At 41.1% G+C, this 144,179-nt stretch overlaps 3 protein-coding genes across 15 annotated transcripts in view; 2 read left to right on the top strand and 1 right to left on the bottom strand.

Annotated features, from left to right (window-relative positions):
• Window positions 1–12,565, top strand: part of tenm3 (teneurin transmembrane protein 3) — a 796,285-nt gene extending 783,720 nt beyond the window's left edge. For 3 of the 8 annotated variants that reach the window (XM_085163562.1, XM_085163563.1, XM_085163564.1), the window contains 11 exons: window positions 1,781–1,978; window positions 2,073–2,132; window positions 2,357–2,701; window positions 3,978–4,222; window positions 4,298–4,479; window positions 4,770–4,972; window positions 5,487–5,597; window positions 5,708–5,850; window positions 5,924–6,048; window positions 8,855–8,985; window positions 10,181–12,564. In XM_085163562.1, coding sequence (XP_085019688.1) covers window positions 1,781–1,978; window positions 2,073–2,132; window positions 2,357–2,701; window positions 3,978–4,222; window positions 4,298–4,479; window positions 4,770–4,972; window positions 5,487–5,597; window positions 5,708–5,850; window positions 5,924–6,048; window positions 8,855–8,985; window positions 10,181–10,936 — 2,499 coding nt within the window. In that variant the 3' untranslated portion in view covers window positions 10,937–12,564. Of the gene's footprint in view, window positions 1–1,780; window positions 1,979–2,072; window positions 2,133–2,356; window positions 2,702–3,977; window positions 4,223–4,297; window positions 4,480–4,769; window positions 4,973–5,486; window positions 5,598–5,707; window positions 5,851–5,923; window positions 6,049–8,854; window positions 8,986–10,180 lie in introns of all 8 variants that reach the window. The other 5 variants (XM_085163565.1, XM_085163566.1, XM_085163567.1 and 2 more) reach the window with 5 other exon arrangements.
• A 15,320-nt stretch (window positions 12,566–27,885) lies between these two features.
• Window positions 27,886–56,001, bottom strand: dctd (dCMP deaminase). Of its 4 annotated transcripts, XM_085163011.1 has the most exons (12): window positions 55,490–55,999; window positions 48,687–48,834; window positions 46,626–46,763; window positions 45,058–45,240; window positions 43,423–43,521; window positions 42,179–42,250; window positions 40,758–40,804; window positions 36,946–37,045; window positions 36,125–36,260; window positions 34,640–34,756; window positions 32,856–32,952; window positions 27,886–28,181 (listed from the first exon to the last, which is right to left on the bottom strand). In XM_085163011.1, the coding sequence occupies exons 1-12, from the start codon at window positions 55,579–55,581 to the stop codon at window positions 28,097–28,099; spliced, it is 1,314 nt and encodes a 437-aa protein (XP_085019137.1). In that variant the 5' UTR covers window positions 55,582–55,999; the 3' UTR covers window positions 27,886–28,096. The 4 variants fall into 4 exon arrangements, with proteins under 4 accessions (XP_085019137.1, XP_085019138.1, XP_085019139.1 ...); XM_085163012.1 differs by lacking the exon at window positions 42,179–42,250 and having other exon boundaries at window positions 55,490–56,001; XM_085163013.1 differs by lacking the exon at window positions 45,058–45,240 and having other exon boundaries at window positions 55,490–56,001.
• A 1,066-nt stretch (window positions 56,002–57,067) lies between these two features.
• On the top strand, window positions 57,068–137,193 carry fbxo8 (F-box protein 8). Of its 3 annotated transcripts, XR_014874574.1 has the most exons (9): window positions 57,068–57,436; window positions 58,280–58,385; window positions 59,192–59,275; window positions 61,428–61,572; window positions 61,683–61,809; window positions 64,520–64,638; window positions 65,354–65,550; window positions 69,403–70,992; window positions 137,178–137,193. XR_014874574.1 is itself a non-coding variant. In XM_085163015.1 (8 exons), the coding sequence occupies exons 2-8, from the start codon at window positions 58,280–58,282 to the stop codon at window positions 69,588–69,590; spliced, it is 966 nt and encodes a 321-aa protein (XP_085019141.1). In that variant the 5' UTR covers window positions 57,068–57,436; the 3' UTR covers window positions 69,591–77,047. The 3 variants fall into 3 exon arrangements, 2 of the variants coding, with proteins under 2 accessions (XP_085019141.1, XP_085019142.1); XM_085163015.1 differs by lacking the exon at window positions 137,178–137,193 and having other exon boundaries at window positions 69,403–77,047; XM_085163016.1 differs by lacking the exons at window positions 57,068–57,436; window positions 137,178–137,193 and adding an exon at window positions 57,457–57,807 and having other exon boundaries at window positions 69,403–77,047.
• Window positions 137,194–144,179: the final 6,986 nt, after the last annotated feature.

The following is a 144,179-nucleotide window of genomic DNA, read 5'->3' as shown; positions in this document are numbered from 1 at the left end:
TCGACAGTATCGAACGCTGCACTGAGGTCTAGCAGGACAAGCACAGAGATGAGTCCACTGTCAGAGGCCATAAGAAGATCATTTGTAACCTTCACTAAAGCTGTTTCTGTGCTGTGATGAGCTCTGAAACCTGACTGAAACTCTTCAAATAAGCTGTTGCAACTTCCTGATTTTCCTATTTTTTGTATGTTTGTCACAGTTAAATGCTTTAGATCATCAGACAAATTTAAATATTATAAAAATACGACACAAGTGAACACAAAATACAGTTCCTAAATGAAGGTGTTTATGGTTAAGGGGGGAAAATCCAAACGTCCTTTACTCTGTATGAAAACGTGATCGCCCCCTAAACCTGATAACTGGTTCGGCTTTAAGCTTTGAGACAAAGTAATGGTTCTGTCTGAAAGTAAAGATGTTCTATTACTGTTTAAACTGCCCATATTCCTCCTCTGTGGCTTGCTAAGGCCCCCATGCTCCAATATTATACACGACTAGTGTCGTGTATAATATTGGAGCATGGTAAAAAAAACAATACAACATCTTATTTGGTCATTTAAAAGCTAATCTGTGAGCTAACAGGAAAGAAAATTCAGTCAGGAAATGGATTTCAAAAATGAGGAGTAGAATTTTAAATGTCAGAAAAAAATCTTTTCATTTACTTATTTTTCTTTTTTTACATTTAAATTTAAATGATTTAGAAAATCTTTTTTATGGTTGTTGAATACAAACACACACACACACAGGTACTCACAGACTCACACTGGCTGCTGCCTGCAAACACATCCTGCATTATCAGTCCTGCTGCTCAGTATTTATTATTTACTGTTACTGATGCTTTTCTGGGTTGTTGCCATGGTTTCCCTGCTATGTCTTTTCTTTTTGCCTGTTTTTGTTTCAGCAGGTGATCAAACAGATTCAGTGTCTTTTCTCTCTCCTTCTGTTAACTCAACTTCCTAACTTCTCTTCATCTTTCTGTCCCACAGTGCTATTACTGATTGTAATAACTTAAAAGTACCAAAAAATAATAAAGATCAAATAAACTGTGACAATTAAGTGGACCAGTATAGCAAAGCCATAATGATCCATTTGGGAAAATCAATCTGTTGGGAATTGTTTGGGCCTTCAGACAATAACTCTGATTGCTACATTGCAACATCACCCTGCATTGATACATTTTACATTATTAATTAATAGATTACTTTACTAATGTCTAAATAAATAAAAGAATTAGAGAGCTGAAGTGTAAATGAATTTATTAAAGCATATTTTATTGCACATTTCATTACTGAAGCGCAACATTCTTTATTTTGCTGTGTGTCTCTCTTCTGGTCGTCCACACATTTCCACACGACCATGTGGAAATGTGTCCTATAAAACACACACATGACCAAATCAGGTGTATCTGAGCAGCATATGTGGTGTCAGTGAGCACTGTGAAAAGCCACTTTGGTATCCATGTCAAACTAACACACATGCAGGGCAGCTTTGCATGACCTCCGTGGGTGCAGCTGCAGCAGGTGGTGCAAAAATATCAGGATATTTATCTGATAACATCTGATTAAACGATGCCACTTGTGCTTGAATGAATCTTCATGTATCTGCAGTGTGGACTGATGTGAATCTAGTCTACATTTACAACATTTGCACCACTTTTGTTTTCTGTATACGAAACTGTAATTCAGACATCCAATCATAACGTGTGTGGCCTCTCACTACAGGCCGCCACGCTACCCGTCAGTGCGTTCTGCTTCTAATTGTCCTCCTACTCTCTCTGAATCAGTCCATGGTGCTGCTGCTGCACAGCCAGCACCAGTACATCTTTGACTACGACTCCGCGGACCGCCTGTCAGCCGTCACCATGCCCAGCGTGGCTCGACACACCATGCAGACCATCCGATCCATAGGCTATTACAGGAACATCTACACGCCACCAGAAAGCAACGCGTCTGTTACTGTGGATTACTCTGAAGATGGACAGGTGTGTTTTGTTTTTAGCAAGTAAGACACACTGAATGTGATCAACCTCACCCAACAACAGCAAAGCTAATCATTCACTGCTTTCTCTTTCCTAGCTCCTGAGGGTGGCTCATCTAGGCACTGGCCGGCGTATACTGTACAAATACCGCAGACAGGTAGGTCATTCATGTCTTTATGCAGCTGAAGGAAATGTCTGTATATGTTTAAGGCACAGTTGTCCTGCACATACAGCACGCAGCAGTGTTGTTGTTATCTTTCCAGCTTTTGGTCATTGAAAGTTGACCATAAAGAAACAGTTGGATGAGCTGTGATCTGCACACGTCAGCAGACATCCTGCTCGTGTTGTTACTGTAACACTTGTTTACATTTGTCTCGTCAGAACAAGCTGGCAGAAATCCTGTACGACTCGACCAGGGTCAGCTTCACATACGACGAGACTGCTGGTGTGCTTAAGACGGTCAACCTGCAGAGCGAAGGCTTCATCTGCTCCATCCGGTACCGCCAAATCGGCCCGCTGGTCGACCGGCAAATATTCCGCTTCAGCGAGGACGGGATGGTGAACGCGCGCTTCGACTACACCTATGACAACAGTTTCAGGGTCACCAGCATGCAGGCTGTAATCAACGAGACGCCGCTGCCCATCGATCTCTATCAGTTTGACGACATATCTGGGAAAGTGGAGCAGTTTGGGAAGTTTGGAGTCATTTATTACGATATCAATCAGGTAATAACGGATACTGTTTAAAATAAGCACCTCAGATTCTAGTAATATGGGCGAGTACTTAATGAAAAAAACAGACATTTTAGTGATCCTTTAAACTCTGTTCTTCCAAAAGATATTCCCTTTTTGGTCTTTTGATGGTGGTGGAGAGCACCATTCCTAAATCTAGTGACTGGCAAGGCCATATCATACGAGTAACATCATTTTCATTCACATCAAACCGTACGATGATTCCTGGAAGAGACCGAAGGGACACTCAAATCATGTTATCACGCCCGCTGCATGACACATCAGTTAGATCCTTTCAGGGACACTGACGCCTAAAATATTTCCACTGATGAGACAAAACTTTTGACGTCAAGAGGAAGAAGACAAGTGGGATAAGTGCATTAATCAGTGATTGGTAAACGGGCAATAAATGAGACATTTTGGCGAGTGTGAGGCAGTGTCTTATGGCAGCAGAGATCACGAAAACATTTTGAAACAGTGAGTTTTTGTGGATCTTCATTTCGTAGTTGAGAGTTTATAGCACAGGTAGGTTTAATTAGGCTGAGGTAGCTGGACATTTCAGGTCTCGCTGTGGTGAGAAGGATATATTTCAGATATCTTAATTCTCCATATCAGCTTGTTTATTGTGACCTCTCAGTATTGCAGCTATTTGTGGATGTTTCTTGAAGCCTTGAAGTTAAACTGGCAGCAGACGAGCTAATAAACAAAGAGCGAGCTAACATCCTTTCAGATCCTGAGAGTTTGAGCACCCACAGTTACATTTAACCACTATTATGCTTCTGGACACAGTGTTATAGTAATAATAATAATAATGGATTGGATTTATATAGCGCTTTACAATGCCACTATTCATTCACTCTCACATTCACACACTGGAGGCAGCTACGGTTGTAGCCACAGCTGCCCTGGGGCAGACTGACAGAGGCGAGGCTGCCATATTGCGCCATCGGCTCCTCTGGCCAACACCAGTAGGCGGTAGGCGACCTTCCGGTTACAGATAGGCTTCCCCTGAGCCACGGTCGCCCCTGACTGTTAGTCACGGAGGTGTGATTTATGTGTGTCAGATGCAGCAGATGTTCTTCCCTCATCAAATGACATTTTCTCCACCCACAGCTGGAGGTTGTGTCTTCAAAGCAATGAAACAAAACCCCTCCTGAGGCAGGGTGGGGCTGTTCAGACGTCAGGGGCAGTTTTTGTTGTGTGTCTGCTGAAGCGTGATCAGCAGGGCTTCGGGTCACTGCTGTAACAGTCGATCTTCTGTCATTCCCAGATCATCTCCACAGCAGTGATGACCTACACAAAGCACTTCGACCAGCACGGACGCATTAAGGAGATCCAGTATGAGATTTTCAGGTCGCTGATGTACTGGATCACCATTCAGTACGACAACATGGGCCGAGTGACGAAGCGAGAAATCAAGATCGGGCCGTTTGCTAACACGACCAAATATGGTTATGAGTACGATGTGGACGGACAGCTGCAGACCGTCTCCCTCAATGAGAAGATGATGTGGAGGTAGGATCACAGCATTAAAGACAGAAAACGCTGATGCCAAATAATAATCACCGATTATACTTTCTGTCCTTTCAGATATAATTACGATCTGAACGGGAATCTGCATCTGCTGAACCCCGGGAACAGCGGGCGTTTAACCCCTCTGCGCTACGACCTGAGGGACAGAATCACTCGGCTGGGAGACGTTCAGTATAGGCTGGACGAAGACGGCTTCCTCCGACAGAGAGGAGCTGAGATATTTGAATACAACTCCAAAGGTTTGCACAGTTTGACCAACAGACGCAACAAAGTGGCACAGTAGTGTTCATCCTGTTGACGTTGACTGAACAGTTTAAATGATTACCCAAATCAGACATGTAGGAAAATGTGATAATCAAGACAGAAGTTTACAAATTGTGCCGTAGAGCACCTGATCACATCCTGAGCAGTCAAAGTTCACTCTAAAGGCTTAAACAGAGAACGAACCCTAAAGATAGTCATACATGCACTGAACATCTGCACGTTTTCCTTATAAAACACAACAGCATCAGTATTTCTTTTACAACAGGCCTACTAGTTCGTGTCTACAGCAAAGCAGCCAGCTGGACCATCCAGTACCGTTATGACGGCTTGGGTCGGCGAGTAGCGTCTAGGAACAGCCTGGGCCAGCACCTGCAGTTCTTCTACGCGGACCTGAACTATCCCACCAGGATAACCCACGTCTACAACCACTCCAGCTCAGAGATCACGTCCTTTTACTACGATCTGCAGGTACCACACTGAAAGAGTCGTTTGGCTCGCGGCGGTGCTTTTGCTAAAGTTAGAAGGTGGTTAAAAACTTTGCTGTGTCTCGTGCTCGAAGCAGGCAAGACACCGAGTGCTGTGCTTTTGATGCACGACAGTCTGGTTACAGCAGGTTTCTCTCCAGTGAGCAGAGAGCAGTTTCTCCCTGTAATATATTTAGTTATTCTGCTAAAGCTAACGGTGCATCTATAACAGCTGATCGTGTTTATATATCTTTGTGGGGACCAACAGCTGTTAAGGGGACAAAATCCCAGTTTTCAGACTCAAGCTGTGGTTTTAGTGTCAGGGTAACACTTCGGTCATAGTTAGGTGTAGGCATTCGTTTTTCATGGCTGGGTTAGCGGCACGATCTCTACAAAGATGTGAAAACACAGTGTGTGTGCAGCCTCATTATTTAGATTAGTTGTTAATTTACAGAACTGCATATGGCAGCATGATAACAGGTTTGTTGTTAAACCCAATGCTGGTTGTTTTTGCACAGGGCCATGTGTTTGCGATGGAGATCAGCAGCGGGGAAGAGTTTTATATTGCATGTGACAACACTGGGACTCCACTGGCTGTGTTCAGCAACAACGGGCTCCTGCTTAAACAGGTATGCATGTTAGTCCTGCTGAAAGGCTTCAGCGTGTGACTTTATTTATCAGACCTGCCTGTTTCTCCATCTCTGATGCAATTAACAGATCTTTGTGTGTCTGTGTGTAGGTGCAATACACAGCGTATGGTGAAGTTTACTTTGATTCCAACCCCGACTTCGTGTTGGTAATTGGTTTCCATGGAGGTCTGTATGATCCTCTGACGCGGTTGCTTCATTTCGGAGACAGAGATTATGACATTCCTGCGGGGAGGTAGGCAGTCTGACAGCACAAGTGTAACAGGTGACTGTGATGGTGTCGAGCATGAGCATGTCTGTGTTTTAAGGTGGACCACTCCTGACATCAGCACGTGGACACGTGTTGGTAAGGACCCTCAGCCCTTTAACCTGTACATGTTCCAAGGTAACAACCCCATCAGCAAGATCCACCAGGTCAAAGAATATGTGACAGGTAAAGGAGCAGAGCCGCTTTGTTTCTACATGTTTTCAGTCCATGTGTGTGTTATGTGTTGCTCTAAGGTCACACAACTCGTGGGATAATTCCTGCTACACTACTCGAGAAATCATTTTCATTTCATCAGATAAATAATAAGTCAAGTTTATTTTATAAAGCACTTCTCAGTTAAATGAAGAAAGTTAACACTGGAAGTCCCAGGCTTTTCTAACCCAAGTCAGCCAAGTGGAAGCTAAATCGGCTAGTCTGTTAGCATCAATTCATATGTAAATTAGGTTGTTACTTGAGAAGTGGGGGAGTGGGGGTGTGTGAATGATTGCTGATTTCTAACTGCCAACTGCCTCTTTGTTTGTGTGTGGGGGTGGGGAGCTGCTAAAAGCTGTGAACTTCCTTTTGTGTTGAGGTGGATGAAATTGTCATCTTGCGGGGTTTACTAGGCTGCTGGTCAGCAAACCTGGGAAACCCACAGTATAACCCTAACCCTGCAGTATATTGCAAGTAAACCTGACAAGTTTGGGATCAAGTTTTGGGTGGTATTGATAAAAACAATAAATCCAGGGCTAGGTGTGGAGGGTTGTGTGTTTCAGTGGTCCATTGTGGTGTCAATCAGACCACTGGTCTTTGATAATTATGCTGATTGTGAGTGATTGCTGAAAATGTTGAAATGTGATGTAATAGCAATAATCAAGTTAAGACACAGAAGCAGACGTTCCTGAGATATTTAAAAGTCGAATAGTTTCTCCTCTGTGGAAGCAGCTGGACCAGGTGACCCTGAATCCTCGCTTAGTTATGCTGCAGTAGACGAGACGTTTTTTTCTTAATTCACCCTATTACACCATGTGTTCATACACCATGTGTTCATACACCATGTGTTCATACACCATGTGTTCATACACCATGTGTTCATACACCATGTGTTCATTCACCATGTGTTCATACACCATGTGTTCATACACCATGTGTTCATACACCATGTGTTCATACACCATGTGTTCATTCACCATGTGTTCATACACCATGTGTTCATACACCATGTGTTCATTCACCATGTGTTCATACACCATGTGTTCATACACCATGTGTTCATACACCATGTGTTCATACACCATGTGTTCATACACCATGTGTTCATACACCATGTGTTCATACACCATGTGTTCATTCACCATGTGTTCATACACCATGTGTTCGTACACCTCTCTGCATTAATCACAGCATGTCTTTTGTCTCGTCTCCCTCCCTCACCTCGTCGGTCTGGGCAGATGGCTGCCCCACCATGAGTGTGTCAGAGGTTTCTTCCTGTGCAAAGAGAGTTTTTCCTTCTCACAGTCACCAAAGTGATCGCTCATAGGGGTCACCTGATTGTTTCCTCTGGATTACTGTAGGGTCCTCAGCTTATGATATTAAATGCCTTGAGGTAGGGCCGAGCGACATGGCCTACAATCCATACTGCGGTGTAATTTGAAGCATGTGCAGTAACAGTATATGTTGCGATATATTCTTCTGTATATATAGATATATATATGTGTGTGTGTGTGTGTGTGTGTGTGTGTGTGTGAAAATGACTGAACAGTATAAAAATGCTATTTTAAAGACATTTATTGTGCAAAACTTTTTTTAAAATTATAAATTATAAAACTCTTCAAATAATTGTTACAATGTAACAGATCTTTTTCCAAACAATGTAACAGAAAATTCTTAAATAACAAATAAAATGAAGATAAATGCACCAACATTTTTGAATACAGTGATAAAGTCAAATATCTGCTGTGTCGGGCCGCCGTGTTTCTTTCCACTGGACTGACGGGCGTTTGTGGAAGGTGCAGTTTTTGGCTCCAACACGGCCTGTTTTTGAAGTGATAAAACAAATTACTTGTATTCCCTCTCTTCATCATTACTGTCAGATGATATTTTTCTGCTCAACATCCGACTGCTTAAACCCAAACCAGGTCCATCTGACCAATGTCACACCGGACTTCTTTATAAGCTCCTTGCTTGCATGACACCATCATGTGCTCGTGGTAGAGCGGTATAGTAAACAGCCAAATTCATATTGTTTATATCGTTTATACTGCCCACCCCTACCTTGAGGCCCTATATGAGTAAAATCGAATTGAATCGATATGTTTTAAACACCAACAGAGGTTTGTCAGTTTATCTGAAGGCATAAAAATAGTCCCAGCCCCTCTGATACAGAATTCAATTCAATTCAATTTTATTTATATAGCGCCAAATCACAACAAAAGTTGCCTCAAGGCGCTTCATAGATACAGAGAAAAACCCAACAATCATATGACCCCCTATGAGCAGCACTTTGGCGACAGTGGGAAGGAAAAACTCCCTTTTAACAGGAAGAAACCTCCGGCAGAACCAGGCTCAGGGAGGGGCGGGGCCATCTGCTGTGATTGGTTGGGGTGAGAGAAGGAAGACAGGATAAAGACATGCTGTGGAAGAGAGACAGAGATTAATAACAGATATGATTCAATACAGAGAGGTCTGTTAACACATAGTGAGTGAGAAAGGTGACTGGAAAGGAAAAACTCAATGCATCATGGGAATCCCCCGGCAGCCTACATCTATTGCAGCATAACTAAGGGAGGATTCAGGGTCACCTGGTCCAGCCCTAACTATATGCTTTAGCAAAAAGCAAAGTTTGAAGCCTAATCTTGAAAGTAGAGATAGTGTCTGTCTCCTGAATCCAAACTGGAAGCTGGTTCCACAGAATGATTGCTTTGCATTGTTGTTTCTGTTTCTCAGTGTCTTTTATAAACATCACTGTTTCCACTTTTCTCTTTCTCTGCAGATATCAACATCTGGTTGGTCACATTTGGCTTTCATCTCCATAATGCAATCCCAGGATTCCCTATTCCGAAGTTTGACCTGATACAGCCATCACTGGAGATGAAGAAGAGCCAGCTGTGGGATGACCTGCCCGTATGTATACTCAGATAAACTATGGAGGAACACCACACCGACCAGTCACAGCCCAGTGACGGTGAAATGAAACAGTGGTTACATTTGTGCAAAATTCATTTTTGCTTGTAATACAAACCATCATTTTTTCTTAAAATTAAATAAGTCGTTTTATTGCCTCGATCTTACCAAACAGTGTCAGAAAAAAATTAATTAAATTGAATAAATCGAATGGGCGTCATCAGTCGTACATATCAGGTCCTCATGTTTTCTCCAGTGATGTAACCTGGCCTGGACGTACTTCTTAAACATGTCTGAATCATCTTTCTTTGACTTTTCAGCACAAGAAAGAAACTCTAACAAGCGTAATCCAGCTCCTCGGGGATCTGGAGCTCGTATTGTAGCTCAGTGGCCAGCACTGACGACGGGTTTAGAATCGTGCCATCAGCGAGTCGGTGGCTAATCCAGTCGGTCCACTGAATGATATTTGTAAATGGAATAAATGATGTAACTGCATCAACCACGTCCGGGGTGGTTCGTTCGGTACTCTTGTCACTGTTGCTGATGGCAACATACGAGACACCTTAATAGTTACTCATTTATATATAGTCCTGCAAACATAACGTTGACAAGGAACAAAAGATAACAGAACGAGAAGAAACGAGGAATAAATTAATAGGAAGTTATTAGTGAGACACATCAGTAAAGGAGGATGTCTACACGTGTTGTCAGGTCATCAGTAATCACACGCACACTGAGAGTGAGAAAAAGGCGCCGACATAGAGACACTGACGTTAACTCAGCGATTAATGAACGACAGAAGTAGAAGTGGCCGTTTCAAGAGAGAAACTGAAAGAGGAAAAGAGGAAAGAAGCAGGAGAGACTTCATGCTGTCTTCCTCCCTGAGCCTCAGCTGGAGCTTTCTTCCTGTTAAAAGGGAGTTTTTCCTTCCCACCATCACCAAGTGTTTGCTCTCTGTTATCGGGCTTTTCTCTCTATGACCCGAAACACAACTTTTCTCTATTTCTCTTTATTATTGTCGGGTTTTTACTTGATCATATAAAGCGTTGTTGTGATTTCACGCCACATAAATCAAATTGAATTGAACTGAATTTGTACGACTTGGAGCAGCAACTCTGGGAATGATCGATTGAGTCCACACAGCTAGATCAGCAGACAATAATCTTGAGTCATATTTTCTGCTTTTTCTCCACAGTCTATCTCGGGCGTCCAGCAGGAAGTGACCCGTCAGTCTCAGGCCTTTCTGTCGTTTGAGCGCATGCCAGAAATCCAGCTCAGTCGGCGACATTCGGACCACAACAAGCCTTGGCTGTGGTTTGCCACTGTCAAGTCTCTGATAGGAAAGGGAGTGATGCTCGCCGTGATCCAAGGGCGCGTTGTGACCAGCGCTCTAAACATCGCCAACGAGGACTGCATCAAGGTGGCAGCTGTCCTAAATAACGCCTTTTACCTCGAGGGCTTGCATTTCACAGTGGAGGGAAGAGACACGCACTACTTCATCAAGACCAGCCTGCCTGAGAACGACCTCAGCGCCCTGCGGCTCACCTCGGGGAGGAAGTCACTAGAAAACGGAGTAAACGTCACAGTATCCCAGTCCACGACAGTCATGAACGGGAGAACACGGCGTTTTGCTGATGTGGAGCTCCAGTATGGCGCCCTGACGCTTCACGTGCGTTACGGGACGACGCTGGATGAGGAGAAAGCGCGAATCCTGGAACAGGCGAGGCAGAGGGCGCTGTCGAGCGCCTGGGCGCGCGAACAACAGCGAGTGAGAGACGGAGAAGAAGGAGTGCGGCTATGGACGGAGGGAGAAAAGAGGCAGCTGCTGAGCAGCGGGAAGGTTTTGGGCTACGACGGATACTACGTACTGTCTATAGAGCAGTACCCCGAGCTAGCCGACAGCGCTAACAACATCCAGTTCCTACGGCAGAGCGAGATAGGGAGGAGGTAACACGGCATTAACAGCATCCAACGATCCCACTGACTGTCAGAGACTAACAAAAGCTTTCAAAAATGGATGTCACAGACTGAACCAAGCCACTGAAGAGATCCCGCGATCCCTTTTTCTGGGATCAAAATGTTAAAGTGGGATTTCTAGACTGATGATGTAACAATCAACCAGTGCAGCTGACCCACGGCTGCAGCTCGACGGTCTGCAAACTTCCTTTTTTCGGTCATGTTCTTTTTCTCTATCTCGCTTTCTCTTTTTTTCACCCGGTCGCCCGCCTTCGAACAGCTTGCACGCATGACCCCCGATCCCCGCCGCCTTTCGTGAAAGGTGGGGGCTATAACCCGACTGCTATATTTGTTTGCTGTCTAGCTATCAAACAGTGGGATGTAGAGACTCGTTCAAGCGGCCGACTGAGGATTTTACAGTGACACGAGCTTACAGGCGTCTCAACAGCTGGTAGCTGTCGGTGTAATCGCCACCTGTGCATCCCTAAGAGATGTTGCAGGTGTCGCGTCTCTGTTTGGAGCCACGTCTGTCGGCTCTGTCGTGGAGTGGAACCCCCGTCGTGGACTCTCTAAGAAGGACAGGCACAAAAATTCAACTTTGTATGAAAGCTGAAAAAAATAAACTGATTTTGAGTTTCTTTCTTTATATAAACTTGCTGTTGCTTCAGACAAAAAGGGTATATGAAAATTAACAAAAACATTTTTACATAGTATTACTTATACCACTATTACTACTTTTACTGCACCATCACCACTGGAATGGACCATTTATGACCTGAACGAAGACAAACTTTGATTTGTGTTTTTACTTAAAAGCCACTTCTTCCCATTCTGCGCTCTAACAGGTTCTACAGATTTAGAGAGACCACAGTCAAACTGACGTGTGTGGAGAAGCAGGGCGACTGTAGGGCCACCGCTCTGTTTGAGTGGATGTACATTGGTGCCCCTGGCTGCCCAGGTCTTACTCACTTTTACAAAATGTGACTCGGCCTCATAACAAATAGACTTGTGCTTTTCTCAGTCACAGGTAGTAGTATTGCTTGCAATAGAAACATGTTATCATGGCTTTGGGTGGGGGGGGTGGGGGACAGGATTGCTGTGAGTAGTAACAAATCGTTGCTTCTCCTTTATTTTTGCTTGTTTATCTTTAAAGGGACAGTGCATTGCCATCAGTGACATTAACGAGTAACAGTAATAGATCAAAGATCAATGTGGATGTTTACTCATTGATTGTGGGTCTCTGTGCTCCTTTAGACTTTCCATTGTGCGTATGTGTGTTTGAAAAGTAACTTTAGTCATTTGGAAGAGCAGGAACTTTCCACAGAGAGTTAACCTCATATGCTACGATCTTTTTTTCAACGACAGTTATGACGAGTTGACAATGTTTTATGGTTTATCTTTTTCTTTATTTCGGAGGTTGATGAATTCCACTTATACGTACATCAATATTAGTCTCAGAGAAAGTAATTTATGTACAGTGTTTCTACAGTAAAGAATAAAATACATTGAAACTAACGTCTTTTTTGCTGTTTGTTCTTCACTTTCACTGCCAGCAGCGATAAGAAAAAACTGATTTACTCAAGTGCTTTTTCACGTATTACATGCTTTTTATTGGCAACATCTGAAAACATTGTTTAATAATGAAGCCTGGGATGGGGTAGGATGTCATTGAAAATCAAATCCACTAATCACCCACACCAAGAAACATCCAGCTCCCAACACAAACACAAACTGTACACAAGGACCAAACAAACTACATGCAGGTAGTGTTTGTCAAGCAAATGCAAAACAAGAAGACCATCAAAGGCTACGTTCACACTGCAAGCAAAAGCGCATCAAATCCGAGTTTTTTGACCCTATGCGACCCATATCCCATCATGGTCTGACAGTGTGAACGGCACAAATCCGATATTTTCAGCGTGAACGCTTCCTGGCCATCCGGTGAAACTGTTGGGAAGACAACATGAACATTTTATTTGTACTGTATAATCTGCAGATTCTGACAGAAATCTGCAACTATCCTTTGAAGCAGCGCTCCTCTAAAACAGCAATAAGGGTCATTATTAGGTTATTTACATTATTATGTAAATAACAAAATAACTTAAAGCAAAAATTGAGAAACGAAGTCCGAAGTCTTTATATTAAGGCCATCAGTCACACAATACTGTTGCTCTGGGTCTAAACTAGAGATGGACCGATCCGATATTACGTATCGGTCCAAAACTGACCCAAATTACTGGATCGGATATCGGAGAGAAATAAAAAATGTAATCCGATCCATTAAATATCAAAAAAGCACCTCACAAAACTTGGCGACATGGCGAGCCGGAGCAGTGTGGTCACGTGATAGAGCGGCTGTGTGTATTTGTAGCCTGCTAGCAAACATTTCATCTCCGAGGAAGTTATTCCAGAGAGAAGTAAAGCAAGTGTGTAAGTTCATCTCTGAATGTTTGTAAAGCATTCCCACGTTAAGCTTAACAACCGATATATGGAGCGACTGCCTCTCTCTCTCTCTCTCTCTCCTGTTGCTACTTCAATCATGAAACTGATCAATGATCAGCTGATCGGCTTTTCTGTCGCCAGTCCGTCTCTCTTCTTAGTTTTTAGTCCACTTTGCACCAGAAAGAGGAAACCAGCGGCTGAACAACAGCAGCGCGTTTAAGCTTGATCAGCTGTTGTTAGAATTTATTTAATATTACTTTCTACACCAGGATCTTTTTCTATGCAGCTGACGGCTGGTAACTGTGCAGGGGCGGATCTAGCAAAGTTTAGCCAGGGGGGCCGATAGGGCATGAACAGGCAAAAGGGGGCACAAAGACATACTTTTCTTTCTTATTCTCATTTAAAATATCTAGCTTTTAATTATTTAATAATTATCTGAATCTTACACCCAAAGTTTTAATCTGATGTAAAATGTATAGAAGTCCATTACTGTATATAGTAACTGTTAAGTCTAATATACCCTAGTACTTTTTAGTAGTAGTACTTTTTCCTTTGGGAACCATCTGTGCAGTCTGCAATTCTGTTGAAGAAAGATGTTGAATCTATTTAATTATCCTTGAAAAATAATTTATTTCTGTGAATTTTTTTTCACCCTGCATCAAATTAAAGTTGATTACATTGATTAAGCATCATGAGGAAGAGGGTGGTTCCCTATTTTCTTTTGCTGGGAGTTTGCAACCCTATTAGTTAGGTTGCTTAATATTTCTGCTAAGTACTCTTTAAAATACCAGAATAGAGAGGATGGAGCAGGTTTAAGTTTATTAGATTGATCAGTTTTGCTGATCTATGAAATATTTTGGGTGCAGTGTGTTTTTTACATACAGGTATAACAGAATAGCTTTAGTGTTGTTGTTGTTTTTTAACTTGAGTATGAACTTATACAAAAAGCAGCAAGATATTAAAAAAACAGTTTTACCGATTAAAAAACACTATATCGGATTCATATCGGTATCGGCAGATATCCAAATTTATGATATCGGTATCAGACATAAAAAAGTGGTATCGTGCATCTCTAGTCTAAACAGAGCACGTTGTGTGTGACGTGTTCTGTTGCGCATGCGGGCGCTTTGAGCGTTCACACTAGAGCGCGTTTGCTGTCACATTTTATTTGTAGTGTGAACAAGCAGACAAAAAAATAGGATTTGATCAAAAAATTGGAATTGAGCATTGCAGCGTTCACTCTGCAGGTCTTGATGCTCAATTCCGATTTTTTGATCAAATCCGATTTTTTTGGTCAACTCAGAAAGACCGGAACATTGTAATGGGTGCTGACCCAGCTCATCCTTTCCTTCTAAGGTTCATCACCATCTCAGTGGTCTCATGTGCGTTTCAGGCTTCCAGACCACTGCAGAAAATAATTTCAGTACTTCGTACTTTGTGTTCCTCTTCCCGTCCATCAGTAATACATCCACTGCATCTACTCCGGTCATGAGCTGAGCTCTACAAGGTAAAAAGGAATGGAGACAGAACAGTCCCTATGGACCTCCTGCAGTGCACAAATCTGACAGAGCACTGCCCAATTACAGTCTGTCTATGAGGTTGTTGGTAATCCATGAAGTGGTGCATGTGTTTCCTGACGTTCTCTCAGCAGCAGCTTCTGAACTGTGAAAAATGCCAAAGGTTATCCTCACCTGTTAACAGTGCTGGGCAAGCTGAACGGTGGTTTGCTCATGTGCATTGTGCAAACTGTTACTGGTTCTGCTTTCACTGCTCTGGGATCAGTTACAATCTGCACTTCGTGTTTAAAATGAATCATTTTTCAATAACTCTTAGTGTTAAAAACGCTTTTCCAGGGAGCAGGTCTCCAAAATGACAAATATGCATATCATACATTTCATTCTTCAGTTTTGTGATTACATATGTTTTATTTTGCATTATTGTGAAATACAAACATATATAACTATATACCATTCAGAAATTGTTTCTAGTTTTCTGTTTTTAGGTGATTTTTTTATTCAGTGTGCACAAAATGTGTGACTTTATTGGACGGCTTGTTTGTGTGGAACTACTGAAAAACTGAATGTGTTTAAGAATCTTAATTCTATAACTGTTAAAATAAATACGCCTCATTTTATTTATTGTTTTAAATATTAGCGAGGAAGTGTTAGGATCTCGGCTGTCTGAGGTAGGGGTGGTCAGGGGAAACGTCAACTTCTTTCTACTAGAGGTGGGAATCACCATACATCCCACGATACGATATTATCACGATACTTAACGCACGATACGATATTATTGCAATTTTTTTAAATATTTTGCGATATTCAGATTCTGTACATAAAGGTAAACTTTATCAATCATCATTTTCTCTAATATCAAAGTCTCACACTCAGTCTTTCTCTCATTTCAGTTTGATTGTTGACAAACTGAACGGTTTGTATTACAGTCTAGTCCAACTTAACTGAATCAACCATCTGGTACAATTATAGCTATTCTGAACTATGCAGTTTATGAAAACTATGCAGCCCCTTCAGCAACTGAAGAATTTGAAAGTCAATTAAAACAAAATATAATTTTACATTAAATAAAAAAGTTTTAAACTTAATTAAAATAAAACATGTCTTAAATTAAAATAAGTAAACTGTCATGTTTATTGCTGCCAAAAAAAAGTTAAACACATTTGGACAGTGAAGGAATGTCAGGATTCTTGCTCAGAAAAAGGATCAACATGCTCTGAAGTCAGAGCACAAAAACCTTTTTGTAACAAAATATCGATTTCTGCTGTCCCTGTATCCATACATTATTAGCAAACAAAATATCACCATGCTACACAGTATCCATTTTTTCTCCCACCCCTACTTTCTACCCCACATGACAGTAATTATAAGCAGTTATGCTAACACTAGCTAAGATGAGAGCCAATGAATAAAGCTCATCTGGCCATTTGGAACTGGAACATCAGGGTCGTCAACGTCAGCAGGGTATTTGTTGTTTCTTTTAGAGATCTTTGGCAGATATGACGCTGGACTGATACACCACAGATATACCACAGGCTCCATAAAGGACGACAAACCAGGTTTGAATCGGAGTCCAGATGATCAGTTATGGATCTGCAACAGATCAGATCCAGTGATTTTCCAGGTCATCTGCCCGGGTCTCATTCAGATGAGTTCATGTACATCAGGCCTGGATCCAGGTTGCATCTGTTCATGTAACAGTTTGTAACACACCCAAAGAAAGATTTTAGGTCTGACCAACCGTCTCAGTCGTGGGCAAAAAGATGACAGTCAATAAAATTCTAAAAGATAATTTATTGACAAAAAATATCAAGAGATAAAAGATAAAACAGTCCAGTGTCCTATTTATGAATCAAATAAAAACACACAGTCCCAAGGCCAGAGCCCGCTATGCCACACGGCCAGTTGCACTCCACGTGTTGCCTTTAACAAGGTTAGAAGTTGTCCTCGGAGACCCACCACCCTGAAAGCATATAGCCAGTGGTCACTCCAGCCTCCGCAACTCTGCTGCCTTTAGGCTGTGGCATATAATAAGCCCTGGCCTGCACAGAGAGACAAAACCTGAATGAAGACACAGTTAAGAGCAAACACACTTGGTCGATGCTGAGAGTGGTCCTGTTGCTGAGGTTGGGGTCATCCTGTAATCTCTTACGGACTACCTCCAACGCTTCCCTGACTGGGATGCAAGTGAAGAGAGATGCAAGTGAAGAGAGATGTAACATCGTACGAGACCATGGTTTCACCTGCCTCCATGATGACATCTCTCACCTTCTCAACAAAATCCAAGATGTCCTGGAGGTGTTGGTAAAAGGCTGTCCTGGATAATCGAGGAGGGGGCCTAAGGCTACATCTGTCTCCATCTTACAACGCTGTGATTGCAGCCATTCCCCAACTCTCTGTGAATGGTACTCATGGCCTTTGATCAATGATCAAGGCAACAGGTTCATTTTTAGCATAACAATGATCCCATCATGATAGATTGGCCTCCACAGAGCCCACGTCTAAATGTTATTGAAGCGGTGTGGGGACATCTTAACTGGAATGAAAGTGTTAGGGTTTAAAATGATAAATTAAGGCTGTTTTTATTATTCTTGTATACACATCGCATGTGCTCATTTTACGAGTTGGCGCTACGTGTTTTGAGGGTCAAACGTTTAGCTTGACTGGACTGAAACATTGAGAATTGTTGTAGAAGCGCTGAGGGTCTTTTTTGCTGCATGTTTACATCACATCAAAATAACAGTTAGAAGGATACTTCCTGGACTAGATAAATAGAATCAGCGGTAGGATAATATTAAATAATCAGGCGGGGAGGCAGTAGCGGTTTTTGATACGGGCGATACGGGCGGTTGCCCGGGGCGGCATCATGGGCATCGGCAAAATAAAATAAAAATAAAAAAATAAAAATTGCTCGTACTCATGCTGCTTGCGGCACAGGGAGGAGAGGGCGGGGTGGCGGAGCAGCGTCTAATAACCAACTCACAAAATAAAACAAAATAAAAACAAAACAACAAACACGAAAACACCAGACATCATGATACAGACTTATGATTTGCACCGATGTTTTTTCGAAATTCTGTACACGAAAAGTGAGCGCGAGAGCCCTCGGTGCGCCTGCTCGCTGCTGAAGTCAAAGTATAACTTTATAATCTCCGCTACAGTCCAGTATAGAGAGACGAGACAACGAGGCTCCAATTACAGCAGTGCAAGTAAACAAACAATAAATATAAGAACAGTAAAAAAATAAATATAACTTTAGGACTCGGGGTAAAGGGATCAATAACAATTTAAAATTTACAGTTTGATGATTGAAGTCTCACACAAGCCGTCGAAAGGGGGGGGGGGGCTGCTTCCAAATAGAGCACATTTCATTCATAATGTTGTAAATCCAAGTCCATTATGTATTCATGATTTAAACCTTGGGTTGTGTGAAATCCCAGAAATAAACCTTAGACAAAGTGAATCTGTGAACTAAGGTGTAGGTGTGTTAGATCATGTTGTGGTGATCCTCGAGTTGGGGGATTTGTGTTCATACTGGAGTCCAAAATTAAAACCAATGGAAGATGGACAAGAAAAGTTCAAAGCCATCAGGTGCTCAGTTTAGAAAAAAGAGAAAAGAAGAGGAGGAGAAACGAGCAAAAGATACAGGTAAGCATATGTGTGATTGGATAATGGCAGGTCATCCTGAACCAATCAAAATCAGAATACTTTATTAATCCCTAAGGAAATAATGTGCGTTACAGTTGCTCCAAGAAGAAATGGTAAAAATAGCAACAGTAACAGACAAAACTCCAAACAATACATTATGTTACAGATTTTAATATTAATTAGTCATTGTTGATTTGTCCTGTTCTCATTGTATGATGAATTATGATGGCTGTTTGCATACTATGCATACTCTCTCTCTTCATATATGTGTCTGTGTGTGTTTCTCTGGTAAAATTCAGTATAGTTCCGACAACAGTTTTATGTTAATGTACAATTCTTAATATGTTTTATGTGCCTGTGTGTGTGTGTGGGTGGGGGGGGGGGGGGGCAGTGTTTGCCCAGAGCGCCAAACAGGCTAGGACCGCCACTGCGGGGAGGTGTTTCTGTCTCTGTCATTCCAGGAAAAGGTCGGGAGTGAGCGGAGTAAGAGGGAGACATCAGGACTGCTGCGTTGATTCCAGGAAGAAGACAGTCATAATAGTAATGTGTTGTTGGTAGGGCTGTTCGATATAATGATATATATCTGATGACGATATAAAAACGTCTATCGTTTGTTTCATGGTGTCACAAAATAAACTGTTTACAGCAATATCATCGTTTTGATGTCACTGTAGTTATTATTAATTTCTTAAAGTTCTCTCTTTCTCATATATTTAATATAACCACACTACAGACGGACAAGTGCCTGTTTTTATGCGTTGTCGTTAGCAACAACGACGGTAACCATCGCGTGTCCGCTGGTTTATTTTCCACGTAAACCTTTCACAATAAAGCTCAAGATCCTGTTGAGACTTTTCAAAATAAACTGAATCACGTGAAACAGTATGCAGAGAGTTTATGGATGAGAAGCAAAAAGAGCCGCCAGGTGCTAAAAAATAAACCTTAGACTCAAACGTTAGAACAGGCTTTTCCCCGCAGCACGCCGTGTAATAAGTACTCACAAAGAAAACGGCGGCTGTTAAAACTTATGTCTAAAAATTTATCGTTTCACACATCGGTTAAAACACTCGACTCCAGCTACATGACGCCCAGCTGGAAACACTTCACGCAAGTCGAGCTGATTCACAGAACTTACAGAAAATGTTAAATGTTTGTGATTTATATCGTTATCGGACGATAGATGTCTTATATCAGGATATGAGATTGTGGTCATATCGCACAGCCCTAGTTGTTGGGATATAAAACTGTATGGCCTGATCCAGGCTCATCCTTTCGGTGAAGACAGACGGCTGTGTGAATGTAAAGAAGCCTGGAGAGAAGCCTTACAGCTGTCATGTAAGATTTCAGGCTGTTTTGGAGAGTAAAGGTGAAAAGAAGCTTCTGGACTCTCAGGTATCTGAAGTCTTGTGGTGGTTGGCTGTGGTTTGGGGCAGTGCCAGGGGAGTCTAGTTGGCACGGCTGCCAGCCTTCACCTAATCGTGACTTCCATGAGTCAAAATCTCAGTAGGTTAGTGGGACAGGTTATGTGTGATGAAGAGCAGAGCTGTGGCTGACAGCAGGAGTGACTGCAAGCTGACTCAGTGCTGCTGAGGCAGTGTACGTAAGCACTGAAAGAATAAAGTCTGAATAGACTATGTGCACATTAGCATATGCTACTTCCGGTGCGGAAACTCCTGTGGGGAGCTTTGTTTCCGGTGTCCTATTCGCGCCTGGTTTACGGTCAAAAATAAGTTAAGCAAATGAATGAATCAAGCGGCGATTTACATTTCTATACATGTCTCGGGCATTTATTCAATATATCTGTAAATGATGTTCATCGACTTGTCGATATTTTTTCCTCGCGCCTCAGAGCAAAAGAGAAAATGGATTCAAATGTTATATTTCTCAGCTGTCCCTCGTTTATCGCAGGTGTTATGTTCTAAAAATAACCAGCGATAGGTGAAATCAATTAGCCAATTTTATTTTTTGACGGTGCAAAACGTTTCGTGGACATCGTGGACATACAGCACTGCACTTCAGAGTCACACTGCTGCATCGATGCAGCGATTCTGTACAGGAGAGACGTCACGGAGGAGATCGTCTGCAGCGACCAGGACGCAATGTGATGTAAAAAAGAAAAGCATGCAAACTTGCACTAAAAAATCAGTGAAACAGCGAGGTGAAAGGTGAACCGCGTTATAGCGAGGGACCACTGTAATTTTGAAGGTAAGTCACAACATACCCTTCGTAAATACTAATGTATAGAAACCGTTACCAGCAATCATTAATTTTTTGTGTGGCTTTTTTCACGGTTTGTTAACATGCTGTGTAGGTGTGTACTTGACTAGCTGATATCGACATAACGGGGAAACATCTGGTTTGACTACTGTTCACCTGTAGTTTGAATGCTGAACATTTGCCTGTTTAAATCATGAGACCAGTCACTATACAGAGATGTGCTTCTGAATGTGGACGATGTGTCTTCTGCTGCAGTTCTGCTTGTGTTGAGTGATGTAAACAACTGATCAATCTAAACTCTTTAAACGTCAAAATTGATCATTAGATTTTTTGTGACACAACAGTGGTGAGTGTTCCCACCTTCTCCTCTTTGTAACTTAACATGATCTTTCCGTTTTCGAGTTTTGGACATGATTTTGGAGTATATCTTCGCAGTAGCGATTGACCGCAAAGTAAAGCTACCGGAAATGTACAACCCCACATCCGGTCTCAAACCAGGAAGTTAGCATTTTCTCGTGCACAGTAGTGATGGGATTTCCGGCTCTTTTTAGAGATCCGGCTCTTTCGGCTCGGCTCACTAAAAAGAGCCGGCTCTTTCGGCTCCGAACCGGCTCTTCAGGTTGTTTTGTTGCTTTAATTATTTAATCATTAACAATAATATAAAATTATGCAGAAAAGGAATTACTAATGTAAAAAAAGTGGTTTTATTTATATATGTTTATATATGGCCCCTAGAGACAAAGCATGTACAAACTCTAAAGCATATACAAACTCCAAAAAGCACGTACAAACTCCAAAACACATTTCTAGCGTTAACTGAACTTCCAAAACAGAGCTACCCAGATCACTTAAATTACACAATTGAAAGCATGTGTGTATTGTTTGTGTATTTATAGACAAGCACTCATATTTATTCAAATAATTAAAAAAAAAAAAATTTACCTGTTACTACCACACACCAAATCCGGTTGTTGATACTTCCTGGCTTGTCTAGCCACTAGGTAACAAAAGCTCAACACTGCGCCCAGCATCCTGGAGCACTTCTGTTGTCTTTTGTACATGATTCTGAGTTTGTACGTGCTTAGAAGTTTGTACGTGTTTTGGAGTTTGTACGTGCTTAGGAGTTTGTACGTGTTTTTTCTCTAAGGGCCACCATAAATATACTTTATTTATTCACTCCACATAAAATGTAATAATTAAATCATATAATACAAAGAACAACTATTCACATTTCAAATTTTAACTATTTAAATTTTCAGCTTTTTCCTTTTAAATAAATTTAATGTGAAACAACACAAAACACTGCAAACCACAACACAATTAAATATAAATTAAAATATTAAAACAAAAAGAAGATGCACATTCTCTGTCATATGGGCCTGCATGATTTCTGAATCCTTTATCATCTGCAACTGAAAATAGTGGATGATTACTATACCTTTCTAATGTGACGTTGTTGTCCCTCGCTCTCTTTCTCTCTGGCTCTGTTCCTGTGCTACTGCGAGTGTAACTAACGCCCCTCCCCCCTCTGCCCAGCGCAAAGTACAGGCCGCGCATGCGGAGTTTAGCGGGAAAAAGGGCGAGAGAGAGGGTGAGAGAAAGAAAAAAAAAAAAAACCCCACGGCTCCCAATAAGGAGCCGGCTCGCGTCGTTCACTTCAAAGAGCCGGCTCTAAAAGCCATTTCGTTCGCGAACGACCCATCACTAGTGCACAGGGTCAATTGTCATTGAAGGAGTGTCAGTGTGCACGTGTTGGGTCCCACGGTAGTGATGAGTGGTTTCCCAGCACATGAGGCAATGATGGACTCACAGGCAGGGTGGTTGTTGGCATAGATGGTGGCTACCATCCACCATGAACAGGGGGCAGCGCAGCAGCAGTAGCTGGAGACGCTGCAGGCACGCTCTGAGCCGCACACAGAGGTACTGGTAAACCTGGTAGCTCGGTCCGGGCCCTCGGTACAACTGAGCCTCTGTGCACTGTGCTGTACATTCCCTGTGGTGTGCATGCTGTCTGGAAGGTCAACTGGTAAATTAGCCGGCCAGTCCGTGGCACCCATTACCATTAATGGAGGTCCGGTTTGAGCGCATTGGTATGAAGCTCATCAGCATATTTTAATAAAGTACACAGGAATATGGCTTTAAACGAGTTCTCGTGTAGTATGCCATGTGATATCCTGAAGCAGGTGCTGCTCCAGGTTATCACCTGAGCATCCAAAAAGAGATTCTGACACTCGCACAAAGATCTACGTGACTGAACATTAAGCCTGTTTGGACGAGCATGACGACTCCCAGACTGACGGGTGGTGGAGGACCGGATTAAAGTCCGTGATTTGTACGTTTATTCATGAGGATGAACGCGATGGGGAACGCCGGTCAGACTGTTGTTTGCAGTGTGGGAGGGGCCCCAGGCCTCCGTGGGATTTTCTCTTTATTATTGTAGACTCTTTATTTATAACATCTGTTGTTGTTTTTAAGATTGTTCAAAACAATGAAGAAATGCTCAGTCAACAATCAAACTTACTGGTGACAGGTAACCACCTTAATGTGTCATCACTTTCAACCACAAACACACACAAAGGCTTCTTCAAAGACTCTTTTTGCTCCAGCTTTGAAACAGCAGCTATTGATCCTGTAGGAGCAGAACGAGGCTCTCGTGGCATCAGTCGTTTATGTTACGTCAGCAAAGCTGTTTCACGTTAGATCATTATGCAGAACTCATGACAGGCTGGAGGGAGATGATGGGATTTGTACAGGATAGCTTTTGCTTTAAATCCTTGATGGATAAAACACAAAAACAGGAAAACCAAGTACAGACGACTGCTTACAAGAACACGTCGTACAGATAACAGACATAAAGACATTTATAATATAAGGTGAGATAAATACTAACAATTCTTTTTAGAGCAGTTTAAATGATGAAGTATTATTATTATTACTATTATTAATGTTATTGTTGATGTTGTCCAACCTAATTCAGAAAAGCTGAAGCATTGTGTGAATAAAAATCAGAATGCTTTGCAAACCTCACAGACGTTTATGATTATTCATAGAAAACATCAAATGTTCAAACGAAGACATTTTGATATTTCATGAAAACCATAATACAAATATTTGTGTATATAGTTCATCAAAGTATGTTTTCCCAAAAAAGATCAGAGGAGGGCAAAGGGTGGGAAAAAAATAGCTGGAGGAATGTTTATCATTTCATTATTTTCATTTAGGTTAAATGACAACAGCTCAGTATGAAAACAAGTCAAACCTCACAGACTTTTATGATTATTCATTTTTGAACAGTTTCAGAATAATGTTGCACTTTCTGTGTCCCAGGGACTCCAGGGGCTGTGTTGTCGGGGAGCTTTTGCCAGGTCTGGTGAAGGTGCCTGAGGGCGAGCGTCTGGTGGCCGGGGCCCTGAAAAAGGGACATGGGCCCATCCTCCTTGAGGCCCACCACCTGCAGGAGGCGCCATAGGGGTTGAGTGTAATGTGTGTTGGGCTGTAGCCAGAAGCGAAGGCCCGGCGTACCGATCCTGGGCTACCAAAACTAGTGAGTGGGACATGGAGAGTCACCTCTCTGGTAGGTGAGGAGCCTGAGTCAGTACCGGCGACATTAGGGGTCGGCAACACTCAAAGAGGAGAGAGCACCTGGATCTGCAAATCCTTTTAGACACGTAAAATAAAGATAACACTGCATATACTGTTTATGCTACGTATAAAAAATAGCTGGTGTCTTTCTTGTGATATTTTATTTATGTACATTTTTTTTTAAACATTTAGAACTAGAAAGCAAAAAACAACAAAAACACGCTGAGTTGAAAGTTTGTTTCAAATGAAATACAAAGTTGAACTCAAAGAGCACATGCAGCAAATGAAAAGCAGACAGTTGTCGTGCCAACACAGGCATCCCGACAGAACTCTGCCTCAGTTACAACCAGCTGGATGTGGAAGTAGTGATGTTTTACTTTAATGAGTAAGTGAAAGATGAGTGTCGTGACATTAGCCGTCTGCTTTCTCTGCCTTTCATACACCTTACTATGAGTTTTGCCACCTCGCTCTTTGCCGCACACTTAGCCTCCCAGTTCTTACTCTTTGCCAATTTCTACTTCGTCATTCCACCACAAAGACTTCTTGGCGTCTGTCCTCTCTCCAGAGGATACAGGAAATACCCTCTTTGCAGTTTGCCTTAGCTTTGGAGATGGACTTTCTTATATGGTACCTCTTCTGTACCACCCAGAGCACGTCTGAACTCCTGACCTGTGCAACATTAGTCCTTATTCAACTTCCACCACTTAATCCTTTGCTCTGCCTTCACTCGGGTCCTCTTCTTGATCACCAAAGTCATCCTATAGACTATCCGATTCCTCTTGCATCATCTAAACCCTCTTTTGTTGTTATAATCATCCCGGTCAACATCTCCCTGCCATCTTGAACAGCTTCTATGACGATCAGCTGTCCTGCCTGATGGCATTATGAGCATCTTCTGCTAGTTCTGTCCTGATTGGCCTTCCAAATTCAGCAAATACCTCCAAAACTGTGCAGCGTCACCTTCATTCGTTTAAAACATTTACAAAGTAGTCATCACTGCTTTGATAAAAGTGAAACTAGCCAGCCAGGCAGCCCCCTTTCAGTTTTCTATTTCAAGATAAAAAAACCCCAGATAAGCCCACTAAGCCCTCACAGACACTGGTCCATTACCTGCAGCTTGAGAAATCCTCGCATGCTTCACCTTTAGAAGCTCTGCTCATGATCAAGTCTCCACATTGCTGTCTGATTTTTCTCTCACACCACCATCAAGTTCGCTCATTGTCTGGATTTTCTTCCTCCAGCTTCTAAGCAACGACTCCCCGACTACCTGAACGAGATCATGGGCCACCCGTCACTGTTGCAAATATGTAAGTGTTACACTTACAATCCTGAAAGAACTTCATACTGCAGTCATTGCTGCAGCAGTAAAACATTTCACCACGTTTTCACACATTTCAGGAGAGATTTTGACCCACTTACACTGAGAGAAAATCACTCACACTCAGGTGTGGGCCACTGCTGGCACTGCCCTCTCATTGGACGGCCACTTTAGAGTTCAAGCAGTACAAAAAACAACCAAGCAAACATGAAAACACCCACAAATATTTCTGAAAACATAGTTTTGTTTGTTTTTTAAAATGTCAAATATTGCACAACAAGACAAAACTGCAAACATGAACACAAATTGTTTTTCTCACTACAGGAGTGACGTCTCCATGTGCTCTTTATCCACGTGTTTGTTCTTCACAGCATGTTTTGGTTCATTCTAATGCTGGAAGACTCGTCCACGACCATGTTCAGTGTGAGGGAACTTTACACTACATGGTTGTGTCCATTGGCTTCTCAGTGCGGTGAAGTCATCCTGTCCCCTCAGCAGAAAAACAACCACAAAGGATGTTTCCACAGCCACGCACAGCTGTGGGGATTGTGCTCTTTGGATCATATGCAGCATTCCTCACATTCCCAACATGTCAAAGAGCTGCAGTTTGTTTGATCAGACCTCAGCACTTTCTGCCAAGTCTTCTTCAACCAGACATTCACTGGCAAACTTGAAATGGGTCTCAACAAAGGGGGACCTTGCAAGTGCTGCAAGATTTTAATGCTCTGCCTTCTGATTATTCATGAAGACTTCACAGAGATTTAAAAACAACAATCTTGGTTCAGGAGGCCCACCATGGTCCAGTTAAATGTGTGCAGATTTGTGCAATTTCTTAAAGCAATGGAAAAACACGTAAAAAAAGGGAAATAAATTAAATATGGAAAAATCAAAATAGCCATTGTTTTAACTGAATCCTTGCATCTCTCCCTTCATCTGTTTTCTTACCACATCTTTATCTGCAGGTCGTCTTTATCCTCCGAGCCTCTACCCGAGGCCTGGGAGCTCCAGGGTCTGCTGCAGTATTCCTGCTGTCCTACCCCTGCACTCTTCTGGGTAGATCATGGATGTTACTCCTGGGCTCTACTGGAGCCACTGGCCCAGTTTGGACAGTTCAGATGACCACTGTTGCCTTCATGAGCGTATTTGTTTATCCACCATCTGTGATTATTGTTTATTAAGTCGCTGGATGATTAAATATTAGCATGTACAGGGTGTTTTTTTCTTACCACTGTTCCTGCTGTGGCGTTCCCGCCCATCTCTGATGGTTACATCACCATAGCAGGAAAAAACAGTGGTAAGACCCCCCCCAACTAATTAAGAATAATAATAACAACATAAATAATATAATGTGTAACATGGGCAGTATTAATGTGTCAGTTTGTTTCAGCTGCAGTGACGGTCGACATGGCTGTGAGCCGTGTTTCCTGTGAGGCCTCAGTGGTGCACGGACACAAAATAAACAAATGATTCGTTTTCATGTTTAATGAATGAAAGATTTACTGCAGTACAATCAAACATTCTGTAACAAAGGTCCAAAATAACAACGGTGTGCTCTCTCGTTTCTGACACTTGACTCCAGCTGTAGTGAAGACATTTTTCATCAAAGAGCAGAACACTGAGTAAAAACTCAGAGATGGGGTCAAAGTTACAGACATTACTTTTGCTAAACAGGTTTGATGAACTTTATTGAAAATAATATTGGCAGCTTCCAGCGTCACACCTCCTCCTGCTAGTAGATGCAGCTACACTAAATACACAGGGAAGACTTAAAACTTGACCTCTGACACCGACTTTGAGGTCAGATGTTGAGGTCACCAGGATTCGACCTCATCCGAGACCTTTAGTCGCTGCACCTACGTCACCTGGATCTGCAGTAATATTCACAAAAATACACAATCAGCCTTTCACAGCTCGTTTGCTTAATTAAAACTAGCATTTGGCTATAATGAGTGTCGAGGCTCAGCTGCATGAAGCTAATTCGTATTAACAATATTAAAGTGTTGTAGAGGTGGCATCAGTCGAGAGGAGGAAAGCAGTCATAAAATACTGAGTGCCAGCAGTAACGACAGCATCTCCCAGTCTCAGCTGTGGATGTGAACAAAGGTTAAATGATCTTCATGGAGGAGGAGCCTGGAAGCTCGACAGATTTCAGACACCTCGCCATAGGAAACCCAAACACAACAAACACAACAGACTTAACCATGAAACACTACAGTTTGTTCATAAGCCTCATGAATTCCTCGACCCAGAGGAAGTTTTAAAAGAAAAACGTTAAAGCAGCAAATCAAAATATCTAAGATGCCAAAGTCAGGTTATCCTTGAGTTTTCCTTTGGACGAAGCAGGAGGCGAGAAGACAAACACAAAGAGAGGCATCAAAGTCCCTTTGACTCACTGCCTCATCCAACAGCTCCCCGAGGTGAGTCGTTTGCATTTTCACTTGGTTGCACCGTTCAGCGCTCCAGAGAAGTTAATGGAACTAAAATCAATGACGATCTCAGTCCTCTTGGGCTTGAACTGCCTGTGAAAACACCAAACACACACAGTCAGAGACCTTTACACACACAAAATGCACCTTTTAAAGATTTTTATTGGCCTCTGATAAGTTAGGTTCATGTAGAGGTTTGTAACCACAAAAATCCATAGTTCACCTCACAGACACGTCTTGGGATCTTTTTAGGCCACATCGAGCATCGGGGCGATCGTGGCTCAAGAGTTGGGTGTTCGTCTTGTAATCGGAAGGTTGCCGGTTACAACCTCGAGCCCCGGCTTAGACAGTCTCGGTCGTTGTGTCCTCGGGCAAGACACTTCACCTACCGCCTACTGGTGTTGGCCAGAAGGGCCGATGGCGCGATATGGCAGCCTCGCTTCTGTCAGTCTGCCCCAGGGCAGCTGTGGCTACAACTGTAGCTGCCTCCACCAGTGTGTGAATGGAGGGTGGATGAAAAGTGGTATTGTAAAGTGCTTTGAGGGGTCCCGAAAAGTGCTATATAAATCCAATCCATTATTATTATTATTATTATTATTATTATTATAACAACAACTTGGGTCTAGCAGGTGTTCCTGAAACAGCCCCTGAGTTGCACAGGCCTCTCCGAGTCTTCTCTGTACGATGAGCTTTCTAGAAGTGCAGGCTTACGATACTTGTTTGAAACAACTGTGATACAAACAGTGCTGTGGCTGCAGACAGACACACAGCTCTTCCCATCACTAACAGCAGAGTCCAGACTGTAGAGAGCAAATAAAGAGTCCAGAGCAGCACAGCTGCAGTTCAGGCCTGAACAGAGGCTGCATGCACGTCTGCACAAGATAATAAAGTTGATCATTTTTACCTTTACGATTATTTATTAAAGTGTGTTTCTTATTTTGTTGTGACCAGCTGTGTGTAGATGTCTTTCTGAAAGCGCTGTAACTAAGTTTAAGAATATAATCCAGCCACTGTTATCATCGTCAATGCCCTGTACCAACACAGAGCAGAGCAGCTATCTGAACGCTACCCCAACAGAGGTCGATTATCTTGTTAATAATTTCACCTCCTCACTACGTACGACTCTGGATACTGTAGCTCCGGTGAAAACTAAGGTCTCTAATCAGAAGTACCTGACTCCGTGGTATAATTCTCAAACACGTACCCTAAAGCAGATGACTCGTAATCTGGAGAGGAAATGGCGTGTCACAAATTTAGAGGATCATCATTTAGCCTGGAGAAATAGTTTGTTGCTTTATAAGAAAGCCCTCCGCAAAGCCAGAACAGCTTACTATTCGTCACTGATTGAAGAAAATAAGAACAACCCCAGGTTTCTCTTCAGCACTGTAGCCAGGCTGACAAAAAGTCAGAGCTCTTTTGAGCCAACCATCCCTTTAACGTTAACTAGTGATGACTTCATGAACTTCTTCACAAATAAAATTTTTATCATTAGAGAAAAAATTACCAATAATCATCCCACAGATGTAATATTATCTACAGCTACTCTTAGTACCATTGATGTTAAGTTAGACTCTTTTTTTCCAATCGATCTTTCTGAGTTAACTTCAATAATTACTTCCTCCAAACCATCAACGTGTCTTTTAGACCCCATTCCTACAAAACTGCTCAAAGAAGTCCTGCCATTGATTAATTCTTCGATCTTATATATGATTACTAGGGCTGTTCGATATAACGATATATATCGGATGATGATATAAAAACGTCTGTCGTTTGTTTGGTGGTGTGGCAAAATAAACCGTTTACAGCAATATTTTTATTTGATTTATATATATATATATATATATATATATATATATATATATATATATATATATATATATATATATATATATATATATATATATATAAATAAATAAATAATGTAACCACACTACGGACGGACAAGCGCCTGTTTTTATCCGTTGTCGTTAGCAACAACGATGGTAAAACCATCGCCTGTCTGCTTGTTTGTTTTCCACATAAACCTTTCACAATAAAGCTCAAGATCCTGTTGAGACTTTTCAGAATAAACTGAATCACGTGAAAAAGTATGCAGAGAGTTTACGGATGAGAAGTAAAAAAGACCCACCAGGTGCTAAAAAATAAACCTTAGACTCAAATGTTAGAACAGGCTTTTCCCCGCAGCACGCCGTGTAATAAATACTCACAAAGAAAACGGCGGCCGTTACAACCAGAGATGGGCAGTAACGCGTTACTGTAATCTGATTACTTTTTTCAAGTAACGAGTAAAGTAAGGGATTACTATTGCAAAAACGGTAATTAGATTACCGTTACTTTCCCGTAGGAACGCTGCGTTACTGCGTTACTAAAACTGTGATTTTTTTGCGAGAATGTCTCATGACAGTGACGTAAGCGAGTGCGACGTTCGTGACAACAGCTGTGTGCAGATCAACAATGGATCATATATCGAGTGCAGAGAGAGTATGAGCATGCAGCGTTTAAAGCGTGGAAGTACTGACCTTACTTTGAGTTTGATTCCATAAAAAGTGACAAAAACATTAGTGTCCGTTGTGCGTGGGAAGAAAACTTCTTTTTACAGCGAAAAAACCCCCTAAACTTCCAAACAAGCACCGAGTAGCTACGACGTAATGGGAAACTCACAGAGAAACTCGCGGATTCTTCCACTGACCGCGGCACACCTGCACCAGGGTAACCCTCCGCCTACCCCACTCCTGCTTTACAGGTGAAAATAGAGCAACAGGACCGCTAGTCTTTGACTTTATTTATTTTCTGCTGTGTTTTACTTGCATCTATTTGAAAGACTGAGTGTAAACACAGAAAAAAATATTTTATTTTATGTGCTGGAATGTGCAGAAAATAGGTTTAAATGTTAAACAAATTTCTTCCAGTCAGAGAATGTTGCAGATAATTAAATTTTTACTTGATGCATAAAGTTAAAAGATTAAAACTAATAAAACAAGTTTTAAAAAGAGACTTTTCCATTTGATTACATTTTGTATGATGATTATGCAGAAAAAGTAGAATTGGGCTGAAAGATCTATCACTTTATCACCTATTCAGGTTGTAAATCGTGTTTTTAAAAAGTAACTAAGTAACTAAGTAATTCATTACTTTTGAAAATAAGTAATCAATAAAGTAACAGGTTTACTTTTTTGGGGAAGTAATCAGTAATTAGTTACTGATTAAGTAACTAACTCAAGTAACTTGACTAGCACTGGTTACAACTTATGTCTAAAAATGTATCGTTTCATGCATCGGTTAAAACACTCGACTCCAGCTACATGACGCGCAGCTGGAAACACTTCACGCAAGTCGAGATGCCCGTGATTCACAGAGTTTACAGAAAATGTTAAATGTTTGTGATTTATATCGTTATCGGGATGATAGATGTCTTATATCAGGATATGAGATCGTGGTCATACCGCACAGCCCTAATGATTACCTATCTCTAATAATCAGCTGTGTACCACAGGCCTTCAGGCTGGCTGTAGTTAAACGTTTACTCAAAAAGCATCTCTAGACCCAGCTGTCTAATTACAGGCCAATCTCCAACCTTTTTTGCTTTAGTAAAAAACAAACAAACAGTTAAATATGTAACTTCTTTACACTGACAGAAAAGGGAGTTTCACTGGTCTGCCCACCTCAGGATCACAGTGAGCTAAAATGTAAAATGAGTTTGATCCCCCTGGTCTACAGGGTTGGTGAAATCTTGGTTTGGTACTTTCTTGGAATCGCCAGCAGGTGGCGCTGTGGCTGCTCTGCACACCCTTCATCCTATTTTCAGCCGTTCATCCCAGCTGAGGAAAACGTTTCTCCCACTGAAACAGGCGCTTTACTTTTCTTTACATCTTCTTTTCCCTTTAAATCAAATACATGAATCCTCCTTTTCTGACCTCCATAACAATTCCAACCCTGTCACCACATTTTCACTTGCACAGTTCATTTGTTCCATGTCTGTCCGCTTAGTTCTCAGATCTGGTCCTTTGTTTACACTGACTTATTGTAAGTAAACACGTCTAACAGAGAGCTGTTGTTGTTAATTGTAAATAAGCGTACTGTATGTGTTGATGATGCTCAATCATCCAGGTAAGTAAATCCCAAAGTTTGATTGTGTTCATCTGGACGCTGTCAGAGGGACAAACCTCTCGTCACTCATCCAGTTTACAAATGCAACCTGAATTTTGTGAATTTGCAGAGTTCTTGGTAACTTTGTAAAGCGATCAAATAGAAATAGAACAAAAATACACCCACTTTAGCCTCTGCACTCAAGAAATGTTTTACTGCAACTGATATAAAATCTGAAGTATGGATGCAGTTCCACTTACTCGTGCTTTTGGATTTAGCATCTATCGGGCAGTCTTAACTACAGTCACAGCATGACAACATCCACAGAGATTTTTCTCTGGACTGTCTCCAAAATGAAGGAGGAATTGTGTGAAATTTAGGTGAAGCACCATCATCACAACAACGTCTAAGCAAAAGCACAAGCTTTGGTTTTGCTATTTGGCCATAATATCTGCAGCAGTGGGATTCTGCAAGCATGGAGAAGCAGACTGTTGGCCTGAGCCCAAGTTTCCTGACAGCAGTATGTCAATAACAGAGTTACAACATCCTGAAAGTGTCCGACACAGACTACTGCAGAAACGTAACCACCGACTGACCTGAAAGTCTCTGGTCCGGAGTAGTTTGGCCGTACTTAAGGCAACAAAGCATCAGTTTCTCCTTCCAGACTAATGTGTAACTTACCTGTACTCGATCTTTGCCATGCTGAGCAGCCTTCTGGAAGCAGTCATTTCAGGTGTGTCGTGGTACTTATCAGAAAGATACACCACCTCCTTCAGACCTGGAGAAAGTGAGGAGGGATCATAAATGAATCTTATTTGATATCACAGATGATGGAATATTGCAAATCAATTAAGGTTAAGACATAAACACTGAGTAAGACACACCGATGAGGGTTTTTAAATATAAATGTTTTGGCTTTTTTCTGTTCCAAAGGACTGAACCAGTCTGCAGCCTGATGTAGCAGTACATCACATTCTTAAATTTGTCCAGGACAGCCCAAGGACAAAGACAGACAGAGCTGGGGGTTGAACTGGCAACCTTCTGGTTAAAGATGAGCTTCCCAACCCCCTGAACCACGGTCGCCCTCTACGCCCTCTTTCACACCTTGGCTCATATGATGACACTGATGACTAATCAGCGACCACCTCTTCAGGGACAACCCCCACTGGGGTTTAAACACTGTTGGTTTGAAAACAGCTTCTTGGATGAGAGGCTGTTTTCATCTTCAAAAAACCTGAAGAAGTCAAACTGCCTTCCTTTCAAGCTCCTAAGACGACCACATCCCGGGTGACCGAGTACCTGCACAGACAGCAAATCGTATTATTATTATAACTTATGTCTTCTCTGAGCAGGCTAAATCATCTAGAGCTAAATGTGAATAACTGGATGGTCTTTGAAACAAATGGGGGGAAGATGTTGTTCTCACAATGTGGTCGAGCTGCAAACACTGGTAAATGAAAGCTGACTGAAACAGATGTCACACACCTCAAACTTTTAAGTTCTTGGAGAGAAAAGAAGATTACTGCTACAAAGAAGTCTTAACTAGTCTGAGAGGATTTTCAGAACGACCATAATCACACAACTGAATGAACAAGGCTGAAAAGGGAAGAACAGCTGCTAAGAAGCAGCGACTGAGCATTAAGGAGGTCAACAAATGTACAGCAACACTTCAGATCTGTCAGGGAGCTCAGACACCGGAGTGCAGGTGACGGCAACTACGTACTGTTCCTGTGCCACAGAAAGGCTGCTGCTAGATGCACAACAGCATCTTGTTGCGTCATGGAAACCCTTCTGGACTGTTGTGGGCACCAACAAGACAAAGGCCACAAGCAAACTTTAAAGCAACGCAGAGCTTAACTAACCAAGAGAAAGTCACTGATTCGGACAGTCCGTCAGTTCAAGTACTCAAAGTGTGGACTTTAATTCCACTGCACACATTTGGGATTTGGTGGATTTGGATGGATCACACAAAGGTTTCATCCAAAGCAGGTCAACAGGAACAGCTAGAAACCTTTTGTAAGTCACTAACAGAAGAAAGTACAAAAACATGCAAGCTGTTATCAAAGCCAGGAGAGGCCATAACAACACTGTTTAAATAGAATAACAGCTGGGCACAAATGCAAATGTGCTTTAATCACAATTTTTTAAATAGTTTTGACTCTACTTGACAACATATTTTAAATCAGTCATTATGGGATGGAGGTGTGGACTTTTAACTAAATATAAAACTCTTACAAGGGACAAGTCACAGAAAGACAAATACAGTCGTCTGACTTTGTGTCTGCTTGATTTGTTATTCAGACAAACTGGTGATGGCTAACCAATCAGACAACAATAATCCATCATTATTATTATTAACAATGAAGTGAGTTCTGCCAACATTGGCTGCTGTGACTCCTAATATCATTACCTGGACCTTCATGAATCAGTATAAATGTAGAAACAGTGACAGTGTTAACACTCACCTGCCTGAATAATGAGCTTGGCACACTCATTACAGGGGAACAAAGCCACATACATGGTGCAGTCCTTCACATCAGCACTGTTCTTGTTCATAATAGCATTCAGCTCTGCGTGGCACACTGTGAGACACGACAGCGAAACACACCTCAGTCACTCAAACACTCTGCAAGTTTGCTTCATTATGTAGCCTCTGCTGCCCCCAACTGGCCAACGTTTGAAACTTTGTTCCATCCACTTCTAAAATCACGCACAGATAAACATCTGTGAAAGAATGAGTCGCTCAGGTGTGAGGGCAGATGGACAAATACTTTTGGCAGTATGGTGCAAATGTAGATAGGATTTGGTTTACTCCAGACATTCTCCCACACAAATAATGTGGAGCAGGTGGATGAAAGCAGGAGTGCTTTGTTATCTTATCTTAATGACCTTGTAGTACCATATCACCCTATTAGAGCACTTCGCTCTCACTCTGCAGGCCTACTTGTTGTTCCTAGAGTATTTAAAAGTAGAATGGGAGGCAGAGCCTTCAGTTTTCAGGCCCCTCTTCTGTGGAACCAGCTTCCAGTTTGGATTCAGGAGACAGACACTATCTCTACTTTTAAGATTAGGCTTCAAACTTTCCTTTTTGCTAAAGCATATAGTTAGGGCTGGACCAGGTGACCCTGAATCCTCCCTTAGTTATGCTGCAATAGATGTAGGCTGCCGGGGGATTCCCATGATGCATTGAGTGTTTCTTCTTCACTCACTATGTGTTAACAGACCTCTCTGCATTGAATCATATCTGTTATTAACCTCTGTTTCTCTTCCACAGCATGTCTTTATCCTGTCTTCCTTCTCTCACCCCAACCAATCACAGCAGATGGCCCCGCCCCTCCCTGAGCCTGGTTCTGCTGGAGGTTTCTTCCTGTTAAAAGGGAGTTTTTCCTTCCCACTGTCGCCAAAGTGCTCATAGGGGGTCATATGATTGTTGGGTTTTTCTCTGTATCTATGAAGATACAGATACCTTGAGGCGACTTTTGTTGTGATTTGGCGCTATATAAATAAAATTGAATTGAATTGAAATTGAATTTAATTACTTTACTGCAGCGGTCCCCAACCCCCGGGCCTCGGACCGGTACCGGTCCGTGAGTCGTTTGGTACCGGGCCGCGAGAGTTGAGGCTCAGGTGTGAAATGTATGGTTTTCAGGGTTTTTATCGGTTTTCAGCGTTATTTTGTTATCATTTTTATCGTTAACTCGGTTTTCCTGGGTCTTTTCACGTGTGTTATGAATAAATCTTCTTTTTTTCAGTACTGGTACTAGTTTTATTTTGTTGTATTTATCCGCGACACCTTAAAGGCCGGTCCATGAAAATATTGTCGGGCATAAACCGGTCCGTGGCGCAAAAAAGGTTGGAGACCGCTGCTCTAATGCACCAAATACAGCATTTTAAAACTTTTAAAACAAGCTGTTGTAGAGGAAAGCAAAAAGGACAGTGTGCCTTCTCACCATAAGGGTATTTAGTGTCAAGCCGGTCATCAGCAGAGCGAGACCATGGCAGCAGGTCATCATTGCAGCCATTAGGCATACCATTGTAACCGATGCCCACTATCTTATTCTCCTGGTTCACTATACATGCTCCCACCTGTGAGAGACACCGAGACAGAGGGACATATATGCAGAGAGACACACACAAAGAACTGATTCCTATAAAAACAAGACCATCAAATTAAAATTATTATTCCACCAAGTCCTATTTTACATTAATGCATGCCCCAAAGTCGCTCCCTGACAGACTTTCTAATATTCAGCTCACCTTAAATTTGTGTGTTTTTCTATTTCTTTCATCTGCATATTTAAATTGGGAGGAAATACAATTTTTGGGGCATGTTCAATTTCCACTTTTTCCCTGTTTTCCTTTCCTTCAGAGTCTGAGTAACTGTGTTAGATAATCAGCACATCGAGCAGGCCTAAACCTCGTCTCCCTGTTTGTGGACAGCAAGAGGAAACAAACTAAACTAGGACTGTGCATAGACAGCAGTTTTCACATTAACCTGTTGCATTAGAAATGTTCCTGCTGATACATTATATTTCATTTTAACACAAAGGGTTTAGATCGTGCCTTTCGGCCGGCCTGGGAGCTCCTTGTGTCCTCAGACAGCTGGAGAGATGAGCAACCACACATTCTCATGCCAACATGCAAACGACAACAACAGTAAACTCATAGTAACAGACTCTTACTACCTGAACCACACCTCAGTTCTGTACACCAGAAATCTGGATATGAACTCACAGTAAAGTATCTGACACATAAGCAAACGCAGACGTACCTGGGAGCTCGGGTCTTTGCTTCTTTGTGCTGACAGAAAAGCCACAGCCATGAAGTACTCTGGCCACTCAAGGTAGTCCTCTCTTTTCTTGGTTTTACCACTATAGAGAAAAAACCAAGAGATTTATGAAGTTATGCGAGAGAAAACAAAAACTGGGACTTCACAGCTTTGTGAGCCGTCCCTCTGCTAACTCACCATCAATGTTACGATTCAGTTTGTGTTATCTGACGTGTACGTTCGTATGTATTAATTGATGAGCTGCCAAAACAATCATTTACATATAAACACCACAGAGTCTCCTGAGTAGAAGCTCAATGTGCACAACCTTTAGTGAAAGCTTGAACATAATGTTTTCAGTATCAGCACTTGTAACAAGACTGATACTATTCAGATACACACCAATTAGTCACAACATTAAAACCATGTCACTGACACTCTGCAGGTCCTCCTCCTGCCCCAAAATCAGCAAAGCTGTCAGAGTTTGGAGAGTGGACACAGTGCCTGGTGTGTCTGGCACTGGGATGTTGCTCTGGCCTCTGCAGCAGTTTACAGGGATGGTAGGGTGCCAGCGTTAGTGTCCAACAGATAATGACAACACTGAGAGTTTTTAATTATATTAAAAGATGAACACGAATTGTATTACTATTTAGTATTGCATTATTTTTTTAATTAACGTTATGAATAATAAAAATAATATTTCCCCCAAATTGACTCTCATAAGCCCCCTGACAAACAAACCTTTGTACTGAGCCACAAATAATAACAAACTACCAACTACCAACTAACACAAACTACTGAGAGCCACAGGGCTCATGTTTGGAGAAAGAAGGGCCAGATGTGCAACCCAAAGAAAACTGTCCCAGCAGTGAAAGAGCAGAGGCAGTGTTAGGCTGTGGGAGATGCTTCCTAGTGTCTGGAAAGGGGAACTCATCAAGGTGGAAGAAGAAGACAGAAGGATGATGTGAAGATGATGAATAAAAACTTTAAGCAGTCAACAGAAAAACTGGGTCTGTTGTTGCAACAAGGACCAAAACATGTGTCGATCTCGAAAAACTCCACTTCAAGCGAGACTAAACAGATGACCTGGAGCACAGGAAGTGTATTTGGGACTGACGTCACTCCCGATTATCGAGTTTGAGAGAACAAATGTAGAAAAAACAGGATTTAATTTGGTTCTCGGGAAGATCGAGCCGTGCAGGCATCAACGGGAATGCAGCAAATACTTCGCGCTTCAAAAACCCTTATCACGAATAGAGCACACGGTGAGTCAAAATCCACAGCAGTGCAGATTAAAGGTTCACGCTTTTACTGTCGGATCGTTAACTCGGGTATGTTCCGACTTTTCTGCATTTTTTTTTTTGGCATTCCTCAAAATCTCTCCAACGGGGAACTTCCGGCGATGCAGGAACGCACCATAAACGTCACTAACAGCCCAGTGAGACAGTTTTACGACCTCCAAGCATTAAAAATAAATGTGAAAACACGGTGACAGACGGATAAATGAAAGACTTTGGCTCAGGCTGGAACATATACCAAAACACTACGTAACAGCACACCACGCGCGGACGCTCTCGTTTACTACTCCGCTGCTCCTCGGTGGAAACCCGAGCCTTTCTCGTCACGTGTGGAGAAAGGTTACCTGTTTAAACGCTGTTGGGTTTCTTCCATATTGTAACAAGTAACCGGTATAAATCCCTCTGACAACGAGAGCCTTTGTGATGCCGCACGATGGTCGCTACGACACCGTAAACCACGTGACAATACAGGAAGAAATCTCCCGCGCTTAAGGCCGGACTGTGAGGAGCTTTTATGCCCTGAGTTTTGCTTCAAAGGACTGCAGCTCCTTCGGTCACACAGTGATCGAGAAAGTCTTACAGGGCGGGGCAGGGTGGCATATACAGCTTTGGTAAAGTACGTGAAAATCACCTATTTGTAAATGGAGCCAACAAAATATCGACAAAGCACTTTAAAACTATTTATTATATCATCAGGCTGAAGAGCCTCCTGTAGATCCACCCACATGTAACTCACACTGGGTTGATTATGTTAGAGTACAGGACATTATTCACACAATGACCATATGACACATTTATAGTAAGTTAAACATAAATGAAGTTTCTTATTGGCCAAAGAACCGATGATGTCCTTATACCCCCTCAGCTGAACTGTACAGATCCACTTCTTCAAACTATGAAATTCAGTCATAATGGTAAATGGACTGGTTCTTATATAGCGCTTTTCTACTCTGTCCGAGCACTCAAAGCGCTTTATACAGCTAATTCATTCACCCAATCACACCCATTCACACAAGCACTTCTAATCTTAAGTGCTAAGTATCTAACATTCATACACATTCACACTCCGATGGATGCATCGGAGAGCAACATGGGGTTAGTATCTTGCCCAAGGATATTTGGCATGCAGACTGGAGCAGCCTGGGATTGAACCACTGACCTTCTGGTTAGTGGCTGATCCGCTCTGCCACCTGAGCTACAGCCACCCCATCATAATGAAAACGATAAACACCCACATCACCAATTACTTGAGCTCAAGCTCTAAGAGCAGCGGTCTCCAACCTTTTTTGCGCCACGGACCGGTTTATGCCCGACAATATTTTCACGGACCGGCCTTTAAGGTGTCGCGGATAAATACAACAAAATAAAACTAGTACCGGTACCGAATAAAAGAAGATTTATTCATAACACACGTGAAAAGACCCAGGAAAACCGAGTAAACGATAAAAACGATAACAAAATAACACTGAAAACCGATAAAAACCCTGAAAACTATACATTTCACACATTTCATAACTCTCGCGGCCCGGTACCAAACGACTCACGGACCGGTCCGAGGCCCGGGGCTTGGGACCACTGCTCTAAGAACATAATTAGAAGGTTAACAGCTGCCATATAAAGGGCAGCACTCATGAAGTACACTTCATATGTTTTTGGCACTAAAAGAGGTCATTCATCAGCTTGTGCAGATAAAATTCAGGTATTTGCAGTCAACATGCTACAAGGGTATAAAAGTGGCTCTTTCTAAGGAGCTCTGTGAATTCTGAGCACAGTAACGTGATAGCATGGCACCTTTGCAACAAGTCCCTCTCTCCTATATTCTGTGACCAGCTGTAAGTAGTATTACTGCAAAGTAAAAGAGTTCAGGAACCACAGCTAATCTGCAGCCAAACGTTAAAGAGGGAGGGTCACTGACTGATTAACTCATGGTGCACCAGGACCTTTATTAAGACAAAAGTAACAAAAACATCATGTGAAATCATAATTTTCCATTTTAGTGCTGGAACCAGTGACACCAGCAGACTCTTGTATGTGAGGCTCTCCTGAGCGCTCTGTTTTTGGTGGAGTGCAGTTCAGTCGGACGCAGGTCAGGTGACTGACTCAGCCAGCGGATGATATTCAGTCTTTATCCTAAAAAGCTCTTTGTCTGAATCGTTGTGCTGATAACTTTCTGTTGATGCATTTAGCTGACTGACTGCTCCGGTTTACATCATGAATTATATCAATGTTGTCAAACTTTTTACTCCCTTTGATATCTCTGTCTGTTGTTTGTTAAGTTTTCTGATTAAACTGATTAATGGGTGGATATGTACCTGTATAATAAGTATACAGTATACTAAAGTATAGCAAAGCTTTGAGTGTTATTATTCACAGTGTGTTGTGGATGATTCAGTGTGCAACAGACTGGAGGTGCTCTTCAGCCTGCTAATTTCACAGTTAAAGAAGTAGAACTGCATCAAAACAGCATCACACTGAAAATCTGCTGCTTCTGCTGCAGAAGTACAATCAGGTACTTACAAGCTGGCAGAGCTTTGTATCCCGTCAGGAGCCCATTTACAGTCTTCCTAAACAAACAAACAACACAGACAAACAGCAGGTTAAGAAATAAATACTTCAATTTGGACACCTCGGAAAGTTTTCTGTTTTCAAATGAAACAATCTCACACACACACACACACACACACACACACACACACACACACACACACACACACACACACACAGAGGTGATGGCAGCTACATGTAGCCACAGCCACCCTGGGGCGCACTGACTGAGGCGAGGCTGCCGGACACTGGCGCCACCGGGCCCTCTGACCATCACCAGTACGCAACTGATGAAGTGTCTTACCCAAGGACTGAGACTGTCGGGGCTCGAACCGGCAACCTTCCGATTACAAGACGAACTGTCCACTGTTGAGCCACGATCGCCCAAATAACTAAAATCCAGGAATAATGTTCTCAATTGGTCAGTAAATGTTGATTTCCTACCAAGTTTGGTCTACAAAATAAGTTACTGTAGAGATAGCAGAGATAAGCCAGAAGTCGTCCTCATACGCCCTAATATGGGCCTTGTACCAGGAAGCAAGTTTAACATACCCAGGGTATCTGTTTGTTCTGGATTCACTGACACTAACATGAGCAATCACGCTAAATGGTCACATGAAGCTGCTTATCAACCTGTTAAGTTGCCCGGGGTTTCCTAATCTAGGTACACGCGCGTGCGAGGGGTGACACGGGCAACATCTGACCAATCCCACTAAATATTGAGCAGCAGCTTTAAATGTTTCAGACAGTAAGACTGGAAAAAACTACTATAAAGAAAGAAAAGTCTGCCAACAGACTTATTTCATTAAATGAATGTTTAAATTAGCATAAGACAGTTTTGTATTTTTTAGCTGCATCCCAGATGGTGTTGAACAGTCTGATGGAAAGAATAAATATAAAAACATAATTAAGTGTAAGTTTATTCTACTTGCGACTGAAGTACAAATAGGTGTCCTGAGACTTAATTACAGGCAGTGATTTAATGATTTCACACAATCCCAGAACACTCCACGTTAGTGACTGAGCTAAACTACAAACATCTCAAATGAATTTCCTAAACGATTTCTACCACATCATGCTGAGGTTTCTCTTTAGATACGTGTCACTGTGACTCACAGCCAAAGAAGTCGTGGAGGTACCCGCAGGTCTAAATGAATGACACTTAATTGCATAGACAGCATAACAGAACAAAATTTAAAATAATAACACAAAATTTAAAGTGGGGATATTTAAAACTCATTCCAATCATGAGAAAGCTTGAAAAAGGTTTTCAACTCAGCTTAATTACCTTTTTTTCCAAATTACTCAGCATACAAACAGTCAAGAAGGTCACATGTCTACACTTTGGTCTACTACGACTACAACACAGGACAGATGAGGAGCAAATTGCTCACCTTTGAAGGATCAATTGTGTAACTGGAAGCGTGCGATGAGGTAGACGACTGGCACGGCTGTGTGTTGTGCACCTAAACAAAGACATGAGAAGGCAAAAGGAGATGCAACTAAAATGGCCATTTTTAAACCATTTGGGTAAACTGGTTGCAGATTACCAATCATTTAGAAAAGGTGGTGTTATGACATGCATAGGTTCTTTCTCTTCAGCACCCTCTGCTGGTCATAGTGGGAATACTCGCCAGCTTATATTTAGGTGGGGTTTTTCTGTGTTCCTGTGAGTAGAGGAAACAGGAAGCTGGTTGTTTGTTAGCCTGCAGAATATGTTGTTGCTCTTTAAAACATTTCTGCCTTGGAGAGTTGTTGCTGTATTAATGTACAACATGTTTATTTGGTGCATTTCTATTACACAGATTTGTTTAGAAACCAGTTATTTCATCTTCTATGTCTATCGTTGAGGAAGCTAAACTCGCTAAGTTGTATTGTGATCAATACTGAGTCGCTGTTGATTACACATACCATATAACAGTACAGTTCATATCCTAGAAGTGTGTGTAAAAAGGAAAAGACATCTTGTAACATTTACTTTGTGTCTGTTTTTAGTGTTACGGGAAGAAAAGGATGTCGATCATTGAACTACTGACGCAGTAAAAAGCCTTAAACTTCCTTCCGCCTCCAGTGTTCATTGAAACCGTTAGCTGTCTGTCACGTTGGGCAAAGGGACGCACAATAAGGACAGAACAGGTGGTTTAAGTTAATCTGAAAAAGCCTGAATGAAACTGATTTGATTCAGATTCACAAGGTCCTGATTCGATTCAGTTAAATTTGGACTCAGATATAAAAATATGGATATGCAGAATTATAATATATTTACTGTCTATGTATAAAAACAAAGCTGTGAGACTTCATCAGAGGTGTGAGCATCACAGCAGAGGCCTTTGTGTCAAAGTGACTGAGGATCAAACATGAAGCAGATTTTCCTGTTCTGGCTTTTTATACATATAACCTTAAAAATATCCTGCAGTAGAACAAAAACGTAAGAAAACCATCAATCAGCATCTGAACATGACCTGATGCTGCTGAAGTGAAGCAAAGTTACAGAGGTTTGATCAGAGACACAGCTGAGAGTTTTGCAATTTGTTTGATATAAATTTGAATCAGGAAATCAATGTTTTAAACCCTAATCCATCGCCACGTATCAACAACATTACAGGGAGAAAACGCCACAGCATGTGCACACACCTACCTTTGTATTTCTCTGTTCCACCTTTGTTTCCAACAGCAGGACTCTGCTTATCAGGTTTTCCCAGCTTTCCCTGGATACGGTGACGACTTCTCCCACATTCTGGAAAAGAATATGAGAATTACAAAAAAGAAGCGCTCTCTGAAAACGCTCAGGTTATTCTCTTTCCTGTTGTCTATCAGAGAGAAGACCAAAACAATACAACATATTTTAAATAAGTAGTGAGTATCTTAGCTTCGTCTGTGTTTCTGCCGTGCTCTCGGCGTTTCTCCAGAACACTGATCACTGCACAGCTGAGCTTTTGTTACGATCCCTGAGTTTGGACCCGGTGTTTTCAGTTTAACTTTTATCAATATTGATATTTTAAGCGAAGTAGATGAGCGCTTCCTCATCTACTTCAGTTCTGGGTTTTATTTTGTATCCTTTGAGTCCCCAATGACTCTTGTTTCCACTGTGGTCTCCGTGCTTCTGTAGTTTCTGTTTGTGATTCCATGTTTTGTCTCCTGTGCTTCAATATCCAGTTTAGGTCCAGTTGTCTTGTCATTCCTGATTTGTTCCCCTCAGTGTCCCTCTGTAGTTAGTCTCATCTCCTCAGTCAGTCATGTGTCCATGTGTCTGTGTCAAGTAAGCATATGAATGCTGAGTTGTTCTCCCAGTTTGTTCCTGCCACTCTTCTTCCTCGTCCTCATCACCTGCCATGTTTCTATTGTCACTGATGTGTGTCCTTTGCTACCTAGTGCCGTGGTTTTCTCTGTACGTGTCCTGTATTCCCGGCTCCAGTGATCTCTTCATTTTGCATTTCTGGAACGTCACATGCAATAAAGCCGTTTTTGAGTTCAGGTTTTGCCTCTCGAGACCTGCATACTGGGTCCAGAACCTGTCATATACACCACTCATGGTATCGACATGTGTTCAACCTCCCCTGAACGTATCCTCAGACTTTCATGCCTATTAAACTTGGAGATGCACTGAATCTTCTAAGATTGTTTGACATCAGTCGTTAAAGAACGTCCAGTATATTGGACATGATACACCCACCCTGCTGGGAAAAACAACGTGTATTTCCTGACTGGTTGTAAGTGATTGCGGGAGGTGACTGGTAGCAAAACTTCAGAAAGTGTGACACGAGCTTCAAAGTGAGAGAGCTGTACCCAACATCTCTCAAAGCACAAATGGTCTCAGTTTCCAGTCTGTATTGCTGTTCCACAGATCCATTACAGCTCGGAGAGATGCCAGCGAGTGTTTATAGATAAATTTGTTACTTTCATCCAAACTACGGACAACTACGGCAACATGCTTGTCAACAAATCAATCACACGGTGCTGTTTGCCAACTGGTGAGCCAATCACAGGCCAGTCTCTAGGTCTGTCTGACATCTTTTGGCTTTACCAAAGATGTTCCCATCAACCTCAAGTAACCACCTTCGATTGGTCAGGGAGTACCCAGTTCCCCCTCACAACCGGTACTTGCCATGTGGCCACTGACGAACCTCGACGCCTGTGTGATTTGGGCCTTACTCATTTTATTCTAAATTGTCATCACGATTTTCACAGGTGGAGACGAGTTAATGTCACATGGTTAGCAGTCAGTGTTAGTAAAATCTCAAACCACCAACATCTATCACAGGAGTTCACTAACATGGAGGCTGTTATCCTCATCCTCTTTCCCTGGCAGCTCTGCAGCGTCACTGCTGGAAGAATCAGGCGAGCGTACGTCACCAGAGGCACCATTATACGAGGAGAACGGTTCAGTGTGGGAGGAGTTTGTGGGAGACATCATAGGATTTTCCATGTGATGTATGACAAATGACTTCTTGGATACCTAAAATAGATAAAAACACAACGATCAGCTGTTAATGTTAAATTATTATTGTCACGCCTCTCTGTAAACGTGATCCTCCAAACATCTGTGAATGACTTTCTTTGTGCCTGTCGCATTGAGTAAACTGCATCACTGATGCACAGTTTTGTACAAAGCTGTGCCACTCTCTGGACATCAGCTGGTCATGTACGACTTCACACCAGACTTAGGTGCCACAGCATTTGTATGGTAACCGTTTCTCTAGACACACACTGTGAGGTGGAACTGTAGTCGGGCTGTGACTGATCAAGTTTCCGTCCACAAGAACACACAAGTATTGATAAATGGCCCACGAGTGGGGTTGAGCTGTACCACACAGTGGAAGAAAGGCACATGTGCTTTATTGTTACCCTTTTTTAAACTGGCAAAAACAAAACACAAAGTACACGGTTGGCAGTTTTGTTTTATTTTTAACTGGCAAGTCCACTGGCATGATTATTCAGCAGCAACCATCTCATGTCCATAATTTGTCTCTTTTTCCCACTGCTGGAGAATATCAAGGCAGCTCCTGATGTTATGAAATGTATTGAATGCCAAACTGAAGTAAATGACAGTGTATTTGACCACTTTAGCTCCTCTGCTGTTTTCTGTGTAAACTGTGGTACAAATGGTGTTTCTATTTATCACTGTGAGAACAAACAAACAAGTCTGACTTTTAAAAGTCAACACTTGTATTTGGTTCAGAAAGATCCTCAGAAACTTTCTTAATATTAGACTTTTTTGGCCTAGTTGGTATAGTTTAATGTAGTAACTAATAATCAGTACATTACACTGCTGTGTTACACTGTCACTCAGCTGTGTGTGTCTCAGTGGTTTGTCCTCTGATTCAAATGTTTTGGGTTTTTTTAAAATATATTTTCGGGGCTTTTCTTTATTTCTTTCACTGTCCTTTCTTTACTGAGACAGGACAGTGAGGACAAGACGGGAAAGCTGGGAAAGAACAGGGAGAAGACACAAGAAATGGCCTCAGGAAGGATTCAAACCTTTGCCTCTCCAGTAGGCGTGCAGCATATGGGTCTCCTACTTGAACCAGTGAGCTATACTGGTCCCTGTGTGAGTAGTTAACAGTATTTTTTACTCAAGAATAAAACTTTGAGCAACTCTCTGTACCTTTGGACATTATTATATCTTGTGACAAGTCATATATTAAATGTTTGCTTTGAGAAAATTAGAGTGAGAAATGACTCGTGTAACACAGCCTGCCACTTGTGACCAAACACAACAAACACAAACTCAAACACAAAGTCAACAAACACAAACTCAAACACACCACAGACACTTATGGAACAAGCTCTCTCCATTTGAGGCAAATACATGAAAATAAAAACAAATGGCAGGTTTCGTACCTTCTTCAGCTGGCTGTGTTTCTGCAGGACCAGATTAATAACGTCACAGATGACAGAGATCTTCCTTTGAGAGAAGCCCCACTGCAGGAACTGCTGCTTGGTCAGCATGGGCTTATACTGGAAGATATCTCGTAACACCTTGACAGACAAAACAGAGACAGGAAACACTCACAAAGCTGGACACATTGTTACAGGACTGAATGGACTTTCTTATAAAGCACTTTTCTACTGTAAATGGGATTAAAAGTAGAGAGAGCGGGCTCGCTGTCGGCTCTTTGGTCAGATGGAGGCAGTGTACACAGTATGTGCTACAGCCAGTCTGTGTGTACTCCTGCTGTTGTTGGTCCACGATGAGTGAAGCACATACAGAGTTGTGTTGAAAACAAAAAGATCTAAACTGCCGTCTGTGCTTTTCATGCTTTATTTTTTAGTGTTTGAAGTTTTTTAGCACTTCTTTGGTTCCCGGTGAACGTTATCATTACTGGATTAAAACACACATGATGGGCACACTATAGATCTATTAGCAATCCCTTGTGTAACATGTGTTAACACAGTGTTTACATACAGTCTGTATGGAAACCCTTTAATTTCATATCTATTCTTTACGTACCTGGCCAACAAACCTTTTCTCTGCACCCTTACCTGTGACCATGGCGAGCTGTCCTCAGTTTGGCTCGCCTTCCTTAAAGTGTAGCGTGTGAAAGTATAATAATATCTACACATGTGGAAAATACTGGCAGTGACCAGTGGTACCCCTCAGTGGTACCCCTCAGCGGTACCCCTCAGTGGTACCCCTCAGCGGTACCCCTCAGCGGTACCCCTCAGCGGTACCCCTCAGCGGTACCCCTCAGCGGTACCCCTCAGCGGTACCCCTCAGCATCCTCGCAGATGCACCTACAGGATCAGTTTCAATACCCTACATCACCGTGTTCTCAAGTGATGTCATTCACACGAGTTTCAGAAAACGTGACCTCTGACCTTGAGGTAGACATCACTGATATTCAAACTTGTCCAAGGTTTTGGTCGAAGGGTGACGACAACACCCCACCAGCTTTTTACTACTGACAGGTAAAAACTACTGACAAACGATGTTTTATTATTTTAAATGTGTCTCACATTATTACCAATACCCAGCTACAGCTACAGCGAGACAGCTTTGCATCAGTGTTTAGCTTCCTGCTGGCTGCAGCGCTCTGACATCATCAGATCTACTCTTCAGTGCAATGAAATTATAAGAGCTGTTCTTATCTGTGTACCTTTTCCTTTAGCATTTCTTTATATTTATTTCTTTCAGTAATACTTGCTTTCCTCACACAACAAAAGGCTAACTGTGTGATTACTGAACTTAACTCAATGAATGAAGCATGACAGGATTTGGAAACAAACAACAAGGTTTACATGAAGCAGATAAATGTTCTGTGTTGTAATTAATGTGGGTGAGTTACCAAACAATACTGTTTAAGTCTGTTTGTGTGCATCCTTTATTCCTGCTGTTGCCTCCCTGAAACATGTTTAATCACAGAAACAGGCCTCACACAGAGTAGGCCCGTGTTCTTGGCAATGGTAGGTCAACACTTTTAGGTCAATACCATCTTTGAACGGTTGTCATATTGTGCTCTGCAAAAGTCTTAAGCAATCCTTCATTTCTTTCTTATTTTTTATTCCAATAAGCTTCTGTTCATTTCTTAGCAGTGGTCTTGAGTAATAGTTCTTGAGGCCTTTTTCTTTGAACATTGGCGGCTTTTTCGTTCATTTCCACTCAAGTCCTCGTATCTGACCATTTTCAGAAGAATGTTTTTTTCTTTGTTGAGCCTCTTAACACTAACCTGTAAATCACTCGAGCATAAAAAGCGGCCCAACTCGAGGGATGAACCAGTGTTTTGTCAACATGTAACAGAAACAAAGAATCAAACTTGTGTCGAGCACAGAGCTGACAGGCATCTAACCCGAGGGCGCAGACCTCAAACCTTTTGAAGCACGGAGAAACAAGGGGCGGCTCAAGCAGTATAACAGTTTTTGCGCGTTAGCAAAAAGACAACACTCTAAACAGGAATTTGTTACCTTATAAACAGCCTCTGTGAAGCGGAGGTCGGTTTTACCCGTCAGCTCTAAACCAGCTGCCATCAGTTGCTCAGCAAAAGGTGGAGAGAAGGAGGTGAGGGTGAAACTCAGTATTGGCAGAAAAGCTGATGGATCTCCTTTGGACAGCCTGGTAGAGTCACACACAACAGCAGTCAAAGCATTAGAGCAGACACACAAATCCATCTGCTGTGCTCATTTTTTAACCATTACACATTCGTTGCTTTTCAGAATCTGATCAATATTTACACAGACCTGACAGAGGTACAACCATCTGTATTATGTGCAAATTTACATTCAACATAAATACTTACAGAATATATACAAACATGCAATGATGCATCTTCCCAAAATGGAAAATGTAGTATTATGGGATATTACAGGGTTTTGGTTGTTTTGTTATTACATTTTTAACAAACATTCACACTTAATCATGTAGAACAAGTATTTTCTTACTATTTCCTACAAATGATTCCAAGAATCGTGAGATGATGGGCGGTGCTGCCAAAGCTGCAGAACACACACATGTGCTCTGATGCTGACCTCTGCTTAACGGGAACCCCTGTGAGGCTGACACTTGGTCTGCATGGCCTTAAATGGCAAACATTTATCTTTCAGTCTTCACAAAGAGCAGCCAGTCTCTTGCCAAAATTGTGAACAACCTGCCAAGGACCAAATTGCTGAACAAAAAAACATACAGAGATATTTCTCGGTGTTGGGTGTTAGAAAAAAAAAAAGGGCAAAACCCCCAAAACAAAACAAAACAAAACAAAACAAAACAAAACAAACATTGGCCCTAACATTCATTTGATGCACAGGCAGGGGTGGAAATTAGCACCCGCCACTGGCCAAATGTGGCTAAATTTATGAAGTGGGTGTAAATTTGAACAACGCACAAGCCACTGTGGCAGGTTTAAATTTGAACAGAAAAATGCGTTCAATTAGAGATGCGCCTGGGTTTCTGCTGTCTAAACGCCACGATGCGATCCGAGCAGATACTAAAATGTGACGTCGTCAGACTGGCTAGTCAGTAGCGTCACACGATGAGTCATGAGAGCGTCCTGTTGACAAAAATTAAAACTGCCATGTTTGAAACCCGGCGAGGGGAGAAATGGCTACAAAAAACAAGTCGATCCGAGGAGGTGCTAATGGAAAAGGGGAAGGAGGAGGAAACTTTCAACAGTAGCTTTTGCAATGTAGATTTACATTTCTGGAGTTTAGTGGGACGTGTCAAGAAGTGAAACAAGTCAAAGTGAAACAAGCTGACAACGGTGAGCTACGCGACTGGCTTGTTTTGATGAGAGCAGCCAGTCAGTGTTTTGTTCCAACTGTGGGCAGCAGGCGCCTCCCCACAGCAAGACTAATAGCTTTACTGTAGGCACAAAAACCGTGAAATCAGAGGCCATCAAATTTTCTAAATGCCATAAGAAGGAGGAAAGCACGATTCAAGGAATCACAGCTCCAGAGAAAGCAGCCTGTGCTGTGTTACATACAAACGTATGATTAATTGTTACGTTTCTTTACAGTAATTTTTGTCTTACAGAGTTAGGAGTAGATCATACAGTTTGTACGATTTGATTGTTCTGTGGGTTTTTGTAACTACGGCAAATGTTACACACAAAAAAAGAAAGAGTGGCTGGTTAAATGTTTGAGTGGTCGATGCAAAATATTCTTAATTTCCACCCCTGTTTGCTAACTAGTGTGGTGGATTTTTGGATGACATGTAAACCTATGTAACTATATATCTACCTGAACTGAAAATATATGTTTTAACTTTCATGTAGAGTCTTTGGCACAAGACATTTTGCTTCACCCTGGCTTATTAAAGGTGGTACATTAACAGTTAATGTTAATAACTCCCCCCAATACACACTCATTGTAACAGAGTTACTGAATACATCACAATAAAATCACCTTAAGGATCACACACACATTTACACGTATAATATCCGATTGTGCCACATGCTGACTGCCTGTTGTAAGATTTAATCATTGGGATTAATGTGTTAATGTGCAATGTTTCAGTTGGTTCTGACCTGTTGTGATAAGCCAAAGAAAAGGCCTTTGGCCAAGACTTTTGCCGGTACCCGACCCTGCAGCTGTATTTGGCCTGAGGACGGGTGGGAAAGTTACCCAGCAGCAAGGGCGGGGACACTGGTCCTATATTAGGGGCCCAGAGAACACCCCAGCACTTCCTTTGCTCCTGCTGGCGTCCATCTCTGGGTCGCTCTGCTGGCTGTGCTTAAGGCCGTGCACCCCGGGATTTTTGCTTTGCTTGCTATACTCTGTATTTTCTTGCTGTTCATATGATTCAGTTTATTAAACTCTGTTCCAAGAATTCTCCTAATTGGATCTAAAAATGTTGGATCTCCACATCGTTGGTGGGATGAGGTTATCAGGATGGCTTCAACCAAACCACGTAGAACACCGGTGTTAAAATCTGCAGGGTTCATTTTGTGACAACAGTGATATCTAGTGTTTAACTGGCAACATCAATTCGATCCATTCAAGCTCAGTTAAACAAACTAAGAGGCTCCACTCAGAAAGATTATTGTGCAGCTTGGGAGGAGCAAGTGTCAGGTAACGAGTGGGCTGTCTTTCTTTATGAAGGCTGATGGAGTGATCCACGGCTCCACCTGTCAAAGTGTCCCTGAGCAAAATACTGGAACAGTTGCATCCACTGGAATGTTATCTAGCATTTATGACTGGAAATTAAATAATACACTTATAATATTCATAATTATATCCTCATTAAAAAAGACATAAATATTACTAGCAGTAACTGGAGAAACGCTACAGAAGAAAATGAAAGAAAGCACTGGCAACTTACAAAATATCAAATTTCTGCAATGAAGAGAAGGAAGAAGTCAAAGAAAAGAGACTAAAAACAAAATTCTATTTTATTTGTGAGCACGATAAGTTCACTACAGTCTGAAGTAAATCTTATTTATTAGCATTGGCTATGGGTGCTTATTGTCACACTCAAAGTAAATGGATGGAGCAACGCAAAAGGAAGAGCAACTGGAAAAAAGAAATGAACCACATACATAAACTTAAAATGAACAATGAAAATATCTGAAAACTCAACAAATCTCTGTCTTTGAGGGATTTTACCAAAAGCTACAGTCTAAAAAAAACCTCTCTTTACACAGATTAAAATGAGGGCACAAATTATTGACAAAAATCTATGAAATGATGTGATCAAGAATTATCTCTGAAAGAACTCAAACAGTTTATCAGTAAACTGAACAAGAAAAAAATCCCCAAGTGATGATGGACTCACTGGAACATTTCAGAGGCTCTTTCAAGATCACATCACTGACTTATTAAATGTTTTAAAGGAGGTTTCTTTCACCAATGTGTCAGGACTTAATTACACCTGAACCTGATAAGAATCCATTACAAAATGATCATTGGAGGCCAATTACACAAATTAACAATGATGTCAAATTACTATCTTATATTTTTGCAGGAAGACTTAAATTCTGTTTGGATACCATTATAGTTGAGTGTTGATCAGGCTTTGTGCAAGCAAGACAATGATGCATTTGAAGGGATCTCAGGTCAGGAAGTTACCAGATGATACAGCTATCTCCTCCAAAGATGAGTTTCAGATTAAAAAAAAAACTGTATTAATGCTTTTTCTGAAGTATCAGGTCTTACTTTAAATAAAAATGTGTCCTGTTCCCTCTCAAAGAAGCTTGTGTCCATAAAGAAATTAAAGGTATTCCTGCCAAAGAAGCAGTAATTACCTTATCTGGGGATTCATATTTGTCAATATCAGTCAGAGAGAGAAATATCTCATCAGCATCAAAGTCAACCTGAACTGGATCAAACGTGTCATCAGAGACAAACATTATGGTATTTAATACCAAACCTTATTTTTAAACAAACTGGAGGGACAGAATTCCTTCTTATGTAGCGCTTTACACAACTTGCCTCATTCGCTGCCATTTGCACAAACACTTTTTTCTTTCTACACAACTGCTTTCTATCTAACACTCACACACATTCATACTCCGATGGATCCTTGTGAAACTTGGTATTAGTATATTGCCCAAATATATTTGGCATTCAGACTGGAGGAGACAGCGATCAAACCACCAACCTTCTGATTAGTAGGTGATCTGCTCTCCTGCTCACCCAAACAAATTCCGTTACAAGCATTTTCATGCTGGCTTCATCTTTACAAACATCATTTTTCCCGACATAAATCTCTGATTTGGAATAACAATTATATTAAATACAAAAAAATACTTTTATATCATAGACTTAATTAGGGCAGCCCGGTGGCATAGCTCACAGCAACAAGGTCCCGAGTTCAAGTCCATCACCTCGCTGGGCCCTTTCTGTGTGAAGTTTGCATGCTCTCCCCGTGTTTGCGCGGTATTCTGGGAGTTAGGTTCATTGGTAATTCTATATTGCACATAGGTGTGAATGTAATTGCAAATAGTTGTATGTTTCTATGTGTTGGCCCTGAGACAGACTGGCAATCTGTCCAGGTGGTACCCTGCCTCTCACCCTATGGAAGCCGCCCGCGACCCTGAAAAGGATTAGCTAAAGAGGATGGATGGATGGATGGATACTTAATTGTACTTCATATCAATATTGATTACATCCACCTTTGTTCTAGTGTTCGTGTCACATACAAATGATGTCACTGGATGGTCGACCGCATTGCTACAACGACCTCAGGCACATTAGGCTGTACTCAATAGCACATGTAATGGAAAAATCAAAATTCTTCTCTCCTATGAAGAATTTTGTCTACATCTCAATTTAGCTATAAATCATGACGATTATGCTAAAGTATTTGGCTCAATACCATCAGGGGTTTGTATGCTTTTTAAGAATAAACCTAATATCCCTTCATATTAGAGGTGGGAATCACCATACATCCCACAATAAGATATTATTGCAATTTTTAAAAATATTTTGCGATATTCAGATTCTGTACATAAAGGTAAACTTTATCAATCATCATTTTCTCTAATATCAAAGTCTCACACTCAGTCTTTCTCTCATTTCAGTTTGATTGTTGACAAACTGAACGGTTTGTATTACAGTCTAGTCCAACTTAACTGAATCAACCATCTGGTACAATTATAGCTATTCTGAACTATGCAGTTTATGAAAACTATGCAGCCCCTTCAGCAACTGAAGAATTTGAAAGTAAATTAAAACAAATATAATTTTACATTAAATAATTTTTTTTAAACTTAATTAAAATAAAACATGTTTATTGCTGCCAAAAAAACAAGTTAAACACATTTGGACAGTGAAGGAATGTCAGGATTCTTGCTCAGAAAAAGGATCAACATGCTCTGAAGTCAGAGCACAAAAACCTTTTTGTAACAAAATATCGATTTCTGCTGTCCCTGTATCGATACATTATTAGCAAACAAAATATCACGATACTACACAGTATCGATTTTTCCCCCCACCCCTACTTCATACCATATGCCGTTGGTATCTCCAATACAAACTGTCGTTGGTAAGATATGCTTAGCTAAGCATTCTGAAGACAACAATAAATCTATTAGTCCTTTATCTCAGAATAGCATAACCAGGGCTGCACATAAGTGGTCCGCAGGTGCGCATTCGCTGTCAAAATAAAAAATGCGCACAAGATAAGAAGTTGCAACGCGTGTTTGCGTACATAAGATTTTCTGGAGGAGGACAGACATTTGTTTAGAACTCTTAAAGATGTCAAAGAAGCTCCTTTAAGCAGTTACTTTGGTTTTCCTCCACCTCCAAAGAAATGTCAGGAGGAGTCCGAACCACAAAAGAAGCGCGTATTCTCGGAAGGATGGTTGCAATGGTGAGCTGGCTTCAAACAAATGATGAACGCACAGAGAGGTGGTGCAGAATATACATATATAGTCTAAGTTTGGAAACTACCTAATCAGTTTTTAATTACCAACAAAGTTAAAGACATTTCTTATAAGGTGATACACAGAATTTACCCATCTAAAGATTATCTTCAAAGCAAATTCAAGTTAGACATTGATGCAAACTGTAGCTTTTGTAAGACTTGTAAGGAATCTGCTATACATCTTCTTTGGTTTTGTCCCCTTGTACAAAACTTCTGGCTGAGATTACGTGTCTTCATCTCAGAAGATGTATTTAAAGGTTTTGCACTATTTTGGAAATGTGTATTATTTGGTCCCCACAAAAACCAAAGACAATTCAACATATATATGATTAACTTGTTAATCTTAAAGGCTAAATTTCATATTCACAAATCCAAATGTTTAGGAAGACATCCCTCCTTTTCTATGAGTTTTTGCAATATCTTAATTCGATTAAGAAATCTGCTAAGAGCTGTAAAAACTATGGTTGTATGTGAAAAATGAAGATCCTTCAATCATCGCTCTTTGGTTTAATTAGATAAACGTCTCCCCCTAGCGCATGTGTGTTGTATGTTTTGGCTAATGTTTGTTTCTGGTACACAATTTCTGTAAGTACAAAGCCTTTAATGCAATACTGTTTCATTTTACTTTGTATTGTACCAATCTTTAAATAAGGATCTTATTTAAAAACAAACAAACAAACAAAGAAGATGGAAAACGAGTCGCGTCGAGACGAATAGGATTGGGATACTTGGATTGGATTGGGATACTAATATTGGGAACGAGCTTTGTACCCTTTAGCAGTAAAAATGCTACAAGCCGTGGTTTTTAATCAAAGTGATTTTTAAACAAATTACTAATAAAACATTGTAGCGCGAATACTGTCAGTTTGGATCTCTTTAGTAACAACGGACTGGCGGTGGTGACGCTTACCCATTGTAGTCGACGTATCCCGGGTACTTGATCACTCGCAGGAGAGCTTCCAGTTTACGGAGATAACCTTGAACATCTCCAGTAGACAACATTTTAAATAGATGTAAAAGAAAGAAGAGCCCGTTGATACTAATCCCCGTTTTAGTCCCAATAGGTACGAAGGAGTTTTTCTGGCGTGACAACGCCAAATTTAAAGAAGCCGAATTGATTGTTTAAAAAGTCGAAGCTCTATTAACACTCCTTCATCCTCTTTTCCACAAAGAGATATAACTCGTATGAATCATTCTTCTGCCGCTTTTCATTTTACTTTAGCTAGTTTTATTTCTCCCGGGTCGTCAACAACGCGACGCTCGATTGGCTCTTCTTCTTCTTCTTCTTCCTTAGTTTTTAACGGCAGCTTGCATCCAACAATGTTGCTCTACTGCCATCTCTTGGGCTGTACTGCGACATCATTTCCTTATATGCTCCCGATGACTTTGGTGCTTCTCGGAAACGGATTTCCTTTCCCTTCATCATGATTTAACTGAGATTTAACTCTCAAACTTGAATTGCCTGTTAGTATCCATTTCTACACTCAATATTCTTCTTTGATTGACTTATTTCCGGCAGCTAATAAGCACACGTGCTATTGTTTCGATAGCATTACACCGATTGCATAAACCAGTTCGATGTTTCCCCATATTGAAAGGAGTGCTATTCAAAGAGCAATGACCTGTTCTTATTCTATTTATAATTATCCTCTCCCGCCTACTTATTCCTCTGTCTTGTAACTCCAACTGTATTTTATACAGTTACCTTTTACCTCATTATCCCACACCATTTTTCATAATGTACTATTTTCCAAACTAATTTATCTACTAAAATATCTACTCTTGTAATAGCTTCCTTAGCCAGCTTATCTGCTCTTTTGTTATGCTAAATACATACATGAGTCCACATTATTGCTATATTTTTGTTTTTTTTCACACAATGTTCTGGCAATTAGTTACTTCATATTTCAATGCTCAACAATGCTGACAATGAATCACTACATAATATTAATTTATTAATCTTCCACGCACTCTACAGTCAATAATATGGCACATAATTCTACACCACATATACTAAAAACTAAATTGTTCTTTTTTGAAATCTTGATATTTTATTTTATAATTCAGGAGCCACTGCTACACCAGTTGTTTCAGTTTTTGGCTCTTTCGATCCATCTGTATAAATCTGCAAGTAATCACTGTACTTGATCTCTACTCAAAATTCTATAAAATTCTTAACAAATATCTGTTATATTTCTTCTCTTTTTAATATCTGATGTCTACAGTTATGTATTTCCATGGTTCCTAATTCTTTGCTATATACTTGAAATACTCTACCAACCCACCCAAAACTATTTTTTTAATCCTTCCCTTTTTCCAAAACACTTTCGTAACAGGATGACGTTTATTATGAGCTTTCAGGTGTATCCAATAATTAACCATTAACTGCTGTCCCCTGATCCGACTTGTAAAGCAGGCTGATTGGCTCTTGGGTCTGTGCGTGTTGTCTACGTCATGCAATAAGTTGACGTCAGTGACGCGGACGCTGATTCTGCTTTTGTTTTTTCTGTTTTTGTTTGTTTTTAAAGCTTATTTATCACATTCATGTTAAATACGTAAACTTTAATTCACTGACAAAGGCAAACCGGGGGAAGATACATTTTCTTTCGATTCAACCTTTTTTGTTTATAGTTATGACGCGATAGAAAAGGTGGGAGGGCCGACAGGAAGGAGAGAGTGAAAACATAATTCAGTCCGTAGACTCCTGCATTGAAGGGCTTTGCTGAACCGGAGGACCTGTTGTTCTGTTGTTATCTGTACTTGGCTTAATGAAATTACTACAGTATATGTTTGATAATAAGGATCGCGCTTCCAGCTGTCATTGTGCGCAGGTCGTCAGAGGAATCATTGAAGTCAGGTTGGTAGCGCCACTTACGTTTCTGTGACGAACTCATATTTTGCAGACGAAACGTTGTGTTTTTTAATATGTAAATAAAGAGAACGCATTTGTGTCCTCGGTGCACTTAAACTATCTTGGTAGGCGAACTTGATGATTTGAAAGACTAGCATAAGAGTGAAAGACAGTTCAACCAATGGGCTAAGAGGTTCAATGCTACTGTGATTTTGTGGCCAGTGGTATTGAAGGGAGGGCGGGTCTGCACGTCAAACTACCGTGCTGGCTGGAACTTCCAACGTTGATGTTTACAACAGTGGAAGTTGTTTATGTAAAACAGCTGACGTTTGACCGGCCTTCAGACGAGCCGCTGTCTCCTTGCTGTTGGCACGCAGGTACCGAACAAGCTAATTTTGACGCTAGTTAGCAGCAAGTGCGCTCCGTGGATGCTGACAGCAGCGGTGTGTGCTAAATGTAGGCCCTTGTCGGTGATCGTTATTTATTCTGAAGCACAGTTAGAGTGCTGTCAGATTCTGATGGCTGCGTAGGCTTAATGCATGAAACGGGACACAACGGCGCATTACTTTACTTCAGTCTTGACCCTTTATAATCTCGATTTTTTTAATAACCAGGTTTGATCTAAAAAAGTACGACAAGATCCGTGTTCATAAAGTAAATGGTCAAATGTTGCCTCGAACAGTGCTCACTGGATACATCCATTGATCCTGTATTTAATGTCATGTCAAAGTATGCAAAGAAGAAACACGCCTGTACAAAAAAGATGTAGTCTACTACTTTGTTTCACACAGGTAAGTGGAAATGTAGCATATTGCTTTATATCATCCATGTGTCTCCCTCCTGTTTCAGATGGGTCAGGCACTGTGGAGGCTGCCTCCCAGACAACAGCAGCAGCTTCAGGAAGAGCTCGCTGATCGACTGGCTGAGAGAGGAGGGGGAGGAAGACAGGAGCAAGGTACTCTGCTTCAGAGCAGAAAACAATTGACTTTAAATGATGACAATTCTATATTTCATTGAAATTTTGAAACTGAAATGTTCTGGCGTAATTTATATAAATATTCCCGGTGTTAGACTGCAATTCAGGGTGCGGCGTCAGTTATAGATGTAGCCAAGTTTTCTGAATAATATAGATTTAAATGACTATCGCTTATTTGTAATAGTTTTATATGTGAAGATAATGAATCAAAAATATACATTTTCTTCCACTTATTCAGTCCAGGGTCATGGGGTGGGGAGCTGTCACAGCTCAGGGGCACACCCTGGACATGTCACTGATCTGTCACGGCTAACACAGACAGATAACCTGTCACACTCATGGCCGATTTAAATTCACTAATTACTCGTCTTTCGAGTGTGGCCAGAGAGGCGAACATGCAGACTCCACACAGAAAGGGCCCCTGGTAGTGGATTCAAACCAGCGACTTTCTTCCTGTGAAGTGATGGTGCTAACCACCACACCACTGGGCAGCCCTAAAGTCAGCATATATTTAGCATATATTTATTTATTCCTAAATCTGTATATATTATTAAGCATTAATGAGTTTCTTATGCCATGTACAATAATTACACATGCTGTCATTTGAACTGACAGCTAACTGGATTTATCCTCTCATCTTTAGGTTTATTTTTAACTTTCTACCAAATCCACTGAAAAAAATTAACCAGTGGTGAAGCTTAGAATCAGAAAATGATAAATTTTTCTCCTCGAGGTGAATTTCAATGTCTGCGACTGAATAGAAAAACATTTTCTTCTTTACCCAGGGAGAGATGCAGGCTCCCAGAAAAGAGCCCCACAGCACTGCTATCGGCCTGACATCTATCATCTGCTGAGAACACGCAGTGGCGGTATAAACATACAAACACACACGATGCAATCTGTATTAACAATTCATGCCTGTCGGGAATCCTAACATCTGCGACCAGGGAGGAAAAAGTCCTTCATTCTCGTTTACTTACATTTGGGCTTCACTTCTCTTCACTTTCACTGTGAAATAATCCACTCAGTGAGATCATGTGAGATAAGGATTTCTAAACTAAAACAAGGAAACAGGTTTCTGTAGCATCCTGTCCTTTGAGGCTCCATTTTTGTTTGTGTGTTTGTTTGTTTCTGACATGCTGAGTGACGTTAGGATTCCTGATCGTGCTTGGGTAAAAAACTTGTGATGCACATGTACTAACTTACTGTATGTTGTAAACTGTTTGGAAGAGGGACAGCTTCATTGAATAAAACCATGCTGATCGCATCTTGCAGACATCTGCTCTGTCAATTGATTGCACCGCTTGATAAACCTAACTGAAGAAGAAACAATCAAACAGTGTCAGTAACTACAGCTCGTTGGTCCAACATAAACTAATCAAAGTCTATTGGCAGCAACCAAACAACCCAATGACATCATACTCTGTACTAAACATGTAACTTTAGACACTTATTTCTTAAAGCCAACTTGACACATAATGTTAAATTGATGCCTTTATTAATGTAGTGTTTCATCTCCACTTCAGTACTGTTTAGTTTTGTACATAATGAGAATAGCTATAGTTAATAGGCTATTACTTTTGATTCATATGCAGGATGTTAAACCTAAGAAAGTAGCGATGCAACGATACCAATTTTTTCAAACCGATACAATACCGATACTTGGATCTGAGTACTTGCCGATACAGAGTACAAAAACCGATACTTCTACCACACACACACACACAAATGCAATGAATTGGAAGACAGGTTTTATTTTATTCTCTGCCGATAAAAAATAATATCTTAATAAAAATGACCACAAAAAAATTTCAAGTGAAAAATAAGCACTTCTGTTAAATTTTTGAGTCTCCACATTGTAATTTAACAAAATATCACTGAACTATTGGCACTGTCTCGAGCTTTCGGAATAATAAATAAACACTTCTGTTTGGAATAAAATAAATACAAATTAGGTTTGAGAATAAAATAAACTTTTAAATTGTTGCAGAGTGTCTGACTCGTCTAACCCTGTGCCTGTTTAGCGCAGGATGTCCCCCTAGTGGCCAATCTAAAAGACTACAACAAAAATGACAAGCCACCCTCTGATTAATGAAATAAGTTAGTATCGGTTCATGGTATCGGTTAACTTTTACGAGTTTGAGTACACACACATTTTACAGTATCGGCCCCGATACCCAATACCAGTATCGGTATCGGTGCATCCCTATAAATGGTAAATGGCCTGTATTTGTATAGCGCTTTTACTAGTCCCGCCTAAGGACCCCAAAGCGCTTTACATGTCCAGTCATCCACCCATTCACGCTCACATTCATACACTGGTGGAGGCAGCTACAGTTGTAGCCACAGCTGCCCTGGGGCAGACTGACAGAAGCGAGGCTGCCATATCGCGCCATCGGCCCTTCTGGCCAACACCAGTAGGCGGTAGGTGAAGTGTCTTGCCCAAGGACACAACGACCGAAACTGTCCGAGCCGGGGCTCGAACTGGCAATCTTCCGATTACAAGGCGAACTCCCAACTCTTGAGCCACGATCGCTCAAGAGAAAGAGATAAATACTTTCATCCAACTTGATTATTAGCCACACAGAAAGGCTCCATCCAGGGTTTCAACCTGGATCTTGCCATTAGGTGAGGCTGGTGGGCTATACCTATTCTATTGTAGGAAAGGATTGTATGCTGTCCGAAGGTTTCCAAGAAATGTGGGTGTAATTAGTGAGAGGCATAGCTGTTTGGCCATGAGTCCTGCTTAGTAAATGAGTTTTTTAGCATGCACTTAAAATCAGAACAAAGTACACGTACAGTGCTGGTCCTGGTACTGGGGTCTCTTAGTTGGCCCCAAGGTCTGAACACACTGCAGCTTAAGAAAATGTATGCAAATCAAAAAACAGAGCAAATTATGAAAACGTCTTCATCAATTTCACAGCTCATATGTTGTAAAAGCACGCAGTGCAACCAAATACAGAAAAATGCTACAACTGAATCTAAATACGTCTGTCTATTTTGTCTCTCCTTTTTTGGTAGGTAAGGAACCTCATGGTTTTATAGACTTGGATATGCTGCCACCTGAACTGGGCATCACCATACTGTCATACCTGAATGCTACTGATCTGTGCCTGGCTGGATGTGTGTGGCAGGGTCTGGGAAATGATGAATATCTCTGGCAGGGGTAAGGCACTTCACCTCGGGTTTTTTCATGTGGTAATTACATTTTTACTAGAAGTGTTAAAAATGTCTATGTTGTTTGTTTTTTTTAATAATCCATGTCAATTCCTCCAGGCTCTGTAAGTCCACTTGGGGCCACTGCTCCATCTACAACAGAAGGCTTCCTGCTGGTTTCTCATATAGAAGACTATACCTACAGCTAGATGAAGGCAGCCTGACATTCAATGCTAACCCACAGGAGGTAATATATAAAGTTACACCAAGGATCTGTAGTAGAGACGCATTAACTGTGAATATTTCTTTTGTTTCCATCAAATCCCCTGCCAGCCAATATGTTCATTTTTCCAGGATTTCAGTGTAAGAACAAAATAACTTAATCCCCGTCCTTCACCTGACCTAATGATTGAGTCAAAGGGTCAGTATTGGTTGATGCGCACATCTGGATTTGGGGCATCTGCAGTCTGTTGTCTAAACCTTGAAGGCTTTTCAAGGAGCTTTTAGTTTTTAGCAATAAATGCATGAACTAGTTTTTCAGCGTCACTCTGAGACAGGATATTTCTAATTTTAGAGATGTTGCGCAAATGGAAGAACGCAGTCTTACATATTTGTTTAATATGTGCGTTGAAGGACATGTCCTGGTCAAAAATGACTCCAAGGTTCCTCACAGTGTTACTGGAGGCCAAGGTAATGCCATCCAGAGTAAGAATCTGGTTAGATACCATAGTTCTAAGATTTTCAGGGCCGAGTACAATGACCTCAGTTTGATCTGAATTAAGAAGCAGAAAGTTAGCGGCCATCCAGGTCTTTATGTCTTTAAGACATTCCTGCAGTTTAACTAATTGGTGTGTGTTATCTGGCTTCATGGACAGATAGAGCTGGGTGTCATCAGCATAGCAGTGAAAATGTATGCTATGTCTTCTAATGATGCTGCCTGAGGGAAGCATGTATAATGTAAACAGAATTGGTCCTAGCACTGAACCCTGTGGAACTCCATAATTAACCTCAGTGTGTGAAGAGGACTCTCCATTTACATGCAAAAATTGGAGTCTATTAGATAGATATGATACAAACCACTGCAGCACAGCACCTGTAATACCTACAGCATGTTCTAATCGCTCTAATAGGATATTATGGTCGACAGTATCGAACGCTGCACTGAGGTCTAGCAGGACAAGCACAGAGATGAGTCCACTGTCAGAGGCCATAAGAAGATCATTTGTAACCTTCACTAAAGCTGTTTCTGTGCTGTGATGAGCTCTGAAACCTGACTGAAACTCTTCAAATAAACCTTTCTTTTGCAGATGATCTGTTAGCTGTTTGACAACTACTCTTTCAAGGATGTTTGATATGAAAGGAAGGTTGGAGATTGGCCTGTAATTAGCTAAGACTGCTGGGTCTAGAGATGCTTTTTGAGTAAAGGTTTAACTACAGCCAGCTTGAAGGCCTGTGGTACATAGCCGATTATTAGAGATAGGTTGATCATATTTAAGATCGAAGAATTAATCAATGGCAGGACTTCTTTGAGCAGTTTTGTAGGAATGGGGTCTAAAAGACACGTTGATGGTTTGGAGGAAGTAAATATTGAAGTTAACTCAGAAAGAAAAATCTCTAAATAAATATCAATGGTGCTGAAAGTAGCTGTAGATAATGTTACATCTGTGAGATGATTATGGGTAATTTTTTTTCGAATGGTCAAAATTGAGTTTGCGTTTTCCAACAGGGGTGGACAAGGCTAAGCATCAGGCTTTCAAATGAATGAAAACTCTGTTTAGGTCTTTGGTTGATCAACGAGCTAGAGTGGGAGATTGCTAGCATAACAAAATAAACTAGCAACCTGACTGCTCATCAGTTTGGTAACTCTTGTAGTTCAGCAGCGCAAACGACGGCGCTGGGCTGGGGTCGGCATTTACTCAACGTTACTGTCATGTGGGTTATTGGCTAGCTTAGCTTTAGCATGCTGTCTGTGCAGGTGCATGTTGTGTTAGCAACATTGTGCTGTTGTTTCTGTCCTCAAGTAGTCTCTACTTTACCATTGCGCTCGTGTCCCTTTGTGCGAAAAAAATAAAAGTAATGTCCGTATCCACACTATAAACTGGGCCACTGACGATTCCAAGGAATTGGACTACCACTTGGACTACTTCTCGATGTCCATCCCTAGTCAGAGGATGTCATGGACAAGATTGTAGACGTGCACAAGCCCATCAGCAAAAAGCTCATTGAGAAGGTGACAACTGTTGGTGCGGACATAGCAAAAATATAAAATGACCATCAGTCACCTTTGGTTCCTCCAAGATCTTACCTCATGGAGAGAGGATGATCGTAAGAAAAGTCGTGGGTCGACCCAAAACTGAAAGTAGTTAGGGCCACAGTCACCAAGAACACCGTTGGTAACACAGTGTGATTACTTAAAATGTTACTTGCGACGCCTTAAAGGTCCCCCTGTTCAAAAAGGCACATGTGCTAGCCCGTCATAAGTGTGCCAGTGACCTTTCAATTTAATTCAGTTTTATTTGTATTAAAATATCACAACATCAGTCACCTCTAGGCAGTTTATATTGTAAGGTAGAGGGTGTACAACAATAATAAATAATAATAAATAATAATAAAGTATGATCCAGAGAATACCATCCCCACAGTCAAGCAGAGGGGCAAGCTGTCTTTACACTGTCACCACGCCCATATAATAAATACTGCATGAAAATTGAGTGTTTTGTAGATTGGGAGACGCTGCCGCTCACAGTAAAAGAATTTGTCGGCTACAACTTGTAGTTTTCTCTTGGGAAGCATTTATTTTAGAGCTGCCTCTGTGTTTGGCGGGCTCTCTGTGTCTGACCCTGAGACGCAGACGTCCCCCTTCCCTGAGTCGCTGAGTCAGTGTCTAGATTCTAACTTTAGCCCTACAAGTCTTTGCTATTTCAGAGCATCATTTTCCTCTTTGTGTTTGTTTGTAGGGTATCAGTTATTTCATGTCCAAAGGTATACTAGTGGATCACCCCACTGAGCTGGCAAAGTTTATTTTCTACACCAGACGGCTCAACTGGAAGATGCTAAGGATTTATCTGGATGAGAGGTTAATACACACACACACACACACACACACACACACACACACACACACACACACACACACACACACACACACACACACACACACAACCCCGTTCAGCTGTCTTAGTGAGGACCTTCATTGACATATTGGTTTCCCTAGCCCCTTACCCTAAACCTGACCATAACCTAATTGTAACCCTGACACTAAAACCACATTTTGAGCCTCAAAAAGGCCTTTAAACTTGTGAGGACTGGTGAGTGTGTCCTCACAAGTGACTGTTGGTTCTCACAAGTATAGTAGAATTCAGATTTCGGTCCTCACAAAGATAGCTAGACAGGAACACACACACACACACACACACACACACACACACACACGCACACACACCACTCTTCACTTGACATTCACAACAGTTTGAGCTGAAAGGTTGACATTTGCAGTTCATCGGTCCATGAATGTTTAGAGACGGTCACATCATAATAGATGGGGCTCAGAGGGAAAATGTTTACCTATTGTGTCCAAATACATTTGGTCCTAACTATCCCCAAATATATAAGCATGCCTTTACTGCTAACTATTAAATGTATTTTCATGTTAGTATAGATATTTTAATGTTTGTCTGGAACAAGTCTCTCTTGTAAATGACAAATTGAATCTCAATGGGATAAATAAAGGTTAAATAAATAAAGATAGTATCTATATGCTTTTCTGTGACTGTGTGTTTCTGTGTGGGCAGACGGGATGTCCTGGATGAGTTGGTGAAGCTCCATAACTTCAGTAACCAGTTTCTCCCCAACGCTCTGAGGGATTTCTTCAGACACATCCATGCGCCCGAGGAGAGAGGAGAATATCTGGAAACCCTTATTACCAAGTTCAGCCACAGGTTTTGTACCTGTAACCCTGGGCTTGTTCGAGAGCTAGGCCTCAGTCCTGGTTAGTACTTAGAGTTCCTGCTTTAAGTACAGGAGTTAACTTAAGTGTCACCAGTGTGTCTGGGCCTCGAGATGGCTCTTTGATAGAAGAGTGAAAAATGAATTAACTGTCTTCTTCCACTTCAGCTGCTTCCTTTGTCACATAGGATCATTTCACCGTATCCCTCGCATCCTCCTCTGTCCAACCAACCCGTGCATGTCCTCTCCTCTGTGGGCCTCTTTTCTTCATGTCTGACTGCTCTAAATTCAACATCCTTTGTCCAATGTGTCCACTATCCCCTCTCTAAACACGTCCAAAACCATCTAATCCTTGCTTCTCTGAATTCATCTCCAAACCATTCATCATAGCAGGTCTCACTATCATCTTGTAAACCTTCCTTTTCACTCTTGTTGTCCTTTTATAACAAATCACCCTGACGTCCATCTCCACCCACTCCACCCTGCGTGCACTTGTTCACCTTTCTTGTGCGTTGCGTTAAACGGTTGACCCAGCATATTTAAATCCATCCCCTTTCATTCTTTCTGCTCTGTGTTCACCTCAGCACCTGTCTGCCTCTCATACACACAAGTGTATCCGGTCGTTAAGTGATGACGTGACGAATCCTACTTCCGGGCCTAAAGTAGTCTGCGTTTAATATGGCTTTTGTGTTGTTAACATGTTTAATGTTTTGTATTTTCTTCTGTTTAATCTCAAAAAACTCCTAAAACAGTCAGTGATCACTGTTGACCTCCCTCGGCTTTTATTACTGCTAATCATTTATTTAAGCTCAGTTTTTAAAACCTTAGGATGTAACTACAGCCCAGCCCATGCAGCAGTATATGAATGACTAACCTCGTATTGTGGATGGATTATCTCAGTTGTTCTCCTGCTGAAGTTTGGTCCTTTTACAGCATCCTGCCATGTGATTACATTTGTTCCTGACCACGAGAACACTCACGTTAACTTTTATCGAGTGGGAAGAAAGTTAGCTTGTTTATATTATGCTAACATAGCTGTGTTGCTAGCGGTCATGTAGCACATCATTATATACCAGCTAGCCAAACTTCAGTAACCCTACAAACGTCACTGCTGTTTAGTTTTCTAAACGTACGTTTGAATTAGTTTCCAAAACCCCGCAGTCAGGACATGCTATATTGCAGTGGTTCCCAAACTTTTTTTGCTGGGCCCCCCTTGTTTTACAAGAAAAATGTTCGCGCCCCCCCCTCGCGCGCGCACGCACGAACACATCCTCCAACCACACACGCCCATATTTTGCTCCATTGCGGTTTATTTCACACCTCAAACATTTAGTAAACAATTAAGCAAATACAAGTAATCTGCAATAAATTACAGGTAGTAAGAAAATAAACTACTAACTCTTTTACGCTACGTCCACACCTACACGGGTATTTTTGAAAACTCAGCTGTTTCGTCCACGTAAACGGCGTTTCGAATCACCGAGAACAGAGATTTTTTAAAACTCCTTTTTTGCGTTTACGTGTGGACGAGGAATACGGAGTTCGTCACGCAGTGTCAAAGGTATGTGCCTTTTTTCACCTCACGCTGTGTGCACGTTATTGTTTACATGAGATGAATTGCAGAATGATAGAGACGAAATACTGTTAATCTGACTGTCTGCAGGTTTACACGCTTACATATACACGCAGTTACTGTCCCTCCATTTAGAAAGGCAGAGGCGTCACGGTGTAATTATTTTACATGTAGTTGTTTTTTTTTTCCTGTGTAATAATATTCAACATTGCTATCAATACATTTTTAAATTGTGGCAGGATCAGCCTGATGTTATTTGTATCCCGCTGTAACTTTACTGTATAAAGAGCAAACATCTCCAAAATGTCAGGAGTAGTTAGTCATTACAACAAGTGTTTGTGAACTACAAATCAAGAATGTGGGATACTGTTTGTCCGTGATTTAAACAGCCCAGCGCTGCTCCTAACGAAGGGAAAACCAATCCTGCAGGGAGACCTACCTCGGCACTTGTGCAGGTGAAACCAAAGGGAAGATGTGCTTCACCATAGAATGAAGTTGGTTTGGAAACACATTCAGCGATGCTTCATCTCCTGCTTTGCGTTTTTTTTTTTTTTTCCCTTTTCATGCCGCGCCCCCCCCTAGGGGGCGGGCCCCACACTTTGGGAACGTCTGCTATATTGTATTTAGATAGAAGCTAGCGAGCTAACTTCCTGCTAACTTCTAACTCCGTTAAATGTCACAAATTCCGTTTTCATGGATGCCTGGATGTTAAACTCAATTGTTACACCTGGTAGAGCAGAACGCTGATCATTTTATTAAAGATGAAAGACTTTAGACAGTTTTTAACTCTCAGTAATGCCATAGTGATCGTTTGATATATGGACCTGCAGCGGAGTTTAGGCCCAGACACGGCTAGAGACGTCAGACTTAACCACCGGATTCTGTCTTGCTCCTGCTGACTTTCATTCCTCTTCCCTCCAGAGCATAGCTCCACTGTTGCAAGCTCTCTTTCACCTGCTCTCATCTGCAGACATCAAAGTCCATGGAGACTCCTGCCTGACCTTATTTGTCAACTTGTCCATCACCATAGCAAACAAGAAGGGGCTCGGAGCTGATCCCTGATGTAATTCCACAACCACCTGGAATCCATCTGTCACTCCGACCGCACACCTCACCACTGTCTCACTTCCTTACTATCCTTCCCCAGCTGTTTATGCTTCTGATATTCTGACTTCCTCATACACATTAACTAGCAGCTCCATTTGACCCTCTCAAAGAACATCCCATTTGCATCTGTAGTGCTCTTTCTTGGCATGAAGATGGCTCATCAGCTTTATCCCTCTGATGTTGCTGCACATCACTCTTGTTGTGGAAACACTGTACCAGTACCCTTCCTCAGCCATCCTTTCACTCTCCACACTTGTGTTAAATAGTCTGATCAAAAACTCCTCCAAAATAAGATATGGTACGTCATTTGAACGACCTGCCTTTCCACTCTTCATCTGCTTCACAGCGGCCCTGATTTCTCTGTCCTCCATCCGCCCTCCTCGCTCTCATTTTCTGTGTTCATCAACTCCTTAAAGTACGCCTTTTATCTACTCAACACACTATCTTTACCTGTTAGCACATAGCCACTGCTATCCTTAATCTGCTGCACATCTTTTCCATCGTAATAATCTCTCTGCCTTGCCAGTCCAAGTCCTTTCATAATGTCCACCCTCACATTCAACTCACTGTAAAACCTTTTCTTTGGTGCTAGCATTAAAACAGATGCCCAGCACACGCTAAGATGCTAACATTCGTGGATATTTTGTTTCTGCAAGAACTGTTAAACTGATATTGTCATTGACTGCGAACCGTCTTGTATTTGTATTGTGAAACAGATAAATGATAATAAGAGTAAAACTGGAAACTTCAGTTTTTCAGATTCAGAAATGTCGAGGGAGTGTGATTTTCATCGTTCTGCTGTCGTAACAACAAACTGTAGTATGCAGACATGACATGAAAACCTCATTCACTGCCACATAATAAGGATGTCAGAAGGTTTTATTCTGGCCTCAGCATTGTTAATGGTCTGTGCATTTACCAAAGGCTTTGTTAATGTCAGCAGAACATAGAGAAACCAATGCCTCTCTGGATTATTGCTAACTCGTCTGAACTGCTTGTGTGGCAGGATTAGTCTGACACTTTAGAGCCCAAGACTAGAGAGGGATGGATTACTGCCTTTTCATGGAATTGGTAATCTAACCACCTGTCCCCTCTGGAAAGGCTTGGAAACAAGAATGCTCTAGAGCTATTTAGTAGTAGAAATCGCTCAGATTTACAAGTTTTTCCACTTCCTTTTCCTCTCTCCAATCCCAATCTGGTGCCTTCTCTCTGCAGATGCTGTGTATGTGCTGTGCTACAGCCTTATCCTGCTCTCCATCGACCTCACCAGCCCACACGTGAAAAACAAAATGTCCAAGAGGGAGTTTATCAGGAACACACGACGAGCGGCGCACAATGTTTCGGATGACTTCGTAGGCCACCTCTACGATAACATATACCTGATCGGCCATGTTGCCGCGTAGCTTCGACTGTCAGCTGACCGTGCTGCACTGAAAAAATAAGAGCCGGCCTCGTGTCTAAAAGTATGGATCACCACAGAAATGGATTCGAACACACTAACGAGGAATACGACGGCTAAATCTTACTGGAAAGATCAGAAACAGAAATAACACTGTCACGCTGCGAGAGACACTGCTACCAAAAATTAATGTTGACATGTGCAAGAACCTAATTTCTTAAAAACCCAGTCACTGCAGAGAAGATTTGAAGTAGAGCCACGAAGACGCTGCACTGATTGAAAGGGACTACTGACTGATGGTGGAGGAAGAGCAGGAAAAGCTTCGTCTTCTGCTGATTGTGTTTAGCTAAGCGCCGCTCGTCTCTCAGCTGCAGGATGAAGCCTGGCTCTCTTGTTGGTAGTGACACATGAAATTAAAGGGAGCTAACACAGTATCAAACATACCATCAGTTTAATAAGAATATTAATTGTTAAGCAGTTGAGCCCATGGTGTAAACAGTAGGCTTGATCAGCCGTATGGACGCTATGGCTGGTAGATCAGCTGTAGACGGTGTTTTTGAAACTGCTTTGCTGAATCAGCCTAAATATGTCTCAAAACCCTCCGAACTATAATTTAACCACTGGGTTCTCATCCTGAGGCATAAGAGTCAGTACACGTGAACACTAAACGATGCCATGTAACAGGGTTTTACCTGCAGTATCTGTAACAAACAGACGTTATGGAGGCTATAATACTACTGCGGCAACGCTGAAGTCAAACAGAGGATTCCTGCTGCAAGAAAGATTTTCTGATTATATTAATGAAAGAAAATTGAGACACTCTACATGCACATGTAGTTTCTAATGAATGTGTGGAAATGTTCTTGCAGGAGGGCTGCTGTTGTAAATTTTAAATATTGCAAATTGCAATACAGTTGATTGTTAGTAACAGCTAATAAACATGCATATCTTTAGTTACTTTTAGTTGAAAGTGAGTATGTGATTTAATGTGTCATAGCAGTGGCTGATGGAGATGGACGGCTATTAAGAGACAAATAGCTCAAATCAAGTGTAGAAGGAGATAATGTTAGCCAAGAAAAGAGGAGTTTTATTGGGGATTTGTCTCCTGAACTGGAATGCCAGAACATTTATAACAGAGTATAAATATGATTTAGGGCGTTCATAAAACTCCTGAACAGTGCACGAGTTTAGCCCGACTGCTACAGTTTAGTTTTATTTCCTGAACAAAACGTCTTCCACTTTGTTCTGTGACATTAATCATATGTAGTGTAATTCTGTGTTACAGTAACAACACAACCCCTGCAAAAGCAGTCCCATGCTTTCAGAGGTCAGTGAGTTTTATTTAGCTTTCTATTTATGCTAACTGGCTGTACGGGGTCTGAGCTGTTATTGAAGGTAACACTACAGTAGGGAGGACATAGATTGTGGATTCTACTTTTTACTAAAAGTAAAGTTTTAATCAGGTGACCTGAACCATCTTGTAGATATGCTGCAATATGCTTCGGGTGCTGGGGGGCTTCCCATGATGCACGGAGCACTTCTTCTTCACCTCTTTGTTTTCACGCCAGCACTATATTTAATTATTAGCAGTGATTAAACTCTGCTTCCTGTCTCTCTCTGCTCTCTCATCTTCTCGTTATTCCCCACCACAACACTCACTCTGTGCTCGTAGCGTCTAACAGCGAGTGCCAACAGCAGGATGTAGCTGCAGCTAAAGGTTCACTTAATGTAACCATAGCAACAAGACAACACATTTTCTGTGGTTTAATTAAGGGTTTGATTTTATTTTATTGGGTATTGTAAAACTGTCAAAAGATACTGGTTTTGTTTTCTGTCCAACTCATTCTCTTTAGATCATTATCACTCAGACGTTTGACACGAATGTTTAAATTATGAAATCTGTTGTTTTTTTCTGTGTTCTTATGCTATGAAAGTCAAAATGCACTGAGAACTTGTTCCAAGGATGTGTCTTTATTTTTAGTTTCAACCAAGGGAGAAACTTGTGGCATTCCCTCAGAGCGAGCGAGACAAGCAATGCTCCTCTTGTCTAAATTAAAACGTACGAAAGTAAAGCGATCTCTCTCCTTTAATATCAGATGTGCTGTCGTGAATCCTTATGTTACGCTAGCGTGTCCATCTCGTTAACAACGACTGAAGCTGTGCAGAGCTGAGATGCCGGCAGCTGCTTGTCTGGTGAATTGCACATGCACAGCTAAATGCACTGAGATCAGTTACAACCTGTGCTTTGTGTGAAAACACAGCTAGCATTACCAGGTAAATGACATCAAGTGATTTATCAAAGTAACAGATGACCTCAGCAGGCGTATAACAGAGTAGATGGAGTATGGAAAAGTATTTAACTTAAAAAGTAAACCTCTTAATTCAGCAGATTTTAAAATTATTATTCATAAATTTTACCTTTTAAAGAATTTTTTTTCCAGCGATACGTGAACCGATCATGAAGCAGACACACATTGGGTTGTCAGATTCAGGCTTCTTCACTAAACTTGTCCTGCGACGTAGACTAATAGAAACCAAAAACCCAACAAATACTTACACAGCTGTGAAAAACCTGATGGGGATCAGATGGGAGCCATGAAGAATCGAACCACTTTGCTCCACGTTCTCAAGGTTTCTAATCGAGCAGCAAGCTATCTGCAACTAATTAGCATTAAGAATAAATGAGAGAAGGGCAAGAGCATGATAATGGGACTGACAATAAAAACACAACAGGACAGTGAGTCCTGAGGTCACGTGCAACACGTCTGTGTGTGAAAAACTGGTAAGAACCAGAAAAGGTTCGGTTTAGATTTCTGCAAGGTCGTCATTTTCTGTTAAGCAAAGTCAGGCTTCAGTTAAAGTTAACCTTATATGTGGTTGTTCATGTTATTTTGAGCTGACTCATTACACCGGCTTCTTCCTCAAACTCAAATATAACTGGAGTGTGTAAGAGTGTTCGTATGTGAGGTAAAACATTCAATCTTGACTCCAGATACTTGATGTGAGTGATTCAGAGACAGACGTAGAACAACCTGCCCCCTGCTGTTTGTTTGATGCAAATGATTAAAGATCAGTTCTAGAGACACATTCCCATCCATACATGCATGTAGGCACACTTACTGCTGTGCATGTGTGACCATATTCATACAGCGCCAACACAACTGATTGCTAAAAGAAGGAACTTAATGTTGTCGTCAGCTGTGTTACTACTGGAAATGCTTGAAAATTGGACCCTTTTTAAAACGTGGATAATACAGCATTTAATTTACAGAGAGAATGAATTATGAATTTGCATTATTCTTCATGAAATTAGTGTTTCAGTAATATGTCACTGAAAACACAAATGTACCCACATCAGATGTAATATAAGCAAAGTCTTGAACAGATTTGCGTATGACACTCTAAATTATTTTGTTTAAAGCCATGTTTACTTATTTTTGTGTTACATGAGGCACTGAATTGTCTGACTCCAGTTATAGATTATACCTTTAGAAGGACAGACGTGTACAGATGATGTCAGATAATGTGACATTGTGGTGTAATGGCTCCGCTTTTGCTGATGATTTTGACCCAAACGTGTCTCGAGGCTTCGAAACGATCTGAAACTCAACTCCGTGGCGACATCTGCTGGCCAATTTGGCTATCGCCACGTCATGATTATGCTGTGAAACGATGATGCAGACAAGCCCAGTGCACAGACTGTAATGATCAGTGTGGTTCATCAAGTATCTCCCTCTGTTAATATTTGTGTTGATCACAAGAAATGAATTCTTAAAGTAAAACATACGAGACTGTTGTGTTTACTGTAATAAGCACACAGGTTTCTGTTTGTGGCTTCGTTTTTCGCTCACAGCTCTCAAACTTTTGATGTTTTTTATTACTTTTAAGTTTTCTGGGACTTCCTGTCATCAGGTTTGTTCTACACTCTCAAACAAAGCTACAAGCTGGCGTAGTGTGACTTTTTAATTAATTAAATTAATTAATTAATTAAGCAAGAAGCGCCTTGAGGCAACTTTTGTTGTGATTTGGCGCTATATAAATAAAATTGAATTGAAGATGGGATTATAAAGATAATATAAAACTCTAAATCTGTTTTATATTTTAGATTCCTCAAAGTAGCCACTATTTGCTTCTCAATGAGCTTCATGATGCACCTGAATGGTTTCACTTCACAGGTGTGCCTTGTCAGGGTATTTAAATGAAAATACAAAATTTTCCTTTTTTAACTTTTATCACATTTTCATTGGCTAATTCTGACCATGTGAACACAAGGAAAGCGGCGGGGCCAGGCGGCATCACCGGCCGTCTGCTGCGCTGACCAGCTAGCAGGTGTCTTCACTTCCATCTTGCCCAAGAACAGCAGACCCTCATCCCTGAACGATTACCGGCCAGTTGCACTGACCTCGGTACTAATGAAGGCGTTCGAGAGGCTGCTGAAGAACATCATCTCCTCCTCCATCCCAGACACCACAGATCCGCTCCAGTCCGCTACCGACCCAACAGATCCACAGAGGACGCCATCGCCCACGTCCTGCACACCACCCTCAGCCACGTGGACAAGAAACAGGGTAACTATGTGAGAATGCTGTTTGTTGATTACAGTTCAGCGTTTAACACAATAGTGCCCTGCAGACTGTTCACAAAGCTCAGGGATCTGGGACTCAACAGCCGCCTGTGTGCATGGGTGTTGGAGTTCTTCACTGGGAGAACTCAGGTGGTGAGGGTGGGTAGATGCCTCTCTAACATCTGTCGGGGCGATCGTGGCTCAAGAGTTGGCAGTTTGTCTTGTAACCGGAAGGTTGCCGGTTCGAGCCCCGCCTCGGACAGTCTCGGTCATTGTGTCCTTGGGCAAGACACTTCACCTGCTCTGTTGGCCAGAGGCTGATGGGACAGCCTCACTTCTGTCAGTCTGCCCCAGGGCAGCTGTGGCAACAACTGTAGCTGCCTCCACCAGTGTGTGAGACTGAATGAATAGTGGAATTGTAAAATATTGTAAAGCGCTTTGGGTGCCTTGAAAAGCGCTATATAAATCCAATCCATTATTATTATTAACAGCATCACCATCAACACAGGAGCACCTCAGGGATGTGTCCTCTCGCCACTGCTCTACTCCCACACGGCTCCAACACCAGTGTGAAGTTTGCTGATGACACAGTGGTGTTGGGCGCCATCTCCAACAACGATGAGGCGGCCTACATGGATGAAGTGAAGAATCTGGCATCGTGGTGCCAGGACAACCATCTCCAGCTGAACATTGGCAAGACCAAGGAGCTGGTGGTGGACTTCAGAAGGAGTCAGCACAGAGACTACAAGCCCATTATCATCAGTGGAGAGGGTGCAGTCCTTCAAGTATCTTGGTGTCCACATCTCCTCAGACCTGACATGGTCTGCCCACATTCAGGTCCAGGACAAAAAAAGGCTAGGCAGCGCCTGTATCACCTACGACAACTGAGGAAGTTCAGGGTCTCTCCAAAGATCCTCAGGATTTTCTATACAGGCGCTGTGGAGAGCATCCTCACACAGAACATTGTGGTTTGGGAACAGCAGTGTTAAAGACCAAAATCCTGCAGAATGCTGCTGCAGGATTGCTCTCCCCTCGCTTCAGGACATCTACACCAGGAGATGTCGGACTAGAGCAGATACTGAAGGACCCGTCCCATCCTGCCAACAAACTGTTCCAACTTCTGCAATCTGGTAGAAGGTTCTGCATCATCCGGGCAAGGACAGAGAGACTCAAGAGGAGCTTCTATCCCCAAGCCATCCGGGGATAGAAGCATCATCTCAAGCATCATTTATGCTTGAGAAACTTAACACGAAACGTTCAGATTTGAGCTTCCCATCCCTGGGTAGTAGCCCTGTAGCCTTTTTTAACAGTTTTAAGTTTGTACATGATTCTTCTTTCGTTGTTCATACCACCGACTTGAGCTGCCTGGTTATCTGTATCTTTATAAAGAAATTGCATGTTGGATGAAGAGAATTCCCCCCTCCCAGTGTGTTTCGTCTATTGCATCTGCAGCTCTCCTTACAGACTGATGTAAAACACTTTTCCCAACACATTTTATTATGTGGGGTTTGGTATCTTGAATGTACACTCAGGATGACCTTCTGACTGATAGACACTTTGCTCTAAATAGTGGGCACAAATACACCCTTGTCCAGTGTGCACAAGAGCTATTGCAGAATACATAGTGTGGTTTTCCTGAAAATGGATACAAACTATCACCTTAGTGTATTTTAAATAAAGCACTCTGAAGATCTATGTAGCCATTCTGTTTTAATCCTTGTCACACAGTTGTGGCTTTGGCACAATTATTAATAAAAGAAGAAAAGCCACATCAAAGACAATAGTTGGTTATTATATCTGTCTATTGAAGGCCTTGCACACAGTATATCGTATTTATTGTCACATCAGTGTTAGTAGGTAGCCCCGGCTCCGACAGTGTCGGTCGTTGTGTCCTTGGCCAAGACACTTCACCCGTTGCCTACTGGTGATGGTCAGAGGGCCCGGTGGCGCCAGTGTCCGGCAGCCTCGCCTCTGTCAGTGCGCCCCAGAGCGGCTGTGGCTACAATGTAGCTGCCATCACCAGTGTGTGAATGTGTGTGTGAATGTGTGGATGTAGTGTAAAGCGCTTTGGGGTTTATAGGGACTAAGTAAAGCGCTATACAAATATAGGCCATTTACCATAATGTTAAGAGATTTGTGGCTGAGTCAGAGCACACACGGGTTCGTGCAGATAAAAGCACAATGATGAAGGTTTCTGCCAGAGAGCAGCTGCTAAAAGGCCATTACAAAGCTGCAAACAGATATTTCAAGCTGCTGGTGCCTGCGAATGTCAAGCTGTAGGATCCTCCAGAGACTGGCAGCTTGATGTTCGGCCACCCCTAACCAATGCTCACAAGCAGAAACGGCTGCAGTGCGCCCAGAACCACATGAAGACTTTCAAACAGTCTTGGTCACTGATGAGTGCAGCGCCACCCTGGATGGTCCAGATGGATGCAGAGGTGGATGGTTGGTGGATGGCCACCATGTCCCAATAAGGCTGCGCCGTCAGCTAAAAGGATGTGGAGTCGTTTTAGAGCTGGAATCACGGGGAGAGAGCTGGACGGCCCTTTTAGGGTCCCTGATAGAGTGAAAATAACCTCTGCAAAGGATGTGGAGTTTCTGATTGATCACTTTCTTCCTGGTACAAAAAGAAGAACTGTGCTTTCTGCAACACAACCATCTTCATGCAAGACAATGCACCATCTCATGCTACGAGGAACACCTCTGCATCTTTGGCTGCTATCGGCATGAAAGGAGAGGAACCCATTCTTCCCTGACCTCAATCCTACTGAGAACCTTTGGAGCATCCTCGAGTAAAAGAATATGAGGGTGGGGGGCCGTTCACATCCAAACAGCAGCTCTGAGAGGCTATTCTGACATCCTGCAGAGACATTCAAGCAGAAACTTTCCAGAAACAAGTTCCATGGATGCAAGAATTGTAAAACTGCTATCAAATAAGGGGTCCTGTGTTAATGTGTAACTCGACCTGTTAGGATGTTTTTGATTGAAATAACTTTTGATGTCAGTGAAACTGATCCACTAATGCTGCAAATTCAACAAATGACCGTTTTCACTTCTCTACAACCTATAAAACCTTTGAAACTCTGTGTGCGTAATAATTTGGAACAAAGCATTTTAAGTTTTTTATTTTTGAAAAACACTGTTTTCATTGGGAGGTTTGTTCAGTAACATTTGAATTATACTCTAATGGTTGATGACTCGAATGACCGACTGTCATTTGAATCGCCTGCTTAGGAAAAAAAGAGGAAAATATCATTTGCATAATAATTTGGAACGCGGTGTATTTATCAGATCAATGACCAAAATTAAAAATAAGCGCCGAGTTCCTTCCCATATGAAGAATATTTGAATAAAATGAATACTAACACGAGACATCTATCTACTGGCCTTTGTCATTAATCAATATCAACATTAAAGTTATCGCTAAATCACTTACATCTACAGGTTAGAAGCAGTTCTCCCCTCAATAATTCACAATGATAAAACACAATTCATCAAAGGCAGACATTAATAATAGAAAATTAGAAAATTATTCTACCTCATTAGCCTGGCACAGCCTCACAAAACAAAAGCGATATTAATGTCACTAGAATCAGAACAAATCTTTAACTGGTCCTTTTTCATCGTTTTTTCACAACTTTGGTTTTGGAAAGTCTTTTATTCATTGGATAACAGCTCTATATAACTCACCCACCAACAGCTCATATCACAATGTTTCACCCTGGAGAGAGGGACCAGACAAGGATGAACACGGTCACCCATTTGCAGTTTTCCACAGACATACTGGTCGTCGCAATACACGAGAATTGGAATATCAAAGGTATTTAAACCTCCCTATTGGAGCACAAAATTAATTTATATGATGGAAATGTATTACTGTGTCTACAGGAATACATTTCCATCATATAAATTAATTTATATTTAATTTATTTAATTACTGTGTCTACAGGACAAACTCAATAGTTTGTAGTTGGACAGAATTAGAATAAATAGATTCTAATAACATTAAACTTTCAGACCTTACAAACATATTACCATTTCAATTCCCAATTAAATCTTCTTGGGAGGGAAGGTTGGGATGGTTTTAAGGTTTTGTCCAACATAGGCTGGACCAGGGAGCTCCAGGCCTCGAGAGCTGGTGTCCTGCAGGTTTTAGATGTGTCCTTGACCCAACACAGCTGATTTAAATGACCTCCTCAACATGTCTTGAAGTTCTCCAGAGGCCTCATAATGAACTAATCATTTTATTCAGGTGTGTTGACCCAGGGTGAGATCTAAAACCTGGGCTGGAGTGTGCAGTCTGCATGTATGAAGCCCGGCTCATTTTTGGTGCAGCATGTTCTGGGGTTTAAAAGCCACAGAGATGCAGTGTTTGTGGGAATGGTGCTTGTTCTGTGTTGTAGCGTAATGACACCCAGTTTTGCTCCAGTGGATGATGATGATGATGGAGCACAAATTGGGTGTCATCAGGACACTACAACACTCTTTCAATGAGGAGGATGTAACATCCTGGACAGGGAGGAACGCTGGTTTGAGGGCGGAGTCAAGGAGGTCATTTATGTGAAAAGGGAAAGACCATCTCTGAATCAACGAGGGGGCCGAAGGGTACATCTGTCACCATCTTACAATGCTGTGATTGCAGCCATTCAACTCTCTGTGAATGGGACTCATGGTTATTGATCAGTGGTCATGACAATTTGCATATTAATGACCTGGAGCTGACTTCACAGCCCATTGTACAGTCAGTGGGCTGGTTTCAGTCATTGTGCAGATGTGCTGTTTATAAGGTTGGAAACCTGCAGTCTGAGGCTACGTCCACACTAGCCCGGATAAATTTGAAAATGGCGCCTGTGTCTGAAAACGCTCCGCGTCCACACTATCGTTTTCATTCATTTTCACAGAGTTGTCCACATTGAAATGGCTGAACACGCTTACGTTCCAGTCCTGCGCATGCGTGACATGCAAGAAAATTCGACCTGCCTCATTTCTGTCTGCTGTTTATTTACTTTCCGGCTCAAAATGTCGAGGAAAAGCACAGAGTTTTTCAAATGGACTCACAATGAGGTGGAGTTGTTGCTGAGAGTAACACAAAAGTACAAAGTTTCACACGCGAGTGAGAATTAAAGAATTTGAAGAAAAGATATCTGAAGCATGTACAGACTGATATTAATCTTAATAGGGCTGTCAGAACTGAGAGCAAACAAAACAACTGCTATCTTAGTTTAATTGGTCACATGACTAAAATGCGTCATCACTGTTTTCAAAAAGGCTCCGGGTTCGCTGTCCACACTGGGACCCAAAACGGCGTTTTCAAATGTATCCACTTTGGAGAGCGTTTTCAAAACGTTGTGTTTTCCTTGACCAAAGACGGCGTCTCAGTGTGGACGGGAGGCCAAAACGGAGAGAAAAAGATGCGTTTTCAATCAATAACGTGTTACTGTGGACGTAACCTGAGACTGAAGAAGTCACTTGGTTTCATTTTCTCTAACTCAAGGTATGCTGAAGTGAAGTTTCAAAATACGTTGGGTTTGAAGAGGATTTAAAGCATTCTCCACTCATTTGAGTGGAAAAAAAATTATTGAAAAGTTAAATATGTTAAAAAGTCTGAAAAAAGAAACACGTTTAGCACAGTAGCACACGTTTCCAGAAACAGCTGAACGTTTTGATATGAGAACGGCTTCTGTACCACAAAGTATGCAGAAGTAGCTTAAGTACAAAATGAACAGCTTATAAATAAAACTGAAACTGAATTCAGTGTTTTCAGATTTTATTTGTCTGTTTTCTGCAGTTTCACGAGTAAAGTTTCACACGAATCCTTCACTGTGCATCTTTGTGTCTGAACTACATTTACTCTACCTCACACCTACAGTTTTGCTGTAGTTGTTGTATATACTGTAAGGCAGTGGGTACATTATAGTGCTTGAATTCAAAGACCATAGACCTTTGCATGACCCAGCCCCCTCCCCTTTCCCCTCCTAATGTCATCTATGCCCTTTGACCCCAGCAGGGCTGCCAGACCATCAGAATTTTTCACTCGTGTTGTTCCAGAGTTTTCTAAGCAGCTGCTGTCCAGGCGTTGTGCTCTCAGCTGAAGACTATGCTGTTCATGTCTCAGCTCTTGTCAGATGTTGTACAACACTCAGCCACAGCTGGCAGAGCCATGCAGCCTGAGCAGAGAGCCTCACAATGATGATTTATTAGTTCAGAAGAAACACAAGGACACAATCACTGTTGGCTCGCGTTTTCTTTTTGTCTTCTTCAGTTAATTTACTGCTGCCAGTGCAGTTCTAGGACAGCAGAGAGCTGCTAGCTTATGTTTTCATCACAGAAAGGAAGGAAGGAGGAAATTGAACGAGGTGAGTTCTGAAGATTATGTGGACAAAGTTATTTTATCAGCTAAAATGTAGAAAGGAGGAGCGAGTAGTTGCTGATATCTGATGAGGAATCCTCTGATAACGTTTTTTAATTAAATATTTTTATACTTGAAACAGAGCAACGCTGCTGGATGTAGAAGAAGCTTCCCATCACAGGAATAATGAGCGTACTTAACACTGTGTGTTCAGTGTTTTCACAGCAACCAGTTCTTTGTTGTTTTTAAATCTAGCTTTCTGCACTTTCTTAACTCTGCGAGATGTCTTTAATTATTAGTGACTCATGAGTCACTGGTAAGTTCAAAACACTCCGATGTGGAAAGTGTTAAAATGATGTGCCTGCTCACAGCTGAGGAAAACCTGCAATATTCCGATGACAGGGGAATAGAGACGTCTGACATGGAAAACATTCATCAGCTCCAAGCTATTAGATTCAGCAATACTATAGAAAGATTAGTGTGAATGCTGATTAAGCATTCACAGTAATGAGATCCAAGTCTTTTTTGGCATCTCCAACACTGTTCAACTTAGAAAAACCGTAGATTCTGCTTCTTTTGAACATATTTTCTCATTTATAAATGTTCTAATGTATTTCAGTGTTTAAATCCTCATTCAACCGACTTCTCTTTCAACTCTACCTGCTCCCACATACGTTCATCTATAGACACCATTTAAACTTCAAAACGAAGCCAAGACATGGAACTACACAACTTTATAATCAATGTGCATGGTACGCACTGTTGACAGCTACAGTGAGAGAAGCAACTGGCAGTGTGGCAGAAATCAAAGGATTCATCTGAAAGCTGCTGCTGTGTTTTCAGTCTGCAGCCATTCTTTGACCCTCAAAGAATGGCTGCACGCTTCTCTTCTTTCCAGCGATGAATCTCTCAAAGCTAACAGATGTGAACAGATCTGATTGGAGGGAGTACCTTGTAACTGAAGCATAGATGCACAATGTATTTTCAATGACAGCAGGAAAGACCCTAGTTTTTAAATTGCTCAACAGGAGCAATTTACCAGGAGCAACACCAGTGGACTTGCTGGTTAAGGTCTTGGATTTAGATGCAGTTTGAACCAAATTTGCCAGGGATTTGCTGCAGAGTAACAGTGCGTCACTATTTCCTGCAGTCCGACCGAAAGCTGTTGGCAGGTATTTTCAGTTGATGAATTTTTCTTTGGCAGACAGGTGGTTTAAATCTGGGCAGTTGTTGTCAGTTGATGGTTTTCAGATTTGTCTTTTCTGACTGGATGATTAGAATTTCAACCATTTATCTGTCTGCAGTTAATCCCCCACATTTCAGCTCATCTAATGTAATTCCTCTTTTTTCAGTCTGTTTTAAACGTATTTATACGCATTTTAAAATAAAATCCAAAACACACAAACACACACGCACACACACACACACACACACACACAATATTAGAGTGAACATGCAAACATTTTGTTTTGAGTTTGAGATTTGACATAATTACAGACTTAAGTGATTTAAAGTATGTGAGCTTTCAATATTCTGACCAGTGTTGCCAACTCCTTAGTAAGGAAAATCGCTATTGGCTGTCCTAAAAGTCGCTAGAAGTCGCCAAATGACGTCATCACCTAATTTGCATAATTTGTCATGCTAATGTAATTGTAACCTACGTTGTTGGAGAGAGAAATAACGTTGTGGAAGAGACATAAAGTGAGTAAAAAACGTCCTAAATGCAGTTAGAATTTATTTAGAACTACAAATTAAATTTATTTTAGCAATTATTGTTTTTTAATGTCACAATTCCAACCCTGCTCCTTTATCCAGGCCTGGACTGGCAAAAGTGACCCGAAATTGGCACTCTGGTGGAGTTACTTTGTGTGTGAGAGTGTGTGTTTATAAGTAGTTTTAAACCTTGTGATCCACAAAACAGCCTAACAGTAAAAGAAGAACTCATGCGCGATTCATTTGCAGTTTGGACGCACAGGTGTGAACGTCTCCTGCCCTGATAGCAGCTGGGGGAGGACTATCCTCCACCCGTGAGCGCTTTGGCACGGGTGAGGCGCCCACGGCAGCACCTCTGCTTGTTGAGAGTGAGAGCGATACGCATTTTCACGTCAAAAAGTCGTCATAAATAAGTCTCCAATAATACCAGAAAAAGTCGCCAGATTTGTCGCTAGTCGCTTTTTAGAAAAAGAGTCGCTAAGGGGGTCTGAAAACTCGCTAAATATAGCGACAAAGTCGCTAAGTTGGCAACACTGATTCTGACACTAAATGTACTTTTTTCAATAGTTAACTTTTTCTAATGTACATTTTAACGATATCTGACTAGTTTCCAACTTTCCTTGTAAACTTCAACTTTCAAGAGTTCTGCACTTTGATCTTCAGGTTAATCAGTCAGTGTATTTCCGCTGATTCAACAACTTTCCCCCAAATTTGAAGATTTCAGCTATTCAGACTACACTTTCTTCAGGAAAGGAAGTGGCCTGCTTGATAGCCTAGACCAGGGGTGTCAAACTGAAATACACAGTGGGCCAAAATTCAAAACTGGAACAAAGTCGCGGGCTAACATTAATATTTATTGAAAAAAAAAAAAACCTTCCTCCAGATATAAGAATGAATCTTTTCTTATGGACTCAAACAAGTTTTGCTGAAAAACTGAATATGGAACAAGCAAAGCTTAATACTAAACAATATATATATTAGCTGTATAATACCAGTAGGCCAGCTCTAATAGTAATTTGGTGTGGCTTCGCACGCCAAATGTAATTAGGCTGCGGGCCAAATTTGGCCCGCGGGCCAGAGTTTGACACCCATGGCCTAGACGATCTAGACTCTCAGGAAAGAGTCACTTTGATCCACAGTGCAAAATCTATGAAATGTTGTTGTTCACAGTTGCTACGCAACCCTAAACCGCTGGTGTGAAAGTGCTGTATTTAAAAGCTGTCTGTTCAATTCAAACTAGATGAAGAAACTTGACAGTGAACTAGACAAACAGCAAAGAACAGGCCCAAAATAAGTAACTCTGGCCATCCCATAAAAAAATAAAAAATGCTAACCCCCAGCTGTTCTGTTTTCACACAACACCAAGTGTAATTTACAGCTGACGATGAAGTCTGCGTCAGAATCATTAAAATAAAGCACCTCGGTTATTGTATTCCATACTGAGGGCACCAAACATATTTGTATTAAAGGTCACGGAAATCCTAAAACCACAAATGTCACTGTTACAATGATGCAAGATGACTCAGAGATGATCATATACATCCTTAATTTGCATCAACACCAACAGATTTGATAGCTTAAAAAAAGGTTTCTTCAGATAACATCAACATTTGTTGCATATACAACACAGTGTTAGTTGGTCTGTGGTAAGCAGTCATATTACCAAACAAAGAGTTGGTGCTTACCTGCAGTCTATATGTGACAAACAGTGAATGCAGTGTAAGCTCCAGCCATCTGTTAAGCAGCTGTGGAGCGATCCTCCTTGAGTCTCTTTGTTGCTCTCTGACACTCTGACTGTTCCCCTCGCAGAGGAAGAGATGAGCTGAGCTAAGTGGCGCAGAGATGCTTTATGGGTTTAAAAAAATCGCTTAGCTCAGTGACAAATTACTAACATCAAGCTTGTCATACACACACATAACTTTTACCTTTACCATTAACAGTGTTAGGAATGTAATGCTCTAATACTAATTGCTATTTTCCAAGTGGGATTTTTAGTGTGTCTACATATGACATGATAAATACCTAACCTGATACATTTGTCTCTAGAATGACAAAACCAAGCACAAGCAAAAGACAAAAACAGTGCAGCCAGCATTTCCCAACACGTTCCTCTGTCATTAGAGAGCTGTTATTTTACAATGTGCATTGCAGTTTTTACAGTAATCCAGATCATCTGAACTGAATTAAATTGAAGTTAATTGATTTTGACAAGAAGAGAAATGGTGCTACACTCTGCAAACAAAGTTACTACACTTTTATTGGAAATTTAAAGTGACCAAAACTAGACACATATGCTTTGTTAAAGACATTTCCAAATTTAAACTACAGACTTACAGGTTTTTATCAATTTGCTGTTTTTATGGTTCTCTAATCACAAGAGGACAGCATAAAAGATAAAGTTCAATTCACTTTTATTTATGCACGATCTGATATTCTCGTGTTGGTATTGTTCCCAGATCATCATACTAAAGGTTGTTCCAGGATCAACATTGCAAGTGACCAATCAGAATGTTGTGATGTCATACTTTTGCGACTTCGGGAAAAACCACCGTAAAACAAAAAACTGTACTTAAGCTGCGAGAAACCGCCTTTGTCCGCCGATCAACAGACCCTAACCCTTTAATAAACGCTAAGCAGAACTGATATTGTCCTTGCAACATTGGAATTTCATAAATGCACAAATGGGTTGGTGCGCAAAAGAATAACGTCACAATAATGTGATTGGTCACTTGCAATGTTGAACCTGGAACAACATTTTCATGATGATCTGGGGACCACACCAACACAAGGATATCAGATCATCCTTTATTTATATGGTGCCAAATCATAAAAGTCTCCTCAAGGCACTTTATCTTGTAAAGCCAAGACTCTATGATAATAGAAAAAAGCCAACAACCAAATGGCCCTGTGTGAGCAGCACTTGGTGACAGTAGGAAGGAAGAACTCTCTTTTAACAAGAAGAAACCTTCGGCAGAACCAGGTTTAGGGAGGAGCAGTCATCTTTGAAAAAACACTTAATGACTACAGACATGAGGGCTATAGATCTGTAATCACTAAAGCTGTCTATTCCAGTCTTTTTGGAGATGGGAATGATGGTGGACACCTTCAGACAGGTGGGAACAGTGGCATGAGTCAGGGAGAGGTTGAACAGCCTGGTGAGGATCCCTCACAAGGCCTTGGTTAAAGCCTGCACGGACAGCCCCTGGGATGCCCTTGGAGCCAGGATATCTTCTGGGATTCACCACCCTCAACCTCCTCCTGAACTCCTGTTCCTGAAGGGAGAGGGGGAAGTTGGGGGCAAGGGCAGTAGAGGTAGGGTTGGTCTCAAACCGAGCAAAAAAGGTGCTGAGCTTCTCTACGAGTTTCTCACAGGGCTAACACATAGAGAAACAGTCCAAGGAGCTTGGAAAGAAAAGCGTCTGGACTTCTTTATGTTGCTTGAAGACGTTTCACCTCTCATCCGAGAAGCTTCTTCAGTTCTAGGGTCAAATGGTGGAGAGTCCCAAGTTTAAGCACTATGGGAGTGTCCCCCAAGGGGGGCATGAACCCCCTGTTGATCCTCTACCTAATCACACGAGCAAAGGTCTGAAAACGGGTCTAGGTCACAATCAGCCAAGGTTTTGGATGAGCTTCGGATACTCCAGTACATCTTTCCAGAAGGAACGGGGCTGAAGAGTGTGTGTGAGGGGTGTATGGGGTCCTCCACAATGCTGGTGGCTTTGCGGACGGAGTGAGTGCTATAAGTGTCCATGATGGAGGGAAGAGAGGTTCCAAGGATCTTCTCAGCTGTTCTCACTATCTGTTGTAGGGTATTGCAATCCGATACGGTACAGTTACCATACCAGACAGTGATGCAGCTGCTCAGGACGCTCTTGATAGTCCCTCTGAAGAAGGTGGTAAGAATGGATGGAGGAAGATGTGCTTTTCTCAGCATCCGCAGGAAGTAGAGACGCTGTTGAGCCTTCTTGGTTATGGAGCTTGCATTAAGGGACCAGGAGAGGTTCTCCGCCAGGTGGGCACCAAGGAATTTGGTGCTCTTGATGACCTCCACAGAGGATCCAATGATGTTAAGTGGGCAGTGATCTCTTTGTGCTCTCCTGAAATCAACAATCATCTCCTTTGTTTTGTCCACATTGAGAGACAGGTTGTTGATTCTACACCAGTCCGTTAGCTGTTGCACCTCCTCTCTGTATGCTGACTCATCTTTCATGCTGATGAGACCCACTACAGTCGTGTCATCGGCAAACTTGATGATGTGGTTCAAACTGTGCATTGCTGCACAGTCATGAGTCAGCCGAGTGAACAGCAGTGGGCTGAGCACACAGCCCTGAGGGGCTCCAGTGCTCAGTGTGGTGGTGTTGGATGCTGTTGCCGATCCGAACTGTCTGAGGCCTCTCCGTCAGAAAGTCCAGGATCCAGTTGCAGAGGGAGTCTTTGAACAGCATTCGTACATATGTGTGCACAGACGGTTGCTGCAAACTGCAGTGGGTCCAGTGTCATGACGAGCCTCTTCAAGCACTTCATCATGATGGGTGTGAGTGCAACGGGACAGTAGTCGTGGTGGCAGGACACTGGAGACTTCTTTGGCACAGGAACAATGGTTGTGTCCTTGAGGCATGCTGGGACAACAGCAGTGCTCAGAGAGACATTGAAGTTGTCAGTAAGGACATCTATTCAATTCAATTTTATTTATATAGCGCCAAATCACAACAAAAGTCGCCTCAAGGCGCTTCATAGATACAGAGAAAAACCCAACAATCATATGACCCCCTATGAGCAGCACTTTGGCGACAGTGGGAAGGAAAAACTCCCTTTTAACAGGAAGAAACCTCCAGCAGAACCAGGCTCAGGGAGGGGCGGGGCCATCTGCTGTGATTGGTTGGGGTGAGAGAAGGAAGACAGGATAAAGACATGCTGTGGAAGAGAGACAGAGAGACATCTGTCAGCTGGTCTCCACGGTCTCTGAGCACTCTTCCAGGAATGTTATCTGGACCCACTGCTGTTAACTCTGCAAAGAGTTTTCCTCACATGCACAGAGGTCAGACACAGAACCTGGTCGTTGTGAGGGGGGTGGACTTCTTCACCAACACATCATTCTGAGCGTCAAATTGTGCATCTGGTAGGGAGACATCATCATGGCAGGCAGGTGTTGCCTTCCTGTAGTTGGTGATGGCCTGGATGCCCTGCCACACGCGTGTCGCTGCTGTTCCGGCAATTTCTCTGGATTCGTCTGCCATGCACGCACAGAGGAGGAGAAAAATAAAAAATAAAAAAAAATGGAGAAACCAAAAAATAAACTTAAGGTACCTACACAGGGAATGTATGTAAAAATGTAAATATCTACAAGTTATATATGCCATATAAAGGAACAGGTGCAATATAAGGTGCAATGTGATCAGTGGTGCTGCACATGGTGTAAGAGGTATGAGTAGAGGTGGAAATGTTGGTTGCATTATATTAGAATAAGTACGGTTTATAAATACAGTGAAAATGTCCATAAATCTAAACAGCACAGTCAACCTTCAATCAGGGTGGAGGTAGGGCATGTTTGACAGCCTGTGGGTAGAAACTTTTATTGAGTCTGTTTGTCTTTGACCTGATCGACCTGTAGTGTTTACCCAAGGGGGGGGGGGGGGGGGGGGGGGGGGGAAGTGAGTGTCCAGGGTGCGAGGAGTCCTTGGCTTTCCACGGAAGTCTTCCCATTTAAATGTCTCTGAGGGGGGTTACTGACGTGCCAGTTGCCTGCTTTGCTGTCCTCACCCGCTGCATCTGAAACATTTAGGTGTGACCAACATACATGAAAACAAAGCAGGAAATCAGGAAGTGGGCAAAACACTTTCTAACACTATGGTAGAGCCTCAGGGTGCTGGACTTTGGGTGATGACCTCTGTCGTAAGGATCTATCAAAGCAAATTTGTCTGGGATGAGGATAAGTTTGAGGATGAGGATAAGTTTGAGGATGAGGATGAGGGATGAGGATGAGTTTGTCCAGACAAACTAGGCATCTAGTGCGTGAGGTTGCGAGATGCAGACTAAATATAGTTGAGCTCAGCTCAATGTATAACTCGGGCTCTGGAACCAGTTTCCTGGAGTAATTTTGGATTTTGTTCTTACTGTGTTCTGTACATTGGGATTTTCCTCGGTAGAAAGGGTTGCTTCTCAGCAACTTGAGTCCCTGAGTGGGGTGCTGGAAAGTGCTCCATCTAGGGACTCGATTGTTCTGCTAGGGGACACTCATGTGGGCAATGGGTAATGACAGTTTGATGTATGTTTTTGGACATTTTTGGAGCTCAGTGTTCCAACATTCAGAAGAAGGAACTGCTCAGATGGCTAGAGATTGATGAGGTACAACACAAATGCTACAGCAAGGGGGAGCCAGGATGACAGGTCATGGGGGACATAGTCTTTCTTTCATTCCATCCTTCCTTCCTTTCTTCTTTCTTCCAAAGACAGGATCATGGTGAAGCTTGAAACCTGGGCCTCCAAGACTATATGATCCTACGTGAAAACTATGTGAAGTACCCTCTGAAGGTCTACTAGATGATGTGAATGCAGTACAATATGGGCCAGACAATATAATGGGGAACAGAAAGAAATAGGCAGGAATACAAGAGGAGTGAAACACCAGCTACTGGTAGAAAGAGCTGTCTCCCAAGACTGCAAGACCAGGCTGACCAACCTGTGCACTGCCTGGATTGATTACAAGAAGACCTATGACTCAGTGCCCCACACCTGGGATGCCTAGATCTATACAAGATCAACAGGACCCTAAGAGCCTTCATCATGATGAGATAGCCTTTATTTGTCAGTTGCAGTCGCCCACAACCGAGATGACAGACCGTACAGCCAATACACAAACATCACATTGGGGAGACAGGTCAGGCTAGGTAGCAAGGGAAAGAAAACATCAAAATGTGTAACACAAAAGGATAATACAGGAATGCACAGATATCAACACACCATAACACAACAAAACACAGACAAGCAACATGGGAGAATATTCCAGTGTGTGCAGCTGGATCTGGGACCGCTGCAATCTTCGATTGCGCCTCCAGCTGATCCGCTGTTGGATGGGGAGGTAAGCAGGAACTCAATGGGGATGTGGCGGACAACACTAGAGGCCAAATTCAAGCCCAAGCCCAATAGCACAAGTCACCATCAAGTGCGGGATCTACCAAGGAGATGTGCTGTCCCCACTGCTGTTCTGCATAGGCCTGAACACAAAGCTAGGAAAGCTGCAACCATCTAGTACCTGCAGAGGATCAGGCAAGTCATGAGAGGTCAGCTGAACGGTAAGAACAAGATCCAGGCTATCAACACCTACGCTCTGTCCGTGATCAGGTACCCTGCCAGGATAATAAGCTGGTCAAAGGAGGAGATAGAAGCCACTGACATCAAGACAAGGAAGCTCCTGACCATCTATGAAGGGTTTCACCCCAAGTCCAGCACCCTGAGGCTGTACGCTAAGCAGAAGGAAGGGGGCCGGGGACTGGTGAGTGTCACTACCACAGCCCAGGATGAGACAACAAACATCCACAAGTACATCAGTAAGATGGCCCCAACCAACAGCGTGCTCAGTGAATACCTCAGGCAGCAGAAACCCAAGAAACAGGAGGAAGAGGAGGCACCATCATGGAAGGACAGGTCCCTGCATGGTATGTACCACCGGCAGATAGAGGAGGTGGCTGATATCCAGAAATCCTACCAGTGGCTGGACAAAGCTGGATTGAAAGACAGCACAGAGGCACTAATCATGGCAGCACAAGAACAAGCTCTGAGCACAAGATCCATAGAGGCTGCGCAGCCCGTTCTCACTCATGGGGCGTAGCATACCGACGTTTTGTCACGTCCCGCGGTGTTCCTGAGGAATACGAAAGGTGACCTTCTGCGTTCTTATGGTCCGCGAAGGCTTATGGCTGAATTCCAGTGGAATGACGGCCCCATGGTAATAGACATTCCAGCCATGTATTCCAGACCTAAACCTAACCTTATGCCTAACCTTAACCAGCAGCTAAATGACGTAAAATAGTGTTTTCCAAAGCCATTTTAAGAGAATGAACAAAGTGTGTAGATTGAGTCCAAACCGTTCTCATGTGTTCTTCTTTTTCCGATGTTGTCATTTAGGAACGTGTTGGGTACCCGAAAGTGTAAAATGTTGACGATTTGTCACATAGCGTAAAATATTACGCTTAGGGAGTGAGAACGTGTTGGGCTGAGGTCTATCACACCAGGCAAGACCCCCCCAGGCTGTGTAAAGATGCCCCTGAGACAATCCCGCACATAACAGCAGGGTGCAAGATGCTAGCAGGCAGGGCATACATGGAACGCCATAACCAAGTGGCCAGCATAGTCTACAGGAACATCTGTGCCGAGTATGACCTGGAAGTCCCGAGGTCAAAGTAGGAGACCCCCCCTAGTGTGGTCGAGAATGACTGACTGAGCTAAGATCCTCCTTAGCTCTGAGCTGATCTGAGCTAAGATCAGATACGATGGACAAAATGGTGGTGGCTAACCAACCGGACATTGTAGTGGTGGACAAGCAGGGGAAGACGGCCGTAGTGATCGATGTAGCGATACAGAATGACAGCAACATCAGGAAGAAGGAACACGAGAAGCTGGAGAAGTACCAAGGGCTCAGAGAAGAGCTCGAGATGATGTGGAGGCTGAAGGTCACAGTAGTGGTAATTGGAGCACTCGATGCAGTGACCCCCAAGCTAGGCGAGAAGCTCCAGCAGACTTTAAATACTTCTGCCTACTCCTTTTCAAACAAATAATGGAATGACATTTTGTAATGATTGTGAAGGCACATGTTTGAAATGTTTGAAATACAAATGAACTGAACTGAACTGAAGACTCCCGGAACAACATCGGAGATCTCTGTCCAGATTTACGATACTGCACAGGACCCTCAAGTTTCCAGGCCTCTGGTAGAGGGCCTGAGCTTGAAGAATAAAGAACACCTACAGGCGCTAGAGGGGAGCTTTTTTGAAATTAACTTAAAAAAAACCAAAACTTTAACTTTTTCAAATATTTTTTTTTTTATAAATGTAGAGACAAGGTTTTTCCACTTTTTGAAAGAATGGAACCCAAGTCTCTAGTGACTTGTCAATGTCATTTCCAGGTTCTGTGCTCCTATCACAAGACCAAGCATTGTTAATTCAGAATAATGTCAATGATGCAAAAAACAAAACAAAAAACAAAAAAACAAACAAATAAAATACAAGTGTCCAAACATTTCCCATGAAATGCTATTCTGTTTTCACGGTTGTATTTTCTTGAAATGCTGTATTTCTTCTATCTTGCGAGCAATGATAGGTTGTTGTAGCTACTGAAAATGAATCCAGAGATGCAATGTTTGTGTAAATGCATAGTTTCTATTTTATTTTATTTTATTTTATGTATTTAGTAATATCAGCTGGGCTCCCGTGATCAGTGGCGGTCCTAGCCTGTTTGGCGCCCTGGACGAACACTCCCTCTGGCGCCCCCCCCCCCTCCACACACACACACACAAAACATATTAAGGATTGTACATTAACATAAAACTGTTGTACACACACATATGAAGAGAGAGAGAGTATGCATAGTATGCAAACGGCTACCTAACAGCCATCATAATTCGTCATACAATGAGAACAGGACAAATCAACAATGACTAATTAATATTAAAAACTGTAACATAATGTATTGTTTGGAGTTTAGTCTGTTACTGTTACTATTTTTACCATTTCTTCTTGGAGCAACTGTAACGCACATTATTTCCTTAGAGATTAATAAAGTATTCTGATTCTGATTGGTTCAGGATGACCTGCCATTATCCAATCACACATCTGCTTACCTGCATCTTTTGCTCGTTTCTCCTCTTCTTTTCTCTTTTTTCTAAACTGAGGACCTGATGGCTTTGAACTTTTCTTGTCCATCTTCCATTGGTTTTAATTTTGCACTCCAGTATGAACACCCATCCCTCAACCTGAGGGTCACCACAACATGATCTAACACACCTACACCTTAGTTCACAGATTCACTTTGTCTAGGGTGCATTTCTGAGATTTCACACAACCCAGGATTCAAATCATGAATCCATAATGGACTTGGATTTACAACATTATAAATGAAATGTGGTCTATTTGGAAGCAGCAGGGCCCACCGCCCCTTTCGACGGGTTGTGTGTGAGACTTTAAATCATCAAACTGTAAATTTTACATTTTAAATTGTTATTGATCCCTTTACCCCGAGTCCTAAAGTGTATATTTATTTTCTTACTCTTCTTATATATATTGTTTGTTTACTTGCACTGCTGTAACTGGAGCCTCGTCGTCTCGTCTCTCTATATACTGGACTGTAGCGGAGATGACAATAAAGTTTACTTTGACTTCAGCAGCGAGCAGGCGCGCCGAGGGTTCTCGCGCTCACTTTTCGTGTATATAATTTAAAAAACACAGATAAAATAAAATAAAAAAACATCGGTGAAAATTATAAGTCTGTATTATAATGTCTGGTGTTTTTGTGTTTGTTGGTTTGTTTTTATTTTGTTTTACTTTGCGAGTTGGTTATTAGATGCTGCGGTTAGAAAATCCCCCGCCGCCCCGCCCCCTCTTCCCTGTGTCACAAGCAGCAGGCGCTCCTCGCAAACGAAGGGCGCCCTTACTCCCAGCAAATGGGCGATAGAAAACCAATCGGTGCCTATGCCATTCCCAATATGCGCTGGCTGACGTCGGGGCAGCATGAGTACGAGCATTTTTTTTGATGGCGCCCCCCACCACGATGCCGCCCCGGGCAACCGCCCGTGTCGCCCGTATCTAAAACCGCTACTGCCCGTGATTAAATAAAGGTTTAAAACAGGTCAGAATGTACCTACTTATGCAAAATTTGCTGCTACTGCATAAATTCAAGTCTTAATCATGCTGGATGGGAGAGTCTAAGGGAGAGGAGTGATTCTGTATTAGCTAGCCGTTGTAAACATTGTAACTGTTCCCACATAATATTGCATGTGCATACTTGGGTCCTTGATCATTTGGAAATGCACCTACAGTAAATAAAATACCCCTCGGTTTTCTTTCCGGTGTCTGTTTAAAACACAGCGCAGGCAGCTTTCTATCAGAACTCATCCTAGAACAGACCGGTGTAAAAAAACCCGACAACAACAACAAAAAGCCCCAAAAACCAGAGGGTGAACAGAACTTTCAAACAGACATGCACATTACAGCCGTGATGGATCGCGTGTTTCCGACGCATTGATGAGCTGCTTTTTCAGACTAATTTTCTCCAAGCCCACATGCTTTCTTCACAGTTTACCTGCGCTCACGTCTTTGTATGTGTATTTTCGAAAGTTAATTTGTAATATGCATCAGCGACGTTACCATTCATCATCTTTACACACACACACACACACACACACACACACACACACACACACACACACACACACACACACCACAAGGTCAGCCACTTAACCCTCTTTAATCACAGGCGCCATTATCATCATCACGGTATTATGTGGAAATCAGCACCGAGACATAAACTTGCTGTCACGTTTATATTTCAAACGAAAAACGCTCCTGTTCCTACCACAAGGGTTATTTAAAAGCTCTATAATAATCTTCTTCTTTGCCCGAAAACACCCAATTACCCGGAATTTCATTTGCAGTTATTCTTTTCTGAAGCAATTTAAAAGCATTTTTTTCATCTAACATTTAACGGGAGTTGCGCATAATTTTCCAATAGGCTATAAATTTGCGCTTTAATCATACATCCAACGTGACCAAAATTATATACCTTAATAATAATAATAACAATAACAATAATGATAATAATAATAATAATAATAATAATAATAATAATAATAACAACAACATTACATTATGTTACAAGCGCACACTGTAACGGATTTGAATGATTGTAACACTTTACCACGCAACGTTTAAAAATATTTCATTAAATGTCATCATTAAAAACAATTTGTAACATTTTTAAATCTAAATAAAACAATTTTACTTGCCCACCAAAAGCCTCAACATTGATTTATATGCCCCTGTTAACTTATGTACAGTGTTGCGTGAAAGGATTGCGCGGCAATATAGTTTTGCATTGCAGTGAGTAACAGCTAATTCTTGGCTACAAATGAAAAGCTTCTACTGTTAGATTCGACAGGAACAGATTCTCTTGGTTTACTGCGAAACTCAAAATGCATTAATAATAAGTTTTTCTTTTCTTTTTCTAAACCAAATTAGAGATGGTTTAATATTATCCTTTCATACTGTAGGCTTCAGGCCTTCACCTTGGAGACTGTATAGGCGCATTTACCATACGCGCTCATTAAATGTTCATACTGGGAGGCTACACTCTCCTTCCCGTCGAAAGAAAGTATTGGTCTAAATGAGTGTGAAGCTTAATAATGTGTTCGAGTGATTAGAGGACGTCTGCGCATTAGACAGTAGCAGAAAAATATGAACATAATCTCAGATGGTCCAGTAAGCCACACTGAATCCGTTAGAACACGCACCTTGTGACAACAACACGGTGCGTGTCATCCATATGTTTAAAATAAGTGCGCATGAATGTTTCAATTTTTTGAAACATTCATGCGCACAAAGAAAGGAAAAATATATATTGTCACATAAAAAAAGAACTATTATATACAATAGTGCTATTATATTATATTATATTATATTATATTATATTATATTATATCAGCAGACACCCGAAAGGTTGGTTTGGTTGCGACCTACCTTCAGTCCTGTCCTCGGGTGCCTGGAGCCGGTGTGCCGAGAACTGTGCACTGAGCCTGGAAGCGGACTGGCAGACCATGGACACGCAGTCAGCTTTTCAACTGCAAGACACAGGCGCCAAAGACGATATCCTTCACAGATAAATCAAGTACTGAGTGCACATAACAAAACATACAAAAGCGCTCCACACTTGATGTAGAGTGAAGTTTTCAAAAGCTTGTCTGTCCAGGTTCCGCTGCCTAACGGATTTGATCCTCGTCTTTTCACCGGTTCTGGGTGAAGAGAATCTTGAGCAGAAAACAGGAAAGGATAAGATTGCATTTAAAGCAGACTCGTTTTCTTGTCTCTCAAATACAGGATTTACACCTGACAATGGTGATATCCCCATTTTTGGAATGCTATATTCATTTTATTCTTTTTTGCTAGTATTTTGTATTAATTCCCACAGAATGTACAGAGAAAGAAATCTGTCGCTTGGTTTTAGCTAATGTTTGTCATCTTTTTAGCTCTATTCCTCCACGAAGGCTACAACATGTTATTACTTTACAACATTTAAAACGTTTGAAACAATTATATACAAATCCAAAACCTTTAGCATCACGTTTGTAAAATTTCACATATGTTTCTGTTGCAGGGATCCCAAGGTCATTAACACCGACATAAAATTATATAATAAGATGTATTTAATTATGTCTTCTTTATTTATACATTGTGTATTTAGTTGTTTATTTTTGTGAAATTAAAGAAATGTGTTGCCCAGTTTCTGTTCAGTAATTACACATAATTGCTTACCTTTAATTTTTAATACCAGGCCTTTTTAAAATAAAGTTCTCCCAACTGAAAAGCAGGATGTTAATTTCAGGTGTGAAGGATTACCTGCTGCTACTCCTTGATTTAAGAATAAGAATTTATGAGTAATGACGCCATTTGCCAAAAATGTTTCAAAATCAAACTCAGAAATCTGTTTTTAGACAGTTTTTGACTATTAAACGTGTCTTATTAAATATATTAAACATGCCTTTTTCAGACGTGTTTCATGGATAATTCATAAATAAATATCTTAACCCTGGAGAACCCATGCGGTCGGCTCTGACCACATGGGTTCTCCAGGGTTAAATAACATATATCATAAATTTTGCATTCATTTCTTTTCTTTGCGCAGCCTTCAGTGATATGTGAAAATAAACGAATAAAATAATGATACGAGGAAAATACAGTTTTAAATAAACCACATGTGTTGTATTGTATTGTTTTGAAACATATATTAGTATTGTCTTTATTGTCTTTATTGTCTTTATTGTCTTTATTGTCTTTTTGTACCTGAGAAGCTGCTTGATTATTATTGTCTGAGAGTCTTTATGCTGTGGGTGTCTCTGTCTTTCAGTTTCTCGGAGAATTTCTCTGTGTGAGACTCTCTCAACCTTAGTGTGTGAGTGTCTGTGTGCACGTGTGCGGGCGTCTGTGCGCGTGCGTAAGGAATATCCTCTTGGCCTTGGGAAGAAATCGGCATGCGACACTCTGACAGAAAACAGACTGTGGCATACAGGTTTCTCTCAACTAATGAATTCCTGATCTCTCTCTCTCTCTCTCTCTCTCTCTCTCTCTCTCTCTGACACACACACACACACACACACACACGCAGACCCTTAAAATCAGAAGCTGCAGCTCATAGCGCAATAAATAAATAAATACATAAATAAAAATAGTGCTTCATCCTTTTTAAATTCTTACTCGGATTATAGTAAATTGAAGCTACAGAGCGCATAAACAAACCTGTTTCTGTTTCTTTGTTTACTTTGCTGCAAATACCACGTATTCATTAAACAATGCTGCAATGATGAGATTAAAATGTCTTTGTGTAAGGAGAGGAGGGCAGTGCTCACTGCGTCAGCGTGTGGTTTCACCAGCTGACCTGCAGGGGGCAGAATAACCCTCTGAAGGTCACCATATAATATTAGAGCCGTGAGAGCAAGAAGCCTGTAAAAAAAAAGATTTAACACCTATATACTTGAAAACACAGTATGAACCTTTACTTGTTTTAATATTAGTCAAGCAGTAAAACTACTAATATTCAACATAAGAGTTCAGACATGGTGTTAATGCCAGACTGTCCAAATCAACGTGATGAGCATATTTAATTGATCACAATCTTTCATTGAAGGTTATTTTACTGGGAAAAGTTGTGACTGGATCTAAATTCCTCTGCGTGAACAGAAGCCAGATTGGTTGTAACCTTTCCGTGGAGTCTTATTGAAGCCAAACCAGAAAAAATAGGAAGTGTATCAATAACCACAGGCATGTAACTTTAACTAAAAGTGCACGCTGCTCCACAGTGAGCATGGATGGAGAGACGGGGCGTTGTTCTGGACAAAACTAAGACTTTAAGAGCATCCATCAGCTTCTGGAAGTCCTCTTTTTTTAAACCACGGCAGCTGAAGGCCAGCACAGACGTTCCCCTGTGGTAGCCTCTTACTGCAGAGGACTCGACCACAGAGGTTTATCACTAAGATGAAAACTGAGCTCTTAGATCCAAACAGTTTAGTTAAACCTGTGAATAAAATGACCACCACAATTGTCCTATTGATAAGAATAATATTACTAATAATAATGACAGTACTTTTTCCTTCCAACTGCAGATAGCAATTGGAGTTAGAAAACAGGTTTAGATGACAACAACAACAATCTTTATTTATACAGCACATTTAAAAACAGCGGTATACCAAAGTGCTTAACATAAGAGACAGAGAAGTAACACGAGTATTATAAGGCCTTAGCAAAGTATCAAATATACTCACAGGTCAATGCCACTAATACACAGGGGTAATATAAAATGCATATCAAAATAAAAACATAATAAAAGCACAAGCCATAAAAAAATGTGTATAAGAAAAAATAGAGTAAGTCTAAAAGTCAGGTGCGAGCATTAACAAGCAGGAAAGGCGAGATTAAACAAATAGGTTTTTAACCGTGATTTAAAAGATTGGATGGAATCAGATGCCCGGATCACAATCGGAAGGTTATTCCACAACTCTGGTGCAGCCAGGGCACCAGAGTTGAGTGCAAGTAATCCATTACTCAGGGTAATCCAAAAACATTAAGCGTTCTTTATCCACCCAGGAGCACCGCTGTGTACCTGAGAAACAACTGAATGCTGCCTCAAGCAACCACTTACCTGAAACTGAATCTGCTTCTACACTTGTATTTTCTAGTATTTGTTGCCAGCAGACAAGAAGCCTTCAAGTCATTATTACATAAAAAATAAACTTTGGGCCCCAACATGGAATATATCATCAACTCTGCTTCTCTCTTCTTAAAAATAAAGGTAAGTTGGGACCGTTTTTGTCCCTGTGCATCAGGGTAGATTAGACTACTGTGTTCCTATCCTATGCTATAGACCCAAATATGTTATTGTACATTCAGAACTGCATAAATGTTGACCAGGGTCAGGAGGAAAGAACACAATGAAGCCAGAATACATTTTATTGTAATTTTTAAAATTCTTTTGTTTTTGAAGCACTTTGTGGTCATGCACCCTGCTTCAATGATTGGCTCATGCTTCCTATGATGTTACATGATTGGCTCATGCCATCTGAAATCAGCCAATTTTTATAATATCATTTTGGTAAAAATCTATGGTCCAGTGTTTGAATATATCCAATGACTGTTGTGAAATTAGCTTCATATATCTTAATATATTTTGGTGGGGGAAAAATGATCCATCAACCCACTTTCTAAACACTTTTGAATATTTCAAAAACTGTAAGATAAAAACCCCCCAAAGTCTTTCTTACCATCAACATGATTCAGACTTTTTCATTTGGACGCTACACCAAAAATGACGTCTCACTAAAATGTGAAGAAAAAAAACCCAAAACAAAAAAACAGTCCAGCCCTCCCATATTTGAGCACACATTAATAAAAAAACAACTTCTGACAATTTCTGAATGGAGTTCTGTTCCATCACAATGCAAATAAACCACGTGGAATAAACAAGCAGGAATTCTTGGTATTAAAATATCTGTAGGTAGTCTAATCTGAATTGAGTGTGCAGAATTTACTCTGATACTAATAATATTAGTCAAATTATACTTTAGAAAATAATTATAATAAATATATTTTAAATACATTATTATAATAAAATCATAATACTGGTTATATTATTATAGTTTTCATTTTTGAGACGTCACTCCATCTCAATCTGCTCCAATCTGCATTAAAATGTTATCGTTGCAAGTTTGGACAATTTCAGCTTCACGTGCATGATACTAATATGAATATGAGATTTACATTTTAACATTGTTGTGAAATGGATCTATGTACTATGGCAGCAGTATTTTTTACAATACAATTTTTTTCTTTTATTAGTGTGTGCTCAAATATGGGACTTCATGGGATATTCATCATTTTACATGCACCATCCCAAATGACATATATCCTGTATTATTCTGATGTGCAAAGAAAACGGCTCCAAACTGTGTCGACTGAAAAACATACTAAGAATTTCATCGTAAAAATGACTCTACATGCTTTATTTTACAGTATTGTGTATACAGTTCATAGATTATCATTAATTTTCTCAATATGAAAGATAATTTTCTTTGATATTAAAGTGTACTCAAATACAGGAGTGTTGGCCTTTTTTCACATTTTAATTAGCCAGCACTCGCCTCAGGTTTCAGTGTTCAGGAGCATTTCGTGTGTTTTTGCTTCACAGATTTAAACGTCATTAAAAAAACCTGCAGAAAGGTTAACGTTAGGTTTACGATCAGGGTTAGGATGTTTATCATGTGAAGAGCAAACAATTCATATGGTGGAACTCTGAATAGATTTGGATTTAGTTCTTTTATACCTATTATTATATTGTTTTATACATATTATTATTTTTATAGAGTGAGGGGCAGCTTTTCCATCCCCAAATGCTCAGACAAAAACCAAGCAAGCTAAAGGTAATGCCACTTCTTGTCCAGACAGATATATAAAGCGTAGAATTACCGATCAAAAAGGGTTTTATGTCAAGGTCTCCGAGTTGAAAATATGTCAGAACGTCTGTGTAAATGAAACAGCTTACAAGAAAACTAGCTAATAGGCAGAGATGTGAAAGTACAAAGATTATGTGTCTGTTTGAAGTTTCCTTACACACGACTACATATACAAGCAAAAACACATGACTGAGGCCACCACAGTGGTTTTACAACCCGAGACATATATAGGCATTCGTGCGCACGCACACACAAATGCACACAAATGCGCACATACCAACACACAGTGTATAAGAGGCAGGTTAATAGCTGGCTTAATGGGCTACTTACCTGAGTCGGACATACAATAAATCTTGTCCTGTGAAAGGTCTCTCATTTTCAGCTGGAGACACTAAACACAGCATCACTTCAGCCGATGTCAGATAATCACAGGAGGTTACTTCCCACGGCAGTGATATGTTAATACTAACCCTCACATCTCTGTCCAGAAGTATATTACTGATCAATCAGTGTAAATTGTGAATCAACCTGGCAACCATTTATTTATAAATCAGAAAATGAGAAAGAAAAAAAGAAAGAAATGGAAATGAATCTTGAATAATTTGGGTTGTTGAAAAAGAAAAAGACAAAATTGGTGAATCCAGAGACAGAAACCTCAGATTATCTTCAACAGGACAAATGTCTAACCTCCTTTTGGGGTAAGATACATGCCATACCCCTTTATTTATTTTAAACTTTGATAAATGCTATAAAAATAAACTTTATACTACTATTACAATTATTCCTGAAGACTATTCCAGACTGACGGTCTTAACAGGTACTGACTTTCAAGCCCATGAGAACTGTACACAATGTTTTGGTCTTGCATATATGGAAATACAGCGTTCCCATTTATGTAGCTCATATTTCAATGAATTACTCCAAATGTTTCTCATTAATATGACAAAATACAAAGAAAAGACGGATGGGTCAAGACTTTGTATTTCTTTGTAGGAGTCAACTGTTGCAACCTGTTTTTAAATATATGAGATAGTTCAAAGCGTGACCTGCTGCACTTCCTGAAGCAGTAACCCCTCCGATGGCATCACTCTCACCTCACCTTATGTCATACTTGACCAACTCTCCCACAATTTGTGTACTTTTTGTGTACAGACATGTTGTCTTCAAATGACTGAAAACAGATAAAAAATCCTGAGTCTGTGTCCTCAGCTGAAATATATCGATATATTACTAGACAGAGCATCCACATAAAGAAGTAGATCGTTCAGACAACAAAGTTATTTTCAGCTTGAGCAATTAAGTGCCTCAGTTATTAGAGATCTTCCACTTGTGCTACAATCAGCTCCTTCCAGTGTGTGCTGGGAGAGGTAAATAGTGACCCAGTCTACAACATATGGACATTACATATTACTGCACAATATATATTATATTATTGCACAAAAGGATGAGATGCTGCAAACTGCATCCATGACAGACGCAACTGCATTATGTTGCTAACACAGTATAATCTTTGTAATCACCTGTAAAGACAGCAGCATAATGCAGGGTTGTTAGCCAACAAACCAGACGGATGTTAAAGTGAATGTTGACCCCAGCCCCAATCCGACATCACACACCAAAGCGGTTAGTAAGATGAAACTCATCTATTACGATGATAAATCACTGGAGCTCGTTTAGCCGCTAACGATAGCTGTGTTTCCATAAGAAGCACAGGTCGTAACTGATCTCAGAGCAGTGAAAGCTGAGCCAGTGGCAGCTTGCCTCACATGCTGGTCTCCCATCAGTTTACTGTGAAAGACCAGACATTTATCCTCACAGCGCATTGCAAATCACCAGGAAACAGCTGGTGATTTGCAATGTGCTCCACTGGAGCTGGCCTCGGTTTTTCACAGGACTGCACATTCATGACTGTGTTAGTTTTCACTGTAATGTTTCATTTCATGGATTTATTTATACATTTACACAAATGTAATTTAAAATTGGAAAATTTTGTCTTTCATACTGAGACCTAATGAGGACATAAATGAACTGTATGAGCATTATTAGGCTACAGTCAGATCTGTGTGAAGATCACAGTCACGGATTTCCTTCAGAGCTCTTGGTGCCACCAAACAAATAAACTCTGGTAAAGGGGAAAGCAACAAAGTACAAAAACATTTTGCTCTTTTCATTTGGAAACAAATATCTGTACTTTTTATTCCTCACATTTTCAAAACAGGCTTGTTACGCATTTGACGGGCGTTGTTATTTCATGTCACTGCGAGCCTTCAAACATCAAACTGGTTTCAGCCTAAACAGCAACACATGAATGGCCAGGGCATCCACATTCGCATAAAAGGAGATGAAAGATGCAAAACTTTGCCAGGATGCCATTTTTACGCAGTCTCTTTCTTACTGTTGAATCATGAACTCTGACCTTAACTGAGACATGTGAGGTTTTTTAATGTATTTCTGGGTTTTTTGTGACCTCCTGAACGAGTCATAGCTGCGCTCTTGGAGTAATTTTGGCAGGTCGGTCACTCCTTGCACTCCTTCCTCCATTTGTGTATAATGGGTCTCACTGTAGTTCACTGTAGTCCCAGAGCCTTACAAAGGGCTTTGTGACCCTTTCCAGACTAACAGATGTCAGTTACATTTTTTCTCAGGCGCTTCTTTGGATCGTAGCACGATGTGTTGCTTTTAGCCTGCTTTACTTTGTCATGTGTCTCTTGATTTAACAAGAGGGGCAATTCCTTTTTAACACAGAACCAGGTAGGTTTGGATAGTTTTTCTCCTTTATTCAAGGAAATCATCATTTAAAAACTACATTTTGTATTTACTTGGGCAATCTTTGTCTAATATTAAGATTTGTTTGATGATCTCAACCATGTAAGTTTGACAATTATGAAAACACTGGGAAATCAGGAAACACTTTTTCACATAACTGTTTTTTTCATATTGTGAAACATGCTGCTGACCTCCACTGTGTTATTTAAGGTTGCATGAAAATACTCTGCAGGTCAGTGCAGGATAAACAGGTTATTTTGTATTGTGATGCATTTAAAGTGAAGAACAGTGTGTTGGACTGGTGCACAGTAGCTGCGTTGCTCATGGTCAGTTAGGTACATTAATTTGAAGTTAGCCTGATGATGCTCAGACTCATTCACTGAATTCCACCTTCATACCAGCTGCACAAAGTCCAATGTAAAGACACCATAAACAGTTTAGTGTCAGTGTAGAGGATGGAAACCAGCCAGGACAACTCATGAAACATCCGTGGACATCTGCGAGACCAGCAGCCAAAGCTTGATCTTCAGCAGGTAACAAAAGCAGTCATGAGCCTCCCCTTAGGTCATCCTTTTTTTCCTTCCTGTCTGGCACCTCCATCTTCATCACCCTTTGTCCAGTATATCCACTATTCCTTCTTTGCACATGTCCAAACCATTTCAACCTTGCCCTTCTAACTTTGTCTCCAAACTGCTCAGCCTGAGCTGTCCCTCTCATATACCCAGGTTTAACCATGTCTGTTTGAGTCACTCCCAATGAAAATCTTAGCCAAGCTGGTGGTGGCAGAGTTGAAGCTGTTGTCTTTCTGTCGGTGTCAAACTGTCCATCACCACTGCCAACAAGAAGGGGCCGAGGTCTGATCTCCGATGCCACATCCAGCACAGTTCCACTTTTGGCACCCTGTTGTACCTTGTTTTTGTAGATCTAGAGAAACATTGCATCTGAAGTGCTCTTACTTGGCATGAAGCTATACTGTTGTTGCTCACTGATTGTCATCCCTCTTCTTAACCTAGCTTCAACAACTTGTTCTTATCGCTTCATGGTATGGCTCATCAGCTTTATCCCCCTATAGTTACTTGAAAATCTATACCAGCACAATTGTTCATCAACACTATTCCTCAGGCATCCTGTCACTCTCCAGGACTATGTTGAATGACCTGGCCTGCCCTCTCCCTAGACAACTCCATACTGCCACAGGTATGTCATTCGGATTAACTCCCTGCTGTCAGTAACTCCTTACTAATCTTCTGGAGTTTCTGATTTGCTTACTGTCCTCCACCATTCCTCTTGTTGCTCATATTCTATATTCATCACCTCCTTAATATTTCTTTTGTCTTCTCAACAAACTCTCTTATTATTAGTCCATTTCCATTACCATTTAATCACCATGCTGCACATCTTTTCCAGCTCAATCTTTCTCAAGCTTTAGAGAAAGATTATACATATTACTTGGCTTCTCACCCAGTTTTTCTTTCCCAGGATAGATTATTTATTATTTTTTTATGAATACAAAACATAGAGTGTCCCTCTCCAAAAGTTGATTCTGTTTGTCTGGACGTAGCGTTTTCAGTGGGAGAAACATTTCGTCACTCATCAACTTTTGTACAAGGATTGAATTGTCCATATCAATAGGCCAGACACCCCACACTCTCGAAACACCTCCCACAGGACACTCTGAAGGACACGGTCAAATGCCTTCTCCAAGTCCACAAAACACATTTAGGCTGGTTGGGCAAACTCCCATGCATCCTTAAGTATCCAGGACGAAAACCGCATTGGTCCTCCTGTATCTGAGCCTTGACTAACGGATGCTCTCTCCTTTCCAGCACCCTGGCACAGACTTTCCCAGGGAGGCTGAGGAGTGTGATCCTCCTATAGTTGGAACACACACTCCGGTCACCCTTACTAAAGATAGGAACCACCACCCTAGTTTGCCAATCCAGAGGTAATCCAAGACAGCTCTACAACATCCAGAGCCTTCAGGAACTCAGGCAGACCTCATCCATCCCAGGAGCTCTGCCACCAAGGAGTTGTTTAGCTGCCTCAGTGACCTCAGCCACGAAGATGGATGATTCGTCCCCCTCATCCCCAAACTCTCCTTCCTCCACGGAAGACGTGTCAGTGAGATTAAGGAGGTCTTCGAAGTATTCCTTCCACTGCCCGACAATGTTCTCAGTCGAAGTCAGCAGATAGAGCACTGCTTTCCCCTCCTGAATTGCCTGATGGTTTGCTAGAATCTCTTTGCGGCAGTCCAAAAGTCTTTTTCTATGGCCTCTCTGAACTCCTCCCACACCTGAGTTTTTGCCTCAGCCACTGCCCGTGCTGCTTTCTGCTTGGCCTGTCAGTACCTATCAGCTGCCTCCAATGTCCCACAGCCTAACCAAGCCCGATAGGACTCCTTCTTCACCTCTGGTGTCCACCATTTGGCTCAGGGGTTACCACAACGACAGTCACCAAGCACTTTGTGGGCACAGTGCAGAGGCTTCAGCAATGGAGGAGCTGAACATGGTCCATTCGGCCTGAATCTCCCCAGTCTCCCTCAAAATACTCTTGAAGCTCTGCCAGAGGTGTGCATTGAAGATCTTGTGGTCTGGGGACTCTGCCAGGCGTTCCCAGTGCACCCTCACTATACAGCAACTGGTCTGTCCAGTTTAATTACCTCCCATCACCTGATTCAACTCATCAACAGGTGGTGATCAGTTGACAGCTCAGCCCCTCTCTTTACCCGAGTGTCCAGAACATATGGCCGCAGGTCTGGTGATATGATTACAAAATCAATCATCGACCTGTGACCAAGGGTGTCCAAGCACCCTCAAGCACCCCACTGCAGGGACCAAACCCTCTCGTCCACGGGGAGAAACCCAAACGTACAGGCAACAAGCTGAGTGGATACTGGGATTTCCACTACAGCCCCCCCACCTGTCATCAGGGGAAACTCCAGACTGAGACAGAGTCCAGCCCCTCTCCAGGAGACTGGTTCCAGAGCACCAACCCGTGTGTTGAGGTGAGTCCGACTATATCTAGCTGGTACCTCTCAACCTCATGCATTAACTCAGGCTCCTTCCCCACCAAAGAGGTGACAATCTCTTGTCCCAGTTGCTTGTCTTGGTAGCCGGGGATTGATTCAGACATGGTCTTTCCCATGTAAATGGCCTCCCTGACTCCCTGCTCAAAGCAGCATTCCTGCCAGGATGTGTAGATCTTCATCATTGAAAGAATGTCTGCTGACTTGTAGGCGTCCGGGCCTGACGAGTTGGCTCTTCTGTGTTGTGCCATCTGATTAGCCAGAGGTTTTACTTGGATGAGTGATGAAACGTTTCTCCTTTGAAAACACTATGTCCCGATGAACAGAATCAACTTTTTGGGATTTTCTTACCCAAATGATTGAGGATGCACCAAGAAATATTGTGAATCATATATAACATACATCTCTATTCTGAATGTATACTATAAAATCTTCACTTTAATTATCTCAAAATGGTTTGAAAAGTTCATTCTGGATTTATAACACGATTGATGAATATCAATCGTGTTATAAAAGGTCAGAAGACTCAGGACAATGTAAGGTGCATCATCAATATGATAGATCATACCCCCCAAAAATGATTGAAGTTGACACCAAAAAAACCTTCAATAGTGTTGGAAACTCTTGTATCAGGTGCTGAGCATTCAGTTTATCCACGCCCTGTTTCAGGCCCCTACAGCAAGGATAAAAATCAATATCCACCTGACTGAAAGCTTCGTTTATAATGAAGAATGGATCAGGGATGCTGCCTTAGCCGAAACCTCTGATCATTTGAGCCAATGGTTCTATAAAAAAAAGTAATAACTTAAAAGGAATCAAAATTGATAGTGAAGAACATACTACAGGACTCTGTAGATGGTGTCATTGTGGCTTTCCAGGACCCCGATCAAACCTTCCCAGAGAACCTTTTAGCCTCAGACTGCTAAACTGCTAATGGAGCACATCTTTAGAGTCCATGGGATCCCCTCATTATTGTGGATCCATCCGGTGTTCCATGTTTCCTTGCTCAATCCAGTGCTCTTAAGCCCCCTGTGCCCTCCGTCTGACCTCCCAACTCCCGCCCGGGTTGTCGATGGACACCCGGCCTACTTGGTCCAGCGTATCCTTGACATGCGGTGGTGGGGTAGGGGTCAGCCATTTTTGGTTGACTGGGAGGGGTATGGGCCGGAGGAACGGTCATGGGTTTCCAGGCTTTAATCCTCGATCCCCCTCTAATTTCTTCAGGTCACGGCGCAAGTTGGAGTCTGGTCAGTCACCAGGAGGCGATCCTTGAGGGGTGGGGTAAGTGCAGGGTTTTCCGTTGAGTTGGGGCTCCGAGTCTCATTCAACCTTCTCACCTGACTGCAATCAAGCTATTGGTGTTTAAAACCAGCTCACTCAACACTTTGCCAGATCTTCAGCTAACCAGTGTTAGTATTAAGCCACCAATTACTCATATTTTGCCTCGGTGACCTCGCTAATTTTGTTTTTCTATTCTAGTAACTCGCCTGGCCATCGTGTCGCTCTTGTGGACAATTCTCACCTTTGTTTTGGACGCTGGTCTTCCTGCCACCATACAGTCAGCTCACGCTCACTTCCCCACTGCACTCCACCTGCTTGGCTCCCTGCCACAGCTTCTGGAGCCGTGCATTCTGGACTCACTCAGGATGGAAACCTCACCGGACCTTTGGACTACCCTCCTTCCACATCCTACTCCATCTGTAACAGGTAAGACATTAGAATCATTCCCTCACGACACTTACCGTTAACAATTGGAACCCAGCTGACTCCCTGTTTCTTCCCATTCTAGTGACTCCCCTCCCCACGCCACAGCCCCTTCAATCCCCTTCAATCCCCTTTGGATCAGTTCATGGACTTTTGAATTAAGCTCCTCATTTTTGTTGATTTAGTTCATAGCACTCAGTTCATAGGTGGCACTTAAAAGTACCACCACAGTTCATAGCTTGTAGTTGTCACTTTAAGGCCTGACCAATCTGTAAATAAAGCACTGTTTTCACTTCTACTCGTGCCTCGTCTGAATCTGCATTTGGGTCCATCTTGTGTACTGGCTTCACCAGCCGTGACACATTTGTCTGATGCTAGAAAAGATACTTTGATACAAGATCCCTAATACTGTTGGGATCTTGTACTTCTGTCTAAGCAGGGATATAGTAAAAAAAAAAAAACGTTAGTAGCCTGCTAAAACAACAACAACAAAAAACTGGTATAAACCTGAATCACCAAGCCTCAAAAAATGGATCAACATTGTCAAAGATATTTACGGGGTGGAAAAGTTGACCTTTAACCTAAGATCCAGAGGAGAAATCTTTATTAGAAAATGGGAGAATTGGACTGCATTCAAAGAACTGAGGACGGCGTCAGCGCAGGATCCTATGTGGTGAATCTAGAATCATAATATATTGTTGTATGGACTGTAGCTTTGTTTGTTTTTGCCCAGCCTTTCTTCATGATTTTGTAAGCAAAACTTAAAAAAAAGAGTTAAAGAAATGAATTGCGGCTGCTAGCTCTGATGAAGTTCTCTCCTGCAGCATTTTGAAATCTTGGTGGTGTTTATGTGTTATGTGAAGGTGTATTGTGTGAATGACTGTCACCACAAGGAAGCCACCTAATCTAGTTATATTTCATGCATTCATAATGAATTTAACTCAATGACTGTAGTGTAGTGTGCGTATGCACATCTACAAATAGCCAAGTGTTCCCTCTGTGATGAAGAATTTTATATCCCTTTAGCAGACTTTATTAACAGGTCTGGAAACAATACTGTAAGTAGTCAGCTGTTGCATTTTATAGATATAATATTTTGTTCTAAGCATGCTTTCACTCACACTAGCATCCATTTTGCAAAAATTAGAGGACAACAGGACAGTTAGTGGTAGCTTTAGCTTCTTCCTTATTCTTATGGTTGTTTGACACAATAAAAAACAACAAAAAACAAAACAAAACAAAAACAAAGAAGCAGCCAAGATGGCAACAGCAAAATTACACAGTTTTTACAGTGGATCAATCCATCCTTCTTGTAGACTTCTTACACTCACATTTTGAAATGAGAAGCAAGAATGTTTTAAACAAATGTCTTAAATCATGTTCACATTATGTACCGTGTTGACTACTGCAACTTACAGAGTCACATGGTAACATTTCATCTTTAAAAAGAAGCTATTATCCTTAAAAACGAACTTTTATTTTGATGCTTTTTCCTGTTTTTTGTAGCTACTGAATAGGCCCGAGATAGTCATCCAGACCATAAACATCTGTTCAGCTGCATCTTTGACTTGAGTGTCTCTTTTATGAACCGCTGCACAATCACTCATAGGCAAACACGTCCAGAGAAAGAGGATGTGTCAATTACATCCTAACCAAATTCAGTTAACCTTTTATTTCTTAGGTCAGAGATACAGGGCCAGGGCCAAGGGCCAAGCAGGATATAACAAACATGCACGCATGCACGCAAGCACATATAAACTAACAACAACATACACACACAAAGGCCTGTGCTACACATTAAATGAATTAATGGTGGTCCAGAGCCTAGTCTGGACATCATCAGTGAGGCATCTGTTTCTTTCCTTCTTTCTGTTGACGTCTCTCTACATCTTTCTCTGTTTGTCTTTTGTTTACCCACAGCTACATTCTCCAGATAACAACTTTATCTCTTGCTAATGAAGGCTAAATCTTTATTTATTTATTTATTTATTTAAATAAAGTGAAGCTGAAACTACCCGGGCATGGTAGATCTACTGTTGTTCTCAATTTTCTTCAACTTTGCTGTGCTGACATAAAAACAGGCGTTGCACATATCATGTGACTCTTCACATACAACGATCCCTATTATGAGATGATGATGACAAAATTGTGACAAAAATATATAAATAGCATAAAAAAATATAACAGTATAATACAACTTTAAAGCGCCCATAAAAATAGTCAAAATACTGTTATAAAACTACTAATTGGGCTTATAATTACAAATATTTATGTTTCATTTTTGATAACTTTAATAAAGCTGTAATAAATATGTAACTTTTTATGAAATTATTGTGCAGTCATTAGATCTTTACTGTTGAGGGTATTTTGAGATAGTTTGCCATTTTAACAATAACTGAAAAACGTAAGTGTAAATAGAATAATGTTAGTTAGAGATCTCATCAAGTACAAATGAATATGAACCTTCAAAGAGTTACTTTTATTTTGTTACAGCATTACTGCAGTTTCTATATCTGTCAGCGTCCTTTCGTGGTTCAGAACCGATCTCTGTCAGGTCAGTCACGCTTCTCTCCCGTCTCTGGTTCCCAGTATCACTAAAAAAGACGGAGACCTCATCAGCACAATCATCTTCACCTGCCCCACCAGCCTCCCTGGCACTGCCTGCACCACCCCTCCGCTGCAGCAGAGCCACACCCCTGCCACACTCTGTTTTACAGGTGCCATGGCAGAAATTAGCCACAGGTGGTTGCAGCTAGTGAGTGTAAAAAAACTTTTATATAGTTACTGCAACACCGTCAAACTGAGATGAAGTAAAAAGAGAAAAAAATACACTTTATTAACTCTGTTTGTGGTGGCGGGCCTTGAATCATGCATTTTATGGCGGGAGCAAGGGGCCGTATAAAAAATGACCTGATTGGTCAGACTTGTGACACGCCTGCTCTAAGCACAATACTAACTGAAACCCATTTAGTGAAAACAGAGACAAAGGTCAAGAACAAATAAACTAAAAATCCAAATAAATTAAATTAATAAATTAAAATAATAAAGAATTCAAAATCAGAAATGAAGTGAATGTGCAAAATGGAAAACGTACTTGCTGTGTACATGTTCTGTCCTTCATATATTTGTGGAAGCACAACCTGCATCTTAGACTGTACACACAATGGAGTCTTTATTACTGATGAATTACTGACCATATAAAGTACACACTGTGTATCTGCATGTATGCATACAATATAGACACACTGACAAAGAGGCCATATGTATACATATTAATAAAGGTAAACTGTCCAGTCACATCCCAATACATTTACAATGCAGAGTTTTCAAACGTATTTAGTAAGACCCGGTGAATTGCCCTGCAGAACATCAAGGTACCATCAAGAAAAAAAAGAAATGTCCCCAGGTTTCATGGTTATATAAATATAGTGTAAGACTTATTAATATGATGAAGCTAAATATGGGAACGTTTTCATCTGAGGCTGCGAGCCAAGTCTAATATTTACATGTTAATGATAAAGCTTAATAGGGAGGAGTGTGTGTGAGTGTGTGTGTGATGGGATTTAAGGTTAATATATTTATATGGAGAGAGGTTCTGCCAAGGTAAGAAAGTAGTGCTCGGGTTTATCCTTCCTTTACTTGCTGTCTCTACACTTTACACTCAAACTGTGCCAAGTGGCAGCTAAAAGTGAGTATTTGTCCCTGCGCCAGTTTCCTTTCAGGAGAAGGACAACGCAGCTGTCACATACTAAACACGTCTGAAAGTTGTGAGATGGTCAAACACCTACCACTAACCCAATAGAGCATTGCAATTCTGAGACCCAGATAACTTATATACTGACAAAACTAGAAACATTTGCTGCCCCTTTCCAGTCATATTTTCTAAAGCAGCAACAAGTGCAGGTAATCGTGTCCTAAATGACCGCTTGTTGAACTGTGCTCTTTATGCCTGCAAAGTTTGGTAGAGACAATGTGCCTGTAAGTGATAGCAGTTTGCTACTTGCTACTTTACCATGAAACACCCTTTGCTGAAAAGCTTTGCAATGTAACATCACTTTAGATTCCACTCACTGAGGATATGGTAAATAGACCCATTCTTATAGCATCTCTTCTGCTTCTTAACTCAGATAAAACTGAGGTCATTGTACTCGGCGCTGAAAAGCTTAGAAATATGGTATCTAACCAGATTCTTACTCTGGATGGCATTACCTTGGCCTCCAGTAACACTGTGAGGAACCTTGGAGTCATTTTTGACCAGGATATGTCCTTCAACGCACATATTAAACAAATATGTAAGACTGCGTTCTTCCATTTGCGCAACATCTCTAAAATTAGAAATATCCTGTCTCAGAGTGACGCTGAAAAACTAGTTCATGCATTTATTACTTCCAGGCTAGACTACTGCAATTCATTATTATCAGGATGTCCAAAAAACTCACTGAAAAGCCTTCAGCTAATCCAAAATGCTGCAGCAAGAGTCCTGACAGGGACTAGAAAGAGAGAGCAGATTTCTCCTGTTTTGGCTTCCCTTCATTGGCTTCCTGTTAAATCCAGAATTGAATTCAAAATCCTGCTCCTCACATACAAGGTCTTAAATAATCAGGCCCCATCTTATCTTAATGACCTTGTAGTACCATATCACCCTATTAGAGCACTTCGCTCCCGCTCTGCAGGCCTACTTGTTGTTCCTAGAGTATTTAAAAGTAGAATGGGAGGCAGAGCCTTCAGTTTTCAGGCCCCTCTTCTGTGGAACCAGCTTCCAGTTTGGATTCAGGAGACAGACACTATCTCTACTTTCAAGATTAGGCTTAAAACCTTCCTTTTTGCTAAAGCATATAGTTAGGGCTGGACCAGGTGACCCTGAATCCTCCCTTAGTTATGCTGCAATAGATGTAGGCTGCCGGGGGATTCCCATGATGCATTGAGTTTTTCCTTTCCAGTCACCTTTCTCACTCACTATGTATTAACAGACCTCTCTGTATTGAATCGTATCTGTTATTAATCTCTGTCTCTCTTCCACAGCATGTCTTTATCCTGTCTTCCTTCTCTCACCCCAACCAATCACAGCAGATGGCCCCGCCCCTCCCTGAGCCTGGTTCTGCCGGAGGTTTCTTCCTGTTAAAAGGGAGTTTTTCCTTCCCACTGTCGCCAAAGTGCTGCTCATAGGGGGTCATATGATTGTTGGGCTTTTCTCTGTATCTATGAAGCGCCTTGAGGCGACGTTTGTTGTGATTTGGCGCAATATAAATAAAATTGAATTGAATTGAATTGAATTATAAAGTGCTTTTCTACTCTGAGCACTTTACACAACTCGCCTCATTCACACAAGCCCTTTTTTCTATAGTAGTGCGTTCTATCTGACATTCACACTCCAACAGAGCATGACACTAACCCCAAGTTGGGCAAGACACTAACTCTGGGTTAGTATCTTGCCCAGAGACATGTGACATGCAGACTGGAGCAACCGAACCACTAACCTTCCGATTAGTAGATGACCTGCTAATAAAATTTCTAGGAGGAGTTTGCTGAAGTGCCATGGACTTTGTCTGTCTTGAGCCATTTTGAAACACCCGTGTCTGAAACCAATGAAATACAGACATTTTCAGCAAATTGACTCATATAAAAATGTTTGAGTATGTTAAGGACCTGAAAAAGAAGATACAATAGGGCCTTTGTGTTGTTAGTGCTTGGGCCTAATAATACCTTCCAAGAATGAACAGATGTGTGAATGAATCTGTAAATCAGCGGGACCACCACAGGACAATGGAAAATATCTCCCCACTACAGCTGTGGACTGTTGCAATGTTGCACTTCAGACATCGTTCTTATGATCACCAGCAGCTGACTTGAGGCAGAACAATCCCTTGAGTGACGATGGAAATCATGGGAAAGAGCTTTTTTGACAGCATGTCACATCCTTCACTTAAGTTATTATTGAATTTTTGTTGATTGGAAAATGTATTTTAGTGCCAGACACTAAGAATTGTGAATAGCAAAATATTGAAAAAGGTCAGAAGCTATTATTTAGTTAAAGGTTGGTGAAACTGGTTTTATCTTCATATTCACTAAAATCATGAAGGTGGAAAAATAAAGTGTTTAAAATACACTTTTCTTTCATTAAAAAACCAAAATGGTCACAGTACAAAATGTTACATATGTGTTACATGAAGTACTAATTTATCTGTCACTATACAGGAATTATAATATTTTGTAAACAAAATATCTGTTATACATTTTTAGCAAACAAACAGAGAAACATATATTAAATTCTTACATATAGATATTTGAAAAAATGGTAAATGGCCTGTATTTGTTAGCGCATCCAAAGCGCTTTACACATCCAGTCATTCACCCAATCACACACACATTCACACACTGGTGATGGCAGCTACATGTAGCCACAGCCACCCTGGGGCGCACTGACAGAGGCGAGGCTGCCGGACACTGGCGCCACCGGGCCCTCTGACCACCACTAGTAGGCGATCGTGGCTCAAGAGTTGGCAGTTTATCTTGTAATTGGAAGGTTGCCGGTTCAAGCGCCGGTTCTGACAGTCTCAATTGTCGTGTCCTTGGGCAAGATTTGAAAAAGAAACACAGAACACTTTATTTGTGTATTTCCAGTACGCAGAGGAAGGAGAGAATCGTTTGTTTTGTTTTTGCTTGCCCACTGGTTTTTTCTTAAACCTTTTTTTAAAGCCCACTGTTTCCCGGAGTGTCAGAGATACTGTCAGCGTCCCTTTTAATATGTAGGGTTACCGCAACTTTTGATCCCTGACAGGAAGGCGAAAAGGAACTTATTGACCCGATTGTGAGAGACTTAGACCTTTCTCAGTTGCAGAAGATGAAGACTTAAGGAACTTTGTACAGAAACCTGACCCCAGACATCCTCCCTTCCAGAAATGCCTTGCTGAACAATGTTGCAGAGAGCAAGGAAAAGGAATAGATGAGGCAAAAAGGCCAAAGGTGTGTGTTTTGTGATTTGGTGAAAACAACAAGCTTCCCACCACTGTCCTTGGGGTCTGTGACACACAGCTGAGCATCTGAAGGAGGCCAAAGGTGTTCTTCTGCATTCATGGGGGATAACTTAAGGTCACATGTTTAATCCCTGATAATGCACCCAACATCATTGGTGTGCACAACTTTTACAAGTGCAGCAAGTGCCTTGTTTTGCTTGCACACCCAATTGGTAAAAAAAACAATGAGCAAATCCCTGCATTACATCTGCAATCAAAGCAGATAGTGGGCCTATTTAAATTTAGTGCCACTGCTGAGCAGAAGCTCTCAGACATTCAGGAGCAAATGGGAAAACCTGTGATGAAGCTAAGACGGTTGAGACTGGATGGAACAGCACCCATTTAATGTTTTGGTGTCTGTTGGAGCAGTATGAAGCAGTGGCAGCAAGCTCGCCCTTAACCAACACAACTTGTGTTGACCAAGAATCAATCAGCCGGTGTTTTCAGGTTCTTGAATGAAGAAACTGCGGAACTCTCATCCAAGTAAAGTGTTTATGCTTCAAAAATGATTCCATTCGTCAGACTCATTCATCACAAAATTCATTAGAAAGGTCAGAGGTCAACAGTACCAGCTGCCTCTCAGTTAAGCAATCTTGAGCTTGAGGGATCAATGTGGGTTGGAGCCTGTAAGGAGTGCGGCAGTGTCTCCTAGATTGAAGTTCTGGCTTTGGGATGTTCAGAAAAAGAGCAGGAAAGACATGAAGGCTACAGGTTTCATCACACATCCATGTGCGGTGCTGTCATTTGAACTTCTCAAGCACAGGCAAGTGCTGGTGTGCCATCAACATCAGCTGCTACAGTAGAAGAGACCAGTAAACATGATGAAGACAGCATCTTTTTGACAGCAGAGTAGGCGACAGCAGTCTCCTGTGAAAGAATTCTTTCCAATAGCAGGAGAGATTTTGAGCAAGAGAAAACATTCCAGTTTATTGGGTGTAATAGTCTCAAATTTCATTTATTTGACCAAAAGATGTCCCAGTATTAAAGCGTTCGGAAAAAGTAAGTAAGTAAAATTTATTTATACAGCACTTTTTAAAACAGGAAGTTATTTCAAAATGCTTCACATGGGAATAAAAGCTTATCAAACGAAACAATAAAAACAGCATAAAGAGGGTATAGTAGCATATCCAATAAAACAGTTTACTACATATGAATATTACCCAAATGCCTGTCTCAACACATGTGTTTTGAGCTGTTTTTTAAAAGAAGCTACAGAGTTGTTGGTGCCAAGCAGGGGAGGTGAACTGTTCCACAATATTGGAGCCAGGGTTTGAAAAGAGCGATCCCCCTTCGTTTTCAAATGGCTCCGTGGAATGGTTAGAAGACCACTATCAGTGGCTCTAAGGATCCGGTTTGGAGAGTAGGGTTGGAGGAGCTCAGTGATATAAGTGGGGGCCTCACCTTGTAGGGGCATGAATGTAAGAGTGAGGATTTTAAACTGATATCTATACCCAACTGGAAGCCAGTGCAAGGATTTTAACACAGGGTGATATGGGAGAATTTATGACTGTGGGACAAAAGCATTTTGGACCGCTTGGAGGCGATTTAAGGAAGCCTTAGACAGACAAGAAAAGAGGGCATTACAGTAATCTAAACAAGAGGAGATGAAGGCATGGACAAGCATCTCCAGTTTGCCTTTGGATACAATAGTCCTGAGTTTGTTTCTTAAATGAAAAAAGCAGGAGCGGATCACAGGCTTGATATGAGCGTCAAATGACAGAGATTGATCAAAAATGATCCCAAGATTCCGAGCGGTAGCTTTTATTGAGGATGGGAAATGATCCAGACGTTGACTAATTTGGGGCTTGATGCTCTCTGGGGCAAAAATCAAACACTCAGTCTTCTCTGAATTCATCTGCAAGAAATTGTTTGTCATCCAGCCATTAATCTCTTTAAGAGAGTCCACTAGAGTGGATAATTTATCTAATTCCCAAGGTTTAAAGGAGATGTATAATTGGATATCATCTGCATACAGATGTAGGAATTAGTTTTGAAGCTGCTAATGATATGGCCTAAAGGAAGGATATATAATGAGAATAATAGGGGGCTTAGAACCGAACCTTGTGGGACTCCCCATGACAATTTAGCTACAGCTGAGCGAAAGTTTCCCACCGAAACTAAGAATGTTCTATCTGCCAGAAATGAGGTGAGCCATTTCAGAACAGATCCAGATATCCCTACCATATGATTTAAGCGGTGAATTAAGATCTGATGATCAACGGTATCGAAGGCCGAGCTAAGGTCCAATAGAACAAGGATCGCCTCTGTCCGCGGCCATCAAAAGGTCATTGGTGACTTTGAGGAGAGCAGTTTCTGTGGAATATGACTTTCTAAATCTGAAGGTTATCAAGAATGTTATGTTTCTCCAGTGCCTTTCTTTCCCTGGGACCAAACGACTTTTTCTAATATTTTAGAAATGGAAGGAAGCTTTGAGATGGGTCTGTAGCTTGACTGAAGAGTCGGATCCAGGTTCGGCTTTTTCAGCAGAGGTTGAATAACCCCCTGTTTAAAGCACCTGGGGACCTAGCCAGACAGCAGGGAACAGTTTATCAGTGTGACCACAGAGGGGCCCAATGGTGTCAAAAAAAGATTGTTCCAAGTGATTTGATCTCCCAAACATTCCACTTCTTTCATCACTAGCAGCTTTATTGCTATACAATAACTCAGATAAGTTAGAAACCTCCGTTGTATTCATACAGCGCAAAATTGCAAGAACAGTTGCCTCAAGGTGCTTCATACTGTAAGGTAAAGATCCTACAATAATACAAAGAAAACAGAGAAAACCCCAACAATCATATGACCTCCTATGAGCAAATGCCTTGGGGACAGTGGGAAAGAAAAACACACTTTTAACACGAAGAAACCTCAAACTTGGAAATAACGAAGGAACAATGAAAGTCACCGTACCCATGGGCACACACAGCAAGATGAGACGACACAAAGGACAGAGGAAGATGCAGACAGTATATACACACAAGAAGAGATAGGCAAAGTGCACACACCCGGGCAACATAGACAGGGTTCGCAAAATGGAACATAATACACAGGAGATGGGAGACCATCAAAATAAAACAGGAAGTAATTCACACACACAGACACGTGAACTTGACACTAGGACTGGGGATAAAAGACATGGAGACATGACAGACTGGGGAGATAACAGGAAGAAAACTCAGGGACTAAATTTACTAAATTAAGCAGACAAGACCAGAATCGCAGACAGTCACGAAGACAGAAAACAGAGAGTTCAGACAGCGACAGGAACACGGCCAGGGAGACAACAAAACACTGAGATGAAACTTGGACAGACTCGACGGGGGAACAAACTTGAAGAAAAACAAGGATTCAAGAACTAGAAATATAAATAATAAAAACTCAGAGGCAGTGAGCACAAGATTCACTAACACATATAATATAGAACTAGTACTAGTAGAAGTGATCACAAATTTCAAAGAAATCACAAGTCCATAACAAACTCAAACACTGTGGCAAAATTAAAACCTTACAAAGACAATTTATTTATGTAGACTGATTTATTTCAGATTTCCATAACACTGTGTCACAAGCTGGCCCATAGCCAGTGACAAAGAGGGGAGACTGGTCAGGTTGGGCTGTAGATGATTATTTTACAAATAAAATAAATAATTGTTTTATTTTTTAGTTGTAATTTCTATTGCAGCTGTTGGTATTTAATATTACTTTTTGCTATAGTATGTTGGGTAGCATATTGTTAGCTTAGCCACCACACACTCTGCAGTTCTGCACAACGGGTGTGTTTGTTTGTCGGGTGGTTGTGTTTGCATGTGTTTGTTGTTAGGAAAGGCCCTTGCAGCCCTAACTTAATACCAGTACATTGCTGCTACTATCTCGAAACAGCAGAGAGCACCCAGAAGGCATCCATATAGTTGCTGAGGACTTTAATGAGGCATGTTTGATGTCGGTACTTCCCAAATTCCACCAACATGTTAAGTGTTCTACCAAGGGGGACAGTGCACTGGACCATGTGTACAGCAACATCAAGCATGTCTACAGAGCGACACCCCTTCCCCACCTAGGACAATCTGACCACCTCTCTCTGCCCCTCATCCCCGCCTACACCCCTCAGGAAACAAACCCTCTAAGCACCCAGGTCATTGAAACATGGCCAGATGATGCTGTCCTCCAGATACTGTTTTGTCCTCCAGGACTGTTTTGTCCTCCAGGACTGTTTTGTCCTCCAGATACTGTTTTGTCCTCCAGATACTGTTTTGTCCTCAAGGACTGTTTTGTCCTCCAGGACTGTTTTGTCCTCCAAATACTGTTTTGTCCTCCAGGACTGTTTTGTTCTCCAGATACTGTTTTGTCCTCCAGGACTGTTTTGTCCTCCAGATACTGTTTTGTCCTCCAGATACTGTTTTGTCCTCAAGGACTGTTTTGTCCTCCAGGACTGTTTTGTCCTCCAAATACTGTTTTGTCCTCCAGGACTGTTTTGTCCTCCAGATACTGTTTTGTCCTCCAGGACTGTTTTGTCCTCCAGATACTGTTTTGTCCTCCAAATACTGTTTTGTCCTCCAGGACTGTTTTGAGCTGAAAGATTGTCCAATCTTTGAACAGCAGGACCTGGAGACCTTCACTCAGTCTGCCCTTTTCTGCGTTAAGTGCTGTGTAGAGAATGTGACAGTGACAAAAAACAACAAAAAAAAACATGTAGTTTTTTTCCTAACCTCAGGCTGAGGCACAGTTCTCTGTACAGCACTGCCAGAGCCAACCTGAGGTAGTGTTTATTAACAGTCTGAGTGGACCAGGGGAAGAAGCTGTTAGTGAGTCTGGAGGTGTGGGATTGATCTGAGGTCTACCAGGACAAGCACAGTATCCACAAGTCCACCACAAGTCCAGTGGTCAGAGGCCATAAGAAGATCGTTTGTAACCTTCACAAAAGCTGTTTCTGTGCTGTGATGAGCTCTGACAGCTGCCTGAAACTCTTCAAATAGGACATTCTTCTGCAGATAATCTGTTTGCTGTTTTACAACTACTCTTTCAAGAGTACCAAACACGCAGGCAGTAGGAGAACACGCTCTAAACTGAGTAGCAGTAGAAGGCCAGCAGGAGCTTCCAGTCCAAGTAATTCTTCCTCAGGACACGGAAAAAGTGAGACGCGAACTGCTGCCGAGCCGTCTGCATCTAGTAGAGCTACGTCATCTCAGTCTTTTATCTTTTCAAAGTCAAAGTCGCCCAGTCCATAAACAAGGTCTTTTCCCCTCAAATAAGTCAAGAGATCCAACATGAAGGATTTTACTTCTAAGGCTCATATAAATAAAGTTAAGTTTGTTTGTTTTTCCTGCAGAATAGGTCAAGCATCTTTTCCTGTTTTTGAGCAAGCAAATAAAACTTTCTGTAGTGTTTCTGAGCCTGCATATAAAAAACTTCTTGTCCTGGTTTTATGCTAAAAGAACTGAGCCTTGCGTTCTCTGTTCCAGAAGTATTGTAACAGTCACAGTTGTGTGGTGTCTCTTTAAGACAGCCTAAGGTAATGTTTTGTGATGTCACAAGTATAGACACTGCCCTCTGTAGAGCGTGGGAGACGGGTGCTTGCGCATGGACACATGGACTGAGATGGACTATCTTTAACTCAAAGTAACGTTACGGGCTGCACGAACACTGCTCGCTTCATGTATGATAACACAGCAGCTGCTCAACCGGGCCTTGCAAGGTTGGTGAAGAGTGTGTTTACTAAAGGACAAACACTGTGGTATTCCCAGTACCAGTGTGGTCGGTTTTTGATTGAGTGTTTCCGCCGCCTCCTCTCAAACAATGAATACAACCCACAGTACAGCATGCAATGTTGTTGAACTGACTACTAATGAAAAAGTTGCATGTTATACTGTGTCTCTAAAAACAGTTGCTTCTCCCGAGACATCTTCTCTGCTTGTCTCTACTCGTAGGGCAGCTCAGCCCCAGCTTTCTCCTGCACCCATTCCAGTTCTACTGGCCATGCAGCCAGCCCCCCGAGCCCCCTCATCCCTGCTGCAGGCCTCAGCCCCTGAGCCCTTCCCTGTGGTCTGGCAGACGTTATGTAACTCTAGTGTAATTTAGAGGTCTTTAGGTTTATTAGTTCTCTTCAGCATCTCTCTCGCTCTGTTTCATGCTGTTTCTCTGTGTATCTGTCTCCTGGTCTCTGTCCTTTACTTCTGATATGCTTGTTTGTTTGTTTGTTTTATTTGCACACAAATAGAATCAACGACAGTGTTGTTCCCTGTGTGCCCAGCTGTCTCCTCCTGATCACCCTCTTGTGTATATATTGTCTCAGTCTTCCTTTGTCAGATTGTCAAATCATTCTCTCCTTGTGTTTCCCAGCCTCAGTGCTGTTCTCAGTTCAGGTTCCAGTCAGTTTGTGTCTAGATTACCTTTTGTATCTAATGTGTTGCTCACTGCTGCATCCCTGTTTTCAGTTGGAATAAAAGTCTTGTTTTGGGTTTACCCTGTGCCTCTGCATCTCTGTGTTTGGGTCCTCATACTCATCTCCACAAAAACTTAACAAGGAAGCAGTGCTGAGCTCGTGCTGTGATCATGACAAACTAGAGTGTACTGAGTAGGGATGGGTACCGGTATCCGGTGCCATGATGGCACTGGTTCTGACATAAACGGTAGTAACCAGACCGAAAAGCAGCGCACATTTCAGTGCTTTATTTCGGTGCTTTATTTCGGCGCTCTTTTTTCCCTGAGATGTCATACACTTTGGATTCTACCCAATCATTTTACCTTTCCAAGGATAGTAGGCGGGCCCAGGTACGTACGTTCTTGTAGAGCAGAGCTACAGATTAAAATGCCCAAGGCGTCAAAAGTCTGGCTGTACTTCACAGCAAAAGATGCAAACTCAGCAGCCTGCAACAAGTGCTTTAAGCTGATACTGTGATACTGTCAAAGGAGGTAACACCTCAAATCTGATGAAACACCTGGCGACGCATAGTGTTTTTTTAAAAGCCGAGAAATGCGCCGTATTTGATAGCTTGCTGCGAGACCTCACACCGAGCACATCTACTGCGGGTGGGTTGCCTGTTATGGGACCCGGAGTTAGCAACATCCCCCAAAAACCCGAAGAGGAGAGTCCTGGCCCCTAGCCCTGCCAGTGTAGCAGAAATGATGATGATGATGATGATGCAGCAGCCGTTCTTCTCTGCGTGAGTAGCTTAATGTTGTTCGTGTGTAATTTACGTTGAGTAGGCTAACCACATTATTACATTAATGCATGTAAGGTGAACTAGCAAACATCATCATAGCTACATGCGGCTGTCTTCTTGTTTGATGGCAGATACTCCCTTCACCCTGGACAAAAAGGCTAAAATGACCAAAGAAAAAGTGGAAAACAGTTAAACATGAGAGTTTTTTGGACAAAGTTTGTGTTTTTTCCATTCTTTAAGCACCGGTTTGAGCACCGTTTAAGCACCGGCACCGTTTCAAAAGTACCGGTTTGGCACCGGTATGGGATAAAACCTAAACGATACCCATACCTAGTACTGAGTAGATATTTTCACTATTTATTTCCCCCGGATGTTATTTTAATCTTCTTTTTATATTAAGCCTTGGACACAAACTCATTGAGCTGTGATAAGGTAAGTTTTTCCTGCTTTACTGTCATAGATAATATGGAGTTAATAAGAGTTAAATGGATAATGGCAAACCTTAATATATTAGCTTACAAAATATTAAGATAAGGAATGCTAATTCCATGTTTAGCTGTTATGTAGTGTTAGGAATGCGATGGACAAGGCTGCATTATGACAGATTTCAGGATGGTGTGAAGTGTAAAACATGGGCTTACATGCTGACCTGGTTGAATTCCAGCAGATATAATGATGACATGGGTGCGACGTGGTAAACTCTGCTGGTGTGGAAAGCTTGATTGCTACATGAATATTTCATTTAAAAAAAATCAGCGTCCCTAAATTCTCATTTTGCTCCTATATTTTTTTTTTGCTCCTACTACTTTATATCTTTGCACTGCAGCTCTGTGTGAAGATATAAGGAACCCACAGCTCTGCGACATTGTGCAGAAGTGATTCAATACTTTTCTTTGATTAAGACTCTGAGGACTGTTTGTCTACAGCAGGAGTGTCAAACTGAAATACACAGTGGGCCAAAATTCAAAACTGGATCAAAGTCGCGGGCTAACATTAATATTTATTGGAAAAAAAATCTTCTTCCAAATATAATAAGGAATCTTTTCTTATGGACTCAAACAAGTTTAGCTGAAAAACTGAATATGGAACAAGCAAATCTTAATGCTAAACAATATATATAACTTATATAAACGTATATATAACTTAATATTGCACACATGCAAAATCGAAATTCCAATTAAATAACACATCAGTGGAATTCATTTCTTAAATAAAAATTGTATTTGCAGCCTTTTGAATTAAATTTGATCATTTTATCATTCATCAAATTTTCATCATATTCTCCCACCTGCCCAGAAAGCTCCTGTTTTCTGCCTTTCTTTTTGCCATTTTGGGATAGGTAGCATGGCAGTATTTGCATGGTTGCTATGACTATGGTCAACAGAGGAGAGGGTGCTAATGGGTCCTGTCATGACTGACGCGCCAAAACACCAACAGAGCATTCTGGGAATTGTAGTATTAGCAGTACGTGAACCGTATAATACTGGCAGGCCAGCTCTAATAGTAATTTTGTATGGCTTTGCGGGCCAAATGTAATTAGGCTACGGGCCAAATTTGGCCCGCGGGCCAGAGTTTGACACCTATGGTCTACAGGATCAGACTTGGATCAGTAGACTATGAGAGGCCGTCATCAGCATGGTGAGTTCCTCATGTATCAAGTTTGATGTTTCGAGGTGCAGAGACACTGAATCGTGGATTCTTCTGGCTATTCCTATCATCCTTTCCCATGAGCCCCCCAAGTGTGTTGCATGGGGAGGGATCATGACCCATGAACTGCCTTTGCCTGCTGAACTGTTTTACCACTCTATACAGAAGCCTGAAACTATCCTTCCCATAACAGATCATATCGTCAGTGTGTAAGATGCAGTAGGACTTTAAACTTATCAAAGAAAGCTAAAGACTGCTGAGCTATGATAACACAGGGTTTTGTGGCTTTGTCCCATTCTACTTTAGGATAGACCAGGCAGATCTCAACAGTGAAAGTCTCACTCCACAGATTTGAGTGAACTGGATAGTAATGTCTAAAGTTTGTATGGGTTCTGGCTTCCCTCCATGCTCCAAAAGCAGGTTTATAATCTTAAACCACGGTGCCTGACCTGGGTGCAGAGCAGATTCGTGTTTGTCACTGTTGAGCTCAGTGCACTTAATGATGCTTTGACACTCCCTTGCAGGGTGCACTGAGGACTTGCAACCCCTAAAACAGTTACTATTCTCCCTGAGGAACCTTCTGTCTCGACACGTTTTAATGTGTGGGGTTTCTTATCAGGACATCTCTTATCTGGATCCTTTTTGTGTCTGTGGAGCAGCAGCTGACAGCTCTGTTTTGTTGATGGAAACCTCCCCCGTTTGTTTTTTCAAAGAGGTTTTTCTACTTTAACCATGTTGGTTTGACAAACAGAGTTGAAACTTGGATCATTCCTAATTTGTGCTTGATGAAGGCAACAAAGAGGAAAATGGGAGAAATGGTACACAATGTAATTGTTTGCAAGAGGATCCACGAGAAAGCCATTTAACTTGTGTACCATATGTAAACTTTTGTGCTATTGCATTTACACCTCTGGGGGTATCAAGATAAGCAAGACCAGGCAGATCTCCCTCAGCCTTAGCAGCATCTAGTTCCATCATCACGTTACTGAGATCCTGGAGTTTGGCATGGTCTTTCCTGCCAATTTTTGGGAATACCCAGTTTTTGGAACCAAGCCTTCTCAAAAGTTTCAGATGAACTAAAACCAGCACCAGTATGCTCAGCACTTTGCTGGCTGGTGTATGTGGGTGGACTTAATGTATTTTGCATGCTCAGCTGATTGACTTCCCAGTCCTTCAAAAAGAAGATCCATTTCTTCATCACTTGTTTGAGCCTCTAACTGCTTTCTGGAATGAGCCCCGTGTAGTTTTCTGGTCTGTTATTAAACTGTGAAAGACCAGTTGTAACAAACTCACACTGTGATAGAAGTCTGACAAAATGTGTCATGTCTGGAGTAAGTGGGCGGCTGAGAGTTACCACATGGGAGATGGGGAAGCGCTTGCTTGGCATCGTTGGTCTTGCAGGGTGGCTAATGTGCAGCTATGTTGCATGGAGGCATTAGAAAGTCTTCATAATCATTTTCTCTGCCGAAAATAACGTGTTAAATAATCATCGTTCTTTATCAACTTCTTTTGGACATATTCAAGAAGCCCTGGTACTTCTCATTATTGTCATGTTAAACACACTTTTGTCTTGAAGATGCAACCAGTGAGTTATCAAAAAATAAATCCTTAGTAGTCCTCAGAGTACTAAGTGAAATACTTTTACACTGTGTTCTCAAAAGACGTTTCCATGTGAGGGCTTGAGAGGAACAGTCTCAGGCTACGTCCACACGTACACGGGTATTTTTGAAAACGGAGATTTTCCGTTTTCGCTTTAAAAAATAATCCCGTCCACACGTAAAGGCAGAAATGAAGGAAAACGCTGCTAGGAACATGCCAAAGCAACAGGTGGCGATATATTCCTAACCGTGCAGAAATGTTGGCCAATCAGAAGTCTAGAAGCCTCGGTGGGAAAAAGTAAACAAAGCTGGGGCATAGAAGCAGAACCGAGTCGTATGTGTGGAGGGACAGTAACTGTGTGTGTATATGTAAGCATTTAAACACTGCAGAGAGTACAATTAACAGTATTGTAGAAATTCATTTCACCGAAACAATAACGTGGCGCACAGTGTGACGTCACAAAAGGTGCACATCTTTGACGCTGCGTTTTCTGCGTTTTCTCCGTTTTTCTCGTCCACACGTAAACGCAAAAACTGAGTTTTCAAAAATATCCACCCTGGCAGGCGTTTTTAGAAATCTCCGTTTTCAGTGACCAAAAACGCCGTTTACGTGTGGACGAAAGGTGCAAACGCATAGAAAAATCTGCGTTTTCAAAAATACCCGGGTACGTGTGGACGTAGCCTCAGTTTGGATGTTCCAGATGTACAAGGAGCATCTTTAGAGCAGTGGTTAAAGCTCACACTAAGGACTTTGGTTCATAGGACTAAGAAGACTACAGACTTTTGGTTTATCGCTGGCTGGAACAAGTAGTGGAAGGAACAGAACAACAAAAGTGACGTCAGGTAGTGAAGGCAGTATTTTATTTTTATTTAGTATTTTTATTTTTAATTAAACTATAACTAGGAAAAAAAATTCTCCAAGTGGTGAATTTTTATGTCAGTTTATGAAAATGTTGTAAGTACCATCAGTGTACGTTTAACAGTAAAACAACACAAGCTTCGATATTCAGATATGGGAACTTGTTTCTGCCAAGAGCAAAACAAAAATTGCTCATTCAAAATTTTGAGTTAATTAAATATTCATTAATGTTCTTTAATATTCATATGGATAACAGTGATCATCCTGCCTCTATAGTTTTGGTTTAAACAACAACTTTGCTACATATTAAGGCCATACTTTGGACCTAGTTTGTTGCTCTGAACTTACTCCTTTCAACTGTAAAGCTGATGAACTGCTAACTTCTGATCACTCGCTTCTTTCTTGTCAAAATGACGTTTTCTATAACCAAGAACCTTCGTACCATTTCTTTTCAGAACATTAAGAAAATCAATCCTGATACTCTTTCTTTTCCTTTCTTTAATCATTTGCATTTTCATAACCTGCTCACCCAAGAGGACTTGGTTTCCTATTATAACTCTAGTCTCAACAGTAGTCTAAACTCTGTTGCCCCACTCAAAATCAAATCTGCATCATTCACAGCTGAACTCAGGCTCCTGAGAGCAAAAGGCCGATGGCTTGAATGCCTTTATAAGAAAACTGGTCTTGTTTAATAATCAAATGTAATCTGATTACTACTCCACCATTATCTGTTCAAATGATGACTCAACCAAGATACTGTTTTCACTGTTCAATTCTTCTTTTAGGTCACCAGATTTTCTACCTGCTCATCTTTACTCATCCTCCTTTTGTGATTCTTTAATGTTATTTTCATCAAGAAAATTCACAAAATACACCAAGACCTGGATTCTGATGTTCCATTTAGCTCTTCCTGTGTAATTCATCTCCCTTCACTGTTTTTCTGCTTTCCAGCTTCCCTCAGTTACTGATATTTCAGATCTCATCTGTAAGTCAAAACCTTCTACGTGTCAGCTGGACCCCATTCCTACAGTTTTGGTTAAGGCATGTCTACCTTGCTTCCCCTCATATCTGCTATCGTCTGCTCTTCACTTACCACTGGAACTGTCCCTGCTTCCCTCAAAATTGCTGCCATCACCCCAATATTGAACAAAACTGGTCTAGATCCCAATAATTTTGAGAATTTTCGTCCTATTTTCAATCTACCATTCCTTTCAAAAATTCTTGAGAAGATAGTCGCCACACAACTCCACTCACATTTAACTAGTAATAATCTGTATGAACAGTTCCAGTCCCGCAGCACTGAAACAGCACTTATAAAAATAACCAATGATCTTCTTATGGCAGCTGACTCCGGTTTACTCTCCATTCTTATTCTCCTCGATCTGAGTGCTGCTTTCGACACTATTTCTCACTCTGTTCTCCTCGGTAGGCGAGCCTCCATCGGTCTCTCCATACTCCACTAGCCTGGTTTAAATCATACCTGTCTGATCGCACTCAGTTCATTCAACTCAAATCTTTTACTTCTCAGCCCTTTCCTCTGACCACTGGTGTGCCCCAGAGATCTGTCCTGGGCCCCTTCTTTTCATTATCTACCTTCTTCCACTTGGACACATTTTCCATAAATATAATATCCAGTTTCACCGTTATGCCGATGACACCCAGCTGTATCTGTCCACTAAACCTGATTCTGCTCTCCCCCCATCCTCCCTCACCCTCTGCTTAGCTGAACTAAATTCATGGCTCTCTTCTTATTTTCTTAAACTCCATAGTAATAAATCCGAGCTCCTCTTGGTCGGCTCTAAATCAACATTATCCAGAACCAACAGTTTCTCTGTTACTATCAATAACTCGCCGGTCTTCGTTTCTTCCTCTGTGAAAAGTTTGGGTGTCATCCTCCACAGTACTCTGTCTATCTGTATCATTCTCTCAGTCAGCACCCTGGTTCACAGCTGAACTCAGGCTCCTGAAAGCAAAAGGCCGACGGCTTGAACGCCTTTATCAGAAAACTGGTCTTGCTTAATAATCAAGTGTAATCTGATTACTACTCCACCATTATCTGTTCAAATGATGTCTCAACCAAGATACTGTTTTCACTGTTCAATTCTTCTTTGAGGTCACCAGATTTTCTACCTGCTCATCTTTACTCGTCCTCCTGTGATTCTCTACTGTTTTTTTCATCAAGAAAATTCACAAAATACACCAAGACCTGGATTCCGATGTTCCATCTAGCTCTTCCTGTGCAATTCCTCTCCCATCACACTGTTTTTCTGCTTTCCAGCTCCCCTCGGTTACTGATATTTCAGATCTCATCTGTAAGTCAAAACCTTCTACTTGTCAGCTGGACCCCATTCCTACAGTTTTGGTTAAGGCATGTCTACCTTCTTTGCTTCCCCTCATATCTGCCATCATCTGCTCTTCACTTACCACTGGAACTGTTCCTGCTTCCCTCAAAATTGCTGCCATCACCCCAATATTGAACAAAACTGGTCTAGATCCCAATAATTTTGAGAATTTTTTCAATCTACCATTCCTTTCAAAAATTCTTGAGAAGATAGTCGCCACACAACTCCACTCACATTTAACTAATAATAATCTGTATGAACAGTTCCAGTCCCATAGCACTGAAACAGCACTTATACAAATAACCAATGATCTTCTGATGGCAGCTGACTCTGGTTTACTTTCCATCCTTATTCTCCTCGATCTGAGCGCTGCCTTTCTTGTCCACAGCCTTGTTACTTCCTGGATCGATTACTGTAATTCACTTCTTTATGGTCTTACTCAAAAATCCGTCTACAAGCTCCAACGCGCCCAGAAATGCTGCCCGTATCATCAGCAGGACCCCTTCTGTCCACCACATCACTCCTGTCCTGCAGCAGCTTCATTGGTCAAATAGCGCATCAATTTCAAAATACTCTTGTACACATTTAAGACTATTCATCATCTCTCCTCCATATCTCTCTGATCTGGTTCAGATCACCGCCCCATCTCGGTGTCTCAGATCTTCTTCTTCTCTTTCTCTCTCCATCCCCTCCCCCTGTTTTGCCACCATGAGGGGCTTTCAGCTCCTCGACTCTGGAATTCCCGACCTCCTGATTTAAGAATCACCTCCTTCTCTCTCTTTAGGTCCCAACTCAAAACTCGTTCAAAACAGCTTATCCCACATAACCTCTCCACTCTGCTATTTTAAATTTGTTTTATGTCTTATGCTTTTATGATTGTGTAAACTGCTGGCTTGTTGCTTTTATTATTTTGCTGTGTACAGTGTCCTTGAGTGTTCTGAAAGGCGCTTTCAAATAAAATGTATTATTATTAATTTCAAGAAAATAACTTAATATTTTGAGTTAGCTCTGCCAGTTAGGAAGCTCTGTAAAGGTACATTGTTACCTGGAAGCAGAAGGCATGGGCATCAGCTACCAGTGCTACCAGTGCTACCAGTGCTACCAGTACTACAGTTACCAGTTATGACTGAGCAAACTGCGGAGTAATTTTAGTGTGGTTTTAAAAAGGATAAAATCCTCGTGTTACTAGCTGAATTGCATCTGTTGCTGAGGAACATCAAGGGAACTTCATTGTGGATTAGCAGAGCTAACTTGAAATTTCAAGTTCTTTTCTCAAAACTTTGAGATGCCTAACCTAAACTTTTGAGAAAATAACTCAAAATATTGAGTTATGGATGGCTTGAAGCCATTCATAAGCTTCCATACTAGAAGTGTTTCTCTTCTAGTTTTTCTCTTCTAGTGTTTCTCTTCCCTTGTTGGGGTGGCTGTAGCTCAGGTGGTAGAGCAGGTCATCTACTGATCGGAAGGTTGGTGGTGGTTCGATTCCTGGCTCCTCCAGTCTGCATGCCAAATATCCTTGGGCAAGATACTAACCCCAAATTGCTCTCCGATGCATCCATCGGAGTATGAATATGTGTGAATGTCAGTTAGAAAGCACCTAGGAAAAATGTGCTTGTGTGAATGCACAAGTTGTATAAAGCGCTTTGAGTGTCAGAAGAGTAGGAAAGCGTTATATAAGAACCAGTACATTTACCATTTACTGGTTTGAGAGAAGCATTTCCTTGAAAGTTGGTAAATCCTTAGTTGGGCTAAATAACATTTCAGAGTAAAGCTAATAATTAAGTAAAAACTTCTTAAGTCAACTTGCCTGGAATTTCAGCTAAAACAATCCAAATTAAATCTGTTGGGTTGATCTGATTTAGGAATTTATTGCCAAATGACTGTTAACCTCCAGCCAGACGGGTAAACTGAACCGACAACATACTACTTCACTTTGGGGGGAGGACATGATTCAGAAGGGCTTTATTATGAAGAAATATACTTTTTTTTAAATAAGTATTAAAACTTTGACTTCATTTCCAAATATCTCACTTCTTAATGTGTATTTTCATAGATTACTTCCAGGATCAAAAGCACGCATTTCACATCCCCACAGCTAATCTACACTCAACTTCCATGAGATGTTTTTACTAAGCGGTTTCAATTGCAGCTCTTGCTGGATTTGGAAATATGATTTTGAAAAAAAGAGAAAAGAAAAAATCAGAACTCTGCTTTCAGTAACAGTAACCTTTCAGTTGTAAATCAAGTTTAATAATTAAACAGAATAACCTGAATTTCTTTAGATCTTATTCACACGATTCACTGTGTCCCAAAGAATTGTTGCTTACCTTTTCAAAGGAAATGTTATTTACACTTTTAGCATGTTCATATCTGTATTTTAAATTGTGCAACTTATTAAATCTTATTGAATGAGACACCTATAAAATCAAAGATCGGGCTAAAGTCTAGTAAGAAATGGCTTGAAAAGTCTGGAAAGCTTTCCTAAGCAGGGACACTCAGATGCAGTTCTAACTTTAAAAACAGACCTCGTCTCCAAGTCTGTTTCATGGTTTAATGTTTGTTTCATGTGGGTTAGGTGATCTACAGAGAGAGTAGCAGAGTTGCCATTACACATACACATAAATGTACACATAAATGTACATATAAATGTATATATAAATGCATATACCCAAAATGTAATATTGGGACGTGTTAGTGACATCTGCAGGGACATGACACATAAGGCTCAGACTATAGTGATTTAGCAATGACTACCCTGTTACTGTAGGGTCACCTTGAGGTGAATGGTAAATGGTAAATGGACTGATTCTTATATAGCGCTTTTCTACTCTCCCGGAGTACTCAAAGCGCTCTATACAACATGCCACATTCACCCAGTCACACCCATTCTCACAAGCACTTTATCTGTACTTAGTGCTTTTTCTAACTACATTCACACACATTCATACTCCGATGGACGCATCGGAGAGCAACTTGGGGTTAGTATCTTGCCCAAGGATACTTGGCATGCAGACTGGAGGAGCCTGGGATCGAACCTCCAACCTTCCGATCAGTAGGTGACCTGCTCTACCTCCTGAGCTACAGCCACCCCTATTGCTATTGTGATTTGGCACTATTATTATAAAAGTGAATTGAAGCTAATGTTAATGCTAGATGCTACACTGTCTGAAGGATTTCTACATATCGGCTGGAGAATAAATACTGAAATACAATGCAGATTTTACACAGGTCAAGAACACTTGTGAACACAGTTCATTGCTCATCCATAAATACAATTTAAAATTCTACTTTGCAAATGAAAAACTGCAAAGAGAGAGAAACGCCATGTGATATGTTGGGGTGGAAAGTACTGAATAGATAGATAGACATGATTTAAGGAGGTTGTCTGTGAGGACAACATTGAATTCGATTCGAAAGGGTTTGAAGCAGAGAGCTTTTCTTATTTTTGCAAATTTCTGCCAAAACACTTACTCCACCATCATCACTCCATGGTGACACTGATGGTCCATACCTGTAAAACACTGCACAGTTTTGACTAGAGATGGCACGATACCACTTTTTTATGTCCGATACGGTATCATAAATTTGGATATCTGCCAATACCGACATGAATCCGATATAGTGTTTTTTAATCAATAAAACTGTTTTTTTTAATATCTTGCTGCATTTTGTATAAGTTCATACTCAAGTTTAAATAAACAACAACACTAAAGTTATTCTGTTACACCTGTATGTAAAAAATACACTGCACCCAAAATATTTCATAGTTCAGCAAAACTGATCAATCTAATAAACTTAAACCTGCTCCATCCTCCCTATTCTGGTATTTTAAAGAGTACTTAGCAGGTGCTTTTTTGATATTTAATGGATCGGATTACATTTTTTATTTCTCTCCGATATACGATCCAGTAATTTACGTCAGTATCGGACCGATACGTAATATCGGATCGTCCATCTCTAGTTTTGACACACAATTAAATGAAAAATACCACAAAGAAGCCTGAACAGTTGAGTAGCAGCTACAACAGTACAATAAGAGCGATGGCTCTATTATATAGTATTGTTAAAATAAGAAATAAACATGAATTTGTGTTTAAATAAGAAATGTTTTTTCAAAATGATTTTTCAAAAAATAAAATACTTTTTAAAATATGACATGTTGTCTTTGTATTATTTGAACAAATGCTTATTCTGTTTTTGATTTCCTCTCTTTATTTGACTGGGTGTGTTTTTCAGCTGCAGATTAAAGTGTATTTGTGTGCTTAGCAATGACAGCTGAGTAAGTTAAGTAAGTTATGCATGAATTTCACTAAAAGTATAATGATTTTATCTTTTACATGTATATTGTCTTTGTGTGTTGGAGCATGTGTGTGTGGGGGTGGGGTAGAGAGACGACTGGACTGTGTCAGGACTGATGAGAAACATTCCTGTTAGCGTAGCATAACTTTCCTACTGCTCTGCTGATAACACTGGCTCTCTGTCACAGACGCACACACACACACACACACACACACACACACACACACACACACACACACACACACACACACACACACACACTTATATCTCCTATACTGCACTACTTCTACTTCTACCATGAGAAACAGACTCTTATCCAGCTTTGTGTTAGATTACTCCACCATGCACTAACACACACAAACGCACATGCCTTGTGTGTTTGAGTGACCTCATTATGGAAAGACTTAGTTCTGATATGCTTTCTTATCCTGTGTGCTCAAACACAAACAGTCCAGTGCGCTGAGACAAACACAGATGCACTGACACAGTGATTAAATTAGAAAGACACCTTGTGTGCTGTGAATGTAAATTAAGAACAAATTTAGAAACAATAAACATCATATTTATATTTTATGAAATGTTCTTTCTGTGTTACTCTCTTTACTATTAAACAACCGTTATTTAAAAAAAACTTCTAAAATGTAAAAGGCGGCAATAGCAAATATAATAAACTTTAATGACAAAGTCTCAAATTACAACTATGTTCTCCTAAAAGTCATTCACATTGTTACAATGTGATATTTAATTACACATTAAACAACACAAAACAAACAAAGTATCAATGTGAGATCTTTTTGTGTGTTTTTTAAATGTATGGTTTGAGTTTGGTGCCAAATACATTTAAAAAACTTGTGATATGCCTCACTGTGCTAAAAACTTTAATATGCAAAAAATACCTTTTTGTGTTTATTATAAAACAAACACAAAATACGTCAAATACCCACAACACTGAAACCAGTTTCATGAGTTTGATTTTAGGATGTAATCATGGTCACATCATTACATGATTTAATACTATAAATCTAATCTAATCTAAATCTATCTACAAGTCAAATAAGAACAAAACCCACCACCTGATCCAGACACTGAGCTTAGTGCAATAATGCTGAAACTGATGGACACAGTTGTCACAGTCTGAGTTTACCATGCAACAAATGAGACAGACGTTATGTCTCAAACATGGATGCTGTTTGTTGTTTACATTCAAAACAAGCTCTTGTAACAGTCGTATGGCTTTCTGATAACAACCATCCCATATCAGTGGACAGTCAAATGTTGTATTGATGTGTATTTGATTTCTTTATTATAATAATGTTGACAATATTTCTTGTTTTGTTGAGAGATGGCTTAACTGCAATATTGTATGTGAGTACAGTGTTGACACATAGCTCTCTGTAGTACACTTTATACACCAGTGTTTACAGATAATATTAGCATTTCAACCCTGTTTTCTGGGATACTGAAAATAAAGATGCAGAGGCCAAAGACTTAGTGATGATCGGGGGATTGAATTGAACCTCATGGCACTTTAATACAAAATATTGTTAAGCAACTTTTCAAAGAAAGAGATGCTTCAATCCCTCCTCCTCATTAGAGGAGAAACTGTGGCTGGTGTCTGCATTCAAATAGACGTATGAGCTGAGCATGTGCCCTGATGCTCACACAATAGCAGTTTAATCATGCAGATTTGGTAGCAGTACTTCCTAAACTGTACCAGCAGGTCAAATAAGTGACAAGGGAAGAAAACACGCTAGACAAGCTTTACATCAACATCAAACTAGGCTACAGAGCGAGACCACTGCCCCACCTGGGCCAGTCCAACCAGTATAATACCTGCATATTCTCCCACGAAAACTGCTGCAACAACCATAAAGCAGTTAAGACCTGGCCAGATGCCTCTCAGCTGTTCCTGGACTGCTTAAATAGGACAAATTAGAACATGAACATTCAGACCTGAAGAACTGCTACATTAATTACTGCACGGACACTGTCACGGTGGACAAAGACATCTGTATGTATCCCAGTCAGAAGACCGGGAAGTCCAACTGCTGCTAAAGGAGGAAAACAGCAGTCAGGTACTGAAACCGGTCTCTCCACAGCATGGCTGGACCCAGCCTGAAGAGAAAATGTTCCTCAACCGGTGCTAAGGACAGATTCGTCAAATCTGAACATCTCTGCTGCTAAAGAACGCCCTGCAGAGACTGCACTTCCTGAGGGTGCTCAGCAAAAACAGCATCTCCTAGAGATATTGAACTACAGCTCCTGCTGACCGTGCCTTTGCCATTGCATTCGTGCATCAGATTCTATTCAATCTTTTAAATCACGTCTAAAAACGTACATGTTTGGCTTTAAAGGCTAATCAGTGTGGTTTTTATCTGGCTCTGCATTTATATTATGTAATTATTTTATATCTGTAATTTATATTTTATATTGTGATTTTTATCTGTATCATGGTTTTACTGGAAAGCACTTTGGTCTTTAAATGTACAAATAATATGATATTTACTCCCCAGGAGGGTGCATATATAGGTGTGGGTGTGGCTGCAGTTCTCTACTTGTGAGAAGTTCATTGCATAGAGTCACAATAACTTTGCTCCAACCACTCCACGCTAATATGACTTTAACATTATGCAGTTTAGTTAAATGATGTAAGCATTCAGTGTTTTACTACAAGCCATATTCACCCATTCTCACATGGATGGATGAATTCTGGCAATATATGGTTCAGTGTCTTGCTGAAAGACACATAATAATTTTTATTTAATAATCATTTAATCACACAATCATCATGATCAATTTAGTAATTTCCACAATTCAGCTTGTTTTTCTTTTTCCCCACAGTAGTGCAAAACTCTGCAGTCTTTAATGAAACGAGCACAGTGTGTTTTAATTACACCCTGGATGTGGATCAGAGACCTACAGGGTAATAACAGGCAACAGAGTTGTGTTGTTGTGAACATTGTTTAAATCAGAATATTATTAGTAGGATCAACCAATGAAAACTACTTTTTAAAATGTCATTTTAGTGTATTTGAGAATGCTGCTACATATATTTGCATTTTCTTATATATTATTTATTTTCTCTGAGGTTGTGCTCATAAACGTGTGTCTGCCTGAGTAGTTGTTGTGTTGAGGCGGGGGGGGGGGGGGGGGGGGGGGGCATACTTACCTGTTTTAGATCCATGAAGATGATGGCATCCATCAAACCAAACACAGGAAACTGATTTGGCTTAACAGCATAATCACTGGCGCCAGACGTGGCACCGAGGGCATATGTGTGTGTCTGTGTGTGTGTGTGTGTGTCTGTGTGTGTGTGTGTGTCTGTGTGTGTAACCTGCAGTGAGCAAACAAACACTCACACATATCATTTGTTCAGTCAGATTTTTCTCCATGATGTAAATAACAAATATATTTGAGGAACACTGTAGCTGTTGGTCAGTTGATCTGAAGAAACGTTTCCGTGCTAAACTGTGAAAGTTCTCCAGATTAATGGGCGGAGCTTTGGGTGGATTTCAAAGCTTTAACGGGTTTGCTGAAATAGAAAAGGCATAAAGAAAAATAACCTCTTTATTTATTATATGTTTTTCTTTATCACTAAAAAGGTGTGATTTAACATTTTTCTCGTGCTTTGAAAGCAGGACTCAAATACTAATGCAACATTCACCCAGATGTTCTTTTCAACTCCTAAACTGAAGTTATTCCCTTTTAAATAATATATGAATTAAAGAGCATAGAAAAAAACAACATTTCTGTAGGTTGTGTTATTAACATGTCGCCTTTAACAACCAGCTTGTTAGGGCAGGTCATTTGACCTATTGTCATTCATTATCTAGTAATGAGCAAGATAACAAGCTTGTTTAGACTACAGAGACAAAGAGAATGGAAGAGAGAGAGAAACAGAGAGTATGTCTCTCTCTCTCTGTGTGTCTGCCTATGATAATTTGCTGTGGCTCCAGTCTGACACCTTTAAATGGTTGTCATCAGTAACCATATGTTTCTCTCCCTTAAGAATCGCTTAATAGGCCTCTCAGCAGCCCCGTCTGCAGCCAAACCCTCTGTGTTGGAACAATCCGAGGACCCAAATAACCAGGAAAATTCAATTTTAGTAAAATGATGCAGATATTTGTTCAAATAGTTTTTTTTTTTCCTAATCATTGAGTTTAAAAAATGTTAATGAATTTAAAATTAGTTTATCATTTTTTAACTTTAATCCCACCGACGCTCATGTGAGCAGAGAGGAGAGGTACACTCTCTGTCAAAACTCTTCAAACTCTTTCAAACGAACTAACAAACAGACATCATCTCATAAATTATAACCCTCAAATTTAATGTCTATATTCTTCTACACAGGATAAAGCTGTAAAAGTGTGTCAGGAATTTAACTGACAGTCAGAGCAAATGTATATTAGCAACAGAAATAAAGTTAATCTCTGATTATACGATTTAAAAGATAGTAAAGAAGCTGTTAGGTAGCATACACCAGCAGATTGTCATGAGATAAAATCTACAATTTGCATTTAAAAGAAACTTTTTGTTTTACTTTTTTCTTCAAAATGTAAACTTTTCTAAAAGCAAAGCATTTCACGTTGCCATGGTGCAGTTGAAAGAAATAAAGCTAGCTCTCTCTGCTGACTACAGGTTTTCAGTGTACTAAAAAAACCACTTCACAGAGTAAACCAAGGGAAATATAAAAGTTTCACCACAAAATGCAAACCATTCATCAGACGTATTACAGGATAGATGTATAAAATCCTACAAGTCAGAAAGAAACGAGTGCAGAAACAGCATTGTTTCATGAAGTTTAATGTTAATGTAATAATGTTTCATGAAGTTAAGAGCAGCCTGCAAAAGAATGACTACAGTAGGGTCAAGGCTGATTTCCAGCTTAGTGCACAGTGAAATGCATGGACATTCATAGCTTACTTCTTCTTCTTTCCTATCACCCCAGCAGGTCCCTGAGGTCTTGTGACCAGGGGTTGCTGGTTGTCCTGCATACAAGGTTAAAAACAAAAGGTGACAGAGCGTCAGCGGCTCCCAGACTCTGGAACTCACTCCCTTTGAGTTTGAGATCTGTGGACTCAGTCATGTCTTTTAAAAAATCTGTTTAAACTCACTTGGTTGATTTTGTTTTGTTTTAGATTTTAATGTCTGTTTTCTGCCTCTGTAAAGCACTTTGTGATTTTATCTTGAAAGGTGCTATATAAATAAAATTGTATTTATTATTATTTATTACTCTATTTTTTATTGATTAGGTGAGAGACGACAGCAGCAGCTGCTTGAATTTTGAAGTATATACACTACTGGTCAAAAGTTTTAGAACACGCCAATTTTTCCAGTTATTTATTGCAATTTAAGTCATTCAAGTCCAATGAACAGCTTGAAATGGTACAAAGATAAGTGGTGACATAGCTGGACTGGCCCGATGGTGATTTTTCGTTGTTTATGGGCTGATGATTTTTATTTATTTATTTTTATAACAGTATAAACAATGAGAGGTGGTGGATTGGCCAGATGCTGGCAGATGTGTAAAAATAACTCAGTTGTTTGGTGGTTTCTATGGCGGAGCTGCCACAGAGGCCAGCAGGTGGATGAGGGAAAGGGGAGGCAGGAGGAGGAGAGACCCGAGGCGGCCACCGGTCCGAGTATCAGGTGAACTGAACTTCAGGTAAGAAGTTGTGACCTGCAGTCTATCTGGGTCAGATATAAACAAAGTTTAGGTGGAGTTTGTTTTCGTTGTGCTGACTTTTTACAGTCAGTTACAATAACTCGTACTGCTACTAGCTAGCATGACGGAGTTTCTGCAGCTGGGTGGTGCTATGATGTTACTGATAGTGAACTTTATTTTATTCATAAGGTTCGTTAGTAGAGTTTCCAACCGTGCCGTAAAAAACTGAATCGTCTCGTATTCAGAGAAAATATTACGCGTTTCGTATTGAGGTGAAAAGACACACAGTTTGTCCCGGACTTCAGCTACAATGAAAAAAGACACAAAGCTGGATTTATTCTGTGTCTTTATGCTGCAGCTGCCTCTTCTTCTCTCATTCTCTGAAAACGGCTGGTCCAAACCAGGAGATGTCCTTACTGGATCATCAGAGCTGAACAGGTGATGGAGAAACAGGTTTACCTTTTAGGTGACATGAATGAGTTGAAGTTATGAACTGTTTCTGAGAGACAAATAACACCAGGATCCTTTTCTAAGTAGCTGACAGCTGGTAACTGTGCAGGGGCGGGTCTAGCAAAGTTTTGCCAGAGGGCCAGGTAGGGCATTAACAGGGAGAGGTGGGCACAAAGAAATACTTTTCTTTCTTATTCTCACTTAAAATGTCTCGCTTTTAAAAAATAATTATCTGAATCTTACAACAAAAGTTTTTATCTGATGTACAACGTACAGAAATCACACATATACCAACAAGACTGTACATCACTGTCACAACAGTGTTTGTTTTCATCCAAAGGCTTTATGGCTTTAATACCTGGGGGGCCGGTCTCTAGTCAAAATGCCCGGGCCGATTTTTTGTCCCAGTCCAGCCCTGAGTGGTGAACTGCCAGAGCAGAATTATACAAAAAAAGCCTTTTCAGGGAAAACAAAGCAGGCTAACAAATTAAAGCTGTTCTAATGTCTTTAAAATACATTATTGCGCTTGTTGTTGCCCCAGTCCAGAATGAAGAAAGCATTGCCTCTTGACTCAAAAATGTCTGAACACCCACACAGATTCCAGGGTGTATTTCCTAATGAAGAGTTGATCCCAAAGCACCAGTTTTTAATTTAATTTAATTGATTTATTTAGGACAGTGCATGTTAATGAACATAAATGTAAAAAAAAAATTACATGAATGTAAACATGCCAGATTATAGCCAAAGGCTAATTTAAAGCGCTGCACTAATAAAGGCTTTTGGCTCTCCGGACAACAAACAGTCAGTTTAAACAGATTGTAAGGCATACTGGCAACTTTGACAACATACTCTTGTTCTGCTGGCTGACATGGTCTCCTGTCAGGGAACAAGGTACTCCAAAGGCCTGATTGTGACTTATGGTTCTACTGCAGGTCTTCCTGGTTTTGCAGAGACTGTTCAAATGGCACTTTTAGAGGAATGAGTGCCTTTTATTGTAAGAAGACAGATGTCCTGCTCCACATCTGCCTCCAGTGTTGAGCATCATCTCTCTGTGTGTTCTGTCTTCCAAGACATGGAACGAACTGCGAGATTCCTCATTGATCATGAAGTCAAGAAACTTAACCTCAGCAGTGGTTTACCATCAACTGTGGACGAGTTGGTTGCAGCTGTTAAAGAAAACATTTCATCCCCACAGATATAAAACTCCAATACAAAGACTTTGATGACTTCTTCACCCCAACTTTCACAAGTGAAGTAAAAGATAAAGACACGCTTAAAGTAGTGCAAGCACCACTAAGCTTAATACTGACAGCTGTTCCCCAGGAAGACACACTTGAAGCCTCTTATCTGAGCTCGCTATGCGAGTCTGTGAATCTCTCTGTGGACTCCTGAGAGTCCTTCCCCTTGTGAAAGGCAGAGCCCGTGGCCTGCTGTGTTCCCCATTCCAACTTTCTCTACAGCTGGAGGAGATGTGAAGTGGTTGTCCAGAATTCAAGGATAGATGGCCTGCTCTTTTCGAACCATTCCAGGTAAGCGATTTGCCATGTTATTCTGAATCCCTATCTAGTAATTTATATTTATATTGATAAAACTATAGTCCAATATTCAGTTTGTCATTGTTGTCCACTCCAAGAACAAAGTAACTCTGAGTTAAGAAGAGCGACGGGACTCATGATGCCTCATTGAGCATGTGGGAGACAGTGGACAGGCCGGATCACTCATACGTACAAGCTTAAATCACTCCGGTGTTTGTGAACTGACTTAATTGTGAATGCCCTTCCAAAATTTTTTATTTTATAGTTTCCATTCAGGTTTTTTTGTGCACATTGAAAATGCAAATAAAACCAAGTGGATGGAAATTCCACCTTCCTTTAATGGACAGGATCTTGTTGAGTTTTTGCGGTGGTCTTCCCAGAAACTGAGATTATCTGAATTGAATGACATCATGAAACAAAACGTTAAAAAAAACTGTCTTAATCATCAAAGGAATCTCAGTATTTACTGATGTTAGCCAAGGCTTGCAGCCTATTCCTTGGGGTGATATGTGCCCTTAATCTCTAGTTTGCCACAAAGTGTTTTTGTGGGACCCAAACCAAGCCCCAGGCTTATGACACTCAAAAACAAGCTTCCAGCCAAGGCAATTAACTTGACTGCTGGCCCTGCAATTGTGAACAACTGCTTGGTTTTCTGTTCAAGGATGTTATGCAAGAACAGAACTGCATCAGTGGAATTCTTCAGGATCTCATAGAAATGGGAAGTTTTTAATGTGAAGGTTTGATAACAAGCCAAAGTTTGTAATTTCTGGTGTTTAAATCATTTCAAAGGCCTGTTTTCTGTTATGTTTTCCACACTAAAATACTCTGTGAAGCTACACTTCAAATTGAATTATTAGAGTTGAGAGATTTCAATATATAAAACAGTTTGCTGTTATTTATCGTCCACTTGGGCCTTACTCACAGTTCCTGTCAGATTTATTTTTTATCTGATTTACTTCTCAGCTCAGATAAGATAATTATTGTGGATGATTTTAAGCTCCATGTAGATACTGACAGCCTCAACAAGGCATTTAATCTAATATTAGACTCAACTGGCTTCTTTCAAATGTAAAAGAACCCACGAATCACTCTAATCACAATCACTCTTGTTCTGACATACGGCATAGATAAAGATATGAAGATAAAGGTTCCTTTATCGTTGCTGTTTGGACATTGCTCAGTGAAATTAGGGCAGACCTTACGTTTCAGCAGACTAGCATATATGCAGCCTTACTTGTTTAAACTCATGAATTAAATAACCATACAATAAAATAGCAAATATAATAAGATAGCAAAAATAAACCAAAATGAGCTGAATAGTAAACATAATGACATTAAAATACCAAAATATAAAAGTATAAATACACATAGTTCTGCTAAAAAAGGACATTGCACTTGTTGTTAGGTAGCTGCAGCCACAGAGTGTGGGTGTCATCATGTATTGTGCCGTGGTATTACTTTAACCTTAACTAGTAATGACTTCATTTCTTCATAATAATAAAATACTCGAAACCATCTCACAGACGTAATATTATCTACAGCTACTTTCAGTAACATTGATGTTCATTTAGACCAGCGGTCCCCAACCCCCGGGCCTCGGACCGGGCCACGAGAGTTGAGGCTCAGGCCTGAAATGTTTGGTTTTCAGGGTTTTTATCAGTTTTCAGCGTTATTTTGTTATCCTTTTGATCGTTAACTCGGTTTTCCTGAGTCTTTTCACGTGTGTTATGAATAAATCTCCTTTTTTTCGGTACCGGTACTAGTTTTATTTTGTTGTATTTATCCGCGACACCTTAAAGGCCGGTCCGTGAAAATATTGTATTATACCGGCATAAACCGGTCCGTGGCGCAAAAAAGGTTGGAGACCGCTAAGTTAGACTCTTTTTCTCCAGTCAATCTTTCTGAGTTAACTTCAATAATTACTTTCTCCAAACCATCAACGTGTCTTTTAGACCCCATTCCTACAAAACTGCTCAAAGAAGACATATTCACTGCTAAGAAACCACACTTATGTTTGTGTGGGCTATCATAATTCAGATGTTTTATTCTTTTCCAGACTCTCTTTAGTTTTTGAACTTAATAAATGAATAAATAAATATATATATTTTTACCCTTTCAATTTTCTTTTTCAAAAATCACCTAAAGAAGAAAAATCTGCTAATGGAGACATGACTATGTCCCCTCTGCTGAATTTTAAATAGGTCTTTTGTGAAAGTCGAGCTGAATTACTTCAGAAATTATATACTTCCAATTACTGAATCTGTTGGGGGTTCAAAGAGTTGGCTCATGGTTTTGGGGGATGTTCAGTGGTGCACAGAGAAATTACTTTTTCATTGTCTTCTTTGCTTGTGCATTTATACACCACTGCTGGGTTTACACTTTGTCTCCTTACCACTGCAAGCTGCTGAAGTCACAGGGGATTGTTGAACTGGTGGTTTAAAAATAAAACCTATCTGAACTCAATCTCTAAATGTCCCCATCATTATCTTTCAGCTCACCTTATTTCTGCCAACAGCCAGTAGAGGTCAAAACTACAGAACAACTTTCCTGTATACTCAACTTTTCTTTACAACAACTTTGAATGCAAAGCATGAGGATGCTGTAACTGTGCTCCTGTCTCAGGGAGCTTCTCCGGTATGAGCAACTCAACTAAAACAGCAACAACAAAAAAGCGATGGACGTGTCCGATTGGACCTTCTGGTTTTGTGGTTGTGTTTCTGCACATGTAAATGAGTGTTTGTGTGTGTTTGTTTGTTTAGAGAGTCACTGAGGGCATTTAGGGTCAGAATGTCAAGACGGGCTGACCGAAAGTTTGTGATCTTTGACCCTGGCTTGTGTCCAGATCAAAATATGTAGATTCCTCCTGTGCAACACAAACACACACACACACACACACACACACACACACACACACACACACACACACACACACACACACACACACACACACACACACACAGTGCAGTTGTGTGGCAGATATATGGGCTGGAATGTGGCCATAAAAATAATGCAGAATCACACTGAGCTTTTATAGTTATAGAAACAAGGGTGGGCGATGGGGGTGGGAGGGGCTGAAAAACGCGAAAAGTGCATGAAGCCGGAGAGGACTGTCTGTGTCAATATTTGTATAAACGAAGCAGTTTTATAACTGAAGCTCCTTAGATTAGCTACAGATTTATGAATCATCGGTGCCGATGCTAAATCCTCTGTTCATGTTACAGAGCGACAACAGGATTTGCTAAAGAGTGTGCCGTGTCCATGTTTGTGACTGAACAATGCATGCAATTTATGTAATAGTTTGTAATAGTGTGATAACTCTTCAAACAGTTAAACAGCAACAGATGACCTGTCGTCATCTAAATCAGCTTGTTTTCATCTAATATGTGTAAAATTGTTAAATTAGTCTGAAAAATCTTTATTTCCCTGGGGAATAATGAAGTTCAAGGTCATTGGTTACTCGTTAGTCCACTCAGGAATGTGTGACAGAAAAAAAGGGAAAAAATGGCTTTGAGTTTCACCCAGAATGTCCTGATCAATGTGCTGTATTAAAAGACAACAAAAACAAAAACCTAAAAAAACAGTTTATACCAAATACATGGGCTTTGGAAAGTTTTTAGTATCAAATAGTGTCTGCAATTACATTTCTTGATGTCATACAAAAGTAACTGAATGAAATTTGGGGAAAAAAGTCTTCGCCATCATCTGTGATGACAAATACTCCCTGTATGTCCTTTATGTTGCATAGCTTGGCAGGGGCTCGTCTTTTGTGTCCCTGTGTGTATTGCATCTGTGCCGCCTGGCTGCTAGGCTGATTATCCAGACAAGGCATAAATGCTGGGTGGCCCTCTATTGGCCTGGTGTCTCCTCTGCTTAAGATCAGGGGCCTCAGTCACCTGATTGTCATAAAAACAACTTTATTAGCTTCTCTGGAGCCAACTAGGTGTGTCTGTGTGTATGTGTGTGTGCATGCATGCTGGTAGTGCTCTGTGTAGGGCCCTACCAGTCACCTGATCCTCATAAAAAGATAAATGGTCCATGTTCCAGGCCATTTATTATCGTTGCTGGAAAGAGGTTTTTGAAGCATGCTGTTTGTTTATAAATCTACTTTAACTTAAAAAAACACTGCACTGTATTTCCAGACAAGAATGATGCAATTCTATATTTAAATCTCCAAAAAATAGATTTTTTATAAACATTTTTATT

The sequence above is a fragment of the Neolamprologus multifasciatus genome, chromosome 6 (genome assembly GCF_963576455.1).
Source record: "Neolamprologus multifasciatus chromosome 6, fNeoMul1.2, whole genome shotgun sequence".
Lineage (NCBI taxonomy): Eukaryota > Metazoa > Chordata > Actinopteri > Cichliformes > Cichlidae > Neolamprologus > Neolamprologus multifasciatus.
The sequence above is the reverse complement of the archived record's forward strand: the minus strand, read 5'-3'. Positions and strand labels throughout refer to the sequence as shown.

Bases quoted from the DNA above. Each gene is read 5' to 3' on its own strand.
- dctd (XM_085163011.1), bottom strand. From the start codon at position 55,581: ATGTTGTCTACTGGAGATGTTCAAGGTTATCTCCGTAAACTGGAAGCT. The intron at 43,522-45,057 runs GTTAGTGAACTC...ATTCTTTTCCAG, and splicing joins ATGAGGATAACAGCCTCCAT to AATGTGGGAGAAGTCGTCAC. The intron at 34,757-36,124 runs GTGAGAAGGCAC...CGTGTCTCACAG, and splicing joins TGACACTAAATACCCTTATG to TGTGCCACGCAGAGCTGAAT.
- fbxo8 (XM_085163015.1), top strand. From the start codon at position 58,280: ATGGGTCAGGCACTGTGGAGGCTGCCTCCCAGACAACAGCAGCAGCTT. The intron at 61,573-61,682 runs GTAAGGCACTTC...CAATTCCTCCAG, and splicing joins GATGAATATCTCTGGCAGGG to GCTCTGTAAGTCCACTTGGG. The intron at 65,551-69,402 runs GTTAGTACTTAG...TTCTCTCTGCAG, and splicing joins AGAGCTAGGCCTCAGTCCTG to ATGCTGTGTATGTGCTGTGC.